The sequence below is a fragment of the Balaenoptera ricei genome, chromosome 7, assembly GCF_028023285.1.
Source record: "Balaenoptera ricei isolate mBalRic1 chromosome 7, mBalRic1.hap2, whole genome shotgun sequence".
NCBI classification, from domain to species: Eukaryota; Metazoa; Chordata; class Mammalia; order Artiodactyla; family Balaenopteridae; genus Balaenoptera; species Balaenoptera ricei.
Window position 1 is genome coordinate 62,493,968 of NC_082645.1, and position 110,006 is coordinate 62,603,973.

The window sequence follows — 110,006 nt, forward strand, 5'->3', positions numbered from 1 at the left end:
GATAGTGCCTCAAACTAGAGGCTCAGCCTCTTGGGCCCCGCTCCAGGGCGTCGGGAGGGGTTGGGTTCTTCCAAACGCCGCCGGGAAGTGGCCTAGCTAATTAACCCTTTCCCTGCAGAGCCCAGAGGCCCTCACTCCTAAGGCCACTCCCGCAGCCAAGCTGCTGGAAGGAGTTGACACCACCCCTCGCCAGAGCGGACCGCCCACCTCCCCAGGCCTGCCTATTCCCTGCTGCGAATCCGGGTCTCTCCGCCTAGCGCTGGGCTAAGGTCCTCTTAATTAGGAAACAATAGCTGTTTAGGAAGAAGCGCAAATACCCTGAGCTCTGCGCGCCCAAGCCTGGCATTCTCGAGAGTTCCCGCGGGGCGAGGAACCCGGCAACTCAGAGCAGAGGGAGATGAAGAGAAGGAGCCCGCTTGCGGAGGCCTGGGCGTCAGGAAGAGCCCGACCCGTCTCCCGGGGCCCTGCCCTCAGCCTTCCCGTCTGGCGGGGACATGCCGGGTGGGGAACCACCCTCTTCACTGCTGCAGATTTGGAGGGGAGGGGGCCAGAAGCCCTCGGGGAGAAGGCGCGGAACGCGGGATTTAGCCGCTCGGATGTCAGGGCGGTCCCCAGTCCAGCCTCAGGCCCCCGCGCCCGGCGCGCGGGGTCACAGCCACGAAGTCCTTCTCCTCCCCGAAGGGAGCCGGCCCTTGATTCCTCGGAGGGTGGAGATTCCTCGCGTTCCCTCCGCTCGCTCCCCGGGGTGGGAGAAGAGATGTGGGATTAGGCTGGAGTGAATATTCCGTGTGCTCTGTAATCACACACACAGTGAAATCTTCACCGTTGACTTAAGTTACTTGGCGCTGCGAGGGCTGGGGCCCCGCGTATTGATTAAACGCAGCCTCTATTTACCTAAACAACAAATGTAGAGATTAGCAACGTTCACTTGATCACAATAATGGGGTTGACAATTAAGGGGCAATGCATCCCAGATGTAACCGAGCCTTGGAGGAGGGCGGGCGGGCGGCAGGCTTCTTGGAGACGGGCGCTCGGGGGCTGCGGCGGTAAAGGTGCGGAGCCGGACGCAGAGCAGGGGGCGGCGCGGGGAGCGCGGCAAGAGGCGGAGGGGAGGACCAGCAGCAGCGAGGCCTCCGGCCACGCGGCAGGGGAGCCCCGCAGCTGGCTTTGGGGGACCCGAACATCCCCACTCCCAGGGTGGCATCTGGAGCGCGGAGTCTGCCTCCCCGCGGCGATGTCACCTGCCTCAAGGCCGTCTCGCCTGCTGCCGCCTGGCAGGGAAGGAGGATCGACGCCGCTGACGCGTGCCCGAGTGAGTGTGTCAGTGTCATCAATGTGCATTCTGCCTGCGGCAGCGGGGGAAGTGGGAGGGGCAGGAGGAGGCGCACGTGTCTAATGTGTGCGGAGCCTCCCTCTGCCCCTCCGGGTACCCGGCTCTAGATACTTCAAGAGGCGAGTCAGGGTGGAGGTGTCAATCTGGCCTCTCGATAGGGGTGGGTGTGACAAGAGAGGACTCTAGAGTAGCTGAAATTCAGAAAGCATGAAAGTGTCGGCCCAGGACAGGCCTGTTCTCGGAGATGTCACAGGACTACCTGGGTGCTTGGTGGGACTCTTAACCGACCATCTTTCTCAATCTCTCACTAAGCTGCAGAGCCCTGAGAAGTCCTGGGAAGGGGGGCGGGGTGGGGAATGAAAGAAAACAACTCAGGGAAGAACTCAGGAGACTAAGATATGGGGTAATAAAGGACAGATGAGAGCGGTTGGGGGGAGAGGGGTGTGTGTGTGAGGTCACCGTCCGCCTAGAAGAGTTTCCGTATCCTGGGCTCCCATCGCAGGTTGGCTGCAAAAGACACAGGTGGCAACTCTCCCAGTGCATGTAGCTTCTCTGTTTTTCCCCTCTTCCCTCTGTGCCCCATTATCAACCCGGAATGCTTCCCATTCCACATATAGACACAAACAAAATGATTTGTCCCAGACACCCGTGGACAAGCCAGGACGAAGCCCTTTCCCGCCAAACCACTAAGGCCGGGAAATAAACTGCGCCTGCCCAGGCTCTAGGCGCTGGAGCCCGCGAGGAGACTTGAGTGGTAAGAGGATCTAGAGAATTGGAAAAAGGGAGGGAGAAAGGAAGAGAGAAGGTTGGGAAAGAGAAGAAGAGAGAGGAGAAAAGGGGGAGGGGATCTACAGGCACAGAGCTGGACGTGGGGTTCGGTTACTATCGCCCCCTCCGCGCCCAGGGTCTTTAGGCCCGCTGCCTGTCCCCCATTTCAGAGCTGAGGGCGGACTGGGGGAGGGAGAGATAAGACAAAGGGAATTCTCCCCTGGGAAGTGTGAAGTGCGTCTGTCCTCTCCTTTCAGGCTCTGGAAAAACTGGCTGGAATTTCCTTGTCGTGAGAAGACCGACGAGTCTGCAGCACAGGAGACAACTACAAACAGACTTTGGGGCGGGAAGGAGGGCGGGAGGAGGGGGCTGGCAGGGGCCTGCTTTGATCGCTTTGGCTCCGTTGTAATTTTGTCTTCGCCAGTTAGATTAGCTGAAATAGTCAGCCCGAGCGAGGAGGTCGGTTCCGAGGAGTTCTCGCCCTCCCCACCGACCCCTCCCCCGCGTGGTGTGCACGCGGGGAGCTGGGTCGCGGCTCCTCCCCGAGTCGCGCCTGAAACTTCAAGGGCTAATGGTTGTGTGTTCCTGCCGTAATTAGGAGGCCACACAGCACTCGAACACTCCGTTAAAACAAATCTGTAAGTCATCCTCCCCCTCTCCGGGGACAGACCCGGGGAAAGGAGGCAGCTGGGACCGCTCGCGGCAGTGTCCTCCGCTGGGGGAGTGGCGTCGCTGTGAATCCCGGCCTCGGTCCTTCTAAGCTCTTCCTTAAAAAGAAGAGAAAAGGGGCAAAGAATGGGCACCTCGACATCCATCGAACGAGCCAGGGGAGCCTGTGTCTTTGCTTGAAAAGTTTTCAGAATAAATCGCTCTGGTGGTTCTAAGCAGTGACGAAGAGAGGCTGGGCCCGTGTTTTCTCCAGAACACTGCGATAATGTGAAGGATATGGAGTCGTCCTCCCCCCAGCCCCTTTTCTTTTTCCTCTCCATATAAATCAGCCATATAAATCATTTGCATTGTTTAAGGTACGTTGATCAATCTAATGGCTTGTAATAGGCTCCTAATTGCCACTTGCAGAGTTCTGAAGGCTCCGGTTTGAACGGGGAAGGTTCTCGATTCCAGACCAAGGAAGAGCACCACGATGACCAAGTCATCTGCAGTCTCAGAGCCTCAGGGGAGGGAGGAAAGGGGGCTTACTAGGGATATTTGCTGTACCTTTTTTTCTTTCTTTCTTTCAAATTTCACTAATAACCAAAGCCCAGGCTGTGATTTATTGATTAGTGTAGACAGGATGATTTTGCTTTTATCAGACAAGAAATCTTCCTTATTTGCATTCCTTGTGTCTGTATATAATACAGTAAAAAAATTCCTTAGCCACAAACCGTTCTTAGTCATACCCTTTCTTTTTATTTACTTATTTCTCACAGGGTAAGGTTAGGAATTGTGATAGGAAATAATATGGGGGAGGGGGACGCTGTTAAAGGAAGGAAGAAAAAGCCAAACTTTCTCCAGTATGGAGTCCTGGAGATATGCCTAAAGTCCTGTTTCACAACTTGCAGTTGTGCTTCCTTCAAACCCTGAAAGGAGGAGGGAGAGTTGGAAGTCTCTTCAAAGCCTGCCTATGAAAGTGTAAAACTGAGGAAACTGGTACCCTGGCTGGGAGAAGCTGATGAATGACCAGAATTCCCTGGCCTTTGGCTTTTTAAAAATATTAGCTTAAGGTCTGAGTGAAAAGATTGCTTTAATATCTCCAGAGATGGTTCGATTAGAGTTGGCTGAGACACAAATGTGCTCCATTTTGGTAGAAATGCCCTAAAAGAGAAGAAGGAAGCCAACAGTGAATGGCACATTTGCTTAGGTCTAATACCCCTCTGTGGTAGTTGGTGAGGGAGGGAGGAAGGTAAAACCCCAAGCCGAATAGGCCCCCCATAGTTTCCAAGTAAGGCAGTAAACAAATCTATGATGCTTGTCGAATAATCTTCCAATAATTGCAGTCATTAAAATCATCACACAGTCTACAGTCACCTTCCTGCCTTTGACACACCAGAGTCTTTCCTTTAATTGTTCATGCATTTTTGGCTCAGATAAACAGATCAAGGCAGGCTTAAAATATATGGCCCAGATACATCTAGCAGCAGAAAATTAGTTGTGTAGCAAATGTTTGGAGTGTACTTACTAGACTAAGGGTTTTCAGTTTCTCCAGTAGACCTTATAGACAAAACGGATTTGCATCTCCTGCCATCTCTAAATAGCAGTAACACTTCTGAGATGGAGAAAAGATGAAAGTTCCAATGGCCTGGTGATCCTTCCTGGCTCTTTTATTTGCAAGGGTTGGGATGGAAGGAGGTTGTTATAGAACAAATATTAAATGAAAGCTCAATGGAAATTGTGGGAGAGTTCCTCAGTTTTCAATTTATTTTCTCCACCCAGTTGATCTCAAGGCTGGTGCTTTTAAAAATATAGATATGTTAACTATAAAAGATTCCCTTCTAATCAAAAGCTGCATTTCATTTTCACCCACAACTGACAAACTCCAACTGAGGAAAAGACTCATTGGACTCAACAGGCGCTATAGTCTGTATTGGCTTCCTCAGCCCCTGTTCATGGCAGGTGACTGTGGAACACAAGGGCAGCTTTTCGTGTGTGTGGTTTTTTTGTTTTGTTTTTTAACTCGTTATTAATGTATCTCCCCAAATCCCACACTGTGCTGACCTGATAATCACTGCTGTAGTGTAGATCATGCAAATGAAAAGCATAATTAATTGCACAAATTATCCAGAAAGGGAGAGCTGTGGCTAAGCAAATAAATAAAGGCATGCCGGAGGAGGACAGGTCAGATAGATGCTTTTCACGGGCTCCTCTCCCTGCCTTCTCCTTTCCCTGCTCCCGGGCACCCAGGTCCTGGTGGCCGAGGCTTTGGCAGCAGCCAGCAGAGTCCAGGCGAGAACCTTCGGTTCCTCCTCCCCAACCCCTTCCCTCCCGCCCACATCCTCGAGTCTCCCCAACTCTACCTCACCCCACCCCTGTGCAGTATATCTGCTGCTCAACTCTGCGACTGGCCAAAGCCCCTGGGAGACTGGGCAGCCACCTAATATTTCGAGTTATTCAGAAGATAACTGTTCCTCCCCCGTCTCCCTGTGCATCAGGGAGAAGCTTTTTTTTTTTTTTTTTTTTTCCTGTGGCGTAGGAGCTCCAATCCTTCGGATCCGCGCTAATGACGGAATTGTTTCCCCGGTTTTGCCTACTAAATGCAGCAACTTGAGCAGTTGCTCAGATCAAAGCTCTCGGGAGAGGCAGGATGGGGGAAACAATATTTGTTCAAAGGAAGTGAACTCTTTCCTTTAATTACCCCATTCTTCTTTATTAGGATTCCTATTGAAATTTTTTGCAAAAAAATTATGTTGATTTAACCATAGTGTATTTACGATGTAAATATATTCCAAGATGAAAACGTCACGGATCAATTGTAAAGGACCCGGATACATAATTTTAAAAAATCAGTTTCAGTGTATATGAGGTTCTCACCCCACTTTCGCTGCTCAGTCAGATTTGTTTATGCAGAATCGACATTTAATAGTGCTAATTGCACTCCAGTTAAATTGCCCTGATTGCAGAAAGGGAAGCAATTTTCGTGCTCTCTGTCTGGGTTTGGAAGAAATTGTTTTATATTCACCTCTTTATAAAGAAGTGGAGATAAGGCACCGGGGCCTTTGCACAAATTGCACTTAGAGGCTGACTGGCAGCATTCAGGCGCTATAATAGAGCATTATTTGGCCGTTTTGAATAATGTAAAGCGTTTGCTGAAAGCTATTCTCCTGAAAATTGCTTTAACTTTTAAAAGGGTGATGATTCACTCCAAACCAGGCCTTTGTTACATTGTCATTATTTCCCCAAATGTTTTAACAGTCAGCTCAACACTTCAGCATAACACATTGATCTTTGTTTAAAAACTAGATTTTTTAGAGAATGAAAAAAACTGTCACACACACACACACACACACACACACACACACAAACTGGACTTCTTCTGAAAGATTTCCTTGGGGGCCCCACTTTAGAGTTGAAGTGCCCGGAGCGTCTGCCTGCGATCGTTTGGAAGATTTCCTAACTTTTATTGTGATCCGGTGATGTGTATCTAAAGGAATATCAGAGTGCCCACGTAGAGAGTCTGACAGCTGGAACTACACTGAAAACGGAGGGAGGGGGAGGGGAAAGGAGGAGGAAGAGGAGAAGAGACAGGCAACCAAGGCGCCGGGAGCCCGAGGTGCCAGCGTGAATTGTTTTAAATGGTTGACTTGAAAATGTCACGAGTGCTAAGTGGCTTTTCGGATTGTCTTATTTATTACTTTGTCAGGTTTCCTTAAGGAGAGCGTGTGTTGGGGGTGAGGGAGGATGTGGATGGGGGAAACCTCCGCGCTTCTCCTCCCGGGGCTGCACTGGGTGAGTCGGCAACGCCTGGCTGCCACTTAACAATCCCTCTATTAGTAAATCGACGCGAAGACTCTACGCGAAGCCGAGCACCAGTCTGACCTTCCAGGGCAGAAGTCACCTGTTGGGAAGGGCTCCCGGGTCCCCCTGCCGGGCTTTCTGGCTCTTCCGGGCTGCTTGGCTCCCCCTCACCCCTCCACCCCGAGTGTCCCGGGGGCTTTTCACACCTTTCCCCCCCCCCTTCCCCCGCCGATTGCTACCACAACCCCCCAGGGCACAGAGCTTCATTATAGCCGCTCGGGTCTTCTCACTCTCTCCCCTTTCTCTGTCATACTTGCTTCGGTGCTTTCGCCACCTTAGATCAAAGTGCGGCGGGAGGCATTTTGAGCAAAGATATTCTACCGACTAGCAAAGAAAGCAACCCAGATAGCCTTCTCCACCTACGGAGTGCTCCGGGATACACGCAGGCTCCATCTCAGGGCTGAGAGAAGAGCCACGGTGGTCGCACTCTTGAGCCAAGAGATATTGCAAAAGAAGGAAGAAAACGCTGGGGGCATAGTTCCACGTCCTCCTCACATGCTCCCCCTCCTCAACAACTCGCCTTTTGCACCCAAGCATCTGAGGTTCGTGGTTTAAAATGTCTTTGAAAGCAGGATGTGGGCTTTCAGGAGAATGTGGTACATTAAAACCAGTACCCAGGTCTGTCGAGGGCACTGGTATTTCTGGTTCAAAAGCTGCTCCTGGCTGCCCTGAAGAAGAAAGAGAAAGGGAGACCCAGAAAAAAGAAAAACAAACAGCTCAGCGGGTGCCGAGGGGCTCCAGGACGCTCAGTTGTCCGTCTGAGGACGTGTCTCCTCACACCGACAGGATCCGGAGTGGACTTCAGGATGCTTCCAGCCTGCAAAATGTGGAGGCGCCCACGTGTGGCCTCGTCCCAGGCACTCGTGGACAGAGGTCCGGGAGAGAGGCTCCCTGAGCACGTCCACGAAAGCAGGGCTAGGGGCGAGCCCACTTCTCAACCCGGCGCCCTTGCCCTGCAGAGGAGCCTCGAGGCCTAGGCGGTCTGGAGTGGGAGTGGGCTGGAGCTGGGGCAAGAAAACTCGCTTCCAGGCTGAAACGTGACATGCAAATTTTCACCGGGTTAAACAAACAGCCTAGCAAGCTGCAGCTTCAGCGGGGGTGGCGATGGGGACGGACGCGGCTCCCGCGGGTCTCTGTTTCCAAAGTCGTTACATTGTGAAAATAAGCAGCTTCGTGCAGCGTGTTGTATGGGCTGATGCCTCCCACCCCCACGCCAGCCCCCAGCGAAACCCGGCAGATAATCAGCACGTCCCACTGTTTAGTCATATTTAACAACTGGGTTAGCCTGGTATCTAGGTGCTGGCGAAACGGTACAAAGGGTGCCCTCAATTACCACTAGAAGCTTCTGGTGTGAGTGGCACTTGTATTACCCCCCGGGTCAGAGGCCAGAGCGACAATTAGGAAGTCACTTAGGCCGCTAGGGGAAATGGCGGGATGCGGGAGGCTCCAGGCCCTCCCAGCAAGTCTGTGGGTGTAGACCTGGACGGAGAGGCCTATTTCTCTCCTCTCGGAGGAGCTGTCCCTTCGCCCCCTTCTCCTCAATGTGACTCTGAGAGTAAAACTGAATCCAGTGGGAATAAGGAACTAGGTAGACAAATGACAATGATAAAATCGCGAGCGAGAATGATGGATTCCAGCTCAAGTTGTGCTCCGCAGGCGAGAGCCTGGACACACAAAGTGAGCGTTGACATTTCCGTCTCCACTTGGGTCTTGCTGGTGCGGCCTCAGCCTCGGGCCCCCTCCCCGCCTGCCTCCTTTCCCACAAGTGGAGAGTCGAGGACTGTCAGTCCTAACTTGCATCATCTCGGGGAGGTTCGGGGGGCTTGTGGCTCGGTCTCAACGATAGCTAAACCTGGCTTGGTGCGTGTGTGTAAATTTTTAATTGCGCTGTAATTTCTTCAATCTCTAGCCCGCGACCCCCCCTCCCCCCCCGCCAGCCGCGGTGACTGGCACGCGCCAGGAGCCCGGGCTCGGGCCCCTCGGCGCGTCTGATTGGCTGCGGGGCAGCTCCCGTCTGCTCTGCCTGCGCCCTCATTGGGTGAGAGGCGCCGCCAGCGGCACTTCAAAGCGGGTGCTCCTAGCACTTAGGCTGAGTTTAGCCGGCGGGAGCCCGGAGTCCGCTCGGCGCGAGCGCGGGCACACGGGAGCCGTGCGGTACCCGAACAGTTCTCCCGAGCAGCCGCCAGGTTCAGCCCCGCTCCCGGCCCCGCCGCGCCGCCCAGGGACCTGCTATGGCCACGTCTATACTTGGGGTAAGTCGGAAGTGCGGCATTTGCTTGTTTTAACTGGAGTGATTTTTCGTTATGGCTTCTCCGGGTCCGCGGCTCTGGAGAAACTGTTGCTGCCCGACTGCAGCCTCAGCTTCTTTTAGCACTTTCCACATTTCCAGGACTGATTCTTCCCAAGTTATTGGAACCCAGGAGGTGCCTTTGTAAGAAAAGGATTTTAACTGTTAAGCAAGTCCTTTTAATATTCGGTTTTAGAGGTTTCTTTTCTGCCCCTCGTGATTTATACCCCATCCCCCCTTGCTTCGGGGATTGTTGCAATTACGCGACAGCGGTGTTTCCAGAAAACAGCCTTAATTGTTTTGCAGTCCATGTAGTCACGTTAACAAACATTTACACTTCTGCGGCTCCCCAGTTCGTCTGTGACTCTGAAATCCATCGCGGGGGTCGCTTCTACTCGGATTCTTGTTTGTGTGTGTGTATGTAAACATTTAAAATGTTTTCTGTTAAAAAGAGTCAAGTCCTAGCCACCCTTGGGAAGAGTGCCCCAAGTTTCCCCCACCCCCGGCTCGCTATTTCGGCCGCCTCTGCCCTCACCTGGCGTTTGTTGTCGATGTGTTTACCTCCGTGCTTCACCCCGAAGGGCGATTTGGGGGCTTCTGTGAGAGGAGCGGGCTTATGGCGAACGGAAGGCGGGCGACTCGAGTACGGTTTGGGACAGGGTTTGCAGCGACTGAGGCGAGGAGAACCGAGACATCTTTGATTTGTAGTCCCACTGAAGAACAACTTTCCAGCGCCGGGACCCTCGCCCTTGTGATTGCCTCTTCCCCGCGCGGGGCGCGGCGCATCCTCGGCGAGCGTGCGGGGAGGAGGCGCGAGCCGGGGAGCCACGACCCCCCGGGACCAGCCGCGGGAGGACGAGGCTGCTCACGGGTGCACTCTGTGTCTTCCTCCCACTTGTTCCTGCCCTCCTCCTCCTTGCTCCCTCCCCCACCCCACCCACTCTAGGAAGAGCCGCGCTTCGGAACGACCCCGTTGGCCATGCTGGCGGCGACCTGCAACAAGATCGGCAACACGAGCCCGCTGACGACGCTGCCGGAGTCGAGCGCTTTCGCCAAGGGCGGCTTCCATCCCTGGAAGCGCTCCTCGTCCAGCTGCAACCTCGGCTCCAGCCTCTCGGGCTTCGCCGTGGCCACCGGCGGCCGCGGCTCAGGCGGCCTGGCGGGCGGCTCTGGAGCAGCCAACAGCGCCTTCTGCTTGGCCTCCACGTCCCCCACGTCGTCCGCTTTCAGCAGCGACTACGGCGGCCTCTTCTCCAACTCGGCAGCGGCCGCGGCCGCGGCGGCCGGGGTGTCCCCGCAAGAGGCGGGCGGCCAGTCGGCCTTCATCTCCAAGGTGCACACGACGGCGGCCGACGGCCTGTACCCGCGCGTGGGCATGGCGCACCCGTACGAGTCGTGGTACAAGTCAGGCTTCCACTCAACGCTGGCGGCGGGCGAGGTGACCAACGGCGCGGCGTCGTCGTGGTGGGACGTGCACAGCAGCCCAGGCTCGTGGCTGGAGGTGCAGAACCCCGCTGGGGGGCTCCAGAGCTCGCTGCACTCGGGCGCCCCCCAGGCCTCGCTGCACTCGCAGCTCGGCACCTACAACCCCGACTTCAGCTCGCTCACGCACTCGGCCTTCAGCTCCACGGGCCTCGGCTCCTCGGCCGCCGCCGCCTCGCACTTGCTCTCCACCAGCCAGCACCTGCTGGCCCAGGACGGCTTCAAGCCGGTGCTGCCCTCCTACTCGGACTCCAGCGCCGCCGTGGCGGCCGCCGCAGCCAGCGCCATGATCTCGGGCGCCGCGGCCGCCGCCGCCGGGGGGAGCTCGGCGCGCTCGGCCCGCCGCTACTCCGGCCGCGCCACCTGCGACTGCCCCAATTGCCAGGAGGCGGAGCGGCTGGGCCCGGCCGGGGCGAGTCTGCGGCGCAAGGGCCTGCACAGCTGCCACATCCCGGGCTGCGGCAAGGTGTACGGCAAGACGTCGCACCTGAAGGCGCACCTGCGCTGGCACACGGGCGAGCGGCCCTTCGTGTGCAACTGGCTCTTCTGCGGCAAGCGCTTCACGCGCTCGGACGAGCTGCAGCGGCACCTGCGGACTCACACGGGCGAGAAGCGCTTCGCCTGTCCGGTGTGCAATAAGCGCTTCATGCGCAGCGACCACCTGAGCAAACACATTAAGACGCACAACGGGGGTGGCGGGGGCAAAAAGGGCAGCGACAGTGACACGGACGCCAGCAACCTGGAGACGCCCCGCTCCGAGTCCCCCGACCTCATCCTGCACGACTCCGGCGTCAGTGCCGCCCGGGCGGCGGCGGCGGCGGCGGCGGCTGCAGCGGCGGCGGCGGCGGCCTCGGCAGGAGGCAAGGAAGCCGCGTCTGGCCCCAACGACTCTTAGAGACCGGGCGAGAGGCGCGAGCGAGCGAGTTGAGACAGCGAGAGCGAGCGAGAGGTTCGGAGGGCGGGCGAGCGAGTGGGGTATGGACGGGCGGGAGCTCCACGGCCGCCCCCGGGCCGGCGCGAGGTAGAGCGGCATCCGGCTCGCGGGCCGCCGCTTGCCGGCCACGCCCGGAGCTCCCCTCTGCTGCCCGAGCCCAGACGAGAATCAAACGCGTGGTCCAGGAACAAAAGCGAAGCATCTTTCGACACAAACAACACTTTAAAAAGCTGCACGCACAGACACACACACACACCGGAGACCTACAACCACAGGCACGCACACTCGAGCGCGCGCACACACACTTAACCACTCGCACAAACTTCTCGAGCGAAGAGCAATACACAGAAACGCTCCCTCCTCCCCCACCGCCCACCCCCTTCCACCACCCTTCTCTTTCCTTTTTTCCAAAAACAAGCCACCATCCTGCAAAGGACTGTCAGAACATTTGAGAACAAACGGGACCTATAAAAACAGACCCTTTGCGTGGATTATATTATATATAAAATGCTCCAAGTCCTGCTTGATATCTACTTACAATAAGACTTTTTTTTCCTGTAAAAGGAAGCATCAAAAAAGGCCGAAGGTGAGAAATTAAACTGGAAGTCTAGTGACAGTTTCTCTGTATTTCATAACATCTGTATAAATAGGGTTCAAAAGATTGTGTTCTCTTTTATTTTCTTGTAAATGTTCATTCGAATAGAGTTTTTTTGGTGAATTCCTGAAATTCAGGGAGTTTTTTGTTTTTAATTTTCTGATGCACTTTGTGAAAGTCAGTATATATGTAAAAGATATTTAAAATGTTGAGTTATCATTTCACTCACAAACACGTAAGTTAAGGTCATCTAAAGAAATTAAATGCGTTTATCTGTATGAAGAAAATCTTGACATCATATTTTCACTTTGGTATTATTAAAGGACTCTGAACAATACACTTTTTTTTTTTTTTTGATCCTGTTACCCCCTCAATAACCTTTAAGTGAGCCGACTTTTTTTTGTTGGGAAAAATTCCCTTAATGTTAGTTTTAGGTGGTGTAAGGTTTATGTGAGTTATAAAAGCGATACGTTTTTGAGAAGTGAGAATTATTTATTTGTATATTAACAGCGTAAATTAAATTAGGTTATAAGAAGGTGTAGTTGTATTACTAAACGAGAGAGCTCTCAAAAGGTGACATTTTAAAACTCTGGAGCCCCTTCAAAAAAAGCAAAGGTCCTTGGCAGCTTTAACTGGGGAGGTGCCTACCCCTCCCGGAGGGATCAGACGAAACTCCAGTGGGTTTGTTTGTTTTTAAAAAGCGATTTTAAAACAATCTGTGAAAGGAGAAAGCTTTTTAAAAGAAGTCGTAGCTCCCAAGACCCTCTACGTTGGGAGGTGACTCAGGGGAATAAATCGCTAGAGTCAATACCCCGGAAAAGACATTTCATGCCTAAATGAAAATCTTGTTAAATGTTATTAATTTTGACTTAGAGCACACAGCAGCCCCCTGTGCCTTGTATTCCCTTATTAGGGATTCATGTCTTATCAAATATCTAATTAATCTCCTAGACATCATTTGTTCTGGCCAACTTTATCTCAGCTGGTCCACGGGGAAAACTCCAAATATTCTCCGTGACAAAGCTCCCTTGAAGATCTTTTTAATTGTCTAAATTAACTGCACCAAATTTGCATGTCAAACGGTAAAGGGCAACCTGAGATAAAATGTAAACGTTTTAAAAGCCCCCAAACTAAGCACTTGATTTGATAACTAGGCTTTTTAATGTTATGGAAGACAACTGCTCCTTTCCTTTTCAAAGACGGCTGATCTATGCAAATAGTGAATTGGAAATGCCTAGGTCCCCGCGCCGTCAAATGGCCCTCGCAGGTTATTTGAATATCAGTGGCGCTGCTTCTGAAAAGGTTCAAGGATGCTCTCTGACTTCTTTGTGATTACTCAGTGCGGCGTCTTATTCTGAAGAAAAAAAACTCAGGAATAATTAAAGGCTGGGATCAGGCCTGGGAACACATTTGGGACAGGAATCTCATTTAGACAGTCTCTTTCAAAATAAGGCACAGTTAAATTGACCAGAAGGCAATTATTGAAATGAAAATTATTTTCATTCTCTTTGTCTTCTGACCACCAACTTAACAGCCCCAGTTTAAAAGAGAGGGAGAAGAGAGGGAGAGACGAAAAGAAAATTGGTAAATGAGATAATTTCCCAATTCGAAAAAATGTTAGTTTAGAAAATAAAGTACATATTTACAGAATAAAAACATTTCTAAAAAGCTCCCCACACAATAGGAAATGCAAGTAAAGTCAGCCCCAGTGGGGGGGAATTTTTTTTAAATTATTATTACTGTCTTGGGAACTTGACTGAATGTTTTTATTTTTAGGGGGGAAAAATAAATTGTTATTAATAGTCAACAAAATTTTTCTCGCAAACTGCAGTGAAAAGCCAATTAGCAAAGTAGCGATAAAACGTACAGCGAAGGTCCCCAGAGGGGCGTTTGCAGCGTGGCGCTGGGTGGCTTCTTCCCGCTCCTCCTTCTTGCTGTCCCCACAGCCTCGGCTGCCCCTCTCTTCCTCGAGTGTTTCTTTGCTTTGGCCATTTTCGCTCCCCGCTCAGTTTATCACCGGGCGCCCCAGCCCACACTCCTCACGCCTCTGGTCCAGGTCTGGCCTGGAGCAGCTGGCCAGGGGGACGTTCACTCTGGGGGCTCGGGGCCGAGGTGCTGGAGGCCGGGAGGGTGCCCGGCATGTTTGGGGGCTGAGGGCGGGCGGCGCGGAGGTGAGGGTGTGGTGGGGTCTCCCGAGTAATGAGGGCGCCCGGGCGTCTGTCCCAGGCAGCTTTGTTTCTCGTGGATAATAAAAGCACATCAAAGGGCCTGGCCGTGCAGGTCGCGCTCGCCGCGCGGCTCCCTCCGCAGCCCAGTGATCAAGGCCTCTGCGCGCTGCCTCTGCCCCGCGGGTCAGCCGACGTCCATCACCGCGGCTCCCGGGAACGGCGGGCGGCGGCCGGGCCCGAGCGTCCAGCCGGGGTGAGTGGTGGTGGGGGGCAGAGCTCGCGGAACCTGCACGCGGAGGGAGCGGGCCCCTGCCCCCAGCCGAAACCAGCAGGCAAAGCAGACCCCCGCCCTCCTACCCAACCCCCAGCCCCAGGGGGCTCTGGGGGCGCGGGGATACCTTGACTTGAGCGGGCAGCCACCCGCTGCGGCCGAGCAAATTGGAGAGGGCGTGCGTGGGAGGAGAGCCCACGAACCCGGGAAGAGTTCAGTCTCCACCCGAGGTGGAGCCACGTCTCCCCTGGGCCACCTGGGGGCTACGGGGCCCGGGCCGCTCTGGCTCCTGGGCCCGGGAGAAATGGGAGGCCGCGGCCAGGGGTCGGGGCGCAGACGGGGGCTGCTGCTCGGAGGCCGGTGTGGGGCGAGGGGCGCAGACAGGGGTCCTGAGCCCGCTCAGGCCCGGGTGAGGGGAAATGCGATTTCGTTTCAGCCGGTTTCTCCCAGCGTTTCCTGTGCTGTAGCTTCCTGCATAGTAGAGGAACGAAGACCAAGTTTTCCTCGGCTCTTCGCCTAGCCAGCGCCGATCCATACCCTCCCCCGGCGATTTCCTTTTCTGGCTTTACATTTTCCCCCTCGGAGTGAATTGGATCCTACCTGATGAAGGGGGAAAAAAAGAAAGAAAAAAGAAAGAAAGATTTTTCTCTCCTCAAGGAGGGAAAACAGCATTATTTTGACGCGATTAGATGGTGCACCTGAGCGGCTTGTCTGGACATTCCGTCAAATCGTTATAAGTCGTGTAAAATTGAATTTCTTTTTATTCAGATGAAAACTTTATTTATTTTAACTCTAATCTTATTTGCATCTATTATCTGTATTCACCAAGGCTCTTTCCCACTACAAAAATGCAGATGAAGTAAATCTTACATAAATCCCGCCCATTTGTGTAATTGGTATACTAAGTGTTTATTTTAAGTGAGAATAATTTAGCTACAAATTTTCTTAAGGAATAACATTCTTAACACATTAAAAAAACTGAAAACTCTGATTTGCTTTTATGTTTGACAGTCGCTCTTGATTCCCTTAAGAGGAGCTTAGCGAGTGCGGCTCGCTGGCGCCATCTAGAGCTCCGGGCCGGGAAGGCCGCGCTGTCTGCCCTTGCTCGCCGCTTCGAGCGCGGGGAGTCGGCGTTTGCCGCGAGCTGCAGCAACCCAGCGAATCGAGCAAAGAAAAGCGAGTTTTTGTGCTTCGTGGGGGACAAGCCCCGCTACTGGGCGGCACTGCTTAGTAATGGCCGGTATTACTGCTCCCAGGCAAAGGAAGTCTTTTCTAGAACTTGCTAACTGAAAATCCAGACAAAACAATATAACGCCCTGTTTGGCCCTAGTCTTAGAATTGGCGCATTTAACATTTCCTTCAAGGCAACTTCAGGGTCTTCCAACTTGGAGTTGAGCACGCTGGGCGCTGTCGGCGGCGACGTGGACCCCGGCATGGGGACCCGGCCGTGGTTGCAGCGCCCCCGCACTCTTCCCCCAACTACCAGAATCCGAAGGCTCCCGGTCGGCGGGACCCACGTGGGTTATCAGGGACCGACCGAACCAAGCTGATTAAACCAGGCAAGCAGATCGTCCCAGGTCCCCAGGCCCCCCTGTGAAGGGGAGGAAAGCGAGGGACCCGCAGTTTTCTCCAACCCGGACCCGGGGATGGCCGAAGCAGCCTCCTGCCTTGCCTCTGTCTTCCAGGCGCCATCCCGCCCGAGTCGGGTGCTGGGGGCTGCTGGGCAGGCCGGGGCCCGGCGGGGCGCGCAGGGCCCCCTAGGGCTGCCAAAAATCCCGAAATCCCTGACCCCAGACCCTTGCGAAGGGTCCGCACTCCCTGCCGGCGCAAACTGACCCCTTTGGCCCCCACCTTCTCCCTTTGAAACCCAAATCTAAAATCGGATAACACTTGGGGGCGTTGACCAATTTTCTCTCCACTCTGTGCCTCGCCCTCCTCCCGCCGCCCCCTTCCCTCCTCTTCCTAGTTCACTACCCAACCCCTCGTCTTCAGACGTCGTGCAGTGGCTTCTTCCCCTCCTTTCTTGTCCCCCACCCTCCCCGCACGTTTATTGTATTTTAATCTTGAAAGCTACACCTCCAAATCCCGCGCCAGAGGCCGCAGAGGCGCCGGAGCCCGCAGCAGCTAGAGCCGGCCCAGGCGCTGGGGCGCCGGGCTCCCCGATCTCGCGCCAGGGAAACGCCGTGCGTTTCAGGGAACTCGCAGCCACCTTTGCAGCCGGTAACTCGGCTGGGTTTGTATTTGCTGTTTTAATACAAACCCCGCCGCACTGCCTGTTTCAAAGATGTGCTAATTACTACTTGGATAGCAGGGCGCAAAGTCCTTGTCCATTTCCCAGTACAAAGTAGGTTGCTAGAAAATTTGAAATTGCCTTTCAGCCTAAAGCTGCCTTACCTGAATGTCATAATTACAGTAATTATGTACATCCAAATTACATGCTAATTAAATTAGAATCAAATCGTTCTAAATCGAAATCAAATGAGGTAGTGAAGAATTAATCAATGACAACATAAATAGAGAGCTTCCTTCAGAGATATTTATTGTAACGATCCAAGGAGGGATTTGATCTGAAAAAGTCACCTGTTTATTTACTTTCAAATTAGTAATCAGTTATTTTCCCTTCTCCATAATTTTAACCGTTCGGGGTTATTTACCCCCACCTTTTCCAGACGCTGGAGTTTATAGAAATATGTATGAGGTAAATACATACAGACATGCCTACCCTATATGTTATTGATATAAATATATACAGTGTGTTTGCAACTCCAGTTAAGGGGAAGGTTTCAGTAGGTCCGTGGAAACATGTTCTGTCAGGGCCTGTTCTCAGGGACCCGGGAAAGAAAAACAAGGTTTAAGATTTTCCAAGACCCTTGCACTCTCTTCCTTTGGAATTCATACCAGGGATTTTGCATTGTTTTGCAAACATCTAACCGTTTCAGGGTGATTCATTTATAAAAGAAATACAAAGTGATGTGTTGTCCCCCCGCCCCCCTCCTCGGCAACCCCGATTTGTTTTCTGCTTGCAGATTGTTGGCGAGAGTCAACATTTTCACTTTTGCCTCAGGAGCGAGAGATTAGCAGCGGCGTCCTAAAGCGCCCTCTTCACCTGTGGAGCCCGAGAGACGAGAGAAATTCGCTCGCTTTCCTAACTAGTGAAGGCAAGTCCGCCCTCTGACCTGCGTAGGCGAAACGCGCTGGAGGCCGGGCGAGCTTAGGCTGGAACTGGCAGGCGAGAGCGCGCGGCGGCCTGGGAGTGCTGGTCCCCAGGGCGCAGCTCCCGTGGTCCGCAGCCTGGAATTTCTTCTGAGTGGGCCACTGGCAGGGTCGGGGCGGGGAGGGGGACCCTTGCCGCGAGCTAGCCCGCATCCTTTCCCGTTACACTTTGTCGGTGGGGAGTCCAGCGGCCTCCTCGCACGGGAGGCGCATATTCTAGGAGGGAGACGCGCCCCCTAATTCTCAGGCTTTCATCTGGGTTTGAGGTATGTTCAGAAGGTTGCCAGGCGCGCGGCTAGAAGGAAAGCACCACCGTACGCAGGGGTGGAGTCGCCTGTGGGGATGGGAAGGGGCACGCCAGCCCGGGACTCACTCCAGCCCCCTTCCGGCCTCCGGGCTAAGGCGAGGTCCTTGGAAGCCTCGGTCCGGCCAGCACCCAAGCCGCTGGACCTCCACTTCTGACCACCCCCTCGGGAGGACCTTCGAACCGAAGGGACTGGGTTTTCTTCCGTGCCTACGAGTCGCGGAAAGGCGACTCACGGGCAATTTGGGCCACAGTGTGCGTTTTCCATGACAAGCCGTTCCTGCGTTTCACCCCACGCCTCGCTTCATTATTACTGTTACATTCTGAGGGTGATGTTAAGTGTGGCGTGAAGGGAGGAGAAAGGGGGAAGGGCATGAGAATCTGCTTCCTTTTCTGTCAGCAGGAACAGGGTTTGAGGAGCTTCATCAGCTCTCAGTTGTCATGGCATTTCCCAAAACTTAAGAGTTCCCTCGATCCTATTTGTTCCTCACAACTTTAAAAAAGCACTTCTCCTTTTTGATCCGAAAAACCCGCTCCCAAGGTCTGCAGCTATTGCATGCCTTTAGCTCTTTTCAAGAAGTGGTAACTATCAAGATTTTCTTTTCAGAAAACCGAAATAAGATTTCTTAATACCCCTCAGCTACTGAAGCTAAAATGCAGCTTTCTTCCTGATCTTAAACACAGGGTGTGGAGGACGCGGCCTTGTTGAGCGGCCTCCACCTGCGTCTTGGCCGAGTGGTTGTTAGGTAAGGAGAGTGAAATGGCTCAGGTGGATTTGAAATCTTTGAGATTCAATGCTAAAACATAGTAAATATTCGGTGATTGAAACTGGGAAACGCTGAGCTCCCAACAGCGTGGACTGATGTGATTCACTATCAGCAAGCCATCTCATGGAAGAACAAGGAAGGTCTCTCCAAGCCTTTCAGATAAAAAGCTTTCTTCAGATTAAAACCGTATGATACAAAGTAAGATCTCCATTTCCTACCACAAGGTAAGCAGACCTGCCGCTATGCTGCAGCAACCACTGCCTATTTTGGCACATTTATCAGATGAAATTATGACTAACTTACCACATAGACATTCAGATAAATAAGTCCTAACCTAGTAACCTGATCGTGCCTGACCATTTGTAAATCGACAGCACCTCCTACAGGAATTAATTTGCTAGTGTTAAATTATGTTAAATGTTAGGCCAGGGAAAAGGGGAGGAGGGAACCCCAATAATGTCTCCCAAGTTGGCCGGTGCAGTGCCAGGCCGCTGGACAAATGTCACTAGGCACACCCAGATTTCTTTAAAAGAATTTCTCTATTAAGGGTAAGAAGAATGACATATCACCAGACTTTTCCTGTGGTTTTCTAAAAAAAAGTCAGCTGGGGACTCTTGTTCTTGAATCATATTCATTAAACTTGGAGGATTCTTTTTTGGCGTTAGTACTTAGGGGAACCTCTACACATACAACTAGATATCCTTTTTATTATGAGGTTTATCTCTTTGGTTTTTACCTTGTATTTCAAAAGCAAAAGTATAATTAGATGCTTAACATTTTATTTTAAAAATCACTTTCAATTCCTTTTACCCTTATCATTAGAGTGTGCAGAACAAGTCAGGTGAGGCTCTTTAAAGCTATTTGTTACCATGTTATGAATGTATGTGAAAATGCCTCCCTTCAGTTTTTAAGTTTGCCAAGTTGGAATGCTAGCCCCTTGGGGCTGTCTAGCATCCTTTGGTGACCAAGTCTGAAAGCCAAACAACAAACCAACATTTCCTATAATTACATAGGAATTTTTCTCACCATTGGATAGATAAGAATGTTGGGGCTATTGGTATAGCTTCTCAATCTTAACAGTGAAGGATAAGTAAACCAGAGATTTGAAAAATTCTTGCAGCCACTTATAAAGTTAAAAGGCGACCACACTTTTGTGGAAGTCAAAGTGTTAAGAAATGATAATGTATTTAATTCATTTTAATTACAGGATGCATTTCAACATTTCTCTTCATGAACACTGTTGGTTCAGAAATCCTTTAAGGCAGTAAGTATTGCATAGGTTTTGACATTATAAAAATTATAAAGTCTAAAAAGGCATAAGATAGAAAATAATCAGTGCAACACTGATGAACTCAAGGTGTAAATTAGCGGTCTTTATCAATCTCAAATGCATGCTTTCTTTTTTTAAATGAAGAGGGAAAGGGATCTTTGAGGTGCACTGTTAAGTTATTGAAGAGTACCGTAGAAGGAATTCAAGTTCTCCCCTCCCAACTCTCTTAAAAATGTAAATAATCAAAGGGTTGCTTATGCCTTTAGTTAGCTGCTTGTAAATCGGAGGACATCTCTGTGTGTGCATATACAAGACAAAGATATATATACCAGACTACGCAGAGGTTTTACTTAATTCTTCTTTCAAACTTCTTTCCTATAAAATTTATGAAATTAGGACTGCCATTCTCAAAACCATCCAAACTAAGCAACATTTGTATTGTATTAAATAAGAGGTGTTTTTAAAATGTGGAACCCTGATAACAATACTTGTGTCCATGATGGTTAGTATGTATTTTTTGGAATTGCATGTTACTTGTAATTTGAACTAAATGATTTTTTCTATAGTTTTCCTTCACCATATGCTTTGAAACACAAGGGGAAACTTGCAGCTAAATTTAAACATACCTTATATACCTATACTTATGAAATATATCTAAATAGTTTACACTGGTTCATTTGTGACGTTATGTAAATGCTTCACCTTTAGAAGTAAAATCTGTAATAGCTGAATGTCAGTAGTAGAAGGGCCATCTGTCCTAGGTAGAATAATGGTCCCTTAATGACATAGCAATCCCAATCCCCTGGAACCTGTGAAGATGTTAGGTTACATGGCACAGGGGAATTAAGGTTGCAGATAGAATTAAGGTTGCTAATCAGTTGATTTTGAAATAGGGAGATTCTCCTGGTGGGCCCAATGTAATCACAAGGGTCCCAAAGAGTGGAAAACAATGCAGAATGTGAAAGTGTCAGAGTGATTAGATGTTAGAACTCGACTTTGTTAGCTTTGAAGATGGAAGAAGGGGCCAGGAGCCAAGGAATGCAGGCGGCCTCTAGAAGCTGCAACAGGCAAACAGATTTTCCCTAGAGCCTCCAGAACCAAACCTGCTGACACCTTGATTTTAGCCCAGTGAGACCCACTTCAGATTTCTGATCTCCAGAACTGTATTCGCATTAAGACTGAGGTTATTTGTTATGGCAGTATAGAAAATTAATACATCATTCCAAATGTAAATAGCTTCTGACCCTAGAGCAAAACACCTGAAGGGAATTTAAAGTCTTAAAGAAATACTGACCAATCCATTACTTAATTCATAGCAGTGAATTTCTACAGTGATTACACTTGGCTTCAAGTAAATTCAAATCTTAAAAGTAATAAATTTGAATTGAAAAAAAAAATTAAACTATACCCATTCATTGTACTGTCTGTCATTCTTTTAATGATGTTTCAGAACAAAGAAAATGTCACATGGTTACATGGGGTTTTTGTTTTAGTATAGGGCACAGGAAACATTAAAGAACAGAAAATATTTTTACAGCCCCAAAACAGATCACTTACAAATATTTGCCAAGTTCATTCTTATGGGATTCATGTAGTTTTGTACTTGATATAACAGTTTACAGAGATGAAAAATTAAAATAGAGCTTTTTTATTAGAAAGACAATAGTACATAATTTAGCCCTTGCTAAAGGTATTCAAGAAGAAAGTGGAGATATTTTTATTTCCAGGTACAAGTCACATACAAGTCTCTCTTTATTCTCTACTTCTCCATTCTCTTTGCATCACTCTAGTATGCCTATCTCCTGATAATGCTCCGTGCATTTTCCCTCCTCTGTATCTATCTGTGCCATGGCTTCTGGTGTCGTTTCTCCTGTCCCGCTCTTCACTGGGACTTCGCCGTGGCCGTTTTCTCATTTCTCTTGGCTTGTAACCACCATGACTTCTGCTTCGGCTTCTCCTACTCCTCTCGTCCCTGCTCTGGCTCCTGCTGCTCCTCTCATTTCTTCCAGATCCACTCTCCTCTGGACTCTGGTTATGGTTTCTGGGCTTTCTGTCAGAATCAGAATGTCTCCATTTGCTCTTCTCCCCAGAACTCTCTTGTTTTAAAAACCTAGGCTTTTCCTTGTTACTGTGACTGCTACAACGTTCTTCATCAAGTTTTCTCTTCTTAGACTTGTCCGTCTCTTCAGAACCACTGTTGTAATTCCCTGAAGGCTTGTTTTTCTTTCTTTTCTTCTTCTGTATTTTTTTTTCTTTGTTGTCACTCTCACTGCTGCTTTCTGAAGTGTCACCAGAGGAGGAAGACGAAGAGGAGGAGGATTTGTTTTTATGTTTTTTGTGTTTACTTCTGCTCTTCTGAAGCTTTTTCTTTTTTCTATCTTTTCTCCTTTTCTTTTTTTTCTTCTCAAGTCGATCCAATTTCCTGTTATTGGGAAAAAACAGTGACAGGCTATGTAAAAACAGTCCTTTCACTGACAAATATAAAATTTTGAATAGACAATATAGTTTCTTAGAAGCTATTAGAAGTGGTATTCAAATACAAATACATTCTTTACTTTTATTAAATGACAAATCATTTTCTTCCCTTTATTCAAGTCACATATACTATAAGTTTAAATTTAAAAATGCATTAACTGTCTCAGTATACTTTCCTCAATAGTAATGACTATTAAAAAAATTCTTACTGAATCAGAATTTGAAATTATATAGTACCCTAAATAAATGGTCATCCTGGCATAAAGAAAAGTTTGTAACATTAGCTGGACCAACTGCAAACTGAAATATAAAGCTCTAATCAGATGAAACATTAATTTTATGTATGTACTATTTTATATTTTATTTATTTATTTATTTATTTATGGCTGTGTTGGGTCTTCGTTTCTGTGTGAGGGCTTTCTCCAGTTGCGGCAAGTGGGGGCCATTCTTCATCGCAGTGCGCGGGCCTCTCACTATCGTGGCCTCTCTTGTTGTGGAGCACAGGCTCCAGACCCGCAGGCTCAGCAATTGTGGCTCACGGGCCCAGTCGCTCCGCGGCATGTGGAATCCTCCCAGACCAGGGCTCGAACCCGTGTCCCCTGCATTGGCAGGAAGATTCTCAACCACTGCGCCACCAGGGAAGCCCATGTACTATTTTAAATATGGAAATACTCATCAACATTACACTATCAAATTTCAAGGGCATTTTCTCCAGAAAGTCTGAGTAAGTATAATACATTTTACATTTTTTTAGTATTCTATTTTAGTTACATAAAATAAAATAATCACATATTTTCAACAATTGTTTAGACTTATAAATAAATAATTAGGACAATTCTATTACGGCATTCTGAATTTCTAAAGAGTATTTCACATTCTCAGAAGAGTAACTTGTTTATATGATATGTCTGAGTTACTCTGAAATAAAAATGTCTTCACTGGATCCTGTCCAGCCATTCTCAAGACTCCGCATACTGAAACATCATGAGCTCCCTCTATTGGATTCAGCAGACATTTCTTGGATTCTTTAATCCAGAGGTAGTCTGTTTAACACTATTCATACTGACTTTAAATTTAAGCATTTTTCAGCATTCCTCATAAAATTGTACAAAATGTAAGAAGAGTAATACATGGCCCACAATTTTCTAAGAACAAACCGTATGCAAAGATATATACAAATCGACTATGAAAACTAAAACCTACAAATAAATCTATTTCCAAATTAAATGTTCTGAAAAGTGCAGTGACTTTGCGGTATAAATTGAGTATATAATCTTACATTCATTTTCATATTACTGAAAGAAAGACAAAATTGTACTACTACAGCTGAAGAATAAATCAATAAATGAATGTGATACATGGTTTTAAGCACCTTAAACTTAGGATCAGAGTTGAATATGACACTAAGATGAAACATAAGAAAAAATGTAGTTGAATTCATTAAACAGACACTTTTTAATCACCTGAGAAGTTTCTGTTTTTGTTTGGTTGTTAGTGACTTTAAAAATTCGACTTCTGGATCTTCTTCACCCTCACTTGCAACATATTCCTAAGTCAACAAAGACATAATTAAATTGCTACATTACAAGACAAGTTAGTTATCAGACAGGAAAGGAAACGTTTACAAATAAGAAATTTTATATTAGGGACATACTGTAGATGAGTATGACATTTTGAATTGGAAAGTGGAATTTAAAAATTTTTGTAGTCTACCCGCCAAGGAGGATCATAATGCCCTAAGAGGTTAAGACGACTGCTCTGCCACCATTAACAAACTTTATCAGGAGAGGACGACAGAGAAGCATAGACAAAATGTTTATAGCATGGCTTCTACTCTCTCAATTTTCTTTTTAATTTAATGGAACATAAAAACCAGGAAGATCATGAACTTTAGGGGAAGGTCAAAACATCCACAATTTTTGCCTTTACAAATTCAACAGTACATTATCAAATATATTAAACAGTACAAATACATGATATATACGTTATACGTACAATCCCTAGCAGTGTTTGAGAAGGAATGTGACTCAGAGCAGCACAAATTTATGCCAGTGGGAGTCTGGGTTTTAGTCTCAGCTCTGTCTCTAAAAAGCCACATGATCTCAGGGAAATCACTTAACTTCTGTGGGCTCCAGTTTCCTCATTAAATGAAATACATGGTTTGTATTAGAACATCTGCATTTAACCCTTTAAACTCAACCATTTTCTGGATCTATGTACACTTTAATCAAGTAACTGTTTAAAATATTTTCCATATTTTTTAGGGGTTTGCTTTTATACACTTCTTCCCATTGGTTCTGTTTAATGTCACTTCATGGGTAAGTTAGCAGGAAGGAAAAAGTAACAACCTTATCACCAGATCAGTTAGATATTTTATCCACATAAACCCAGAGGAGCAGTTTCGTTTATTAAAATATAGGTTTAAAAACAATTTCTCATTTAGGTTAAAATAATAAAGAAGCAAAATCAAAATACGTTTTAGGCATTTTCTTTGCTCTAGCTAGCCTTCCTATGGATATATACATATTGGAAAACATTAAGTAGCAATTCACAAGCAATCACATTTAGATTTATAGACATTTTCAGTTTACTGATAAAAAGATCATTACCTGTGATGGATCATTTGCGGTCAAGTTTCTCCCCAGTACGTTTCGTTTCAGTGCAAACCCACTGTTTCTCATCTCCGCTATTAGCTCTGAGGGGTGCATCGATGGTCCTGTTCACAAAAATCACAGTTTGAATGTATCATTTATATCTCTCTACCTTTTTCGGACTCCACAGTAGGAATGCAGCTGAAGCTTTGTTAAGTAAAATCACAGCTAAATCAACTCAATAATCTTCTGCTGAGCAAATAATCAGATATGATTTTCTAAAACAGCAGTCTGGAGATTGAGAATAGAAAATAATTGCATTTTTCTTACGTGCTAGGGGATTCTCTTATGTAACTTTGTCATATTGAAAAAGATACACTGAAGTGTTATCTGCTTGGTAGTTTTTAGTATAAAATCAAAGCAAAATGATAAAAGACTGTAATTAAACTTTTAATAGTTATTCTCTCAGTAAGAATTCATTGAAAGAGATACTTACACATATGCTATCGGTAACGATCAATAGTTAATCTTGCATATATACATTCCCAGAGTTTGAAACTTCTAGTCATTAGTTTGGAGTTGGTGACAAGCAATTTTAGGCTAGCTATAGGTGTGTATGTGTTATATTTTCTACAAGCTGTTGTTTCCACTTTTACAAAATCCCCAAACCTTTTGAAAAGTGAGCTTGTTTTTGGTCACATAATATGCTCTAAAGACAAACAATATGGACTAAACATAGATGTAATTAAAAATAAAAAGTTTTAAACATCTGCACCCTTCCCTCAAACATTATTATGTTTACATAAGATAGGAAAGATTCTTTCCGCCTTCTTTTGTATATTCCAGTTTCATTTTGTTTTCCCTGCAAGTAGCAAATAATGACAACATTTCATGGAAGCTTTTTAGTTTCTGGCCTAAATCATTACACTGGCTTAAAAGAACTATACTGGGCAATGTATCTGGAATACAGGGAAGAATAAGACAGTTCCTGCCAACAAGCAATTCATAAGGGAGGGTGGGGGATAGAGAGACATTCAGAAACTGATACTCTAGTTTGTTGATTAAATACATCATCTAATTTCTTTACCTTTTCCCTGATATATTGGTCTTTTACTACTTATTTTGCATGCTCACCTACATGTTACCATAAAAAAACAAAAGGCAATAGGCAATATAATTCAAATCTGTTCTCTTGCCAATAGCATCTTTGGTAAAAAGTTTGGTCAAACAAGTTCAGGTGTAGGTTAATAACTTTTATTGGACTCTGGGCTTTACCATTCTACTCATATTACCAAAAACAATTGAAAGTTGGCTATAGGTATTAGGGAGATAATTAGAAAAAACTGCCTATTACTGGTGTATGGGAAGTATTAATAATGTGATGCTTTAATTTACTGGGGGGAAAAAGCCTTATTTAACTGAAAACAAAACAAAAACATCATAAAGCACCATCTTTATTTCATTGATATTAATATTTCATTTTAAAACAACACTGGATTTTTGATTTGTTTTTTCTTTTATACAATTAATTTAATTTCCTGTGGATCACTTTAATGACTTCTAGAAAAATTATTCAATTTGGTTGATAATACTGATAATATGACGTTAAGTAAAAAACTGAATTTTATAAATTCATTTATTTTATTTATTTTTGGCTGCATTGGGTCTTTGTTGCTGCACGCGGGCTTTCTCTAGTTGTGGCGAGCGGGGTCTACTCTTCATTGTGGTGTGTAGGCTTCTCATTGCGGTGGCTTCTCTTGTTGCAGAGAGTGGGCTCTAGGTGCACGGGCTTCAGTAGTTGTGGCACGCGGACTCAGTAGTTGTGGCTCGCAGGCTCTAGAGCGCAGGCTCAGTAGTTGTGGCACACGGGCTTGGTCACTCCACGGCATGTGGGATCTTCCTGGACCAGGGATCAAACCTGTGTCCCCTGCACTGGCAGGCGAATTCTTAACCACTGCACCACCAGGGAAGTCCCAAAAATTGAACTTTAAATATTAGTACGGAGTGCCTCTAAATGGCATTGAAGTGCTAATATAATTAATAGCTTTAAATTAATTATAGAGTGTTTCACTTTGGTGGCTTCTTAAATTTCACATGTAGGAACCTAATTTTATAAAGTAGAAAATGTCTTTCCTGAAGTGTCAAAACTACATTTCCTTGTCAACAACTTTTTCAGATGTTCAATGAATTCAGAAAGCAAACATGCTAAGAATTAGGATAAAAACCACTCCAGTAAAGGGCTAAAGAGCTTGGCCATTATGATGAGAGGGTACTGATTTCATCAGTTTTCATCAAAAGATGGGTAATTTTAATAAAATGCTTTAGAAAACATGCTTTAAAATTTTTCATTACAGTACTTCTAACTACTTCAAGAAAATGATCTCTCCTTCCCCAGGCTGACAGATTATTCGGACTATAAAACAAACATTACTCTTCCATCATTTATACTTCTCCAAAATCTCAACTGAAATTTTGTAGTACATATGCTTAGCATATACTTCCACACTGCAAGACTCTAAACAATGTTTAGTGAAGTACCTGACAAATAGTAACTATTATTTTTGTCAGTAGCTATAAAACTTTTGTGATTATTATATATTTTTCACAAAAAAAATCCTCTTAATAGTAAAACATTTTTCAAAATCCAGTCTTATTCACTGCTTTTTGTACTTAAACTTTCTCCTTCTATCATCAAAACTTCTAGAAAGATATGACAAGTCAGGTTTAATTAAGATATATTCAGCAAGGTATCTTTATACTTTCATGTTACTGTGATAGTGGCTATGCAGAGTTAACCTGACAGAAATGACTCCAGCTCTCTGAGAACTCAAAATTTAATTGATATAATATCAATAAATTATATAGGTATGTTGAAGACAGATTTTACAATATGTTCAAATGCAAAATGACTACTTTTTTTGGATGCCTTTATAATTTAAATTACAGATGGAGCTGGGGTTCAGGAAGGTTTGGTTTGCTCTTAAATTTGCTATGGCAGAATGATTCTAGAGAACTCAGAAAAAGGGCATTTGTTTTAAAATGTAGATTTGTGAAGGCTCCTTTCTAGATCACTTCAGTCAGGCTGGGTTAAGCCTCCATAGCTTGAAAACCAGTGTTCCAACTTAGAAAAGTTGGTCCACTGAAGAAACTGTTTTCAACATTCATTAATTTTGCAAACTTTCTTTGCTGTGATGTGGGTAAGCACCAAAATATTAATTGTGACTATGGTATTCATTTCTATGCCCTGATTAGACCCAGACTATTTTCTACTAGAAAAACAACATGAAGTCAATGTCACAGAAAAAATAAATTCTCAGAAGGCAAATTATGTCCTACAGAATTATGTTTGTAAAGGGTTTAATCTATTCATTAAGAGCATTCATTTTTATAGAACTAAGCAATAGAAGGTAAAAAATGTTCTGTAGTAAAATAGGTATTTTATCAGAGAATAATATAGGAGTCAAAAGAGCTGGCCGTGAGAAAGGTCCTGTCGCCGACTTCCCAATTAGAGGACAGCAGTCCCAGGTGAATCCCACAAATGGCACAGGAGGGAGACTAATGCTGAAGGCAGAGATATTCCTGTGTCTCACTGTTAGCCTGGGCCCATCTGCTCTTCCCAAGGACAGAGCTATCTTCCTTCCAAAGTTCACTGTTCCTTTCAAATGAAGCATTACCTGCTACAGTTTTATGGTATTTAGTGGGAAAGAGGACACTGAGTTACAGGTTAAGTATGGCTGTATTAGAAATACTTTCCCCTCCTTCCCCCAAATTTAATACACTAATTTAATTTATAGGATGCTACTGCTTCCTGAGACTAAAATTCTATTCCTAGAGTGAATATCATTTTGTTTGTGATGACAGTGGTGATTAATTATTTTCCTTCTCATTCTGTGTATTTTAACTTGATACAATGAAAAAATCTCAAACCTAGGGAGAATAAAGAGTTCTATATATTCATCACACAGCTTCAACAATTATCAATGTTTTGCCATCCTTGTTTTATTTATTACCTCCAGGGTTTTTTGTTTCTTTTTTGATAGAGTATTTTAAATAAAATTTCAGACATCACTTTGGTATATAAATCACTAATATGGGCTATTTCTTAAAAATAAAGCCCTAACACCTTTGTTACACTTACTAATACTGACAGTTTTAAAATCCAGTCAACATTCAGATTTCCCCAATTATCTCAAAAATATTTTTTTTTTACAGTTGGCTTGTTCACATTAGGATCCAAACAAGTTCCACACATTGCATTTGGTTTATGTATCTCTTAAGTCTCTCTCTCCCTCTCTACTTTTGAGGTACAAATGACACATATCTTAAATCTCTTTTAATCTAAAAAAATGTAGCCACTTTTCCTCCACTCCCCCCTTATTGCTATTCATTTGTTGAAGAAACTGGGTCATTTGTACTGTACAATTTCCCCCATTGTGGGTAGTGATGTCATTTAATATGTTCTTCTGGCCCTTGTATTTACTGTAAATGAGCAAGTTAGATCCAGAGGCTTATGATTAAATTATTTTGGTATTTTATAACACATACTTTGGGGGAATAATGGAAAGTTTTCTAAAGTTTGGATTCAGGAAAATGACACCTGAAAAAAACCACATTTTTGCTAATGAACTAGACTAAGGAAAAAAGGCTGAGACTTCAACCTGGTATGTTCTTGCTTTCATCATGTATTTATTGTAGTCATAGTAACAGTGATACAAACTTAAAAATGCGTGGGTTTGAAAATAAACCCCCAAACACATCACAAATTATGATTCTTATTTCCATGAAAAGTATGACATTTATTTCTTCCTTCTTTCTTACAGTTAAACTGACTATATATTGTGAAAAAGCCACTCCCTGTCACTAAATGTAAAACGGACACTTAGAAACACTAGTTTACAGTACATGATCTAGAGGGAGAATTATCACAATTATCTTACATTTGTATTTGATTCCTAATATCACCTAACCTTTTTGCTTTAAAGAAAGCTTATAGAAAGTTACCTTAAAAAAAGACTGAAAAGGGGGGCACAGCATGCAGCACAAGTCCCAGGGAAAAAATGAACAAAGCTATTAATAAAGTGTGTGGGTGATTTTTATTTATATAGATGAGAATGTTTTATGTATGATTTTCTAAAGGTTATGCAAGAACCAATTGTACTGAATTGTAATAAAACTGCTCCATACTGAGAATTTTCCTGACACGTTGCCAGTTCATCTTAGTGGAGGCTGGAAACAATAAGGTTTCTTATTGCCCTTATCCTGAGTTCATACTGAAGAAAGCTAATTTGATCTCTATTAAGACATACAATGTAAAGGAAAAATTAAACATTTCATTTTTGTCTGTGTGTCTGGAAAATACAGCAAAGGCAGGGAAAGATGAAACTGCCCTTATTGTATGCTAGTGAAAAACACTTTATAAAAAACAACCTTGCCTTACAGAATCAATAATGTTAAAGATATCTGAGTTATATTTGATTGTGTCTTTACACTTATATTTTCAACCTAACTTACATGCAGGTATTTTACTGATGATACAACTATCACTAAATAATAAAGTGAATAAAGATAATAAAGTGAGTTCATAGTCCTAGAGGACTAAGAAAAATCATTTGTGTTGTGATGAACATGAAGTATTAGAAGTCAGCACTATGTTTTAAGGAAGTTATGAGAATAGGAACGCTCTTGAAAAGTTGTGCATCCATGAACCTCAAAAACGGTATGTTGAGTCAAAGAAGTCAGACACAGAAGAACACATACTGTATGATTCCATTTATATGAAGTTCATGAACAGGTAAAAGTAATATATGGGATTAGAAATGAGAGTAGTAGTTGTAGGTGGAGGAGTCCAACTGGAAGGGGATAGAAGGGTATTTACCAGGGTGACAGCAATGCTCTATGCTCTGTATCTTGTAAGAAACATTGGTTACATGGGTGCATACATTTGTCAAACTCAATCTACACTTAAGACCACTGCATTTTACTTAAAAATATATTAAATCAGTCAACAGTAATTACTGAATGACTGAGTTACTATAGACTCTCACTACATTTCTATACTAGATCTCTCTCAAACTATGGAGAGAGCCCTGCATAGGGAATTTCAACTTATTCTTCCCTAGTATATAACATAGAAAGTGATTTTACAAATCAATATGTATTATTGAGGGCTTATTATTTTATCTCACTAGGTACCTGAGAAATAAGGAATGGAGAACTTGGTTTTTGCCTTCAAGCTTATAATCTTTTTTGGGAAAATTAGTTAATATAAAAGAATAGGAAAAATATAAATTGTAAATTTGTGTTATAAGATATATTCAGAGAATAAGATGATAAACAGTGATGTTTAGTATAGTTAGCAAAGCCTAACTCTTCAGCCACTCACTAAACTACTATTTACTAAGCATGTGCATTGTGGAAAGCATTGGGAATACAAAGATAAATAAGATACATTACGTATTTCAGAAAAGCAATACTTTCTAGGAAAGAACTAGAAACTGAGTTTGACTTTCAAACTCATAGGATTTAGAAAAAGGTAAAAAATATGGCATTATAAATGAGTGGAACATGACAAAGGTTCATGTTAACTTAAGTTTGGTTTGGGTAGAATTATTAATATTTACTAGGTAGACTACATTTCATTCATTCTCCTTTTCCCAGGTAATCACTAGTTAATTTCCTTTACTTGAAGTTGGCAGACCTTGAGTAGATGGAATGATATTAACAGGAAGAGTCATGTAAAAGAGAGTTATGATTGGGATCTGAGAATCATAATACCCCTTTGAGATTATGGGAGGTGTAGCCTCCACTAGCCCCACATATGCCTTTAACACAGAGCAGAGCCATTTACTGACAGAACAGGATTGCAATTAATTTGTTAATGTCAATGGAATTTCAAAGCATAGCCACTCTAACAACAAATTTAATCACTGAATTATAATAGTGCTTATAAATAGTTCAAAATGAGTAACCATTTGTAATCACTTAAAATAGCCAAAATTTAAAGTACTAATCAAGAGCATCAATTTTACCTTTGAAAGACTATGAATTGACAAGTTTTACTGAATAATTTCTTTAGTAGGTCAATATTTCTTTTTAGATAATTAGTTTCCTCATGCATTTAGAAACATGTATGTTCCTGACTTATCAACTACATATTTTTTTTTAAACTTCTTATTTATTTTTTTAATTTAATTTTTATTTTTGGCTGCATTGGGTCTTTGTTGCTGCGCGCGGGCTTTCTCTAGTTGCGGCGAGCAGGGGCTACTCTTCGTTACAGTGCGTGGGCTTCTCACTGCGGTGGCTTCTCTTGTTGCAGAGCACGGGCTCTAGGCACGCGGACTTCAGTAGTTGCGGCACGCGGGCTCTAGAGCGCAGGCTCAGTAGTTGTGGCGCATGGGCTTAGCTGCTCTGCGGCATGTGGGATCTTCCTGGACCAGGGCTCGAACCCTGCATTGGCAAGCGGATTCTTATCCACTGCGCCACCGGGGAAGTCCCTAAAACTTTTTATTTTATATTGGAGTATAGCCGATTAACAATGCTGTGATAGTTTCAGGTACACAGCAGAGCGACTCAGCCATACACATATATGTATCCATTCTCCCCCAAACTCCCCTCCCATCCAGGCTGCCACATAACATTAAGCAAAGTTCCCTGTGCTATAACAATAGGTCCTGGTTGGTTATCTGTTTTAAATACAGCAGTGTGTACATGTCAATCCCAAACTCCCTATCCCTTCCCTCCACCCTTCCTCCCTGGTAACCATAAGTTCGTTCTCTAAGTCTGTACGTCTGTTTCTGTTTTGTAAATAAGTTCATTTGTATCATTTCTTTTTAGTTTCTGCGTATAAGCGATATCATACATTTCTCTTTCTCTGACTTACTTCACTCAGTATGACAATCTCTAGGTCCACCTATGTTGCTGCAAATGGCATTATTTCATTCTTTTTTATGGCTGAGTAATTACTGACAAGGGCTTAATTTTCAAAATATACAAAGAGCTCATACAACTCAATAACAAAAAACCACACAACTACATATTAAAGGAGAGAAGAAATGGTGCCTGCCTAACTTTCCTTCTTTATTTTGAGGTCAATCCTTTATTAGTTTTAATATCTGCCTATTTGAAGAGTTTGGCTTTAAAGGGATTCTGGTAACACAAATACTTTTTCTGCAGTAGAATTATGTTGAAGGATTTTTAAAAATTCTGCCATCAGATGTAGGGCTATCTCAGTAGCTATCCTGGGAGGATTCAACTTCTTCAAGGAGTTACATAAAAGAACTCCGTAACATATATGGGCAGGATGTGCCAGAAGGGCAACTGAGTTTATCATCTTTCTTTCTAAACAAAGTCCCTCCAGCATGCTCCTAGGTGTCCTTCTAGTACAAGCTTATGATCAGACAATTATTTTGTTAAATTTCCCAAACATGTTCTCAAGCAACAAAAATTCCTCCAACATGATAGGTTGATGGAAAGATGGAGGAGCAGCATGTGGGAGTACTCTTGCAGGAAACTGCTATTAGTACTACAGCTTAGTGTAATATTCTTCAACAAAAATTAAATCAAGACTTAGGGGAAATAAGGCAAGGAAAAGAGCACTGATATGTAAACAAATGTTTGCAGCAAGTATAAAATAATACTTTCCTCAATTTAAGCTATTATTAATTTTCATATTGTTTAAACATACTAAAACCTTTGGCGTACACAAGACTGGTTAGAGAAACCTGAAACATTAAGTACCAATCATCATTTTAGCTGTTAGTGGTATGGCTGGATCTCATACTTAGGCGTTATAAAGAAAAAGAAATTTTGTATATGTCAAGAATACCCAGTGATACCACTTTGCATTTAAAATTTACTTTTATTAAAAACGTGAAATTTACCGTATTATCATATAGAGTCAGTTCCAAATATTCTTAAAATTAAGTTTAAAAAAATGGCAGGGACTTCCCTGGTGGCACAGTGGTTAAGAATCCTCCTGCCAATGCAGGGGACACAGGTTTGTGCCCTGGTCTGGGAAGATCCCACATGCCGCAGAGCAACTAAGCCCGTGCACCACAACTACTGAGCCCGTGCTCTAGAGCCCGTGAGCCACAACTACTGAGCCCATGTGCCACAACTACTGAAGCCTGTGCGCCTAGAGCCCGTGCTCTGCAACGAGAAGCCACCACAATGAGAAGCTCGCACACCGCAACAAAGAGTAGCCCCTGCTCGCCACAACTAGAGAAAGTCCAGGCACAGCAACGAAGACCCAACGCAGCCAAAAATAAATAATAAATAAATTTTTAAAAAATCATTAAAAAAATGGCAAAGTAACTTTAAATATATAGCAACTTAAACCTAAAAAAACAAAAGTCAAATAATTAGTACAATATGAATCTTCTGTTAACAAATTTTGAATAAATGTTTCTTCACTTTTATCTTGCTTTTACAACTTTTAGGCTTCAGTCCAATATATGAAGAGTTTGAAATTCCTCCCATTCTCACAACAAGAAAAAAGCTGAAAAAACTGAAAATCAATAAATCTTATAGATCTATTGGAGAATTGAGGTCACAGAGCAAATCACTGCCCCCAAATGGGAGAGACAGGTGATACAGAGAATCAGTTTACCAAGACCAGAAACCAACAGAGCCAGCAACTGGTAGAAATACTTAAAGGATAACTGACTATTCTTGGAGACTGAGCAAGGACTAGCTTGAGAGATGAAAACTCCTGGGGGCTCAACCTTAAAGGGGCCCCAACATTTCTGTGAGTTTTACTTCCAGAAGCCCCACCAGGTTCTCACTGTGAACATCAAATAACAATCCCCTTGTACTTCCCTTCCAACAGTGGGAAGGGAAAAGTAATCATCTTGAAATACGCCCAGAGCATTTTGTTGTCCTGAACAAATGCTTACCCTCAAAGGAAGCTATTTCACCAGAGCCTAACCTATGTGGGTGAAGAAAAAAAGCTGAGAAGTGGGGGAAAAAAAGCTGAGAAACACTTGTGAAGGTTACAGCCCAGGGGCAGAAGCTCACTAAAAAACTGAAACCTAGTCATAGGATTATAGAATGCTTCCCCTCCCCTCATATCTTACCACTACATTAGTAGGGCTCCTGTAAAATAACAGAAGATTACAACTGAAGCCAGGCTCAGCCTCTATTAACAGAGTCTGTAGGGAAACCCAAAGATAACGGAGACCAAAACAATGACACCAGAGGATATTTATCCTCTAAAATCTACAGCTATAGCAAAGAGTAAATACAACCTAACTCCTTGCCAGATAAACATAAAACCTCACACTAAAGGCCTATTTATCTCGGTTCTGTCTACCTGATACACCATGTCTGGCTTTCAACAAAAAATTACAAGTATGCTAAGAGGCAAAAACCACAGTCTGGAAAGACAAAGCAAGCATCAGAATCAAGCTCAGCTATAATGAAGATTCTGGAATTATCAGGTTGGGAATCTAAAATAACTAAGATTCATATGCTAAGGGCTCTAATGGAAAAAGTGGACAACATGCAAAACAGATAGGTACTGTAAGCAGAGAGATGGAAACTCTGAGAAAGAATCTAATGGAAATGATAGAAATAAAAAACACTAATAGAAATGAAGAATGCTTTTGATGAGGTCATCAGTAGACTAGGCATAACTGAGGAAAGAATCAGTAAGCTTTAAGATAGGTCAATAGAAACTTCTCAAACTGAACAGAAAATTAAAAAAAAAAAAGGGAACCCAGAATATCCAAAAACTGTAGGACAATTACAAAAGGTGTAACATATGTACAACAGGAATACCAGAAGGGAAAGAGAAAAGACAGAAAAGAATAGAAAAAAATATTTGAAATAATAACGGCTGAGTTTTCTCAAGACTAATGATAGACACCAAACCACAAATCCAGGAAGCTCAGAGAACATGGAGCAGGATAAATACCAAAAATCTGTACCTAGGTATATGATTTTCAAACTGCAGAAAATCAAAGATGAAGAGAAAATCTTGAAAGATATCAGAGGGGGAAAAAAACCTTACTGAGAGAGGAACAAGGATAAGAATCATGAGACTTCTCTTAAGAAACCATGCAAGCAAGAGGAAAGTGGAGTGAAATATTTAAAGGTTGAAAGGAAAAACCTACCAACATAGAAATCATCCAGTATCCAGTAAAATTATCCTTCAAAAGTGAAGAAGAAATACTTTCTCAGGCAAACAAAAATTGAGGAACATGTTACTAGTAGACCTGCCTTTCAAGAAATATTAAAAAGAAGTTATTCAGAAAGAAGGAAATGACATAGATCAGAAACTCAGATCTACATAAAGAAAGGAAGAGCATTTGAGAAGAAATAAAAGAAACAATATTTTATGTTTTTTATTCTTAACTGATCTAACAGATAACATATTATTCAAAATAATAACAGCAAGAATAAACTGGATGCATTATAACTTATGGATAAATGAAATGTATGACAGTAATGTTATAAGAGACAGGAGAAAGGAATTGTGTTATATAACAGAAATTGGTTTACTCTGTTATAAGGTACTGGCACTACTCATGAAGTGGTACAGTGTTATTTGTAAGTGGACTTAGATTAACTGTAAATGTATATTGCAAATTCTAGGGCAACAACTAAAATTTTTAAAAAATTAAGCATAATTGATATGCTAAGAGAGGAGAGAAAATGGAATCACATAAAATACTCAATTAAAACCAGAGAAAGCAGAGAGTGGAAGACAAAAACAAAGAACAAGGGCAACAAATAGAAGACAATTATAAATATGGCAGATTTTAATCCAATTATGTCAATAATAGATAAAAAAAAGATCCAACTCTGTGTTGTCTACAGAAACCCAAGTTAAATATAAAGACACAGAGAGATTAAAAGTAAAGATATGGAGAAAGATATAACATGCTAACACTAATAAAATAAAGCTGGAGTATTACACTATTTTCAGATAAAGCAGATTTCAGACCAAGGAAATTTATCAAGGATAAAGAAAGACAATTACATAATGAAAAAGGTGCTCATTCTCCAAGACATAACAATCCCAAATGTATATGCACCTAACAACAGAGCATTAAAATATGTGAGGCCAAAACTAACAGAAATGTTTTTAGAAATAGACAAATCCCCAATTACAGTTGGAGACTTCAGTGCTTCTCTATCAGAAATGGACAGATCCAGCAGGCAGAAAATCAGCAGGATACAGTTGAACAGCACCATCTATCAACCAGATCTAGTTGTTATTTATTGAGTACTTCATCTAACAACAGCAGAATACATTCTTCTCAAGCTCATATGGCAGCAGTCCCCAACCTTTTTGGCACCAGGGACCGGTTTCATGGAAGATAATTTTAACACGGACAGGGGGTGGGGGGTGGGATGGTATGGTTCAGGCGGTAATGCGAGTGATGGGGAGCAGCAGATGAAGCTTCGCTTGCTCACCCACTGCTCACCTCCTGCTGTGTGGCCCAGTTCCTAACAGGCCGCAGACCGGTACTGGTCCACGGCCCAGGGGTTGGGGACCCCTGTCATATGGAACAGTTACCAAGACCACATGCTGAGCCATAGCCTTAACATATACCTTAATACTAAAAGAACAGAAATCATACAAAGAATGCTCTCAGACCCAAATGGAATTAAACTAGAAATGAGTAACAGAATGATAGCCAGAAAATCCCCAAATATTTGGAGATTAAATAAACACACTTCTAAATAACACTTGGATAGAAGAAGAAGTCTCAAGAGAAACTTAATATTTTGAACTAAATGAAAATACAACTGCTGTATAATAAAGAACTCTGTCCCCAGTTCGTGGAAGGGAGCCTCTAAATCTCAGAGTTTTCTTGAGTGATAGGAGTGTCTTTGTTATTCATGGTGAGCCCCTAGATAGGTTTTGCCAAGGAGATGACTCAGGATGGAGCTGGCCACACCAGAAAGGCTAACCATGTGATTAAAGAGTTGGAGCTTTGAGCTACATATCAGCCTGACCTCTGGGGGAAGGGAGAGGGACAGGAGACTGAGTTCAACCACATGGCCAATGATTCAATGAATCATGCCCATGTAATTAAACCCTAATAAAAACTCTGGACAGCCTGGATGAGTTTCCCTCATTAACAATACTCTGTGCATATTGGTGTACATCAATGGGTAAGGAAGATGACATGTCCAGACCCGTGGAGAGAGGACACTGAAGCTACGTGTTTGGGGTAGGGAGAGGCAAGGCAATTTTGTGTTGAAATGTGAAATTTTGCTTTTCTACATATTGTATGATTCCATTTATATGAAATGTCCAGAATAGGCAATCAAAAAAAAAAGCAGAAAGTAGGTTAGTGGTTGCCTAGGACTTGGGGAGACTGGGGACTGGGGATAAGAACTGAGGAGCGTGGGGTTTCATTTTGAGGAAATGAAAATGTTCTAAAATTGACTGTGGTAATGGATGTACAACTCTGTGAATTTACAAATTCAAAGCCATTGAATTGTATACTTCAAATGGGTGAACTGTATTGTATGTAAATTATAACTCAATAAAGCTATTAAAAACACTTGCTCAAGGAAATGAAAAGACAAGCCACAGACTTGGAGAAAATATTTGCAGAAGACATATCTGATAAAGGACTGATACCCCAAATATATAAAGAATTCTTAAAACTCAACAATAAGAAAGCAAATAACCCAGTTTAAAAAAATGGGCCAAAGGCCTTAACAGATACCTCTCCAAGAAGATATACAGATGGCAAATAAGCATATGAATAGATGTGCTGCGTAACATGTCATCAGGGAAATGCAAAATAGAACAATGAGATACCACTACATACCTACTAGAAAGACCAAAATTCCTAACACGGACAATGCCAAATGCTGGTGAGGTTGTGGAGCGACAGGAACTCTCATTCATTGTTGGTGGGAATGCAAAATGGTGCAACTACCTTGGATCAGTTTGGCAGTTTCTTATAAAACTAAATATACTCTTACCACATGATCCAGCAATCACATTCCAAAAACCTGCACATAGATGTTTATAGCAGCTTTATTCATAACTGCCAAAACATGGAAGCAACCAAGATGTCTTTCAGCAGGTGAATGGATCAATAAACTGTAGTACATCCAGACAATGGGCTATTATTCAGCACTAAAAACAAATACGCTATCAAGCCATGAAGAGACATGGAGGAACCTTAAATGCATATTACTAAGTGAAAGAAGCCAATCTGAAAAGGCCACATACTACAGATTCCAACTGTACGACCTTCAGGAAAAGGTGAAACTATGGAGACAGTAAAAAGATCAGTGGTTGTTAAGGGTTAGAGGGGAGGGAGGGGTGGATACTCCGAGCACAGATGATTTTTTAGGGCAGTGAAACTACTCTGTATGATACTATAATGGTGGATACATGCCATTATACATTTGTCCAAACCCATGGAATGTACAACACCAAGGGTGAGCCCTAAGGTAAACTATGGACTTTGGGTGATAATGATGTGTCAATGTAGGTTCATCAACTATAACAAATGTACCACTCTGATGGGGGATGCTGATAACGGGGGAGGCTATGTATTTGTGGAGGCAGGTGGTATATGGGAACTCTCTGTGCTTTTCTCTCAATTTTGCTATGAACCTAAAACTGCTCTTAAAAAAAAGTCTGGGCTTCCCTGGTGGTGCAGTGGTTGAGAATCTGCCTGCCAATGCAGGGGACACGGGTTCGAGCCCTGGTCTGGGAAGATCCCACATGCTGCGGAGCGACTAGGCCTGCGAGCCACAATTGCTGAGCCTACGCGTCTGGAGCCTGTGCTCCGCAACAAGAGAAGCCGCGGTAGTGAGAGGCCCGCGCACCGCGATGAAGAGTGGCCCCCACTTGCCGCAACTAGAGAAAGCCCTCGCACAGAAACGAAGACCCAACACAGCCATAAATAAATAAATAAATAAAATTAAAAAAAAAAAGTCTATTAAGAAAAAACACAAATAAGACTGAAACAAAACAAACAAAAAGATTAAGTAGTAGACATATAGATATATGTGACCATTAAATCTACTAAAGCCAAACAAAACAAAACAAAACAAAAAAACCCACTTGCTTTGTTGAAAACCCCCACTGTGGATTTAAAAAATGATGTTTAATTTCAATATACATTAAAAACATGAGTAAGTAACAGAAGGTAAGAGGCAATGATAAGAGTAAGGGCTGGGCTTCCCTGGTGGTGCAGTGGTTGAGAATCTGCCTGCCACTGCAGGGGACACGGGTTCGAGCCCTGGTCTGGGAGGATCCCACATGCCATGGAGCAGCTAAGCCTGTGCGCCACAACTGCTGAGCCTGTGCTCTGGAGCCTGCGAGCCACCACTAGAGCCCATGTGCTGCAACTACTGAAGCCCACGCGCCTAGAGCCTGTGCTCCGCAGCGTGAGAGGCCACCACAATGAGAAGCCCGCGCACCACAACAAAGAGTAGCCCCTGCTCGCCGCAATTGGAGAAGGCCCGTGCGCAGCGGTGAGGACCCAGCGCAGCCAAGGATAAATGAATAAAATAAATAAATTTATTAAAAAAAAAACCACAAAAAACAATAACCTAACCTTAACCTTAAGAAGCAAACTAAAACCAAAGCAAAAAGAAAGGAGCAATAGGTATTGGGGTGAAAATTTATGAAATAGAGAATAAAATACAATAGAGAACATCAACAACAACAACAACAACAAAAAAGAGTAAGGGCTATAGAGTATAAACAAAAGGCTGGTGGGCCAGGCATTTAGTTATGTTGTAATATAAAAATATTTTATAAAAATTCAGTCACCACTGAAGCTTATAAGTTTTATATATAATTTTGATGTATCTAGAGTAGACAAAAACTTATAAAGTTAAGATGATCTTATCAGTAGAAAAGATATTCTAAACCAGCTTAGCCAAAAGAAGCATTTTGATTGCCTAATTTAACTTTGTAAAGGAGAGGTAAATCTTATAGCTGGTCTCTGTAAACCTCACAGCTGGAACATTCTAACAGCACCTTGCAGTTTCCAGTGATCAAAGTAAGTTACTTTATATACTAAACTAAGAATTTCATAATAGAAATAATGTAACACCAGGAGGTGCAGTTATCATGAAATAATTACACTACTGGGAGATTACAGGCACAAGGCTGTACCCCAGGGGTGTGATTATCCCATGATAACCGTATCCACTGAAATTGCCTTATTGCAAAAATAATCTCTATTCACTGGTGAGACATTATTCAATAGGTGATTTTTTTAAATGAAAAGAGTTTTTAGCTTGAATCAGCAAGTGGATTAGGAAATTGGCCAGTTTATTTTTCATTGCATTCAAATTTTGAACATAACATCATTATTTGCTTTCCTATTTGATACAGTAGAGTATTTTTGATTTGGTTTTGAGAAACCTTTAGGAGTTTCTAATAATGTTAGTTAAGTGGTATTGCTAAATTCAGGTCAAACTTTAAAAGGTATTAAGTGAGCAAAACCATTTTAAATGATTTATTTCTATGCGTAAGTTTTAACTCCTCTAATATTCCTTTAAAAATTATAAATGTATAACCACTGTTAATATTTTAGTGTATTTCCTTCGAGGCATTTTTATTTTTCTAAAAATATCTCTCTATATGTCTACCTAAAGATGTAAAGAGAAACATGAATGGAATCCATGTAATTACCTTGTTTTATAATGTTTTTTTATTTGACCAAATGTTGTAAACAACATCCATTAAGAAATCTTCCTGTCATTTTTAATGGTTGTATAGTATAGTATTCCCCTGTGGCAATATCCCATAATTATTCACTTAACATCCTTTTATTAAATATTTAGGTTCTCTACCTTACTATAATACACAATGCTTTACGACAAAAATCTTGGGACATATCCATGATTATTTCTGTAGGATAAAGTTATGACTGTGTAATATTAGTAAAACATAATTTAAACAAACAAACAAGGTCCTGTTTCCCACATCTTCAGTTGTTCTTACATACAGCTGAAGCTGATGGTTCTCAACGCCGACAGTGCATCAGAAATAGATCAGTAACTTTCATCATCTTATGTGGTATCACAGATGGTGAAAGTTACTGATCTATTTTTACCATAATCTTATCATAGAGTTCAGTGCTTTGAGGTATTCTTAGAAAAGTAAGACACAGGATTTAAGAAATTTAAAATACTGCTTCTTAATTTTTTTTTTTTACTTGATATATCCTGGTATACCCTCATGTGTCAACATAGATCAACAGCTTGATTCATATATCTATATCTAACGGCTATATGGTATTCCATTTTGGCTATATTGGCATTCCAATTAATTCCGTAATTAATTTATTTTAAAAATGAAAAAAATTTTTTTGGCCACGCTGTGCATCATGCAGGATCTTAGTTCCCCAATCAGGGATTAAACCTGTGCCCCCTGCAGTGGAAGCGCGGAGTCTTAACCACTGGACCGCCAAGGAAGTCCCCATAATTAATTTTTTAAAAATACACCAATAGGGCTTCCCTGGTGGCGCAGTGGTTAAGAATCCACCTGCCAATGCAGGGGACACAGGTTCAGTCCCTGGTCCGGGAAGATCCCACATGCCGTAGAGCAACTAAGCCCATGCGCCACAACTACTGAGCCTGTGCTCTGGAGCCCGTGAGCCACAACTACTGAAGCCCGCGCACCTAGAGCCCGTGCTCTGCAACAAGAGAAGCCACTGCAATGAGAAGCCCGCACACTGCAACAAAGAGTAGCCCGCACTTGCTGCAACTAGAGAAAGCCCGTGCGCAGCAACGAAGACCCAATGCAGCCAAAAATAAATAAATAAAATAAACTTATATATGTAAAAAAATACATCAATAAAGTGTATGTGCCCAGCGCTATTCTAAGCACTACACGTGTATTAACTCATTTAGTTTAGTTCTCTTAACAACCTTATAGGGTAGGTACTAGTATAATACCTATTTTACAGACACTGCAAACTGAGGCACAGAGCAGTTAAGCAGCTTGCTTAAAGTCACATGGCTACTAAATAGAGAGCAGGGGTTCCAAATCAGGCATCTACGTACCTCCACACCTCCACAGTCTGAACTTATGGTTCCTTCTGTGTGGAAGGTTGTTCCCTTCTGCCTGAGATACCAAATGCTCTTCTTCCAGATGCTGCATGGTTGCATTTTTCTGTCATCTAGGTCTCAGCCTAACATCACTTCCTCAGAGGGGCCCTTCCTGACCACCTCATATTCCCCATTTAGTTCTTATCACAGTATCCAATGTAATTTTAATCACAGAATTTATAAATACCTAGTACTTTCTTATTTATTAGTTTATTTTGTGTCATTCCCAATAGAATGAAAGTAAGAACCTTTTCTGTCTTGCTACTGTGTTCCGAGAGCCTAGAAAAATGGCTGGCACAGAGTAAGCACTACATACGTGATTGTTGAATAAATGAGTGAGTTTATTTTACCAACCCCTTACTGACAGACATTTAGGGTTATTTCTCATCTTTACTACTATTAACCTTTGAGCATCTACCTTATCACTTTCTTACTATAAATTCCTGGACGTTGAATTTCCAGTAAAACGATATGCATGTTCTTAAGGCTTTTGATACATATCATCAAATAACTCTTCAGAAAGGCTGCTCCAATTTATCATTAGTGGATTAAAATGTTCATTTTATCATACTTGCTCCAACACTGCATGTGTTTTTCTTTTAAACCTTTAGCGCTCGTTCTTTTTGTTGTTGTTAGTAGACTTTCTAATACAGATTCAAGAGAAAGCAGGTCTATTAGTTACTAAATAAAAGGCTATCCTAGTCTATAGTGTACGTCCTAGTCTCCTAGTATCCTGGAGTCTATCCTACTCATTCTCTCCAAGCAGAATCAAAGTAAGACAAGGCTGAGGAACAAAGACAGCAACTGCCACTGCCTGCCCCTAGCCAACACAGGGGTCATGCAGCTGGAAGAGCACCACAAGGATGGAGAAAGAATGAAGAAAGATGCAACCCCTTCCAGCAAACAGAATATACCTTTCAAACATAACAACAGATCCCTGTGACTACCAAAATTAGTGGTCAGAGATATCTGCACCAATGGGTTCTTCATCCTACTTTGCCCTCATTTTCTTTGGGGCTTTCTTTCTTTGGGAGCTTCTCTCCCCTCTTTCATCAGTTGAGTGAGGGCAGGGGAGAGGAAGCATAGTATGTGGGTTTTAAGAGTACCTGCACTTTGGCATCAGCAGGATGTTCTTTTGTCAGAGATTGCCAGACCAAGGTCTGTACAGCTATTTTCTCACTACTGAGCAGTTTTCCCTCTACTTAAGATGTGGTTTTTTAAACTTTTTAAAAGAGCAATAAGGATTTTTAAAAAATCAGTTGCAATATTCTGTGTCTGTACTTCCTCTACCCATCCCGACATTCGTAACACTATTAATGAGACAGTGTCAAACCTGATAATGGATCAAATTCCTAAACTCCTAATATGAGAACTGGCATCTTGAATCCTACAGCCTGCATCTGGCTTGCTGGAAGAAAGCCCAATGTCTAGCTATAGAAGAGGGCTGAAGGTCATATGCTGATTGAGGGTGAACCCTGGGCTCAGAAGTGGCAGTGGAAGCCTCAGGGAGTCTAAAGAGGTGCATCACAGGCCTAGATTAGCTGAGAGGTTGGGGCTTCACACCCAGAACGTTTGCTTCAATACAGCAGCTCTGCCTTTATATGTTCTATACACTGGGATTACATGTAGGATTTATTTTAAAAAATTTTAAAAAGGTTCTATAGCTGTTTAAATCTTGAGTTATATTATCATCTTTATTTTAAAATGAAGAACTGAAACTCATAAAGGTGAAATGACTTAAGGTTACAGGGTTAAGCAGGTTATTGCTATTATGATTCACTATGAGTTACTGTTGGATTAGTGTGGCTGTCTCAACAACATACTAACAAGGCACTGATAAATTTAAGTTAAAACTTCTCAGTTTTAGTATCTATTTATAAAAAGAACCCAAATGATCCAAACCAAATTAGACCAATTTTTCTTAAGTAGACAATAACATGCAGGAAGGTAAATAACTTTCAAGTAAAAATTAATTTTAATATATCTAACATCTTTTAAAACTCAATTTTTATTTTATCTCGGAAACAAAAAATGCAATTGTTGAGGCTTTTTTGAATTGTCCAGCCCAGTTCTACAACTCGTTAGGACATGAATATGAGAAATAGCCATTTCTTCCTTCTATTTTTAGGTTACCAACCTGATAAACTATGTTTAATACATCTGTTACTTTTAAAATCAATTACACAGGGCCCTTGGCTAGAAAAATTAAATTCTAATATACAGCATTTCAAACTCAACACATATGATCAGAGTTTCCTGTTGACCATCATATTTCGGGAATGTAACCTAACCCCAAAAAACCAACCAAACCAAATCAAACTAATATCCAGAGAGACAAAAAAAAAAAAAAAAAAAAGTTATTTTAGCTTCCCTTGTTTGCCCTCTTATAAATTCTAAAACAAACAAATAAATTATGTCTGGTGCCTACCTGAGCCATCAGTGGGAACTGAACTTGCATTAATTCCAGAAAGACCAAACAAAGGACATTCTCGATCTGTATTGACATGACCCCATTTGTGACATTTAATGCACCTCACATTTCGAACCTGAGAAATAGTAAACATTAATTATTTTGGTTACTAAAATACTAATAATCTAACCAATGTTCAACTCCCCACTCCTTAGCAGAGTTTAAGTTAAATTAGTCTTGTTTTTAAAAGATCTCCAGGGAAAGAGACTCCACAACTATATTTGGTAATGTAATTCAAACACTAAAATCTTTTATCATAAATTATGCCTAAAAGCTAAGCTGAATCCTGTTTCTTTTTTCTAAAAATATTTATTTATTTGGCTGCATCATGTCTTAGTTGCAGCACATGGGATCTCCCTTGCGGCATGCAGGATCTTTCATTGCAGTGTGCAGGCCCTTCTTTGCAGCACGTGGGCTTCTCTTCAGTTGTGGCGTGCGGGCTCAGTTGTTGCAGCGTGTCGGCTCTCTAGTTGTGGCATGCGGGCTCTAGAGTGCGCGGGATTACTTGCCCTGCAGCATGTGGGATCTTAGTTCCCCAGCCAGGGATCAAACCCGTGTCCCCTGCATCGGAAGGTGGATTCTTTTTTTTTTTTAACATTTTATTGGAGTATAATTGCTTTACAATGGTGTGTTAGTTTCTGCTGTTTAACAAAATGAATCAGCTATATGTATACATATATCCCCATATCCCCTCCCTCTTGCGTCTCCCTCCCACCCTCCCTATCCCACCTCTCTAGGTGGTCACAAAGCACCGAGCTGACATCCCTGTGCTATGTAGCTGCTTCCCACTAGCTATCTAATTTACATTTGGTAGTATATATGTCAATGCCACTCTCTCACTTCGTCCCAGTTTATCCTTCCTCCTCCCCATGTCCTCAAGTCAGTTCTCTACGTCTGCGTCTTTACTCCTGTCCTGCCCCAGATTAATCAGATCCATAGTTTTTTTTAGATTCCATATATATGTGTTAGTATACGGTATTTGTTTTTCTCTTTCTGACTTACTTCACGCTGTATGACAGACTCTAGGTCCATCCACCTCACTACAAATAACTCAAGTTCGTTTCTTTTTTATGGCTGAATAATATTCCATTGTATACATGTGCCACATCTTCTTTATCCATTCATCTGTCAATGGACACTTAGGTTGCTACCATGTCCTGGCTATTGTAAATAGTGCTGCCATGAACACTGTGGTACATGGCTCTTTTTGAATTATGGTTTTCTCAGGGTATATGCTCAGTAGTGGGATTGCTGGGTCATACTGTAGTTCTATTTTTAGTTTTTTAAGGAACCTCCACACTGTTCTTCACAGTGGCTGTATCAATTTACATTCCCACCAACAATGCAAGAGGGTTCCCTTTTCTCCACACCCTCTCCGGCATTTGTTGTTTGTAGATTTTCTGATGATGCCTATTATAACTGGTGTGAGGTGATACCTCATTGTAGTTTTGATTTGCATTTCTCTAATAATTAGTGATGTTGAGCGTTCTTTCATGTGTTTGTTGGCAATCTGTATATCTTCTTTGGAGAAATGTCTATTTAGGTCTTCTGCCCATTTTTGGATTGGGTTGTTTGTTTTTTTGATATTGAGCTGCATGAGCTGCTTGTAAATTTTGGAGATTAATCCTTTGTCAGCTGCTTCATTTGCAAATACTTTCTCCCATTCTGAGGGTTGTCTTTTCGTCTTATGGTTTCCTTTGCTGTGCAAAAGCTTGTTTCATTAGGTCCCATTTGTTTATTTGTGTTTTTATTTCCATTTCTCTAGGAGGTGGGTCAAAAAGGATCCTGCTGTGATTTATGCCATAGAGTGTTCCGCCTATGTTTTCCTCTAAGAGTTTTATAGTGTCTGACCTTACATTTAGGTCTTTAATCCAATTTGAGCTTATTTTTGTGTACGGTGTTAGGAAGTGGGGTTTTTTTGTGTTTTTCTTTTTTAAACATCTTTATTGGAGTATAATTGCTTTACAATGGTGTGTTAGTTTCTGCTTTATAACAAAGTGAATCAGTTATACATATACATACGTCCCCATATCTCTTCCATTTTGCATCTCCCTCCCTCCCACCCTCCCTATCCCACCCCTCTAGGTGGTCACAAAGCACCGAGCTGATCTCCCTGTGCTATGTGGCTGTTTCCCACTAGCTATCTATTTTACTTTTGGTAGTGTATATATGTCCACGCCACTCTCTCACTTTGTCCCAGCTTACCCTTCCCCTTCCCCGTATCCTCAAGTCCATTCTCTAGTAGGTCTGCATCTTTATTCCCATCTTACCCCTAGGTTCTTCATGACCATTATTTATTTATTTTTTTTAGATTCCATATATATGTGTTAGCATACGGTATTTGTTTTTCTTTTTCTGACTTACTTCACTCTGTATGACAGAGTCTAGGTCCATCCACCTCACTACAAATAACTCAATTTCGTTTCTTTTTATGGCTGAGTAATATTCCATTGTGTTTATGTGCCACATCTTCTTTATCCATTCATCTGTTGATGGACACTTAGGTTGCTTCCATGTTCTGGCTATTGTAAATAGAGCTGCAGTGAACACTGTGGTACATGACTCTTTTTGAATTATGGTTTTCTCAGGGTATATGCCCAGTAGTGGGACTGCTGGGTCATATGGTAGTTGTATTTTTAGTTTTTTAAGGAACCTCCATACTGTTCTCCGTAGTGGCTGTATCAATTTACATTCCCACCAACAGTGCAAGAGGGTTCCCTTTTCTCCACACCCTCTCCAGCATTTATTGTTTCTAGATTTTTTGATGATGGCCATTCTGACTGGTGTGAGGTGATAATTCATTGTAGTTTTGATTTGCATTTCTATAATGATTAATGATGTTGAGCATTCTTTCATGTGTTTGTTGGCAATCTGTATATCTTCTTTGGAGAAATGTCTATTTAGGTCTTCTGCCCATTTTTGGATTGGGTTGTTTGTTTTTTTGTTATTGAGCTGCATGAGCTGCTTGTAAATTTTGGAGATTAATCCTTTGTCAGCTGCTTCATTTGCAAATACTTTCTCCCATTCTGAGGGTTGTCTTCTCGTCTTGTTTATGGTTTCCTTTGCTGTGCAAAAGCTTTTAAGTTTCATTAGGTCCCATTTATTTTTGTTTTTATTTCCATTTCTCTAGGAGGTGGGTCAAAAAGGATCTTGCTGTGATTTATGTCATAGAGTGTTCTGCCTATGTTTTCCTCTAAGAGTTTTATAGTGTCTGGCCTTACATTTAGGTCTTTAATCCATTTCGAGCTTATTTTTGTGTATGGTGTTAGGAAGTGTTCTAATTTCATTCTTCTACATGGAGCAGTCCAGTTTTCCCAGCACCACTTATTGAAGAGGCTGTCTTTTCTCCACCGTATGTTCTTGCCTCCTTTATCAAAAATAAGGTGACCATATGTGCGTGGGTTTACCTCTGGGCTTCCTATCCTGTTCCATTGATCTGTATGTCTCTTTTTGTGCCAGTATCATACTGTCTTGATTACTGTAGCTTTGTCATATAGTCTGAAGTCAGGAAGCCTGTTTCCTCCAGCTCCATTTTTCTTTCTCAAGATTGCTTTGGCTATTTGGGGTCTTTGTGTTTCCATACAAATTGTGAAATTTTTTGTTCTAGTTCTGTGAAAAACGCCATTGGTGGTTTGATTGGGATTGCACTGAATCTGTAGATTGCTTTGGGTATAATAGTCATTTTCACAATGTTGATTCTTCCAATCCAAGAACATAGTATCTCTCCATCTGTTTGTATCATCTTCAATTTCTTTCATCAGTGTCTTACAGTTTTCTGCATACAGGTCTTTTGTCTCCTTAGGTAGGTTTATTCCTAGGTATTTTATTCTTTTTGTTGCAATGGTAAATGGGAGTGTTTCCTTAATTTCTCTTTCAGATTTTTCATCATTAGTGTATAGGAATGCAAGAGATTTCTGTGCATTAATTTTGTATCCTGCTACTTTACCAAATTCATTGATTAGCTCTAGTAGTTTTCTGGTAGCATCTTTAGGATTCTGTAGGTATAGTATCATGTCATCTGCAAACAGTGACAGTTTTTCTTCTTCTTTTCTGATCTGGATTCCTTTTATTTCTTTTTCTTCTCTGATTGCTGTGGCTAAAGCTTCCAAAACTATGTTGAATATTAGTGGTGAGAGTGGGCAACCTTGTCTTGTTCCTGATCTTAGTGGAAATGGTTTCAGTTTTTCACCATTGAGAACGATGTTGGCTGTGGGTTTGTCATATATGGCCTTTATTATGTTGAGGTAGGTTCCCTCTATGCCTACTTTCTAGAGAGTTTTTATCATAAATTGGTGTTGAATTTTGTCGAAAGCTTTTTCTGCATCTACTGAGATTATCATATAGTTTTTATCCTTCAATTTGTTAATATGGTGTATCACACTGATTGATCTGCGTATATTGAAGAATCCTTGCATGGAAGGCGGATTCTTAACCACTGGACCACCAGAGAAGTCCCTCCTATTTCTTTTTGTGTGTTACTTTGTGGCAATAAAACAATGTCATCCAAAAAGAAATGGCAAAATACCAAAAAAGAATGATGTCATGGCCTCATGTTAAATCCTCTCATTTTAAAAAATTAACCTTTGAGGTTTCAATTTTCTAAACCAGGGGCTGGCATACTTTTTCTGTAAAGGGCCAGATAGCAAATATTATAGGGTTTATGGGGCCAAAGGTCTCTGTTGCAACTACCCAACTCTGCCAATATAGCAGTAATATGTAAATGAATAAGTAAGGCAGTGTTCAAAAAATTGTTATTTATAACAAGGACCTGGCCCTCTGATGATAGTTTGTTCTGGTTCCAGACAGTTTTATATATTTTTTTGACCTTGAGCTAATTCTCCAAATTCCTTGAAAACCACAGAGACCATTATCATTATAACCCTCACAACAAAACTTTGAATCCTATCTTTTATCAGTTTAGTACATTTAATATTTTCTCTCCTAGTCCTTCTATTATCTGATATTATCTTTTCAGCTTTAAATACCTTTTGGACAACAGTATAAAGAAGTGTTTATAAAAAAAACTTATTCTTACAGTATAAATATGTGTCACTTGCCTGAATACCAAAGGGCTGATCTCTGATGTTCATGTCATCTTTGGCATATCTATTAAGGAGAGAAAATGTACAAACGCAATATTAAGAATAATTTAATAAGTAAACTAAAAATAGTTTTATAGTTCTGAGTAAATTATGAAATGTACAACTTCAATAAATAAATAGAACCATAAAATCTATTTAGTATTTCCAAACACCACTTCATTATTAAGTATCCAGTCTGATGATCTGTGATTTAAAAAAATGAAAAAAATTAAAATAGAACTAAAGACTATAATCAAGCAAATGAGTTGCATAAGACAAATCATTAAAAATAACTTTTCACATTAGTTGCTTTCTCTAATGAATAAAAAGGCAACATAAGATGGGATATTAGATAAATTTAATGATACACATTTTATCTTAAAAGAAAACCAGCTCTTACTTTTCTCGTGGGGCCCCTTTTTGCCATTCAAATTTGTATTCGGTCTCTCCTTCTGTTTCTTCTTTCTAAAAACATTCATTAAAGTCTTTCAATTTTTCCATAAAATTACAATCTATTGCAAATAAATCCAAACATAGAAAATAGTACTTTACCTCTTTGTTTTCTTGATTGCATATCAAAAACATGGGAGGAAAAAAAGGTAGGTTAAAAACTTCAACATAAAACTCTTCTATCATATACGACACTATGATATCATGGTATTTAATTGTAACTTGTAAGAATGTATTAGTTTGACTTTTTTTCTTAAGATAAAATTCAAATCACTGAAGGATAAAAAACAGTGAATAAGATAGTATTTAATAAGCACATTTATTTCTAGTCTTTAAATTTTTATATTTTCCATTGACAGTGAATATTATGCTTTGTATTTACAAGTATACTCAGTAAGAAGGACTAAATACACAAATTATAAAAGAATAAATGTACTTCTGGTGATGTTGAGATTATTTTCCTCCCCAAAGGACAAGTCATGAAATTATTACTAGATTAGACAAATATTTTTAGTATTTATTCTACTGTATTGATTGTAGTATTTTAAAAGATTATTTTACAGAAATAATAGCAATTTTAAAAGATGAAGAGCAACTTCTAAAAAATGTCTGTCATAACAGTTCTCAATCTTTAGTTGCAAACACATCAAAGACTTAAAAAAAGGAAATGACCGAGTACCTTTTTTAGCCCCTGGTGGAGCCTCATACATGAAATTAAGGCCATTCTTTACACGTTCATCTCCCATAAGCAATCTAAATAAAACAAGACATAAAGTTAGCAATTTTTTGTAGGAGGAAAAAATTACAGAAAAACTGTCCCTCCATACCCCTAAATCCTAAGGGAATTAGGATAAAATATATTTATTAGAGATAAAGTTCCAGAAGTTTACTCCACTGATTAGGTGACATCTGAAATATCTGATTGGAAATTCCAACAGTACTGCCTCTTTAGTAACTAGTTGTAAATTCTGAGACTTTCTCATTACCTGAGAGATCCCGGCCCTCCCAACTGAAATGAGGGAAAAAATGCCATGCTTCCCCTCACATGCTTTTCTTAAACTTTGAAATGCTGTGGAAATAGGGACAACTTTGAAATCCTATACGCCAACGCAAATTTGGAATTAAGTTAAATAGTGCCAACATTTTTTCTTAATTGTGAGGAATCAAACAGTTCTAGAAAAATGAGTCTCTCTGGAATTTCTTTAGGAAGGCAAATCCAATTAATTCTTAAAAGAGTCAAAGGCAATAAAAGAATCAAATTCTTTAGCGAGGCCAATGAAGAGAGAATAGTTTAAAGATAATCTACAACAGGTTAATTACTATGATGGACTGCTGCATCTTAAAAATCATTTTCTTTCTTTTTTTTTTTAATAAATTTATTTATTTTGTTTATTTATTTATTTTGGCTGCACTGGGTCTTCGCTGCTGCGTGCGGGCTTTCTCCAGTTGCAGTGAGCGGGGGCTACTCTTCGTGGTGGTGTGCGGGCTTCTCGTTGCTGTGGCTTCTCTTGTTGTGGAGCATGGGCTCTAGGCATGCAGGCTTCAGCAGTTGTGGCTCGCGGGCTCTAGAGTGCTGGCTCAGTAGTTGTGGCGCATGGGCTTAGTTGCTCTGCGGTATGTGGGACCTTCCCAGACCAGGGCTCGAAACCATGTCCCCTGCGTTGGCAGGCGGATTCTTAACCACTGCACCACCAGGGAAGCCCTTCATTTTGTTTTTATCATTTCTGTTTTAACACGAAAAGTTCCCTGTTTGGGTTCTGTTTAGAGAGATATGCTGTGCTTTTTAGAAAAAAAGCTCTGCTACTAATTGAATGAATGGTCAAGTTAAAGTTTTAATTCATAAGATCCAAGTAAAGTACTGATTATAAAGAAAAAGGCTAAAGAGTGAACAGAATTTTCTCTTATTTGGAAAAGGCTATCACAAAGGATAGCCTACATGATTATAGTTCGTCACTTTTTATTTCCACGGGTGTTTACAAAGAATTGTAAAAGAAGAAGAGGGCAAAAGGATGACAGGATCTACCTCTATACAGTGCGATATTATTCAGCAATAAAAGGGAATGAACTACTGACACATGCTACAACATGGATGAACTTCAAAAACACTGAAAAAAATGTTTTTTAAAATACATTTAAAAATTTTTAATTTTTAAATTTTAAATAATTATATTAAATGAAAGAAGCCAATCACAAAAGACCACATATTATATGATCCCATTTATATGACATTTCCAGAATAGGTGAATCTATAGAGACAAATAAATTAGTGGTTGCTTAGAGCTGAGAGGTATTAGGGGGCACAGGGTGTGGGAATGGGGAGTGACTGCTAATGGGTACAAGATTTCTTTTTCAGATGATGAAAATGTTCTGAAATGAGTTATGGTGATGGCTCCAAACTCTATAAATACACTTAAAACCAACATATACTTTAAAGTGTATAAATTATATCATATTAAATTAACACCATTTAAAAAATTAAAATGGACCACATGAAAAGCTCAACATCACTAGTTATTAGGGAAATGTAAATTAAAACCATGAGATACCATGTTGTACTCATTAGGATGCCTATCATCAAAAAAAAAAAAAAAAAGGAAAATAACAAATGTTGGCAAGGATGTGGAAAAACTGCATTGCTGGTGGGAATGTAAAATGGTACAGCCCCTATGGAAAACTGTTGGGTGGTTCTTCAACAGCCAAACACAGAATTACCAGATGATCCAGCAATTCTACTCCTAGGTAATACCCAAAGGAACTGAAAATAGGGAGCTGAACAATATGTGTATGCCAATGTTTATAGCAGCATTATTCAAAACAACCAAATGGTAGAAGCAATTCAAGTGTCCACTGATGGATGAATGGGTAGACCAACTGTGGTATACACATACAATGGAATGTTATTTGGCCATAAAAAGGAATAAGCTGTGATACATGCTACAATATGGATGAAACTTGAACATGTTATACTAAGTGAAGTACACCAGACACAAAAGGACAAATGTTGTGTAATGCCACTTATATAGTATATCTAGAATAGGCAAATTCATAGAGACAGAAAGAAGAATAGTGTTTACCAGGGGCTGGAGGGAGGGGGAATGGAGTTATTGTTTAACGGGTATAGAGTTTCTATTTGGGGTAATGAAAAAAATTTTGGAAATAGACAGTGGTAATGGTACCAACACTGTGAATGTAATTAACGCTGCTGAACTGCACACTTAAAAATGGCAAATTTTGTTTTATATATTCCCACCCCCGAAAAAGCATTTCATTTATATTGAAATGAAAATAACAAAATCAAAACTGGAATATCAATTTCATTTTGTGCAAAACTCAACAGGTATACAAAATAAAAGGAAAAGCTATGATATTGGCATTTCTGTTTTAACTTCAACTAAAATCCTGTACAGATTCTTTTTTTTGTTTTTTTTTTTGCTGTTGACTCTAAGCAGAGTGAAATGTACAGATTTTTGGACATCCTTTTATTTATCCAGTCAGAATAATAAATGTGATTGTCATCTTTAAAAAAAAGTATGTAGGGATCAATATCCACAAACATTAAGAAACATCTAGGACAGTTAAAAACTTAAAAGGGAAAAAAATAGAGTACTAAGGAACAGAATTGGCTATCAAGGACAATACTTCTGAATGAGGAAAACAGAAAACTGTAGCAAATCACTCCACATACTCATAAATTTGCTTTTATATACTCATAAATTCAAACAAACAAACCTAAAAGCAATGAACACACCTAGTGTCCAGATCCTGGTTTGTAAATATCTTTCTCCAATAAAAGGAACCAGGTTGATTCCAATGCTGGAGCAGGGAAAAATAAAAGACAAATTTTTGAGGATCTTGTAGTGCCAGGAAGAATTTTTTTTTTTTTTTTTTTTAAAAAAGGATGGGGCATGTTAAATGGACATAGGAGTCAAGCTGACAGAGCAGGCAAAGGCCAAAACTAGAACAATTTGAGCAAAAATATAAATAAGAGTATTAGATTATAACTGATTAAATAAATATCTGAGTCCATGCTGATAGGAATAAATGATTAAATAAATAAGTGAGTGAAAGAGAAAAATCCTCTTTCCAGAAAAATTCAAATTAAACAATGTAGAGGGACTGAAACAGAAAATCACTATTAGAATACCACAGTAATAACTGATGCAGGCAAGATCTATCAATGAATACTGACATCAGTGGGCAAAGTTCAGGATATGTGAATAGCTTCAAATATTTCCACCTCCACTATCTCTTCATTGGTGTAACTCAACTATATTGGCTGTTTTCTGAACATCCTCTCCATCTTCCCACCGTGATCATCTTTAATAAGCTTTTACTATATGTAAATCACGGTCTCTAAACGGTAGTGCTATTGACATTTTGGACTTGATCATTCTTTGAGTGCACTGTAGGCTGTTTTACAGCATCCCTAGAATCTACCCACTAGGTGCTCTTATCACCCAACCCCTGAGTTGTGACAATCAAAAAATGTGTCTAGGGACTTCCCTGGAGGTCCAGTAATTAAGAATCCGCCTTCCAAAGCAGGGGACACAGGTTCTATCACTGGTCGGGGAACTAAGATCCCACATGCCACAGGGCAACTAAGCCTGTGTGCTCTAAAACCCACGCGCCACAACTAGAGAGCCAGCACGCTGCAACTACCAAGCCTGCATGCTCTAGAGCCCACACGCCAGAACGAAAGATCCCACATGCTACAATGAAGATCCCACATGCCGCAACTAAGACCAGACGCGGCCAAAATAAATAAATAAATATATTTTTTTAATTAAAAAAAAAATGTGGACTTCCCTGGTAGCGTAGTGGTTAAGAATCTGCCTGCCAATGCAGGGGACACAGGTTCGAGCCCTGGTCCGGGAAGATCCCACATGCCGCGGAGCAACTAAGCCCGTGCGCCACAACTACTGAGCCTGCACTCTAAAGCCCGTGAGCCACAACTACTGAAGCCCATGCACCACAACTACTGGAGCCCACCCGCCTAGAGCCCGTGCTCCACAACAACAGAAGCCACCGCAATGAGAAGCCCATGCACTGCAACAAAGAGTAGCCCCCGCTCACCGCAACTAGAGAAAGCCCGTGTGCAGCAACAAAAACCCAACACAGCCAAAAATAAATTAAAAAAAAAAAAATGTGTCCAAACATTGCCACATGTCTCCTGGGGGCAATAATGGCCCTCAGTTGAGAACCAAAGATCTAAATCCTTACCATTCTTCACAGTTCAGCTTAAATGTCACCTCTTTTATGAAGTCTTACCTTGTTATCCCAAATGGAATTATTTTCTTATGCTAGCATGTCACAGTTTTTATAAAGTGTGTTTTCAATCAGTTATTACTTTCAGCCTTGAACTATATGTATGTACATATCCCTTATTAGATTTTCTTGGGGGTAGAAACTATGCATCACAATTTTATAGGCCACTACAACACCATTTGTTGTCTTACATGAAGTAGGCACTCAATAAAAGTTAATCAGATTAAATAAATGAGTGAGAAAAGTACTTAATTAAACTAAACATTTTATTTCTTTAATTTTGCTCTCATATACTATATTTTAAAGAGAGTATTTAGTAATAGTTTAGTATTACTTCGCTTAAGTTCCATGTTTTGATGAAATATACGACTGAGTGGAAGAGAAAATATGACTTATCTAACTAAAGCACCACTATTCATTTGCTTGATTAACCAAGAGAAATCAGCTTCAGAGTTAGACCTGCAAATACAAACATAAATGACAATAGCTAAAGGGCAGGTACTGTACCGTAGTAAACCAATGAAGAACTAACTGTAGCTCTGATCCTGCCATTAACAGAACAATGACACGCAGGTCAAGTAGAGACACTTCAATTTACTTCTTGAAGCTGTCCTGTGCACCTTTTCATTTCAGTGTATGTTGAAGAAATATCTTTGTAAGAGGCCTCAGTAGTTCAAGTATAGACATTTATTTTTCTTCTAAGTTTTGTATAAGTTGGGACTTCCCTATAAACTGTATGTGGAGTCACATCAATCAATATTTTATGTGAATTATGGGTAAGGTTGGAAAAAGTGCCCATCTATCAATATAAGAGTAAAGACAGTTCACAGGGAATACAATCCTATCATTGGGGCATTCAATTCAATAAAGCTAATTTAATATATGATTCAGTAAAGGATATTCTCATGCAATTGACTATTCTAAAAACACCAGCATAGTGGAATTTCTTACCTATTATCATATGATTCTTGTTCTTTAAGATATTGTTGCATTAATTCTTCTTGTTTCTTCTTATCATATGATATTTTCTGTTCTGCCATCCATACCTAAATTAGTAAAGTACAAAACTTAAGTAGGAAGTTTGCTCTCTTTATAATAAAATATAAAATGCTATTGTATATAGTTTACAACATCATCTATTTTGGTCATAATGTCATTATCACAAAACAACAGTTGAAAATCTGATTTGTGCTTTTATACAAGTCCTTAAATATAATCATTCAAAACACCTAAACTTTCAGGCAAAAATGTCAAACTTGAGAACCACGCTGAGCACTTGGGGTACAACTGCTTCTTGCATTAAGTCCCTCTGTTGTTTCAGAGATGAGAACGACCATCTCTCTACATGGAATATGTCTAGTCCAAAAAACATACAGGGCACAACCAGTAAGGTTAAACGGTGCCCATGGATGCCAGTGGGTGTCAATGACACCCCAAGAGAGGAGAAATGGAAGACAAATAGGAGAAAAAAAGGAAAGGAGATGAAAGGTAGTTGTAGAAAAAAGGGAAGAGACAAGAGAGGAATCAAAGAGATGCATCTGACGTCCTGCAGTTGCTCAAGAGCACCACCACCATAGGCTGAATGCGTCCCTATGTGAAATTCTCAGAATCGTAAAAGTGGTGAAGGTAAAAAGCCCACACAACTTAGGCAAGGATATTTAATCATGTTACTTCCAGGTTTAAAAGGTATCAGTGACTTCCCACCTCCTATAAAGTAAAGGACAAAATGTTTGATAACCATTCAACATAAACAGCAAGGCAAAACTTTCTCTCCCAACAAGCTAAGTTTTAAGAAGGTAAATTCAAGGAAAAATACTTACACTGATGAAATTATAATTATTAAATGTAGGTGGGGGCAGATAAGTGTGGGGAGAACGATGGGGGACAAGACTGCCATTATTCAATTTTAGATGCAAAACAGTAGTTATCAGTATTTAATAGTGCTCAGATAGGAAGCTTCTATGGGCACCATAATCTGAGATTAATATGAGATAAAAGCAAAAATAGAAATGAAAAGAGAACCCTTCAGGGACAGATATACCAGAAATTTCTTTTGGTATAAGTTTCTGAAAGTTTCTTCCACTGCCTTCATAACATAATATACATGCCATAACCAATATAACGTTATAGTAGAAGAAAAGTCTACACTTGGGATGAGCAGTAAAAGGCACATGTTTGGAATTTTCACTGTAGCTCAAAATGCAAACAGTTGCAATAGAAAAATGCAAGGTGTCATTGCCTGGTCAAATAATATATTAATAATAACATTCTAATGATTAACATATTACTTCTAACAATAACTACCATTTATTTAAAACTTTAGATTTTACAAAGTTATTTTACTAGTCTCAATTGCTCAAGAGCTTAAATACATGAATATTTATGATGAACTAGACTAAAAAGTAGTAAAACATATTCTTGCCTACAAAATGCTCAGAATCTGCTAATAGAAAATCATACTAACTTTTCCGTATGTTTAAGATATTTCATAATAAAAAAGACAGGAATTGTGTAAATAAACAGTAACAATATTTGGGCCTGGGCTGAGGGCGGGGGAGGGGGGGCACATGGTGACTGTGTTTTTCATAACTATGTTTCTATATGGTTGCATTTACGCCAATAAATCCTCAGCTGGGAAAAAAAATAGTAACAATAAAAATTGATATTTGGAACAGAATATGTTCAACATGAAGAAAGAGAACAAGACAGTGTTCTAGGGGGCAAGGAAGAAGGCTGGTATAATGGAATGCTTTATAGCCAAGTTTTGGTTTTTAGAAGTTCTTTATTTTTTAAATGAAGTAACTATATTCACAGGTAGCCAATATTATTCCTGTTTTGTATATCCTTCCAAAGATGTTCACATGGACATACACATAATATACATAATATAATATACACACATGCATTTTTTGGTCACTCTTTTCATAAGTGGTAACATATACAGCATATATATACAATATGCTGTACACAGAGAATATGTATAAAATAAAATTCTATACCATGAAGATCATTCCCAGATCAGTAAACAAAACACTTTCTTGTTTTCTGGAGGATGGGGTGCTGAAGAATATCATTCTTTTGTGGGGCTACACCACCATTCATTTAACCAATCTCCTGCTGTACTGATGGGCATTAAGAAATTTCCAATCTTTTACTATTACAAACTCAGCTGCAATAAGTAACCCTGTTACACAAGTAGCTTCATACATGTTAAACAGGATTTTGAAGCATATCAAAATTTTGCCAAGGGAAAAACAGGGTAAGATATTACCAGCAGAGGGAACAACTCAGACAAAGATCCAAAAGTGTAAAACAGGAATTGAGTAGCTTGATTTTACCGGAGTATAAAATCTATGGTGGGAGAATAGCAGTAAGGCATGAAGAAGGAAAAATAAACTGGAGCCTGGTTACCTGGACTTAATCCTGTAGTATTTTAATAAGGAGCTAGAAGAAATCAGAGTTGCGCTTTAAAATGACTACTCTATGGAAACACCCAAATATTCATCAAATGATGGATAAATAAAATGTGCTATATCCATATAATGGAATTATTCAGCAATAAAAAGGAATGTAATACTGATACATTCTACAACATGAACTCTGAAACATTATACTAAGTGAAAGAAGGCAGTCACAAAAAAATCACATATTGCATGATTCCATTTATATGAAATGTCCAGAATAGGCAAATCCACAGAAACAAAAAGCAGATTAGTGGTTGACTAGGGCTGGGGAGGGGGAAGGATTAAGGACAAATGGGGAGTGACTGTTAATAGATATGGGTTTAAGCGGGGTAGGGGGGGGTGATGAAAACCTTTTAGAACTTTTGTGGTGATGATAAAATTCATAAATATACTAAAAACTACTGAATTGAACACTTTAAATGGGTGATTGTACGGTATGTGAATTATACCTCAATAAAACTGTTAAATTAAAAAAAAATTATTCTGATGGCTAGATGGGTAGAGAATGGATTTGAGAGGGGTCAAGACTGGCAGCAGAAAAACCAGCTAGGAAATATAACTGTCTAGGTGAAAGATGATGAAGGTCTAAGCTAAGATACAGGCAGTAGTGACAAGGAGGAGAGATGGATTCAACAGATACCTGAGACGTAAGACCAATAGAAATTATTAGCTGACAAGATAAAGGAGTGATGGGAAAGGACGAATCCTGAGTCTCTGGCCTGGGTGACTGGATGAAGGGTTGTGTTACTACCTGTATTTCCTACTGATATGAGAACAGGAAGTATAAAAAGAAGAGCAGATTTAGGATAAAAGGTAAATTCCATTTCAAATATGTTGAGTTTGAGATGCCTGTACGATATCAAGATGAAACTGTCTAGTATATAGTTGTCTTCAGGTGCCTCCAGCTAAGGGGAAAGATCTCGCACTGTAGATTTGAGAGTCAGGAGTAAATAAGGGGTGGTTAAAACTATAAAATTGGCTGTGATTGTTTGGGAAAGCATACAGAGTAAGCAAGACATGGGCCAGGGATGACACTCTTGTTACCACCTGTATTTTAGGAGCAGACTAAGGATAAGGGTGTGTGTAGAGGCAATTAACATTTTATTGAGCACTCCCTTTATGTGTTGGGCAGAGTGCTAGGTGGTGGTACTTGTTTCAAAGTCTTTATCTACACCATCTTATTTAGTCCTCATAACAATTTCACAAGTCAAGGCAACTGATATTAATCATTCTTAACTTATACATTAGGACACTGAGGATCAGGGACATTAAATATTTTGTGTAAGGTCTCAGGGCTAAAAGTGACTGTGCTGGAAAAACAGAATCTAGGTCTGGTTTCAATGCTCATACTCCTCCTACCTCACCATTCTGCTTTCCACTACTATAATATTCAACACAGTTTTTCTGTACTGGACGTAGTAGACCTGTAAGTGGTTATTTAAAAAGCCAAAGTTCAATGAGGTCACCAGACAGACGGTACATGATCAAGTGGGATAAAAAGAGTAAGCAAGGTGTGACTTTATTTCCCTTTTAAGATCTATCTTAAATAGACAGGGAGTCTTCTTTGTACAGGACAGCGGAGCTCAGAAGCCGTGATCTCTGGGATTCGAAAAGACAACATCAGAATCTGCTGCGGGAAGTTATGAGGAAGCCGGTTATCGGTCTTCATATCTTAAAGATTTACATTCTAGCTGACAAAACCGAAAGAGCACACAGAGCCGCCCGTCTCCTGGCTGATGTATAATAGAATAAACGTCGAGGGCCAGCCGGGAAGGGACGAGAACGCCAGGGCTTTAGGCATGGAGAAGAGGCGACTGTCCCAGGGATCCCAGAGACACCACCACTCTCACCTCCAGGAACCCCTGGGAACCCAGGCGCCAAGGGCCTGCTCCCCGTACTCACTTTTTTGATGTTGGATTTGGAGGCAGGATGAAAGTCCTTCTTGCACATGAAATTGGCGAAGGATTTTCCCATTTTGGAGCCTGAGCTGGGGAAGGCAGCCGCTAGATCTGAGAGCAACGTAAACAAACTCTGCCGCCTAACCGGAACTACGCCTGCCGTGGCAGAGGGAACTTCCGGGGTCAAAAGGGACAGCTTCCGGCAATTAGCGCCTCTGCCGCTCCCTCTTCGCCCCTTCGTCCTTTCACTTTGGGCCCCTCGGAGGCCAGGTGAGGGGCGTGCACGGGGGTGGGGCGAGCATAGTAGTTGTTGGAAGCGGAAAGTCGGGAACTGCGGCGCGGCGGGGCCGAGGGGGTCCTGGGAGGGGCTGCTGGGAGGGGCTCCTGGGAGGGGTCCGGGTCGCGGCGCGGGCTGCAGTTCGAGTGCAGCCACTTCGGGTGCAGCCAGTTTGGGTGCGGAGTGCGGGCTTGGTGGCGGCTTATCTGCAAGGAGGTGTTTGAAGTCCGAACCCTTTACTCTGTGAACTCCATTTCGAGTTACGTAAACTTTTCTAAACCAACTTTTTCCATCTGTGTTGCTAAAGTAGTAATTCTTGCCCTAACTGTAGCACGTTTGTGAGGATCGAACGATGTGATGTGTCTGAAACCGCTTGGTGAACTAAAGCATATAGTAGAATGTCATAAGTAGAATGTCAACTCCAAAGGAACGAGGACTCTATTTTGTTACCAGTACGGTGCCTGGTGCAGAAAGATATTCATGAACATTTGTTAAATGACGAATACATTTTAGGAGTTAGTAAAGGCTCTCAAGGCTTCCCCTCCTTAATGGCCTAGGTGTCTTCTTAACTAGGTGGCATGTTTCCTTAGCTTTCCTCATTACCGCAGTTAGCTCAGATCACCCATTGAAGCTTGATGGCTCTTGAAACTTCACGGTTTTGAGTGGACGTGGCTGCTACTGCTGAGGGGATCCACCAACCAAATCCTCTCGCGGGAGGGGGTGAGCGTGACGTCAAGAATAAGCCTTTTGTAAGAAATTGACTCTTCTGACGAATAATAACTGTAACAGCTCTAAGTGTCTGATATGTTCTAACAACTGAAAAACGCTTTACACACTGTCTTATTAAATTCTCATAACAGCCCCCGAGATATTTACCGATGAGGCAGGAGACTTAGAGATTAAATAGCCTGCCAAAGTTAGGTAGTGGTGGAATTAGCTTTGGAACACAAATAGAAGGCGATCTAGGATATAAAGGTTGAAATTCACACGGAAAAGAACAGAAGCAATGGTGACCGCTCTGTTTCCATCATTGAGGAAAAAAGAAAAACCCTTAGGTGTTTCAGGCTGAAGTTGTTTCTTTCTTACTTGACTCATTTTGTTTTCTTTTGAATGAATCATTTATTACATTTAAATCTGAAACTCTAAGACAATGTGCCATTCTGGAAGCAAACAAATTCTACTAAATTGAGGATTTAAGATTTTCCAAATTACAAATGAAGACATGATCTTGATATTAAATTATACAATCAGGATTCACAAGTTGAATGTGAACGTCTTCCTGGAAATACCAACAATTTGGAATTTTATTGACATGTTTTTGTATTTGTCCAATTCAGTGAGTCTGTTTCAAAATTTCAGTCTTATTAGTACTGTAACCAGTTCAAAAGAGACCCCTTCTTCCTGCCTTTGAGGAAACACTGGGTATATAATACTGTGACTTTTCCATAAGTTCCAGTGATGAGAATACAAAGATTAATAAGACATACTCTCAGCTCTCAAGGATCTCACTGTCCACTAAGAAGACATATATACACAAATATGGTCTTCATAACAGTAGAGCTAGGTACAGGTGTTCCCAAATATGGAAATAGTGAAAGGAGATTCAAGGAAGACTTCAGGAGAGAAAGAGCTTAGAGAGTAAATTTGACCTATAATCTAGAAGAAGGTACTTGTCATTCCTATTTTCTTACTAAATCTTGTAGTACTAGATTGATTCCCAAGTCATTTTCTTACTGATATGAAATTTGAAACTTTAATGAGTATCCTGTGTTAGATATGGCAGTAATATCCCCTGGTCATCAAGTAAAACTCTTTGTTTTGTATATACTAAAAATGCTTTTCTTTTTATTTTGAATCTTCCATATGATTTTTAGTTTTAAAAAAAATGGAACCTTGTTCCTGTGACACTTTTGTGGCACTACCTCCAGCAACAGTTAATAACAGGATTATTTTTGGAAAAAATTCAGATAGACCCTGTGATGAAGTACAGGAGGTAGTTTATTTTCCTGCTGCAGTTCATGACAACCTGAAGGAACATCTTAAGGTAGGTGAAATGCATGTTTTGTTAGCAATATTTTTCTTTAAAAATATCATAAACAGGTTTTTAAAAATCATTAGCTAGCCATTTGGCAGAGGCTATAGAAGTTAAAAATTTAAGAATTTAAATTTGAAAAATAATTTGAATCAGAACTAGACTTCTGGTCTTTAATTTCAATGATTTGGAGGAATCTGAAATAACAATAATAAGAATTGTTAATTCTTTGATCAGATATTTGAATGCTTACCATATGCAAGCATGTCGAATAGTGCAAAGGGATTTAAAGCCTGCTGTCAAGACTAGTTCTGTCTTCCAGGAGCTTAGAGTCTAGTAGAGGAATAGGATGTGTATGTAACTAACTGCATTGTAAAAAAGGATGGTTTAAATGCTAAATTTAAGTAAGGGCAGCAAGTTGTGACATCAGTGGAGAAGCAAGTAATTCAGACTAGGAATTAAGGAAGGCTTCACCAAGAGTTGGGGTTTCAGCTGGAGTTTGATGGGCAAAAAGGATTCTGATTGGTGTAGAATAGGAAAAGTCATTCCAGACTCTGGAAGTAACAATTTTATCATCAAAAAAGGTTTTTTGATCCAGTGGTAACACTGTCAACACTATGCAATTTATGCAGTCATTTGATAGTATACAGGTCAATTAAAGGATCCTTTAAATTTTTTATTAAAAAAATCCATTTAGCATGGAACTTAAAGTAAAAATTTCATACTATGCTTTTATTCCTAAGTTATATATTTTTTAGATTCCTTTTTATTGATATTCTAATACCAAAATATATTAAATATTAGACATTTTATGTATACAGTTGTTCCTCCACATCCGTGGGGGATTGGTTCCAGGAGCCCCTAGGATATCAAAATCCTTTGATGCTTAAGTCCCTTATATAAAATAGCATATAAATGCGTATAACCTATGCACATCCTCCTGTAAACTTTAAATTTTCTCTAGACTATTTATAGTACAATGTGAGTGGTATGTAAATAGTTGTAAATACAATGTAAATGCTGTCTAAATAGTTGCCAGCAAGTGTCAAATTCAAGTTTTGCTTTTTGGAACTTTCTGGAATGTTTTATTTTTCCTGAATAGTTTCAATCTGTGTTTGGTTGAATCTGTGGACGTGGAACCTGTGTGTGTGGAGGACTGACTTTACTAGGCCAATTTTTTTCTTTTGCTGAGATTATTTATTCATCTTGGGTCCATTTCTTTTTTTAATTATTTTTTATTTATTTGGTTGCACCGGGTCTTAGTTGCGGTAGGCAGGCTCCTTAGTTGCAGCTCATCAGCTCCTTAGTTGAGGTACGTGGGCACCTTAGTTTTGGCGTGCAAACTCTTAGTTGCGGCGTGCGAACTCTTAGTTGCAGCATGCATGTGGGATCTAGTTCCCTGACCAGGGATCGAACCCAGGCCCCCTGCACTGGGAGCATGGAGTATTATACACTGCGCCACCAGGGAAGTCCCTTGGATCCATTTGTATTTTATCTCTTCATATTTAAGTCTCACCTATCCTCTAACAGTGGTTCTCATTCTTTTCACTGCTGTGGACATATTCGGTGATTCCCACATATGACATGGGCATCTATGTATTTAAGGGCTACCATATGGAACTTACATCACCAATCAAGAAACACTGGACATTGAGTTTGAGATCTGTTTCCTTACACTTCAACTCAGATACATCTTTCTCTACAAAATGTTTCAAGATTCCACAACTAGAAACTATCCCTTTCCTGAGCTTCCATTAGCACCCCATCTTCACTTTTCTTCATAGTCTTTATACTTTATATTTCATTGTATCTTAGGTAATGTAGAAGTCTTAGTTTCTTGACAGCAAGATCCGCATCTGATTCATCTTTGAAACCAATATATCTCTTAGCAGAGTGCTTTATCGTAGGAGATGCTTAGCAAATATCTGAATGAATAAATGCTCTAGGGACAATTCTGAATATGTTTTAAGCGTAATGCCTCTATTATTGAAATTTTCAATTTAGTTATCTCTTTCGTAATCGTCACGTCTTCTGATGGATTTTAAGATTCTAGACTTTGATAACTTTTCTTTTTTGGTTTTATTGTTGTTGCTATGACTTTCTCTACAGTGTACTTACATAGAAATTGATCAAGTTCCTGAAACATATGCTATTGTCCTTAGTCGCCCAGCTTGGTTATGGGGGGCAGAAATGGGAGCCAATGAGCATGGAGTTTGCATTGGCAATGAAGCTGTATGGGGAAGAGAAGAAGTTTGTGATGAAGAGGCACTACTGGGCATGGACCTTGTCAGGTTATTTTTTTGTTATATTTTTGCACTGTAGAACTTGTCTAAATTTAAGATTTGTTGTAACTCTTAACATGTTTTATCTTCCCTTTTTTTTTCATTTTTTGGACTTTGATACTTTATAGTTTGTGTTAAAAATGCTTCAGAATGCAGGCATGCAATTTCAAGACTCTCAAATATCATTAATTGGGAGAAGGGAAGGAGTTGAAAATTATGATTCATTGGAAGTACCTAACTTACTTTATCGACTGTAACTAATTCTCACAGTCACCTTATGGGATATTATTATTATCCTAATTTTACAGATGAGATACCTAAGGTTCAGAGATAAAGTGATTTGCCAATAAACTACCAAGTTGTAATTTGAACGATGATCTTTTTGACTCCAAATCTTTGTTTTCATGAGTCCAAACTGACTTCGCTACTTCACAAGGAATAGTTTAGACTCCAAATCTTTGTTTTCATGATTCCAAACCGACTTCACTACTTCACAAGGAATAGTTTAGAAGTTGGATTTCAGTGTATCTGTTAACTTGAAAGGATTTTTACTTGGAATATAAACACAAAATCTCATGTGCATGAAATTATTTAAGAAACATAATGGAAATTTATTTTAATCTGAGAACTTTAATATTTTTATTTTAGACTTGGTCTTGAAAGAGCTGATACAGCTGAAAAAGCCCTCAATGTCATTGTTGATTTATTAGAAAAATATGGCCAGGGTGGAAATTGTTCAGAGGGCAGGATGGTATTTAGCTATCACAATAGTTTCCTGATAGCTGATAGGAATGAAGCCTGGGTTCTGGAGACTGCAGGGAAGTACTGGGCAGCAGAAAAAGTACAAGGTATGGACAACTTTTCATGATTTAATTTGTTTTACAATTAATAAAAAACCTCTTAGTTGCAGACATTGCATTTAATTGTTTTTCAAGATTTATACTCCAGTGCAATGAAGGCGAAAACTGAAGGGGAAATGAAAAAATTTGAAAGAACATACATTGAAAGAGCACTATAAAGGGCTTTCTTGAAAAAGAGGAAAAGGTGGTTTTATCTCTTTTCAATATATATGATATTAATTTCATATAACCTGTATACATTTTCTGTGCAGTAGCTCTTGGCTGTTTTATAGTACTTTTTCACTTTTTTTAAACCCCTCCCCTTTTTCACTTTTTTATGAAGTGAAACCATTTCTTTACCATTTTTTCCTGTTTTAACTTTGGGCTGAACTCAAAAATTTTATCATGTGTGGTTATGGAGGTGAGGACAGGGTAGTGTTATTGGGGATTGGTGACTGTGGGTTTAGTCGTTAGAAAGAATATATTGATACAATAGTAAAGTATAAAAATTTGATGTCATTGAGTAAATAACACAGTTGATTGTTTTAGAATGCTTTGCTTTTTTTTTTCTTGATTTCTTTGTAACCATATATTCCTCTCATTTTTCAAGTGAGGAAATCCAGAGATATGAAATGATTTACTCAAGGCAGTGAATGAGAGACTTAGTATGTAAATCTTTCCATCCTGACTCTCAGTTCAGTATTCTTTCACTAGAGTACAACCTTGTGCTTAAGCATGATCATGTACTTCTTGTGTAATTACCTCCTGGATCTCATAGTTTTACAGGGGGGATAAGATACACATGTGAAAATATTAAATGGCAAGTGAATGACACACACACATCTATGCTATGAACATTTAGAGAAAGGAAAAGTCATCGTGAGCTGGAGAAATTTGGGAAGTCTTCATGAAGGTAGCCTTGAGCTACCTTTGGAGGATTTGTATGTTATTTTTCAAAACAGGTCATTGACAGTTGTTTTGATGGACATTTTATTTTATATTTTGCATATATGTTTATTAATACACAAAACTGAATTTAGACTCTTTTTATTATTGTGATAATTGGCCTGATTATACCATTAATTACTTTTTATTTTGTCAAGTGTGCTACATCCAAGAGAAAAACTAATTCTGTTGAAAAAGATAGCCCCACCGAGCCATCCAAAACAAACACCTTCACTGAGTCTGATTAACCAATTGTAGATTAACTTTGCCAACTTGTTTCTCTTCCTATTACTAAATTAGCCCAAGAACTAAGTAGTTTAACTATAGGGAATTATCTACTCGATGGAAAATTCCTCTTCTCTGTCTTTGATTCTATCATGACTTAAGTCTATTTTTGTAGTAAGAATATCCCAAGTATGATTTCATTAGAGTAATTAAATTGATTTCTACTTGGCAGACTATCATTCTAAATCTGTTGTAAAATGTTATTAATTTTCATTTATCATGATCTATTTCATTTATTCTGATCTGTTTAGAACAGACTTTTATTGTTTCTTCTGTTTTGTATTTTAGTTGAAAATTTTGTTATAACTTAGTGCCATGATATTTTTAGAAGCCTTATATTTCTGTTCTAAACTTACTTATGACTATTTTTTAAACAGTAATTCATATAAAAGACTAATATCTAGAATATATAAAGAACTGTCAAAACTCAACAGTAAAAAGACAAATGACACGAAGAGACATTTCACCTATAAGGATATACACATGTCACAAAAGCACATGAAATGATGTTCAACGTCATTAGCCATTAGGGAAATGCAAACTAAAACCACAATGAGATACCACTCTACCTCTATCAGAATGGCTAAAAATTTTTAAATGACACTTCCAAATGCTAGTGAGAATGTGAAGGATGGTACATTGCTAATAAGAATGTACAGTCACTCTGGAAAACAGTTTGGCAGTTAAAAAAAAACCTTAATATGCAACTATTATACAGTGCAGCAATTGCAATCTTATGCATTTATCCCAGAGAAATAAAACTTAAATGCACACAAAAACCTGTACATGAATTTTTAGAGCAGCTTTTCCCATGATACCAAAAACTGGAAACAACCTAACTGTCCTTTAACTTGTGAATGTTTAAACAAACCATAGAATGTCTATAACATGGAATACTAGTCAGCAATAAAAAGGAATGAATTGTTGATACATACAATAACCTGGAATAATCTTTAGGGAATTAAACTGAGTAAAAAAAGCCTAAAGATTGTATATTGTATGATTCCATTTATATGATTTTCTTGAAATGACAATTATAAAAATGGATAACAGATGGTTGCCTGGGGTTAATGAAGCGGTGGGCGTGGGAGACAATTGGGTGTGGCTATAAAAGGGCAACACGAGTGATCCTTGTGATATTCTGTACCTTGACTGTATAAATACCAGTATTTTGGTTGTGATATTATACAAGATGTTACCATTTGGGGAGACGGTGTAAAGGTGCATAGCTCTCTCTTTAATTTTTACAACTGCATGTGAATCCATAATTACCTCAAAATAAAAAGTTAAATTTAAAAAAATAATTTATCTATTTGAGTATGTAATAAATAGATGCACATGGTACATTTAGAAGCCTATATTTACATTGAAATAATGATTAAGAATCATAATGTACAGAGATAGATATATTAGATTAAATATTACTTTTCTTCTCCCTTCATCTCTTCTTTGAAAATAGAGGGAGTTCGTAATATTTCTAATCAGCTTTCTATAACAACCAAGATTGATCGGGAACACCCAGACATGAGAAGCTATGCTAAGCAGAAAGGTTGGTGGGATGGCAAAAAGGAGTTTGATTTTGCTGCAACATACTCTTATCTTGACACAGCCAAGATGATGATTTCTCCAGGCAGATACTGTGAAGGCTACAAGCTTCTGAATAAACATAAAGGTAATTTTAAATAATATTAGAATGAAAATGGTATTTCGTGTAAATATAATGTGGGTATAATAAAGTCTGTTTTTTGAAAAATTATTTTAAGTAAGATATAGTTTTATTAAAACTGAAAACAGGGAATTCCCTGGTGGTCCAGTGGTTGGGACTCCGTGCTTCCACTGCAGGGGGCACGGGTTCGATTCTTGGTTGGGGAACTAGGATCCCACAGGCCGTGTGGCACAGCCAAAGGAAAAAATAATTGAAAACATTGTGATACTGTAAGCTGTTTTTTGAGATGAGTGAAGTGCTATATAATTGTGAGATGGTAATAATTTTTTCTGAAAGACAAGTTCAGATTTGCAATCCTCAAACCCTTTTTTCAGTTCTTAGTAATATTCTTAAAGCCAAATTTGGATTACTTTTCTTCTCAGAGTTCATTGGAACATGGAGATGGTTTTCTTTGACTATTGCTGCTGCTTCTTTCATTTATCTTTTGATAGTACCCTTATTGGTTATTTTCTAATTTCAAAAGTTATATCTATAACTTGCCAAGAAGACAAACTGAGCAGATATAAGAATTCTCCCTTTCCACTCTTAAACTCTAGAAATGTTGAATAAAATATTTAAACATTAAGGACATATATAGATAGGTTTAAACACAAGAAGAGGAAATCACTAGGTACCAAATATGAAGAGAGAACCCATAGAGTCAGCAAGATTTGAGGTGTCTCTTCTCCATACAGTCCTCCTCTCTGTGTCAAAGAGGGGATTGTGGACCACGTATCATCCTTAGAGGCTAGTTTTAACATCCATGAGAATGTAGGTGCCTAGCTGAAAGACCTATTTGGGGAGCAGGAACTGGACTAGTTACTAAGATTAGTACTCTGCTCCATGCCCAGAGTCCCAGCCTGGAATTGAGCTGTCTGCTGTCCCAGGCTATGGGTCAGTACATTCTCTTGTGAGTGACTGAACTCTGAGCTACATGTATTTTGTAGTCTCAGCTGAGGCTACCTGTGCTGTGTTGAGAAACAAACTGGTTTGGAACCTGCAAACCACAGGTATGCAGAATTCCAGCATACCTGTGTCTCTATGAATATATGACAAATATTCAGATTTTACTCAAATTTCCCATCCAGATGAGAAATCTGCTATAATGAATCTTCATGTAACTGCCATTAAAAACATGGACATTCAGATGAAAGGATGTAGTTTCTACATTTATTATGGATAGTTTCTATTATTATGTCCTCAAGTTCATTGATCTTTTCTTCTGCATTATCTAATATGCTGTTAATCTCACCTAGTAATATTTTCATTTCAGTTATTATATTTTTCATCTCTACATGTTCTATTTGGTTCTTTTTGTATATCTCTCATTTCTCTATTCATTACCTTCATGTTTTTCTTTAAATCCTTGAGCATATTTAGCAGACAGCTGTTTTATAATAGTTGTTTTAACATCCTTGTCTTCTAACTCCATTGTCTCTGTAATTTCTGCATCTGTTTCTGTTGATTTGATTTTCTTCTGGTTTTGGGTCACATATTCCTGCTTATTCATATGTTTAATAATTTTTGATTAGATGATGGACATAGCAGATTTTAATCGTTGAGTTCTGGATTTTGTTTTATTCCTTTAATGAGTATTGGACTTTGTTTTATCAGTTAATTTCATTATTTAGGGAACAGTTTCATCTCTTTTAGGCCTATTTGCTTTTCTAGGGTAGCTCTAGAGTAGCTATTATACCAGGGCTAGTTTAGTCCCACTAAAGGCATGTGATCTTTCTGGGATCTCTGCTGAATGCCTTATGTATTAAATGAGATCTTCTTACTCCAGCTAGTGGAAACTCAAAAGATTCCCAGCCCTGTGTTAGCTTTATGGATTTTTTAAAACCTCATAGTTTCCAATAGTTGCTCTTTCCTTATAATTTGTTCTTTGTTTGGTCTTGTGGAGTTTCACCCTATGTGTGTGTGCAAATTGGTATTCAGCCAGAGGCTCAATGGACCCTCTGTACAGGTTGCTAGAAATTTTTTGAGAGGTAGCTCATTCCTCTTTGGTGCTCTGCTTTGCAAATTCTACCACCCTGACCTCCCTGAACTTCCACCTCTGTTTCCTCAACTTAGAGTGATCTTTGGGCTATGTCTGGGTCTCCCTCCCTGCACTGTTGTCTGAAAATTGCCTCCAACAACACTGAGCTCCTGGAGTCAACACAATGGTAGGGCTTACTTTATTTGTTTCCTTTCTCTCAGGGATCATAATCCTACATTACCTGTTGTCCAATATCCAAAAACAGTTTTATATATTTTGTCCAGTTTTCTGTTTGTCTACAGTAGGAGGGTAATTCTAGACCCTACTCTTCCGTCATGGTTGGAAGCAGAAGTTCTCTTTACATTATACTGAGTGTTTTTTGCAGTATAGAAGAGAAATGCAATTCATATCCGGTAAGATATGTTATTATTTTGAACTGCACACAAGCACAATTACTGGACATTCACTGAGAGTTAAATAAATAGATGATTAGTGTTTACACACTTTGCATTATGCAGAAGTTCTTGGTTGATTGTTACATAGGTTTTACAAGTATTTAGTAATATTTGGGGAAATTGATTGAATTTTTAAATATGGGCTAGGAATACATTATTATTTTTTCCATTTAAAATAATGGGTTGTAGGCTCTTGCTATTCAGTGTTTATAACAGTTTAGATTCAGGTAAGGAGGCTGTATCTATTTTATTAACCACCCATATGGAAGCCTTCATTATCCATGGTCTGCCAGGACTCTACCAGAAATTCCCTTTGAAGATGATTTCACAGAAAAAAATTATAAACACATGAGCAAATACAGTACTAAAAGAGAAACAATTCATAGACCCAACAAATACAGGAAATTCACACCCAAGAACAAATTAGCTGATTTAAATTTAGCTAATGATTAAAACTTTCAAAGGTATTTGATAATGTTAAGGAATTATTATTTAAAAATTCAGATGTGGTAATTGTATTTTAGCTATATTTATAAAAAAATTCCTTTTGTATAGATACGTACTGAAGTATTATGGATGAGATGATGTGACTGGGATTTTCTTCAAAATAATTTGATGGAAGGGATTTGATAACTGTTGAAGCAGTAATGAATATTTGAGGATTCATTGTATAATTTTTCTGAACTTTTATATATTTAAAATTTTCTATAATAAAAAGTTAAAAAAATAAAATTAAAATGTTCAAAGATATAAAGGAAGGAATGAAATCCATAAAGCAAGAGTAGGAGATTATGAAAAATAAACAGATAAATTTGAAAATTCTAAAATGTGCAGAAATTCTAAAAATGAAAATTACAGTCACTGAAACAAAACCAAAATTGAACGTTGTAACAAATGTTCAAAGTTAAGCATTTGGAAAATGCAGGTAAACAAAGAGGAACAAAAATTACTCATAATAAGTACTCAGCACTCACTTAACATTTAAATATTTTTAATTGCAAAAGTAAAATGTATCATTGCTAGCAGATATTCTTTGTAGCCATATTTCCCTTTATACATATACAGCTTATTTTTTAAAATAAAAATAGGTCAATACTGAATATATTCTACTTTAATCCACTTTTTAATTGATGGTATATTTGGAATATCATTCAACATCTTTAGTTATCATTCATTTGAAATGTTTTAAAATTTCCCTCGTGATTTCTTTTCTGACTTGTGGATTATTTAGAAGTGTGTTATGAATTTCCAAATATTTGGGGGTTTCCTAGATATCTTATTGTTATTGATTTCTAATTTAATTCCACTGAACTCAGAGAACATACTCTATATGACTTCAGTCCTTTAAAATTTACTGAGACTTATTTTATGGCCTGGCATATGATCTATTTTGGTGTACAAAATATGCACCTTGCACTTGTTAGGTATAGAGTTTTATAAATATCAATTAGGTCAAGATGGTTACTGTGATCATCTACATCTTCAATGATTTTTTTTTCTTGTTGTATATATTACTAAGAGAGGAGTGTGAAAATCTCCAATTATGTTTATGGAATTGTCTGTTTCTCCCTTTAATTCTGTCAGTTTTTGCTTAATATATATTAAAGCTCTGTTATTAGGTGCATACACATTTATAATTGTTTTGTCTTTCTGGTGAATTGGCCCTTTTCTTCATGAAATATTATTTCTCACTGTTAATACTGTTTGTCTTGAAGTCAACTTTAGCCCAGCTTTCTGTTTACTGTTTATATGACATATACTCACCTATCCATTTGCTTTCAAACTATCTGTATCTTTATATTTAAAGCACATTTCTTTTAAAAAAAAATTTGGTTTAATCTTTTTTTTTAACCATTCTGATAAGTTTTGCCTTTTACTTAGAAACTATAGTTCATTAACATTTAATGTAGGCTGGTTCTGGTTCCAGATAAGATGCTGTAAGTAAACTCTATCTCTTTTTCTGAATATAACCAAAAGCCTGGAAATATTGTATGGAACAGTTATCTGAGGACCTTTAAATGTAAAAAGGAACAGGAAATAGGAGAAAGAAACCAGAACCCAAAGTATGAATTCATCCAGCAGTGAGTTTCATGGTTTTTTTCCTTCCATATCACTTGGCCTGGTTTCAAACAGTATGATTCCTGGAACTATGCACTGGGTGTGGACAGAAAGTGGGCCCAAAATCTCACAACATAATGTTATAATCTAAATGATACAATCCAAAATTACCCAATATATGAAAACCAGGAAAATCTCAACAACTTGGAAGGGAAAGGACAATAGATACCAACCACAAGATGGTCTAGATGTTGGGATTATCGAATGAAGACTTTATTCAGTTATTTTTTTTTGATTGAAGTATAGTTGATTTACAATGTTGTGTTAATTTCTGCTGTACAGCAAAGTGATTCAGTTAAACGTATATATATATCAATATATATATATATTCTTTTTTGTATTCTTTTCCATTATGGGTTATCATAGGATATTGAATATAGTTCTCTGTGCTATATAGTAGGACCTAGTTGTTTATCCATTCTATGTATAATAGCTTACATCTGCTAACCCCAACCTCCTATTCCATCTCTCCCCCAACCTTCTCCCCCTTGACAACCACAAGTCTGTTCTCTATGTCCATGAGTCTGTTTCTGTTTCGTAGATAGGTTCATTTGTGTCATTCAAATGAAGACTTTAAAGCAGCTATTTTAAGTGTGAACACTCCCAATATGAATGGGAAAGTAGAACATCTCAGCAGAGAAATAGAAGCTATAAAAAAGAACTGAATGGAAATTTTATAATTGAAAAACACAGTAACCAAAGTAAAAAATTCCTCTGATGGGCTCAATAGCAGAATGGATATGACAGAGGAAAGTATCAGTGAATTTGAAGATAGATCAGTAGAAATTATCTAATATGAACACAGGGAAAAAAGATTGAAACAAAGAAACAGAACAGAGCCTTAGGGACTGTGGGATAATACCTAAACATCTAGAATCATAGAGTCTTAGAAGGAGAGAAGAGTGTGATGCAGAAAAGTTTGTACATAAATAATGGTTGAAAACTTCTCAAAATGGCAAAAGACTTAAATGTACAGATTCAGGAAAGTTAGCAAACCTCAAACAAGATAAATGAAAAGAAATCCATGCCTAAATGCACAAACTGCTGAAAACCAAAGACAAAAAGCCTTAAAAGCACCTAAAGAAAAATAACACATTATATATAGGTAAAAAATGATTTCTGTGTGTTTTTCATTATAAACCATAGATGCCTAAAGGCAGTGAAACAACATTTTTAAAGCTCTGAAAGAAAAGAATTCTGTATCTAGACAAAATATTCTTCAGGAATGAAGGTGAAATAAAAACATCCTGATGTGGGAAAACTAAGAGACTTTGTTGCCAGTATTCCTGCTATAAAAGAAATGCTAAAGGAATTTTTTTAGATAGAAGGGAAGTGATAGCACAGCGAAACATGGAACTTCAGGGATGAAGGAAGAGCCACAGAAATGGTAAATATTGGGGTAAATATAATACCATGTTTCTCCTCTTAAGACCTTAAAAATATGTCTAACAGTTATAAGCCAAAATTACATTTCCTATAATACACATGATAATCACAGTATAAAGAGGGGAGTACATATGGTGTTAAGGTTTCTACATTGTACTTAGAGCTGTAAAATATTGATTCTAGTAAACAGATAATTTAATTACATATATTGTAACCTTAGAGCAATATTTAAAAAGCTATGTAATAAGATACAGTAAAAAAAAACCCAACACATGAATTAAAATGGAATACTAAGAAAATATTCAAAAAGAAGGCAGGAAAGGGGAAATGGAAGAATAAAAATAGAAGCATCGAACCTAAAACAATATATTGTAGATCTAAAGTTCAACATATCTATAATTACATTAATTGTTAAATGGTCTAAACATACCAATTAAAAGATGAAGTGTGTCAGACTGAAGTAAAAAAAAAAACAAACCACGACTCAGCTATATGCTGTGTATGAGTGACTCACTTTAAGTAGGTGAAGGTAAAAGAATGGGAGAAGTTATAGCATGTAAACACTGATCAAAAGACAGCTGGGTTGGCTATATAAATATTAGATGAAGTAGACTTTTGAGCAAGGTACATTACCAGGGAGAGACATATCACATAATCAAAAAAGGGTCATTTCAGGGTTATTATTTTCTCCATGGTAAATGTATATGAACCTAACAACAAATCTTCAAAATATATGAAGTAAGAACTAACAGAACTGAAAGGAGAAGTAGGCAGTTCCACAATTATAGGTGGAGACTGCAATGCTTCTCTCTCAGTAATGGGAAGAGCCAGTGGACAGAAAATCAGCAAGGATATGAAAGAATTGAACAGTATATCAACCACTGGATCTAACTGATGATTATAGAATTCTCCACCCAGCAACAGTGGAATGCACATTCTTTTCAAGTGCACATGGAACATACACTAAGTTGACCATATTCTGGATCATAAAACAAATCTTAAAAAGAGACATTAAGTTAAGTCTTTGACAATAATAAAATTATATTTGAAATCAGTTACATAAGGATATCTGGAAAATCCCCAATACTTGGAAATCACACAACATACTTTATTTTTTTTTTCTTTATTTTTTAAAAATTTATTATTTATTTTTGGATGCGTTGGGTCTTCGTTGCTGCGCACGGGCTTCCTCTAGTTGCGGCAAGCGGGGGCTACTCTTGGTTGCAGTGCGTGGGCTTCTCATTGCGGTGGCTTCTCTTGTTGTGGAGCACGGGCTCTAGGCGCATGGGCTTCAGTAGTTGTGGCTCACAGGCTCTAGAGCACAGGCTCAATAGTTGTGGCGCACAGGCTTAGTTGCTCCACGGCATGTGGGATCTTCCCAGACCAGGACTCGAACCCGTGTCCCCTGCATTGGCAGGCAGATTCTTAACCACTGTGCCACCAGGGAAGTCCACACAAGACACTTTAAATGTATGGGTCAAAAAAGAAGTCTCAAGGGAAATTAGAAAATATTTTGAGTGGAATGAAATGAAAATGAATATACCAAAATTTATAGCATGCAGCAAAAGTAGTGTTTACAGGAAAATTTAAAGCATTAAGTGCTTAAATTAGAGAATAAGAAAGATCTCAAATCAACAATGTAAACTTTCACCTTAATAAGCCAAAAAAAAAAAAAGAAAAGAAAAGAAAGAAAGAAAAGAAAAAAAAATCCCAAGCAAAGAAAAGAAAGAAATAATAAAGTGCAGAAATCAGTAAAATTGAAAACAACAAAACAGTGGAGAAAATGGATCAAATTAAAAGCTGGTTCTTTGAAAAGATTAATAAATTAAAACACTCAGCTCCACAAAGAAAAAAAAAAAAAGGAAGAAAACACAAGTTACATGTCGGGAATACAGATATTATTATAGACCCCATAGACATTAGGAGGATAATAGGGAAACACTATAAACAGCTCTAAGTGTGTTCAGTAACTTAGAGGAAATGAACCAATTCCTTGAAATCCACCAATCACCAAAACTCACCTAGGAAGAAATATCAATAACTTTTGATTTAGCAGTTGAATTGGTTGTGTTCTGTCTGCAAAGTCTGTCTCCTGGTCAGCAGCTCAAATTCCAGTTTTGTTCTTTTATCTTTAGCTGAGCTGCTATCATTCTCCCCCACATATGCTGATTCATGAAACAGATGGAGATTTGGGCAGAGTTTTTTTTTTTTTTTACAAAGAATTTGGGGGTTCCTCTCTGTAACTCTCTCCTTTCTGCGATTCTCCCTTCACCTTCTAGTACCGGTAGTTGGCCTCTGGTTCTTCAGGCCAGAAAGACCAAGGTTTTCTATAACTACCTGTGCCACATTGCACGGCATTGACCATGGCCTTCCCTCAGGCTAAAGCTGTAACAAAAATGGGAAATTTACTCTGTGCTTCATCCCATCTTCCAAGTGTCACCTCTCCTCCAGAATTTTCCTGCTTTTGCTCACAGTAAAGAGCCTTAGTGTATTTTGTCCCAAGTTTATAGTTATCTGAGGGAGGGTTAGTATGATAGAAGCTTACTCAGCCTAAATGAAAGCAGAACTCCTTCCCATGTCATTTAATATTCTATGACATTCTTTTACTTATAAAAATAAATATATTCACATGATTCACAATTCAGAGGTATACAAGAGTATACAGTGAAGCCTCTCCCTTCTAACATGCCCCTGTTCAGTCCTTTTTCCTACAGGCATTTCCTTGTATATGCCTTCAGAGATGATGTATGCTTAATGAAACAAATATGTATAGGTATTCTTGTTCTCCTTTTTACAGAAATGGTAGCATGCCATACACACTCTTCTGCACATAGGTTTTCTCTAGTTACCAATATATAATGTAGATCATTCTATTTTAATATATATAGAGCTTTCTCATTTTTAACAGATGCATAGTATTCTATTATTTTGGTATATTATTTATTTCCATGTGGTTGTATTTTATCATTATATAGTAAAGATTGATTGTATGATTGATTGATTTAGTTAACAAATTCTCTGTTACTTAGGTTGTTTTTAGTTTTCTACCACTGAAAATTATACAGTATGCTTATAGCTTCTTTATTTTCACATCCATGATTATTTTCCTAGAATAATTTCCTACAAGTAGAATGTGGGGTCAAAGCATGTGCACGTTTTAAGGCTTTTGAAACTCATTGCCAAAATGACCACTAGGAAAGTTGCGTCAATTTAAATTTCCACCAGCAATATTTGAGTGCCCATTTTCTAATATATTTACCAATATAGGATATTGTTTTTGTTCCATCTTGTTAAATTTTTAGGCAAAATTGGCATATTATTACTTTAAAATATATTTCTATTAGTGAGGTTGACCATATTCTTATGTTTATTGAAAATTTATAATTTTAAAATAACTTTCCTGCTCTTAATATATCTTTTCCTCATTTTTATATTTGGTTACTACTAACTCTTAAAAAATTACTAGTAATGTACCTTTATCTATTCGCCTCCAAATAATTCCAGAAAAATAACTTTTATTTAGAAGATTATTGGGTGGCAGATAAATGCTAAAAGGGTCTTTCCACTAATAAAACTCTGTGACTGATTTATCTTCCTTCACTTGAAGGATAAAATGGTTCTATAAATCAATCAAAAAGCAACTACTCAGAGATAGATAAGTCAGTGATTGATACTTGCTTCTCAGGTATTCATTAAACAAATTAATTATATGTATAGCAGAAAAAAGTGTGTGACAGAATGTTTTTAGAATGCCTTAACATCATTGTTTTCAAAGTATTTAATATCTTATATTTTAATTTCCAGAAGAATGTCATCATTTGAAAAGTTTCCTATACAGTTTCTTAATATTAGTTTGCCATTTTGTAAGTAGGTTATTTAAACTATCTTTTTTCATATAGATACATATGTAGAAAATGCTAAAATATGTTATTCTAAGGATTTTGATTTTAGGCTTACTGTTATTGTAAAAGTAGAGACAGTACTGGTTGCAGCAACACCTACTCCTATTTATTGAAAAAGTGTATCAAAGGCTAGACACTGTGCTAAGTGATTACATTATTTTCTTTAAGTAACCATGTGAAGTAGGTATTATCTTCATTTTACAAATGAGGAAGTTGTGTTTGTGCTCTTCATTTATCTCCTGTATGAAACTGAAAAAAATGGACTCTCATTTGTCCTTATATTTCTCTTAGCACCTAGTTCAGTGTCTTGCACTAGTGTGTGTGTGCTTAATAAGTTTCTTTTTTTTGTTAAATTAACAAAGGATTATTAGTTGAATTGAATTAAATTGTAATTTGCAGATAGTTTAACAAAGATCACTGTTGTATGATGATGTATGATTGATGTATGTATGATGTTGTATGATTGCTTTTCTTCTGGCAATAAACCTAAAGGCTTAGGACATAAAATTAGCAAGTATTCTTAAAAAATGAAGAATAACAACACATAATTAAGGTGGAGAGGAAAATGTCAAGAATCATAAGGTTTAGGGTGATTGGACGAAAGGAAGAAAAAAATAGAAATAATTATAAATTAATTAGCCACTGTATCATAATAATTAATTCTGTTATATTTAACTATAAAATAACTGAATTATAGATTTGAAATGCATAAAATATTATAGTAATAGATGAATCTGACATGAAACTTATTTTTCCCCTAAGTATGAAGTATAGTTCATCCAACTTTCTGTGCTTTGCCAAAAGAATAAATGTCTTTCCAGTACTTTTATAGAAAATTGTCTACTAGTACATTATGGCTAATTCTTCCTATGAGTTTTCTAGATGGAAGAGCCTACCTCTCTTCTTTACAAGTATTCCTACCTGATAGCTATTAACTGTGCTGCATGTATATGCAAATTGTATCTATATTCACTCTTGTATTTTAAATAACTAGTTTAAATTGCAGTGAAATTGTACCCTGTGTTTTGCATTCATTGTAGTGAACCCTGCCACTGCAGTCTCAGTACTTATTCAATGCTTGCTAGTGGATTACTTATAGCTATCCTACTCAAGTGATCATGTAAATCCTTCTTTCATTTTGAGAATTGTAGGTTTTGACTACAGAAAACATTTTCGTAATACCTGTGTTACTGCAGTGTTATGGTTCTGACACTGTTTTCGTTAAAACTTGCCATTTACAGGAATTTATATGTGAATCATTCTAAAATCTCACTAGGTGCAGAAGCTATGTGTGTGATAGATAGGTGTGGATGGCTTTTGCTTTATTGTTTAGTTTTAATATTAAGGGTTGTTTTCAGGTATATCCTTTTTTTTCTTCCTGCATTTTTCCAAAACTAACAAAGATATTGCTTCTGTAACAAGTTATCTATACATTATTTTTCTTGAATTTGAAGTCATAGCTATATTATGGAGAAAGTGAAAATTTGCTATTAACATAAAACAGTTGGAAGTTTGCGTGATTAACTGAGGGTGGAACATTAGACTGTCTTATATGGAAATCAATTTTATTTTAATTTGAAATGTCACAAAAATCACAATTTGGGTGCAGACTTGATGTAACCTTTTTTTCTTTTAATTATTCCCATATATCATGGGGATGGGGGGAAATTCTTGCTCTTCATGCTTTCTTTGTCTTTGTGAGTAATTTCATTTTTTATTCCTTTGCTGTCATTATAGTAGGGTTTGGGGAGAGAGGAAAAACATACCTGTGGTCAACCAATTATGTTAAATGAAAGTTACTTGTTTCTTTAGAACTAATTTTAATGAAGTAATTAAACATTTCCGTACAAAGTATCTGAAGATATCTTATCCGCTGACAGGAACTATATGTTTTGTGTTATTTTTTAAACTGTACTTGTTACAGTATGCGTCTACCACATTCATTACTGTTATTCAGAAATTGATACTACTTGAGGGTAAAAAGAGACTGATGTATTTAATAAATTGGAGGCATAAAATTGGAGTGGTTAAAAGCACAAAGCTGGGGCTTCCCTGGTGGCGCAGTGGTTGAGAATCTGCCTGCCAGTGCAGGGGACACGGGTTCGAGCCCTGGTCTGGGAAGATCCCACATGCCACGGAGCAACTGGGCCCGTGAGCCACAATTACTGAGCCTGCGCATCTGGAGCCTGTGAGCCTGTGCTCCGCAACAAGAGAGGCCGCGATGGTGAGAGGCCCGCGCACCACGATGAGGAGTGGTCCCCACTTGCCGCAACTAGAGAAAGCCCTCGCACAGAAACGAAGACTCAACACAGTCATAAATAAAAAAAAAAAAAAAAATAATAATAATAATAATAATAATTAAAAAAAAATTTAAAAAAAAAATCTTTAAAAAAAAAAAAAAAAAAAAGCACAAAGCTGAATATTTGCTTTTGGTTAACAAGGAGTAACTAGTACTAGACTAACCTCTCCCCAAGAATAACTAAAAGCTGGGAAAATAAAGCCCACTGTTTGAAGGCATGGTGAACACCCAAAACAGTTAGGACATGAGGGGCCTAGATCCAGGAGATTGGGAAAAGGCTATGTGCACTCTGAGAAGAGTCTGACCTTCTATGCCACAATTTCTCCTTAAAGCAGTTGCTGACTTCTAAGCAGTGCATATGTAGGATGAGACTCTGTAGGATGAGTAGTTACCAAGAGCTTAAAAACTTAAGTAGAGATTTTGGCAGTCCCACAAGACCTTAGGGACAAAAATTGGATTTGATGAACAACCAAGAAGAAGGGGCCTGGGAAATACCCCAGGCTTTCAGTTGAAACCCCAGAAAGGCTACACTTTAGGAATAAGAACAAACAGAATAGACCAGTCTCAGCTGGATCAGTAGGTAATCTACCTGTATTCCATCTGTTTGCCAGAAGAAAATTAAATACTCTGTGGAGGAAAATATCATGCAGTACCTCTACAGATTTTAATCTATAGTGTCCAACGTTCAATAAAAAATTATCAGACATGCCAAGAAATAGGATCAAATGATTGAAAATCAAGAGAAAGCAGATAGTAGAAACTGACCCACTGGTTATCCCCAAATTAGTTTTATCAGATATGGACTTTAAAATTAGTATGTTTTACATGTTCAAGAAAATTAGACAAAAAGATGGAGAATTTCATCAGAGAACTGAAATCTATAAAAGAGAACCAAATGGAATTAATAGAACTGTAAATTTATAATAACTGAAATTAAGAATTCAATAGATTAGTTTAACAACAGATTAGACATAGCAGAAGAAAAAAATTAGTGAACTGGAAGATCAGTAGAAAGTTCCCTGATTGAAACAGAGATAAGAGTTTGGAAAATATAGACAAGAGTGTGAGAGCCATATAGGACTCATTGAAAAGGTCTCATATATATGTAGTTGGAGTCCCAATAGGAAAGGAGAGAGAGAATATGGAGGGGCAAAAGCAAGATTTGAAGAGATACTGGCCAAGAATTTTTCCAAACTAATAAAAGTCATCAAGCCACAGCTTCAAGAAGCTCTGCAAATCCCAAGAATAAATAAAAGGAAACCACACCTGAGCACATTGTAGTGAGATTGCTGAAGGGGGAAAATAAACAGAAAATCTTAAATGCAGTCAGAGGGAAAATATATATTATCTTCAAAGGAACAACTATAAGACTGACAGATAACTTTTCAAAAGAAGGGAAAGAATCTGGAAGACTATAAGATGACATCTGTAAAGTGATGGAGAAAAATAATGACTACCAATTTAGAATTCTATACCCACTGAAAATATCCTCCAAAAATAAAATTGAGAAAATTTGTCACTAGCCAATTGGCATTAAAAGGAATACTAAGGGTCATTCTTCAGGCAGGAAAAATGATCTTTGATAGAGGCGAGGTAAGCAGGAGTGAATGAAGAGCAACAGAAACAGTAAATACGTGCATGAAACTAAATGAATATTGTCTTTTTAAAATAATAATAATTTTATGACCAATGGCCATAGCTGCAGTGCTCAAATTCTGTTGTGCATTGAATTCATGTAGTACCAAGGTTGTGCTTCCCACAGGCTGCTCCTGGCCAATGACTGAAAGCAGCAGGGAGACTAAGGCAGGCCCATTCCTGGGGTCATTGGACTCCTCTGATGGCTGACTCTGGGTCAAAGACTCCTTGATGGCCTTGCAAAGCTTTCCTTAGGTGGCATGGCAGTCTAGGTCACTTTCACCCAACCTTTCTTCCCTCTCTAGTAAAGCCAGGTTCGGACTTCTGTCGCAGTCCAGCTTCCTCCCCATTTTCTCGCATAGGCATTTTCCCTCATAACATCCTTGTACATTTAATCTCATGTTGTGGCATCTGCTTCTCAGAAGACCCAGATGAACACAGTAGAATTAAATATATGAGAATAGCACTAAAAACAGGAGGCAGTAATTGGAGTTAAAGTGTTACAAGGTCCTTGCATTAACTAAGTGGTGAAGAACTAATTTAAGGCAGACTGTAGTAAGTCAAGAGAAACTAATAAAATAATAAAAGAATATATAAGTAATTAACGGGAGAAATAGAATAATAAATACTTGGAAAATTCAAAAGAGGGCAAGAAAGGATAAAAAGGGAAAAAGAATAGCTGGCATAAATAGAAAAGTAATAATAAAATGGTTGATTCTGTCCCATGTGGAATTGCTCTTACATAGTTTCTAGCATTGATGTCATGCTTTTAGAATGGCCATTTCACTGTACCAGAAATGGTTATCTACATCTTATATTTATAGTTTTATTTTTAAAATTTATAATTCTTCTGGAATTATTCTAAAATAAAATATGAATTAGGATTACAGCTTTTTTTTTCTCACTTCTCAAATGATTACCCAGTGATCTCAACACCGTATTTTAAATGAATTATCTTTTCTGTTGATTTGAAATGCCAACCAACTTTATCAAATATTAAATTCCTAAGTAAACCCAAGTGTAAATTAGATTACTGTATTTGTCCAGTTTCATTTAGAATAGTGTAAGTATACATAATAAGTGCTCAATACTTGCTTTATGAGCCAAAGGACAATATGAATGAATTTACAGGTTTTTTTTTTAATGTGGTAGGACAAATACCTCCTCATTATTCTGCTTTTTCAGAATTTTCCTGACAATCCTTGACTGTTCATTTTTCAAGGTTAATTTTACAATCATTTTTCCAGCTTCTCCCCAAAGAATCTTTTTGAGGTTTGATTGGATTTGAATCAAAACTATAGATTATTTTAGGGGAGAATTCACATCTAATAATATTGCCTTCCTAGTCAAGAACAAGATATGGTTGTCCGTTTATTGAATTTTTCTTTTCTGTTCTAAATAGACTTTTATAATTTTATTTGTCTAGGTTTTCCATATTGACATTTTTTGTTGTTGTTAAAGAAATCTTTTATAAACACTTGCTCTGTGCTAGGCATGGGGCCACATAGTGGCAGACATGATACAGTCTGTGACCTTCTGGAACATAGTAACTGGTGGAGGGGAGGACACAAATGGTATTGTTCACTATTTGGTTGTTTCCCTTTTACCACTGTAAATCATGTGAACATCTTATTTATTAAGTTTGTCTGCATTTCAAAATTACTTCTTTAGAATAGATTCTATAAGTGAAGTTGGACCTACAAAATTTGCAGTCTCAACCTAAACGAGAAAACAGTCTCTAGTTCTCTTCTATAGAGCCTAAACAAATTGTTTCTTAATAAGAACTTTTCAAAATTTCAGATTGTTTTCATTACTTTTTTGTATGTTGATCTTGTATTCTGTGACTTTGCTAAATGAATTTACTGGTTCTAGGAGGTTTGTTTTTTTGTTTGTTTTTTTGTTTTTGGTTTTTTTTTGGTTAGACTCCTTGGGATTTTTATGTATAGACTATCATGCCATCTGCAAATAGGGACAGTTTAGTTCTTCCTTTCCAATCTGTATGCTTTTTATTTCGTTTTCTTGCCTTATTGTTCTGGCTAGGACTTCAAGTGTTATACTGAATAAGAATGGTGAGAGCAGACATCCTTGCCTTGTTCCCAGTCTTAGGGGGAAAGCATTTAGTCATTTACCATTAAGTATAGTATTAGCTGTAGCTTTTTGTAGATGTACTTTGTCAACTTTATCAAGTTAAGGTAGTTTTCCACTATTCCTTGTTTGCTGAGAGTTTTTATCATGAATAGATACTGAGGTTTGTCAAATGCGTTTTCTGTATCAGTTGATATGATTCTCTTTTTTCTTTAGCCTGTTGATATGATAGATTACATTGATTTTCTAATATTGAACAAGCCTTGTATCCTGGGGAAAAAACCCAGCTTGGTCATGGTATATAATTCTTTTTATATATTGTTGGGTTCTATTTGCTAATATTTTGTTGAGGGTTTTTGCATCTGTATTCATGAGAGATATTGGTCTGTGTTGGTTTGTTTGTACTGTCTTTGTTTGGTTTTGGTATAAGGGTAATATTTGCCTCATTAAATGAGTCAGGACATGTTCCCTCCTTTTTTATTTTCTGGAAGAGATTGTGTAGATTTGGAGTTAATTCTTCCTCAAATGTTTGACAGAATTCTCCAGTGAAACATCTGGGCCTGGAGATTTCTGGAAGTTTCAAAGTCAATTTCTTTAAGATATATAGGGCTAGTCAAATTATCTATTTCATATTGAGTGAGTTTTGGTAATATGTGCTTTTCAAATAATTGGTCCATTTCTTCTAAGTTGTTAATTTATGGGTATAGAGTTGTTCATAGTATTCCCTTATCATGCTTTTAATGTCTGCAGGGTCTGTCATGATACCCCTGTTTCATTTCTGATATTGGTAATTTTGTAATTTGTGTCTCTTTTTCTGTCAGTCTAGCTATAGAGTTTTGTCAATTTTTTAAAAAATTAATTAATTTATTTTTGGCTGTGTTGGGTCTTCGTTTCTGCGCGAGGGCTTTCTCTAGTTGCGGCAAGCGGGGGCCACTCTTCATCATGGTGCGCGGGCCTCTCACTGTCGAGGCCTCTCTTGTTGCGGAGCACAGGCTCCAGACGCGCAGACTCAGTAGTTGTGGCTCACGGGCCCAGTTGCTCCGTGGCATGTGGGATCTTCCCAGACCAGGGCTCGAACCCGTGTCCCCTGCATTGGCGGGCAGATTCTCAACCACTGTGCCACCAGGGAAGCCCCGAGTTTTGTCAATTTTATTGATCTTTTCAAAGAACCACTTTTTGTTTCATTGACTTTTCTGTTTTCTGCTTTCAATTTCATTGATTTCTGCTTTTATCTTTATTATTTCTTCCTTCTGCTTGCATTGAGCTTATTTTGCTCTTCTTTTTCTAGTTTGTTAAGGTGGAAGCTTAGATTACTGATTTCCACTTGACTTTTAAGTTTTTTTCTGGATATTTAATATTTTTTTACTGGTAATGTGAATGGAATATTTTTCTATTATGTTTGTTAATTGGTTGGTTTTGATCTATAAGAAAGCTGTTGAGTGTTTTTACTTATTTAATGGGACACCTCATTGACAGTCTTTTGTTTTCGTAGTTTTAAAATCTGTTCTCTTTGGCTTTTCCGGTAAGTAATTATATGTTAGTGATTCTATTTTAATTTTCTTGTAGAATTATACTTTGGGGAATATAAACTTTGTACAAGCATAAAAAATTAGGAGGTCATATAAGAAAATTGGGGAGATTTAGGTACTTTAAAAAATGACCTCGTTTTAGTCATATATCAGCTGGTTAATGAAGCAAAGATTGCAGCAAGTTGTGATGGATGGTAGGAGGGATGTCCATTTTATCTGAATTTTCAGTCTGATGCCCCAAAGTTACAAGGGTTGCATAAGGAAGCAAAGGTAGTCTCAAACATAAAGATAATCACTGATTAACCATCTATTTATAAAATTAGTCCTCATTCAAACATCTTTCCCAACTTAACACTATCCTTCCTCTTCTTTGCGTCAGTATTTTTGTTGATGTCTCTTAATGATTATTAACACAATACAAATAAAATACAAACTGAAAGTCTTACAAAAGATGCAAGATTTCCAGAAGCCCATGAAATTAACATTAGATAACTGATTAGGTCACATACAAAGCCATTGGCAAATAAAAAATGGACAGAGAGTTAGACCTATTGACAATTGAAGAAAAACTGAGAGCAGTAACACAACAAAGTGCTTCAAAAGAAAATGATTTGAATATTAAAGAATTAAGAGTAGATAACTAATAATAACCTGCTGTATAGCACAGGGATCTTGACTCAATACTCTGTAATGGCTTACATGGGAAAAGAACCTAAAAAAAAAAAAAAGTGGGTATATGTATAACTGATTCACTTTGCTGTACACCTGAAACTAACACAACATTGTAAATCAACTATACTCCAAAAAATTTTAAAAAAGGAAAAAAAATAAAATTATTATACAGTAAAAAAAAAAAAGAATTAAGAGAGGGACTTGAGAAACTTGATGAAGTCCTCATATATTTTTGCAATCATTATCTGTATGATCATTCTGCAATAGTCAAATAAAGTTGAATTCTCTTACCGTTTTGTTGTAAAAATTACACTTGTTTCATTCTTTGTTCTAAGAATTAGCATATTAAAATTTTAACCTAAGTTTTGTTAACTATAAGCTTATATAAATTTTTTTTTGTATTTTAATTTCATTTTAAAGACCCAGTCAATCCTTTTCCTCCACTACTTACCATGAAGTTTTGATTCTTATTTTAAATATGTTGCTTTAAGTGGCTATTCTCTGGTACCAATTTTCTTCCGATAATGAGAATTTCTTGCATTTATTCAAAGAAAAGGTTTCAGACCTGTTCTGAAACTCTTCAGGAGAAATCTTTTTTTAAAAAAAATTACTTATTTATTATTTATTTATTTAGGCTGCAGTGGATCCTAGTTGCGGCATGCGGGATCTTTTGTTTTTAGTTGCGGCATGCAGACTCCTAGTTGTGGCATGCGGACTCTTAGTTGTGGCATGCATGTGGGATCTAGTTCCCCGACCAGGGATCGAACCCGGGCCCCCTGCATTGGGAATGTGGAGTCTTACCAGGGAAGTCCCAGGAGAAATCCTTTTTGAATTGTTAACTGTGGTTACCTCAATTGAAATTAGATCAGGGGACTTTCATTTCTTTATATTCACAGAGCTGTATATCCATGTCTAAATCTATCAATATCTGTCTTTCTGTCTGTCTGTGTCTATCTATCTATCCATTGCCTAGGACAGTGCCTGGCATTTACTAGGTGTTCAATAAATATTTGTTGAATGAATGAGAACTAAACAGAGAAAATCCCATTCTTGTCTTGAGAGAATTTGTAATCTAATGGCAGAGATATGACCAATACAGACAAAAGATCAGGAATTTATAATCTTATGGCAGAGATAGGACCAAGATAAACAAAAGATAGGACCAATACAGACAAAAGACAGATGGAGAGGAAAAGTTTATTTCAGTTAAGCTTAGTAGTAAGTTTTAATTTGAAGGAGTTCTAATGTGATTCAGGGAGAATTGAGTCATAAATTTTGGAGAAGAGAATTATTATCATGTGAGAAGAAGATATTTTGGCTACTTTTAGAGGACTGCATTGTGGAAGGGTAAGATTATTCATCTTGTCATGAGATAGATCCTAAATCACATCTTTGACTATGGATATATATAGAAAGAAACAGAGCTGTCTGAGGGCATGATTGGCTTTTAAAATTTTTTGGTGGAAATTCCTTCCAAATATGGGATTCTGAGGTTCTCTGTAACCATGGACATGTTGTGTTTGCTAAAGAGATAGATTTTCTTCTATTTTTCTCAAAAAAATCTCCTTAAAATATCAAACTTTACCTATGAAAGCAGAAAACAGAATATAATGCCATTTATTTTCATCACGCATGATGGACATTTAAATTTTTAAAGTAGTCCAGTGGAACTATGTACATACAAATTCCATTAGCCAATAATGTCTTTTGCCTCCTTCATTCCCACTCAGGTTACAATTCACACTTTCATACAAGAGTATTAATGTCAGCATAGAAATTATATTACAGGAAAAATAATTTGTTATTTTGTAAAGAACATCTTGTATAATATTGGAAACTAAGCACAATATTCTCTTAATATTTGGTTCCCAGAATGGATAGACTCAGATAATAGTTATTGATGTCATTAGTTAATTGTTAACTACATACCTCTTAAAAAATTTTGGAACGACAGTGAGATTGAGTGTATTTTGCATTATTGATTTCTTCTTCTTAGGAAATAACAGATTTAACCTGTTATAATGTTTTGAGATTTTGTATATTTTATATTAAAAAAAAATCTTCCTTGTGACAGTGTAGTGAGTCTAACAGTTATGATACAAGATTTGCTTATAGTCAATCTTACTTAATTTATACCTAGACCAGTGTCTCATATTATGTATTATCAATAGAGAAAGCAGTTCATAATTGCAGGATACCAACCTGCAAATGCATATGTATTTGATGGTCTTAAAATTCATTTCCCTAGGAAATATAACTTTTGAAACAATGATGGAAATTCTCCGAGATAAACCAAGTGGCATTAATATGGAGGGAGAATTCCTGACCACTGCAAGCATGGTTTCTATTTTACCTCAAGACTCCAACGTTCCTTGCATCCACTTCTTTACAGGGACTCCTGATCCTGAGAGGTAAAGTCACAAAATGCTATAAACCAAACAGGGGGTCAGGGGTAGGGTAGAGTCATTAGTTTGGTGATGATTTTGTCGGGCTAAATTTTTGTTGCACAAATACCACAATAATTTTTGAATGCATTTTCTTTTTTTTTAAAAATTAATTAATTAATTAATTAATTTTTGGCTGCGTTGGGTCTTCGTTGCTGCACGTGGGCTTTCTCTAGTTGCAGCGAGCGGGGGCTACTCTTCGTTGCGGTGCGCGGGCTTCTCATTGTGGTGGCTTCTCTTGTTGTGGAGCACAGACTCCAGGCATGTGGACTTCAGTAGTTGCAGCACATGGGCTCAGTAGTTACAGCTCGCGGGCTCTAGAGCGCAGGCTCAGTAGTTGTGGCACACGGGATTAGTTGCTCCGTGGCATGTGAGATCTTTCCGGACCAGGGCTCGAACCCCTGTCCCCTGCATTGGCAGGCGGATTCTTAACCACTGCGCCACCAGGGAAGTCTCTTGAATGCATTTTCTATTCAGGTTTTAGTCTGCCGTTTTCCTATGTGTATCATTGCCATAACTATTCTCATTCATATGGGATGAAAATGTTTATAGTTTCTGGTATGCAGTTATCCCTACTCCCTCTTTCCCTAACTATATTTAAAATTGTCAAGAAAAGAAAGTAGGTTGGTTTTCTAATACAGATTTCAGTATTAAATATTAGATGATGAGTAAGAGTAAAAAGGTTAAATGATCTAGAAAATACATACATGTAAAACAAAATATCAGTAGTTCAAGTTATATCTTAAGTAGGATATATATAGACTACCTTGATTTAAATCATTGGTATCTCATAAAACTTAATGCACATTACATTTAGAAGTGATCTTATATTCACTATCTCTTAGTATTATAATCTTTCATATTATTAAAGATATCTTCCAGAAAACGGAATAAAACTTGTGAATCCCTTATTAATACTGCTGCTTATTTTCATCCCAAATCCTAATGCTCAATCTGTTACATTGAGGATTGTTCTTACCCTCCAACTGTGGAGTTTGCAGTAGAAAATGATGAACTATAATTTTACTTGACACTGTTTATATGCCAGGCCCTTTGTTAGGTTCATGGGAATACAAGGCTAAATAAAGTATTTAGGAGATCCCAGTGTACCAGGGAAGACAGGCATGGGTATAAGTAGTATGACAGGAACAATTAGTATGTTATAAATTAGTAGAAATTAGAGGGAATCTTAGAAGATTTAGAATAATGCTGAATATTTTTATATCCCCACATACCAAACTTAATACTTTTTCTTCTAGATCTGTTTTTAAGCCTTTCATATTTGTACCAAATATTTCACAACTATTGGACACCAGTTCACCCACATTTGAAGATTCAGTTAAAAAGAAGCCACAGTTTAACATTAAGCCTGACAGAAGACACCCACTCTACCAAAAACATCAACAGGCCTTGGAAATACTAGATAATAAAGAGGTATGATTAGATTATATTCTCTGTTTTATCATTAAGAATAACTTAAAATATGATTCAATCCATATTTTGAACTTTGAAATTTCAGCTTTCTTTCCTTTATATAAAAATAGGTTTAAAAATAGTTTAGATGCTTAGACTATAATAGAGCTATATTATTTTTGAACTTTGGTTAAAAAAAAGGTTAAGAATATATTATGAATTTAGAGAAATTTAGTACATTAAACATAATAACAATAGCTAACATTTATTGAACACTTATTATACACCAAGCACCATGGTACTGTTACATGGGATATTTCATTTAATCTTCACAACCACTTTATCAGGTAGGTACTATTATTGTTTCCATTTTACTGATAAGAAATCTGAGACTTGGAGAGTTTAAGTAGCTTTCTTAGTGTATCTCACACCAAAAATTACAAAACCTCTGGAGGGGAGTTAACCTGGTCTCTAAAATAATGTTCTTAATCATATACCCTCAGATTAATTTTAATTGAAAGTGACTTGACACCCCATAGAGTTAAAATAATAATTATTATAATGAGTTGAAGTTTTAAAAAAAGATAAATGCTTATTATTTTTAAACGTAAGCATAATAAAAGATTAAACACATCACCCACAATCTCATCTCCAGAAATAAGTAGATATATATTTTGGGGGGACAGATAGATTGATGGGTAGACAAATAATTTTATAATGTTCATACCTCTTCAGCCTTCCTGCCCTCTTCCGTCTCTGCCCCAGAGATTAAAAAAATAGATTAGGAGGAAATGGAAGGGCTACCTAAAGGCTTTTCTCAGAACTATCAACTGGTTCCTTGCAATGAAGGAAAAGATTGGCCATCTTATACCTTTTCTCACCTGCTTCTACCAGCTTCGCTTCTGATTTTTATTGCCTATAATTACTTTTACTTTGTGAAGGTATATACATTTACATTCTTTCTACATTAAATGAATTAGATGAATTTTCCTCCCCGGCAATTATTTATTTCTTTCCTTTTTCTGTAGTATTTTTACATAGTTGCCATGCTTTTCTCTCCGCCACCCCCCCGGCCCACCCCCGTGCCTATGCTTAAAGCAGAGAGCTCTGTACAGATCCTCTATTTGCTATAGATTCTCGACACTACTGCTTTTTTCTGAGACCAGTTTGTTTTACTTCTGACCTACAGTGTAAACACCTTTTTGTAGCCTAGTGGCATGGAGTGAGAGGCAAGTGTTTTGTTCTAGGAGCCTATTAAGTGCACTGACTAGGGCCCAGTGCACGGGGCCAGAAGTGTCATTCCCTCCATGGGCTTGGCCCATCCTCCAGACACAGCACAGTGCTGTGAAAAATGATGAGCCCCTGGTTCTTCTTGCCTTTGCTCAAGTTCTTCAGTGATGTGTTTCATGAATGTCTGCTCTGGAGGGATTTTCCCTCCTTCCTGAGCAGCCTCTGCACTGCTCTAATTGCTCATGATAGTTCTCAAGAGTTGTTAGCTCCCTTTTCCCCTTAAATACTGCTTCCGGGAGGTGGGTTTTGTAGACTTATTACTAAATGCCTGTTAAACTAAATTAAATTGCTGATTGACATTTTTCTAAGTAATAATGAAATAAAATTTAAAAGCAGTTACTATTTTAGGCTCTGTTTAATAGGTATTAAATGTTGATTGACAACATGAAGTAGTGGAAAGACAATGGGATTTGAGGGAAGAAGTGTCAAAGAGCTGGGTTCTAGTCCTGGCTCTGTAAATAACTACTGTGTTTTAGGGAGAGTCAGTCCTACTGGTAGTTTAGTTAACATTTCTTGATTACTAATGAGGTTGAAAATGTCATATGTTTATTGACCTTTGTATTTCCTCTTAAATGACTTGCCTATTATTTTCCTTAGTCTGTTCTTCAATCGATTCTTGGTTGTTTTTGTCTTTTGCCTCAAAGAGGCAAAAATATGTGAATAACTTTGTGGTATAGCAAATTTTTAATCTGTTTGTTTATTTAACTTTTTTGTCAGACAAAAGTTTAAAATTTAATCAATTGCATTTGTTAGTCTTTTCCTTTAAGGCATATTGATTTCATGCTTCAAAAGGGCTGCCTCACCTCAAAATAAATATAACTTATGTATTTTCTTCGAGTACGTATATGCGTATTTGAAAAAAAAATTTAATTCTTTATCTGGAATTTATTTTTATAGGTGTTATGAAGTAGGGTTCTAACTTCGTTTTCCAAAGAGGTGACCAATTATTCTAATACCATTTATAGATAAAATACATTTTTTGCACTGATATGAATTGCAGTGTTTCTTCAGAAAAAATTGCATACAATTTCATACTGAAGTATAGGTCAAAGTTTAGAATCCTTGTTTTGTGGAGTTCTGCCCCATTATGGTTCAAATTTTAAAAATTACGCTCACTTTCTAGTAACTCTCTTCTTATACAATTTTTCTGTCAGTACCTACCCTCTAACTGATGATGGTAATTCATTAATAACTTAAAAATTTCTCCTTTCTATAGGAATCATGACCTTTTCCCCCCCGTGTTGATACAAGGAGGAATCATAGAGAAAATGACTTTTCTTTTAGTTGCTCTTTCCCTTGAACGTCACTGTTCTATTTCCTTTGTTTAATCTGATAATACTGGTTTTAAATGTAGAAGATCCAAATTCATAAAAATATTTCAGCCTCAGTTTTCAGCAACCTTCCCCATACACAATTAATATCAAATTTTCAATTGACCTGTTATTTGTCTTTTAAGTTTCTTGCTTATAGACTAATACTACATAATTGTTATTGTATTTTCTACTAAAAATAACTAATAGTTTGTGGTTAATAGATTAACTGAATCTAGAACAATGATTTTTCCCAAAGAATTTCATTCTTTCTTTATCTAAAGAATAGGAGAAGGGGAACCGAACCAGAAGTAGAAACCAGAATGAACAAACCTTGTCTATAGAGGTGGTTTGGAATTTTGTTAGACTCGTGTGTGTGCATGTGTGCTCATGCACACATGTGTGTCTGTGTAGTTATTTATTTTTATTTTTTAATTGTTTAGGAAAAAGCCAAAACAATGTTGGACAACATGAGCAAACTGGAGAAGGAACTATTCAAAGAGATGGAATCAATCCTTCAAAACAAGCATCTTGATGTGGATAAAATTGTTAATCTTTTTCCTCAGTGTACAAAAGATGAAATTAGAATTTATAAGCCAAATATTAGTTCTTAGTGATCGCATAAATAGTCAGCAATCTTCCTCAAAATTAGAATCTGTTACCTTGGTAAATAATATAAATTAAGTTTGAGCAGATCTGATTATTCTTTAATAGCATTCAAGTGATAGCTTGGCTATTAAAACTACATGTAGCCTTGATGAAATATTGAGAAAGAAAATAACATTGGAATTGGACACATATATCATGGATAGCCAGGTATCACTTTAGGTACTGACTTGTATTTTTTTTTTAGCCACAATGCCTTTTTAAAAATCACAGTAATTAAATGTCCAATTCTGCATAAAGCATGAAACATTAAAATAATGTATACATTTATTATAATTATGTATTGTCCTCAAATAATTTTCTCAGTTACAACAAGAAAGCAGATTTTTCTTTAGTAATGGAAAATATTGTCTCAACTAATAAGTTTTTTGTGCTTTAGGCAAGTATTAGCCAGCTCTAGCAAAATTTTCTAGATTTACATTGTCTTATTCCAGTCTTTTAATTATGCAAATGTTTTATTAAACTCAAACATGCTCTTTGTCAAGACTTAGCTGACCAGTGAGCTTTTAGCTCTAATTATCTAGCATTTTTTCACCCATACCCCTTAACAGACATTTATGTTAATATTTTTAGAAGAGCTTTCCTGGGAGATTAGGAAATGGAATAAGCCAAGACCTTAGGAGATATTATTTTGGTGTCTCAAATCTCTCTCATCTTTTACTTCTGTTCATTCAGTGAAAACAGGAACAGGAATGAGATAGTGGTGATGAAATAGAAATATTAGCATATTATGAACATTAAGAACGTTATAATGAATAATGTATTATGAACATTATATATGAATAATAATACCTGTCCAAAGATTATAAAACTTTGTTAAAGTTACACAGGGATTACCAAGTAAGACTCAAAGTTGGAAATATAAACAAAAGAAAAATCCAACTCAAAATAGCACTATGAAAAAAAAAAAAAAAAAAATAGCACTATGTTTTTATTGGTTTCTAGAAATTTCCATTTTAGGTGTTTGATTGCATTACCATATTTATTGGTCACTATCACTGCAATTAGGATTATTACTAAAATAGTGGATCATTATATTTAAAGAGTCCTCAGAAATTATTTTTTAAATTCTCTCATAAAAATCATAATCTGCCTGATGGCTCTTGTCTAATGCAGGGCTGCCATTACAAAAGAAAACTGTATCAAATGCTCAGTTAATTCTGGTTTGCCTTACATATAATTCAGTGATAGGTTCTTCTTAAATCATGAAGCCCCTTGGGCAACCCCCAAATGCCCCCCCTCTCTTTTTTAATATGTGAAGAAACTAAGGGTAAGCGGTTCATTGATTTATTTAGGCACAGAAACGTGCCTCTCTCTAGGGCCCGCGTGTTTTCACTTTCTCCTTTGACACCATGCTAGACCAAACTAGCACCAAGCTCTCACCTGGACCACTGCAGTTAAGTTCTTCTGCACCCATTTTTGCTCTTTATCTTCATCCACCTGGGTCACTGCAGCCAGAGTGGTCTATTAAAATTTTAAATATGTTCATGAATTTCCCTCCTAAAACTTTTTTTAAAAAATAGACTTTATTTTTAGAGCAGTTTTAGGCTTAAAGCAAAACTGAGCAGAAAGTACAGAGTTCCCACATACCCCTGTTCCTCTATCCTCCCCTCCACCATCAACATCCCACACCAGAATGGTACATTTGTTATAACTGATGAACCTACACTGACACATCATTATCACCCAAAATCCAGAGTTTACATTAGGTTTCACTCATTGTACATTCTATGGGTTTGGATAAATGTATAATGACGTGTATCTACAATTATAGTATCATACAGAACAGTTTTACTGCTCTGAATATCCTTTGTGCTCCACCTATTCATCCCTCCCTTCCTCTAACCCCTGGCAATCATCTTTTTACTGTTTCCACAGTTTTGGCTTTTCCAGAATATTGTGTAGGTGGAATCATACAGTATGTAGCCTCCTTTTCAGATTGGCTCTTTAACTTAGTAATATGCATTTAAGTTTCCTCTATGTCTTTTCATGGCTTGATAACTCATTTCTTTCTAATGATGAATAATATTCCACTGTCTGGATACCCTGGTTGCTGATATCCACTACTGAAGGACGTCTGGTTGCTTCTGTGTTTTGGCAATTATGAATAAAGCTGCTATAAATATCCATGTGCAGGTTTTTGTGTAGACATGGTTTCAACTCATTTGGGTAAATACCCAGGAACATGAGTGTTGGATGGTGTGGTAAGAGTATGTTTAGTTTTGGACTGAATGTCAATACTATGACATAGTATGAGTGTGTTTCATGTTTGGTAATTGCAATCATTGTTGCTTTTGTTGTGGTCATCCATGTACAATGCTTGGTGTCAGTCGATTTATCTCTTGTAAAAATAAAATACAGTGTGTGTGTGAAAAAAATAAAAAATAAAAAAAATAAAGGAAAAAAAAAAAAAAAAAAAAAGAGTATGTTTAGTTTTATAAGAAACTGCCAAACTGTCTTCTAAAGTGACTACTGTACCATTTTGCTTTCCTACCAGCAGTCAGTGAGAGTTCCTATTGTTCCACATCCTCGCCAACATTTGTTGTTGTCAGTGTTCTGGATTTGGGCCATTCTAATAGGTATGTAGTAGTATCTCATTGTTTTAATTTGCATTTCCCTAATGACATATGATGCAAAGCACCTCTTCATATGCTTATTTGCCATCTATATTATCTTCTTTGGTGAGGAATCTGTTCAGATCTTTTGCTCATTTTAAAAAATCAAGTTGTTAATTTTCCTATTATGTCTAAAACTGTAAAGAGTCAATGAGTTAAGTCCCAATCCTTAACAACTATCAACAAGATCCTGCCAATCTGCCCCATCTATATCTTATGCTTTGTTATTTTTAAAGTTTCTATTCTGCTCTTTCAATTCCTTGAATGTGCCCAGTTCCTTCATCATGACTGTACCCTCTGCTTGCACCATTCATTTCATGTGCTTTTTATATAAGTAGTTCTTTCCATCCTTTAGAGTTTTGCTGAAACATGACTTCCTCAGGGAAGTTTTCCCCACTCAAGATCAAGCCTCTTGATACATACTCTGAGAGCCACATGTGATCCTGATCACAAGTGTAATTAAATGTTTAACATCTGTCTCTCACAGCAGAAGAAGCTTTATGAAGATAAGAACCATATTTTTTCCCACTGTTGTGTGCTTAATGTTCAGCATTATGTCTGGCACAAGCTAGATGCTCAATAAACATTTAAACTAACATTCAAGGACTGATGGAGAGAATTTACACAGTCCTCTTCTCTGCTTGTAAAGTTGAGAAAATTAGCTAGGCAATCTATCTGTACAACTTGATAGCCTTTTATAAGGCTGAGGTCAACCTGTTCCCTTATTCCATATTCAAAATAGGAATAATAACTCCCCAGATAAAGATAAGGATTATTATATTTATGAAACAGCCAATTAATTTATAAAACATTTTGGGAGACTTTCACTCTATAAATCCAATATGGTATTGGGCTTTGGTACTTCAGTGAGTAATTAATACCTTGTGGTATATTTTAGAAAATTTAAGGTTTTCTTAAATTTCATGTGTTTCTTAAGAGTAAAAAATATATTAGCTGGGGGGACCTTCAAGATGGTGGAGGAGTAAGATGTGGAGATCACCTTCCTCCCCACAAATACAGCAGAAATACATCTACATGTGGAACAACTCCTACAGAACACCTACTGAACGCTGGCAGAAGACCTCAGACTTCCCAAAAGGCAAGAAACTACCCATGTACCTGGGTAGGGCAAAAGAAAAAAGAAAAAACAGAGACAAAAGAATGGGGACGGGACCTGGACCTCTGGGAGAGAGTTGTGAAGGAGGAAAAGTTTCCATACACTAGGAAGCCCCTTCACTGGCGGAGATGGGGTGGGGGTAGGTGGGGAGGGTGTGGGGGGAAGCTTCAGAGCCACGGAGGAGAGTGCAGCAACAGGGGTGCAGAGGGAAAAGCAGAGAGATTCCCGCATGAGGATCGGTGCCGACCAGCACTCATGAGCCTGAGAGGCTTGTCTGCTCACCCGCCGGGGCAGGTGGGGGCTGGGAGCTGAGGCTCCAGCTTTGGAGGTCGGATCCCAGGGAGAGGACTGGGGTTGGCTGCGTGAACACAGCCTGAAGGAGGCTAGTGCGCCACAGCTAGCTGGGAGGGAGTCTGGGAAAAAGTCTGGAACTGCCTAAGGGGCAAGAGACCATTGTTTCAGGGTGCGTGAGGAAAGGGGATTCAGAGCACCACCTAAACGAGCTCCAGAGAAGGGTGCAAGCCGCGGCCATCAGCATGGACATCAGAGACAGACATGAAACGCTAAGGCTGCTGCTGCAGCTACCAAGAAGCCTGTGTGCAAGCACAGGTCACTATCCACACCTCCCCTCCTGGGAGCCTGTGCAGCCCGCCACTGCCGGGGTCCCGTGATCCAGGGACAACTTCCCTGGGAGAACAGTGCGCCTCAGGCTGTTGCAATGTCACTCCGGCCTCTGCTGCTGCAGGCTCGCCCCGCATTCCATACCCCTCCCTCCCCCTGGCCTGAGTGAGCCAGAGCCCCCTAATCAGCTGCTACTTTAACGCCATCCTGTCTGGGTGGGAACAGACGCCCTTAGGCGACCTACATGCAGAGGCAGGGCCAAATCCAAAGCTGAACCCCAGGAGCTGTGCGAACAAAGAAGAGAAAGGGAAATCTCTCCCAGCAGCTTCAGGAGCAGCGGATTAAATCTCCACAATCAACTTGATGTACACTGCATCTGTGGAATACCTGAATAGACAATGAATCATCCCAAAATTGAGGAGGTGGACTTTGGGAGCAACTGAAGACTTGGGGTTTGCTTTCTGCATCTAATTTATTTCTGGTTTTATGTTTATCTTAGTTTAGTATTTAGACCTTATTATCATTGGTAGATTTGTTTATTGATTTGGTTACTCTTCCTTTTTTTAAAATATATATATTTTTCCTTTTTCTCTTTTTGTGAGTGTGTATGTGTATGCTTCTTTGTGTGATTTTGTCTGTATACCTTTGCTTTTACCATTTGTGCTAGAGTTCTGTCCGTTTTTTAATTTTTGGTATAGTTTTTAGCACTTGTTATCATTGGTGGATTTGTTTTTAGGTTTGGTTGCTCTTTCTTTTTTTTATTACATTTTAATTTTTAAATTTTTAATAATTTTTTTACTTTTTATTTTAATAACTTGATTTTTATTTTACTTTTTTCCTTCTTTGTTTCTCTGTCTCTCTTGCTCTCTCTCTCTCTCTCTTTCTTTCTTTTTTCTCCCTTTTCTTCTGAGCCGTGTGGCTGACAGGGTTTTGGTGCTCCGGCCAGGTGTCAGGCCTGAGCCTCTGAGTTGGGAGAGAGACCTCCCGGCTCCAAGTAATATCAAACGGTGAAAGCTCTACCAGAGATCTCCATCTCAACACTAAGACCCAGTTCCACTCAATGACCAGCCAAACAACTAGCAAGACAGGAACACAACCCCACCCATTAGCAGGGGGGCTGCCTAAAATCATAATAAGGTCACAGATACCCCCAAACACACCACCAGACGTGGTCCTGCCCACCAGAAAGACAAGTCCAGCCTCATCCACCAGAACACAGGCACCAGTCCCCTCCACCAGGAAGCCTACACAACCCACTGAACCAACCTTACCCACTGGGGGCAGACACCAAAAACAACGGGAACTATGAACCTGCAGCCTGCGAAAAGGAGACCCCAAACACAGTAAGTTAAGCAAAATGAGAAGACAGAAATACACAGCAGATGAAGGAGCAAGGTAAAAACCCACCAGACCAAACAAATGAAGAGGAAATAGGCAGTCTACCTGAAAAAGAATTCAGAGTAATGATAGTAAAGATGATCCAAAATCTTGGAAATAGAATGGAGAAAATATAAGAAACGTTTAACAAGGACCTAGAAGAATTAAGAGCAAACAAACAATGATGAACAACACAATAAATGAAATTAAAAATTCTCTAGAAGGAATCAGTAGCAGAATAACTGAGGCAGAAAAACGGATAAGTGACCTAGAAGATAAAAGAGTGGAAATAACTACCACAGAGCAGAATAAAGAAAAAAGAATGAAAAGAATTGAAGACAGTCTCAGATACCTCTGGGACAACATTAAATGCACCAACATTCAAATTATAGGGGTCCCAGAAGAAGAAGAGAAAAAGAAAGGGACTGAGAAAATATTTGAGGAGATTATAGTTGAAAACTTCCCTAATATGGGAAAGGAAATAGTCAATCAAGTCCAGGAAGTGCAGAGAGTCCCATACAGGATAAATCCAAGGAGAAACATGCCAAGACACATATTAATCAAACTATCAAAAATTAAATACAAAGAAAAAATATTAAAAGCAGCAAGGGAAAAGCAACAAATAACATACAAGGGAATCCCCATAAGGTTAACAGCTGATCTTTCAGCAGAAACTCTGCAAGCCAGAAGAGAGTGGCAGGACATACTGAAAGTGATGAAAGGGAAAAACCTACAACCAAGATTACTCTGCCCAGCAAGAATGTCATTCATTCAGATTTGACGGAGAAATTAAAACCTTTACAGACAAGCAAAAGCTAAGAGAATTCAGCACCACCAACCAGCTTTACAACAAATGCTAAAGGAACGTCTCTAGGCAGGAAACACAAGAGAAGGAAAAGACCTACAATAACAAAACGAAAACAATTAAGAAAATGGTAATAGGAATATACATATCAATAATTACCTTAAATGTAAATGGATTAAATGCTTCAACCAAAAGCACAGACTGGCTGAATGGATACAAAAACAAGACCCATATATATGCTGTCTACAAGAGACCCACTTCAGACCTAGGGACACATACAGACTTAAAGTGAGGGGATGGAAAAAGATATTCCATGCAAATGGAAATCAAAAGAAAGCTGGAGTAGCAATTCTCGTATCAGAGAAAGTAGACTTTAAAATAAAGACTATTACAAGAGACAAAGAAGCACACTACATAATGATCAAAGGATGAATCCAAGAAGAAGATATAACAATTGTAAATATTTATGCACCCAACATAGGAGCATCTCAGTACCTAAGGCAAATGCTAACAGCCATAAAAGGGGAAATTGACAGTAACACAATCATAGTAGGGGACTTTAACACCCCACTTTCACCAATGGACAGATCATCCAAAATGAAAATAAATAAGGAAACACAAGCTTTAAATGATACATTAAACAAGATGGACTTAACTGATATTTATAGGACATTCCATCCAAAAACAACAGAATACACTTTCTTCTCAAGTGCTCATGGAACATTCTCCAGGACAGATCATATCTTGGGTCACAAATCAAGCCTTGGTAAATTTAAGAAAATTGAAATCGTATCAAGCATCTTTTCCAACGACAGTGCTATGAGACTAGATGTCAATTACAGGGAAAAAATCTGTAAAAAATACAAACACATGCAGGCTAAACAATACAGTACAAAATAACCAAGAGATCACTGAAGAAATCAAAGAGGAAATCAAAAAATACCTAGAAACAAATGACAATGAGAACATGACAACCCAAAACCTGTGGGGTGCAGCAAAAGCAGTTCTAAGAGGGAAGTTTATAGCAATACGCTCCTACCTCAAGAAACAAGAAACACCTCAAGTAAACAACCTAACCTTACACCTAGAGCAATTAGAGAAAGAAGAACAAAAAAACCCCAAAGTTAGCAGAAGGAAAAAAATCATAAAGATTAGATCAGAAATAAAAAGAAATGAAGGAAACGATAGCAAAGATCAATAAAACTAAAAGCTGGTTCTTTCAGAAGATAAACAAAATTGATAAACCATTAGCTAGACTCATCAAGAAAGAACGGGAGAAGACTCAATAGAATTAGAAATGAAAAAGAAGTAAAAACTGACAGTGAAGAAATACAAAGGATCATGAGAGATTACTACAAGCAACTATACGACAATAAAATGGACAACCTGGAAGAAATGGACAAATTCTTAGAAAAGCACAACCTTCCAAGACTGAACCAGGAAGATATAGAAAATATAAACAGACCAATCACAAGCACAAGCACTATTGAAACTGCGATTAAACATCTTCCAACAAACAAATGCCCAGGACCAGATGGCTTCACAGGCGAATTCTATCGAACATTTAGAGAAGAGCTAACACCTATCCTTCTAAAACTCTTCCAAAATATAGCAGAGGGAGGAACACTCCCAAACTCATTCTATGTGGCCACCATCACCCTGATACCAACACCAGACAAAGAGGTCACAAAAAAAGAAAACTACAGGCCAATATAACTGATGAACATAGATGCAAAAATCCTCAACAACTAGCAAACAGAATCCAACAGCACATGATCCAACACCATGATCAAGTGGGGTTTATCCCAGGAATGCAAGGATTTTCAATATACACAAATCAATGTGATACACCATGTTAACAAATTGAAGGAGAAAAACCATATGATAATCTCAACAGATGCAGAAAAAGCTTTTGACAAAATTCAACACCCATTTATGATAAAAACCCTCCAGAAAGTAGGCATAGAGGGAACTTACCTCAACATAATAAAGGCCATATATGACAAACCCACAGCCAACATTGTCCTCAATGGTGAAAAACTGAAACCATTTCCTCTAAGATCAGGAACAAGACAAGGTTGCCCACTCTCACCACTATTATTCAACATAGTTTTGGAAGTTTTAGCCACAGCAATCAGAGAATAAAAAGAAAAGGCCACCATCACCCTGATACCAAAACCAGACAAAGATGTCACAAAGAAAGAAAACTACAGGCCAATATCACTGATGAACATAGATGCAAAAATCCTCAACAAAATACTAGCAAACAGAATCCAACAGCACATTAAAAGGATCATACACCATGATCAAGTGGGGTTTATCCTAGGAATGCAAGGATTCTTCAATATATGCAAATCAGTCAACGTGATACATCATATTAACAAATTGAAGGAGAAAAACCATATGATCATATCAATAGAGGCAGAGAAAGCTTTCAACAAAATTTAACACCCATTTATGATAAAAGCCCTGCAGAAAGTAGGCATAGAGGGAACTTTCCTCAACACAATAAAGGCCATATATGACAAACCCACAGCCAACATTGTCCTCAATGGTGAAAAACTGAAACCATTTCCACTAAGATCAGGAACAAGACAAGGTTGCCCACTCTCACCACTATTATTTAACATAGTTTTGGAAGTGTTAGCCACAGCAATCAGAGAAGAAAAAGAAATAAAAGGAATCCAAATCGGAAAAGAAGAAGTAAAGCTGTCACTGTTTGCAGATGACATGATACTATACATAGAGAATCCTAAAACTGCTACCAGAAAACTACTAGAGCTAATCAATGAATTTGGTAAAGTAGCAGGATACAAAATTAATGCACAGAAATCTCTTGCATTCCTATATACTAATGATGAAAAATCTGAAAGTGAAATTAAGAAAACACTCCCGTTTACCATTGCAACAAAAAGAATAAAATATCTAGGAATAAACCTACCTAAGGAGACAAAAGACCTGTATGCAGAAAATTATAGGACACTGATGAAAGAAATTAAAGATGATACAAATAGATGGAGAGATATACCATGTTCTTGGATTGGAAGAATCAACATTGTGCAAATGACTCTACTACCCAAAGCAATCTACAGATTCAATGCAATCCCTATCAAACTACCACTGGCATTTTTCACAGAACTATAACAAAAAATTTCACAATTTGTATGGAGACACAAAAGACCCTGAATAGCCAAAGCAATCTTGAGAAAGAAAAATGGAGCTGGAGGAATCAGGCTCCCTGACTTCAGACTATATTACAAAGCTACAGTAATCAAGACAGTTTGGTACTGGCACAAAAACAGAAATATAGATCAATCGAACAGGATAGAAAGCCCAGAGATAAACCCACGCACATATGGTCACCTTATCTTTGATAAAGGAGGCAAGCATATACAGTGGAGAAAAGACAGCTTCTTCAAGAAGTGGTGCTGGGAAAATTGGACAGGTACATGTAAAAGTATGAAATTAGAACACTCCCTGACACCATACACAAAAATAAACTCAAAATGGATTAAAGACCTAAGTGTAAAGCCAGACACTATCAAACTCTTAGAGGAAAACATAGGCAGAACACTCTATGACATACATCACAGCAAGATCCTTTTTGACCCAGCTCCTAGAGAAATGGAAATAAAAACACAAATAAACAAATGGGACCTAATGAAACTTAAAAGCTTTTGCACAGCAAAGGAAACCATAAACAAGACCAAAAGACAACCCTCAGAATGGGAGAAAATATTTGCAAATGAAGCAACTGACAGTGGATTAATCTCCAAGTTTTACAAGCAGCTCATGCAGCTCAATAACAAAAAAACAAACAACCCAATCCAAAAATGGGCAGAAGACCTAAATAGACATTTCTCCAAAGAAGATATACAGATGGCCAACAGACACATGAAAGAATGCTCAACATCATTAATCATTAGAGAAATGCAAATCAAAACTACAATGAATTATCACCTCACACCAGTCAGAATGGCCATCATCAAAAAATCTACAAACAATAAATGCTGGAGAGGGTGTGGAGAAAAGGGAACACTCTTGCACTGTTGGTGGGAATGTAAATTGATACAGCCACTATGGAGAACAGTATGGAGGTTCCTTAAAAAACTAAAAATAGAACTACCATACGACCCAGCAATCCCACTACTGGGCATATACCCTGAGAAAACCATAATTCAAAAAGAGTCATGTACCAAAATGTTCATTGCAGCTCTATTTACAACAGCCAGGACATGGAAGCAACCTAAGTGTCCATCATCGGATGAATGGATAAAGAAGATGTGGCACATATATACAATGGAATATTACTCAGCCATAAAAAGAAATGAAATGGAGGTATTTGTAATGAGGTGGATGGAGTTAGAGTCTGTCATACAGAGTGAAGTAAGTCAGAAAGAGAAAAACAAATACAGTATGCTAACACATATATATGGAATCTAAGGGGGAAAAAAATGTCATGAAGAACCTAGTGGCAAGATGGGAATAAAGACACAGACCTACTAAAGAATGGACTTGAGGATATGGGGAGGGGGAGGGGTGAGATGTGACAGGGTGAGAGAGTGTCATAGACATATATACACTACCAAATGTAAAATAGATAGCTAGTGGGAAGCAGCCGCATAGCACAGGGAGATCAGCTCAGTGCTTTGTGACCGCCTGGGGGGGTGGGATGGGGAGGGTGGGAGGGAGGGAGATGCAGGAGGGAGGAGATATGGGAACGTGTGTATATGTGTAGCTGATTCACTTTGTTATAAAGCAGAAACTAACACACCATTGTGAAGCAATTATACTTCAATAAAGATGTTTAAAAAAAAAAAAAAAGAAATAAAAGGAATCCAAATCGGAAAAGAAGAAGTAAAACTGTCACTGTTTGCAGATGACATGATACTACACGTAGAGAATCCTAAAGATGCTACCAGAAAACTACAAGAGCTAATCAATGAATTTGGTAAAGGAGCAGGATACAAAATTAATGCACAGAAATCTCTTGCATTCCTATATACTAATGATGAAAAATCTGAAAGAGAAATTAAGAAAACACTCCCATTTACCATTGCAACAAAAAGAATAAAATACCTAGGAATAAACCTACCTAGGGAGACAAAAGACCTGTATGCAGAAAACTATGAGGTGCTGATGAAAGAAATTAAAGATGATACCAACAGATGGAGAGATATGCCATGTTTTGGATTGGAAGAATCAACATTGTGAAAATGAGTATACTACCCAAAGCAATCTACAGATTCAATGCAATCCCTATCAAACTACCAATGGCATTTTTCACAGAACTAGAACAAAAAATTGCACAATTTGTATGGAGACACAAAAGACCCCGAATAGCCAAAGCAATCTTGAGAAAGAAAAATGGAGCTGGAGGAATCAGGCTCCCAGACTTCAGACTATACTACAAAGCTACAGTAATCAAGACAGTATGGTACTGTCACAAAAACAGAAATATAGATCAATGGAACAGGATAGAAAGTCCAGAGATAAACCCACACACATATGGTCACCTTATCTTTGATAAAGGAGGCAAGAATATACAATGAAGGAAAGACAGCCTCTTCAATAAGTGGTGCTGGGAAAACTGGACAGCTACAAGTAAAAGAATGAAATTAGAACACTTCCTAACACCATACACAAAAATAAACTCAAAACGGATTCAAGACCTAAATGTAAGGCCAGACAATACAAAACTCTTTGAGGAAAACATAGGCAGGACATTCTGTGACATGAATCACAGCAAGATCCTTTTTGACCCACCTCCTAGAGAAATGGAAATAAAAACACAAATAAACAAATGGGACCTAATGAAACTTAAAAGCTTTTGCACAGCAAAGGAAACCATAAACAAGACAAAAAGACAACCCTCAGAATGGGAGAAAATATTTGCAAATGAAGCAACTGACAGTGGATTAATCTCCAAAATTTACAAGCAGCTCATGCAGCTCAATATTAAAAAAACAAACAACCCAATCCAAAAAAGGGGAGAAGACCGAAATAGACATTTCTCCAAAGAAGATATACAGATTGCCAACCAACACATGAAAGGATGCTCAACATCGCTAATCATTAGAGAAATGCAAGTCAAAACTACAATGAGTTATTACCTCACACTGGTCAGAATAGCCATCATCAAAAAATCTACAAACAATAAATGCTGGAGAGGGTGTGGAGAAAAGGGAACCCTCTTGTACTGTTGGTGGGAATGTAAATTGATACAGCCACTATGGAGAACAATATGGAGGTTCCTTAAAAAACTAAAAATAGAACTACCATACAATCCAGCAATCCCACTACTGGGCATATACCCTGAGAAAACCATAATTCAAAAAGAGTCATGTACCACAATGTTCATTGCAGCTCTATTTACAATAGCCAGGACACGGTAGCAACCTAAGTGTCCATTGACAGATGAATGGATAAAGAAGATGTGGCACATATATACAATGGAATATTACTCAGCCATAAAAAGAAACAAAACTGAGTTATTTGTAGTGAGGTGCATGGACCTAGAGACTGTCATACAGAGTGAAATAACTAAGAAAGAGAAAAACAAATACCGTATGCTAACACATATATATGGAATCTAAAAAAAAAAAAAAAAAAGTTCTGAAGAACCTAGGGGCAGGAGAGGAATAAATACACATACGTAGAGAATGGACTTGAGGACACGGGGAGGGGGAATGGTAAGCTGGGATGAAGTGAGAGAGTGGCATGGACATATATACATTACCAAATGTAAAATAGATAGCTAGTGGGAAGCAGCTGCATAGCACAGGGAGTTCAGCTTGGTGCTTTGTGTCCACTTAGAAGGGTGGGATAGGGAGGGTGGGAGGGAGATGCAAGAGGGAGGAGATATGGGGGTTATATGTATATGTACAGCTGATTCACTTTGTTATAAAGCAGAAACTAACACACCATTGTAGAGCAATTATACTCCAATAGAGATGTTAAAAAAAATAATAAGAGTTGATAAAATAAATATTAGAGTAACAGGAAAAGAGAGGTTTGGTCATAAAATGAGGTTAGCTAATATTTAATAAGCTCATGATTCCCTAAGGTGTGCCAGGCTCTTTATGAAAGTTATTAGATTTAATAAAGGTGTTAAAACTATGGAAAAAAAAAATAGCTGAAATTTAAGTTTTTTTTAGTCAATCCTTAGATGATGTGGTTTATTATTTACCATTACATAATAAACCAAGGGAATAATCTAATAAACGTGAGTATTTTAGAGAAAGCTAGTTTGGTCTTTGATGAAAACATCCATTTACATATTAATTTTCAATAAAAAAATTTGCCCTAGAAATAATTATGCAGCCTAGAATTTTGGAAATCTAGTTCCTATTTGTAAAATTTGCCCCAAAATAGGTTCAACAGGGTGAGTGTTTTCTCTTTTTAATTGATTTTAGGCTTTTATCATAACAACTGTAGAAATTTATCGTCCCATCTTTTCCTGAAAAATGGTGGTAAAATTTCTGATCTGAACTGTTTCCAACCATAACTCATCACTTCACTACCTAGTTTAGTGATCTAAAGTAATTTAATATTTTACATGATATGAGGTATGATGGGGCAAAAACTAAGAGCTGTATTCTACTGCATAGCAAATGTAACATAATAGTTTTACATTATTTTTTGCTTTTAGAAGCTGACTGATCATTAATCGTTATTCCTAAAATGCCAAGCACAGTTTACCTTATTCTAAAAGTACTGAAATTTAAATACAAGTTAGGCATGAAATTACTCATTGAGAACAAAGAAAAAGAACAATTGACCATGCTGAAGATTAGTATAAAAGGGGTATATATATATATTTTTTTAAAATTTCTTTTTTAAACTTTATTCTATAAATTTATTTATTTATTTATGGCTGTGTTGGGTCTTCGTTGCTGTGCACAGGCCTCCCCTAGTTGCGGCGAATGGGGGCTACTCTTCGCTACAGTGCATGGGCTTCTCATTGCGGTGGCCTCTCCTGCTGTGGAGCACAGGCTGTAGGCACACGGGCTACAGTAGTTGTGGCACACAGGCTCAGTAGTTGTGGCACACGGGCTTAGTTGCTCCGCGGCATGTGGGATCTTCCCGGACCACGGCTTGAACCCATGTCCCCTGCATTGGCAGGCGGACTCCCAACCACTGTGCCACCAGGGAAGTCCCCAAAAGGGGTATATTTTAATCAAAACAGTATTGGATAATTTTCTCAGCTGTGACCCTGCACATTAAAAATTATGAAATATGTGAGGACTCTGTCATATTGACTCATGAATAAAATGTGTTT

General features: G+C 38.8%; 3 protein-coding genes across 7 annotated transcripts; 2 read left to right on the plus strand and 1 right to left on the minus strand.

Moving 5' to 3' along the window:
- Nucleotides 1-8,841: 8,841 nt before the first annotated feature.
- SP9 (Sp9 transcription factor) lies at nucleotides 8,842-11,274 on the plus strand. Its single transcript, XM_059927263.1, has 2 exons — nucleotides 8,842-8,862; nucleotides 9,844-11,274. Exons 1-2 carry the CDS (start codon nucleotides 8,842-8,844, stop codon nucleotides 11,272-11,274), a joined length of 1,452 nt encoding a protein of 483 aa, XP_059783246.1.
- Nucleotides 11,275-21,327: 10,053 nt separating this feature from the next.
- Nucleotides 21,328-61,812, minus strand: CIR1 (corepressor interacting with RBPJ, CIR1). Its single transcript, XM_059928118.1, has 10 exons — nucleotides 61,648-61,812; nucleotides 57,233-57,327; nucleotides 51,696-51,769; nucleotides 51,119-51,129; nucleotides 50,967-51,031; nucleotides 50,543-50,591; nucleotides 45,444-45,561; nucleotides 24,986-25,092; nucleotides 23,840-23,925; nucleotides 21,328-22,323 (listed from the first exon to the last, which is right to left on the minus strand). The coding sequence occupies exons 1-10, from the start codon at nucleotides 61,717-61,719 to the stop codon at nucleotides 21,654-21,656; spliced, it is 1,347 nt and encodes a 448-aa protein (XP_059784101.1). The 5' UTR covers nucleotides 61,720-61,812; the 3' UTR covers nucleotides 21,328-21,653.
- Nucleotides 61,813-61,833: 21 nt separating this feature from the next.
- SCRN3 (secernin 3) lies at nucleotides 61,834-97,315 on the plus strand. 5 transcript variants are annotated; one of them, XM_059928119.1, is made up of 8 exons: nucleotides 61,834-61,913; nucleotides 63,795-63,964; nucleotides 66,062-66,243; nucleotides 66,883-67,082; nucleotides 69,763-69,975; nucleotides 90,316-90,478; nucleotides 91,771-91,945; nucleotides 94,968-97,315. In XM_059928119.1, exons 2-8 carry the CDS (start codon nucleotides 63,806-63,808, stop codon nucleotides 95,136-95,138), a joined length of 1,263 nt encoding a protein of 420 aa, XP_059784102.1. In that variant the 5' UTR covers nucleotides 61,834-61,913; nucleotides 63,795-63,805; the 3' UTR covers nucleotides 95,139-97,315. The 5 variants fall into 5 exon arrangements, with proteins under 5 accessions (XP_059784102.1, XP_059784104.1, XP_059784105.1 ...); XM_059928123.1 differs by having other exon boundaries at nucleotides 61,838-61,913; nucleotides 63,888-63,964; XM_059928121.1 differs by lacking the exon at nucleotides 90,316-90,478 and having other exon boundaries at nucleotides 94,968-95,055.
- The last annotated feature ends 12,691 nt before the right edge of the window (nucleotides 97,316-110,006 follow it).

Coding starts and splice junctions, on each gene's coding strand:
- SP9 (XM_059927263.1), top strand. CDS start 8,842: ATGGCCACGTCTATACTTGGG. Junction 8,863..9,843: donor TGGCCACGTCTATACTTGGG/GTAAGTCGGAAG, acceptor CACCCACTCTAG/GAAGAGCCGCGCTTCGGAAC.
- CIR1 (XM_059928118.1), bottom strand. CDS start 61,719: ATGGGAAAATCCTTCGCCAATTTCATGTGCAAGAAGGACTTTCATCCT. Junction 25,093..45,443: donor AGTTCCCACTGATGGCTCAG/GTAGGCACCAGA, acceptor TTTTGTGAACAG/GACCATCGATGCACCCCTCA. Junction 22,324..23,839: donor CAAAAACAGAAACTTCTCAG/GTGATTAAAAAG, acceptor TCCCAATAACAG/GAAATTGGATCGACTTGAGA.
- SCRN3 (XM_059928119.1), top strand. CDS start 63,806: ATGGAACCTTGTTCCTGTGACACTTTTGTGGCACTACCTCCAGCAACA. Junction 67,083..69,762: donor GGCAGCAGAAAAAGTACAAG/GTATGGACAACT, acceptor CTTTGAAAATAG/AGGGAGTTCGTAATATTTCT. Junction 69,976..90,315: donor GCTTCTGAATAAACATAAAG/GTAATTTTAAAT, acceptor TCATTTCCCTAG/GAAATATAACTTTTGAAACA.